This window comes from Leiobunum rupestre, chromosome 4, assembly GCF_980474605.1.
Source record: "Leiobunum rupestre chromosome 4, qqLeiRupe1.1.hap1, whole genome shotgun sequence".
Classification (NCBI taxonomy): domain Eukaryota; kingdom Metazoa; phylum Arthropoda; class Arachnida; order Opiliones; family Sclerosomatidae; genus Leiobunum; species Leiobunum rupestre.
This window is the reverse complement of record NC_143387.1, coordinates 70,999,005-71,143,183: the sequence shown is the minus strand read 5'-3', so window position 1 is coordinate 71,143,183 and position 144,179 is coordinate 70,999,005. Positions and strand designations below refer to the sequence as shown.

Here is a 144,179-nt window from a genome sequence, read left to right as displayed (position 1 = left end):
AAGCATTAAGCTCTCAAATAATTGAAATAATAATTTTTCTACCTTACATATTTATGGTTTGCCAACCAAACGTTGAAGCGAAAAGAAGCAGAGTTGGTTTTTAGTACCTCTCCGAGGGGACTTTGTCCTCTAGGAGGGGTTTTACAATCACCGTGTCTGTGTGTCTGTGTGTCTGTGTGCTGAGCACGCGTTACCGGGACAAAGTCAACAAAAACCGTGTTTGCAGTTTAAAGGGAGGCAAAACCACCGCGCGACGGTGAGCGTTAACGGTGCTGTTGTTTTTTTTCGTTAACGCTCACCGTCGCGACGGTTTCAACTCAGTTTTAATGGAAAGTTTGTTTTTTGTAATGTTTGTATGTAGTATGGGAATGTTAAGTTCGTGTTACGGCAGTTGTGGGTGATGAGTTTGTTGTGTATGCGTTTTGTATGTATGGGTGTTTTCTCTCCAACTTCTTCTTATTGACTTTTGGGACGGACCAAGTGCTGAGGGTTACGATAAACGTCTCAACATCCAAATGGCCGGATTTCCACCAATTGTTTACGGTGTTCGTCTTAGTACCAATTTGCGATCGCATCGGGCGGGATTCGAACCCGAGCCCTCCTGTATGACAGGCGAGTTTCCTACCACAGGACCACCGATACATGTTATGGTTCAAATAAAATTATAAGGTCAGCTTCAGCGGAAAAGTATATTAATAGTTTTTAAAGTCTAAATTTTCTACGTATGAAAATTTAAAGGTTAAATCTTGTTTTAGCTCAGTCAGCAGATAAGATGGTTAAAGGGTAGAACCCGTGGGTGGTTCACCTAGTTAGTTTTATATTTTTATCTGTTGTGTGTTTAGCGTATTTAGTTTTCAAGCGTAATCGTTCATTTATGAAGAAAATTTCGTTTTGTATACATCGTGCGCTTACACTTATGTTGGTCTGGTTTTTAACTGGGTCGTCATTACTTCGTAATTTATTTTAAACGTTTTCTCGACAGATTAAGATGTTTAATGCAGTTCATCAATTGGGTTTGTTTGTTTTTATTTATAAAGAGCCCTAACTATTCCGTCTACGGTCATTTATTGATATACGAGCTGTCGTTTCGTCAAGTGGCTTTTTGTGCTTTGTGAAAGGTAAGTTTTTCGCTTCTTGTTAATACATTTTTTATTGGTGTGGATATTTGGACATCTACGATTCCTAATGCAGTCATTGATTTCCTGGGTGTGCGAGATATTGGAAATTGGACGGTATTGGTCTTTTTCATGCGGTATGTGTCACAACGTCAAAAGGAAGTCTACGAGTCGTCCACTACCAGATGTCGAATATAGCTATTCTATGGTATTTTCATCAAGGGCGAGTGTTGAAATAAAATGAGCGTTAAAGATGCGGCAAGTATTTCGTAAGCGAGAAAAATACAAATACCCTCTGTAGATATTTCTTTCATTAAAATTGGCTTCGTATTATATGTAACTGATAAACTTGATCTGTAAATAGGGTTAAATTCAATTGTGCATTGTTTTAGTACGTCTAACTCACTGTTGTAACTATTAATTTATATTATTCTGAATAAATTAAACTCTGTGGTTTCGTCTCAATTATTTTAATTATAATTAAAATTTTATACCGGGCGGGATTGAATCGGGATTACGTTTTTAGTAAATAACTCTGAATTGCGGAGATATCTTTAAGGGTCGTATCGAGAAATTAATACCACTAGCGACAATTCTTCCGAGAAGAGGTAAATTTTAGCTTGCCAACTTGTTAATTTCTCGGATCTTTCAAAAAAAGAAAACCAAACCAACTAAACATTTTGTCAAGAACCAATTGACGCAAGGAAGAACTTAGAACCTGCGCAGTTTAATTTCCATGTAGTTCTACCAATTGGTATTTTTTATTTTTGTAAGAGTTAGATGGCGTCATCTAGTGAGTGGAATCGAAAGTATTAATAATGGCAACTTTCACAAATACAAAATTTTCGCAAATTATATTTATTATAAAATAAAATGAAATTACGTAATAAAAAGACTGGATACTTCAAGGCTAAAATTTATATATTTTTATTTACATGGGCGAGCTTTCGGACCGTGGTCCCTTTTCAAGCCGAGGATTACGAAAGCTCGCCCATGTAAATAAAAATATATAAATTTTAGCCATGAAGTATCCAGTCTTTTTATTACGTAATTTCATTTTATTTTAAATTCTAAAGCCATGGCTGGTAAAACCTTTCAAATTTTAAATTATATTTATTATAATTATTCTGTTGGGTGGCGGAGTGGTTAGTACTTTAGCCTCGCAGCAAGGAGACTCGGTTACGATTCCAGCTTGTGGCACTGGGTGAAAACTCGGAACCACTCCTTTTGCGTTGAGTTTACAAGTTCTCTCAGTAGCGTAGCTGAGACACCCTATATAACTATTTTCGGTGTTTTAGTCGGTATCTAGCATATAATTTGATAGGAATTTAGGGGCCCCCTGAAGCCATGTGGCCCTCCTGCATTGCGGGGTCTGCGGGAGCCTTATTTACGTCACTGACTGTTCTCTCCCCACTGGTTAAAGAGCTTTTCCCGGAGTTCTTCGGTTTCCCCTATCCATAAAAACTTGTAGAGGTTAACGGTAATAGTGAGTGTAGGGAGCTGTTGGCTCGTGTGGCATGAAGGGCTTGTCACCACCCTCATATATGCATTGTAACCCGGCCATCTGTTTAATGCATTAAAAGTCGCTAGATGATTTAGGCCTAAGGTGGTGCCTTGGGTATTGACCTAGCTGATTATTATTTTATTATAAAAAAAATGTGGTTACGATATTTTTTTATAAACTGAGTAATTTTTATAATATTAATTAATGATTACAATTACACTATAAATAAACAAGTTGGCAAGCCAAAATATACCTCTCCTCGGAAGAGTTTTTAATTTTCAGTGAAGCGTAACTGTATCCGTGGTTATGCGGTAGAACGCTCACCTGTCGTGCAAGAGATCTCGGGTTCGAATCCCGGCCGATTAAAAAATTATACAACAACCAATGACAAAAAGAGGGCGCTTTTGGAAAAACCTTTTCCCTGATTCTAAGAAACTGGGTACGCAGTGATTACACTTTGCCTCGAAAATGCGAACGCATTCGCAGGCCTGACAGACAGACAGACCCACCCACAGACAGACAGACACGGTGGTTGTATAACCCCTCCTAGGGTACAAAGTCCCCTCGGAGAGGTAAAAACTACGAAATAATTCGTAAATAATTATAAATTAAATTATTAAATTATAAAATTTATTCATACGTGATATGCTAATATTATAAAATTTAACGTATTTATAAAAATAATATAGTTATAATAATTAAAATAATAATACTTGTGTCGTGTTCCGTTCAAGAGATGGCGCTCTAGACCTAAAATCAAGATGGACACTGTAAATGGGTGGGGCGTCGGTATAACAGCATATCACCGCAGCTTTAAGCTACAGTTGAAAGACTAAACTAACATATAGTCTTTGCTACAGTCCCAGGTTCTTCCTTGCATAAGTCGGCTCTTGACTGCGTGAACGAAAGGCGACTGGTCTAGACTACGTCTGCCATCTAGTGGGGGAAATGTATACTAGACTATAGAATATCCACAATAACAACAATTCGTTGTAGAGTATAATAATTAGGCAGTTTATACTGTACGAACTTGTAAGTCGAATTTAACCTATATTATATTTCCCATATATTAATAGATTAAAGGTTAGTGGTAACATGACATCAGTTAAAGAGCAAGGGGTCAAGGGCAGCTGACTTTAGTAGTGATTTTAGGTACAAACTTTCAATGCCCGAGTTTGTAGGAACTACCTTTTTAATCTAAGTATTCGCTTCGAAGAAGGTGTGATTAGAAGTTTGGGCAGTGACGCTTCATCTACTTCGAAAACCTGCCGTAGATGGAGCCACAACAAAAATACTCAAGTTTACGAACACGTGAATATTTAAGACCATGGATTTCGCGAAATTTCATCATTAAAACGAAAACGCCTTTAAGAGTAATATTTTTTAATTATCAACTGCTATATTTTGTTATATTTTCAGGTTTCGTCTTTAAATTTAAAATAACTCTTTAAGGGGGGTTTTCGTTAAAATACCATAATTTTAATTTACAGTCGTATTTTAACTTCTTCTCATTTATAATTGTTATTATTTATTATTAGTTTCCTAGAGGTTAACAATAAATAAATATACTTATTTTTTAGTTTAATTTAACGATTTTAGAGTTTATGATGCTGTTATCATTCGAGGGGTCATAGTATTTGTTACGAGTCTGGGTTCTTTACAATTAATCAAATCCTTATTTTTTAAAGAGTTCTAAAGTTGTCCGCTTCCTCCTTTGACATTTCGGCGCTGCTTAGTGGTTTGTTGCGGAGGTTTCCCTCAAATTATTGGATTCATTCGTAAAGAAAGCGTTCGAGGTTATATTCCCTTTAAGGAAAATATGAAAATATGATCGACGGGATCACGAATATTTAGGCTGCAACAGGCGCGAGTCAGATTTCCCGCACGGTACTGATGAGTCCCAAATAGGACGAAACTGCATGGTCTACAGTTGGAATTATTTTATTTAATAATACATGCTCCGGCAAGTGAACTTGGTACTATTTTTGGTAAAAATAAATTTTACTTTGGCGAAATAATGACGAATTATAGAATGATAAAATAAAATTTACTATTATACACATTCGTTTCGTTTTTGAGGGTACTTGAAATTGAAAACCAAAATGCGTTTTCCTTAGCTGCTCGAAATTTGGGTCGGGGCTCACAAAATATATGTAAGAAAGAAATGAGTCCAAGTCCAGTAGGTCTCGAACTCATGACTTATTTACGCATATATTGTGAGCAAAGGGCTCAAATGTTGAGCAGCCAACATGTGACAAAACCCAGTAAACGCCATTTTTTAAATTCAGTATAATTTCGTTTTTTGATTTTGATTTGCATTACTTTTTATGGTAACGTAATACACGCTAGCATAAACTCTATTTATGTCTTATTCAACTTTTGGGGGGTTGAAATTTTCACAGCAGGTGTTAAATTCTCATTTAAAATTCTTCTAACCCAGATAGTTAAATTATTAGCTTGTCTTCCGTAATTAAAGTAGGTATATTTTAGTCCTACCTAGACGAAGATTGAAGCCACTTTAACGTAAATACATATTCGGTAAGGCAGCTAATTAAACAAACTAAGTCTAACATTCTATAAATAAATAACGAAAGGGGTAAAAAAGACGGTTCTTAATAATTAATAGAATTCTGTTAGTATGGAAAATGCCAGATGGAGGCGTGGCTTAAGAGTAATGGACTGGAAATAAATCTTCGTCATCGCGATAAGATGCGAAGGGTGAGGTAGTAGTGGAGGTGAGTGTACAGGATTGGTGGCTAGGTATTACTTGGGAGGGGGGGGGGCTCAACTAAGCCCTATTCGTACTGGCCAACATTTTTGGCCAGCTTTGTAGATTCAGTTTTCAAATGGAGTTTAGTCAAGCACGTAACAAAAGCTGTGTAAACCAAGTATAGATTTTTAGAAAGTGGTTAATCACTTCAGTTTTCGGTAATACGCTCCACGAAAGGTCGGTGAGGTTTGATGTGTTAACCCGAGAAGAAAATTACTCGTAATTGTTACAAAAATACCTCTACTAAAAGAAAATATGCGAATATAATTTTAATATTAATACATTCTTGGTTTTGCGTAATCAAAAGAATGTATACGAAAATAAGGTCGTGTTACTGACAGGGTAGCTTGATAATTTTCGATTACTATCCGATTGAAAAAATCATGATAATTATCGAATCGAAAACCGTGCGGATTTTTTTCCGATTTTACTATGCTCGATTATGGCTAAATGAAGTGAGCGACACACGTTGTGTTTGATTTGGTAGTTTATTCTATGCAATATTTTTGCAAATTTCTATTGAAATATTCCTATGTTATTACTCCTTGGCGTCGGCGAATCCTTGAACAGGTTTTATTGAAAGGTCTATTCTAGTTAAGAAAATATATGTAGGATAATTTCGTACATAAATGCACTCAACAGATACCGGTTTTGGAAAAATGGGATTTTTTGAATTTTTTTTTTAAATCTGGATTTTTTGCGTCCCTGATTACTGAGTATAGGTAATATTGGAAATTTCCTGGGTCCCGAATTCTACAAGTACGTTTCCTTACGAGCTAAGCCTTGGTCAGAAAAACCGACCGTTGTTCAAAAATTGCGCCAATGAAAGCGTTAGTGTGTTCAACAACTTTATTATCCATTCACACGGAGCAACTCGCGGCTTACGACTCCTGTTGACCAACAACTTTTGGGGAAATGTGGTGTCGTGCGAATAGACCTGTATACTTAGCGAAAGCACCTAAGCCTCGTTTTGAAAGTAGCGGATATATATAATAAGGAAGGCTGAGGGTCAGTGGACCAAAAAGAGCAGGTGTGAGTGATGGGAAAAGCCGGCCGGGTTTGCGGGTTAGGGCACGCCAGCGACGGAGCGAGATAGGCCTTTGATAGGGTTGTCTAACGACGCTTTTCTCTCACCGCGCGCGTTAAGGTCTAATACGTTACAGACGCCCTCTAGAACTTCTTAACCCTCTCAGTCTCACCTCGCGCCCCGTCAGAAGAAAATGTTCGGTGGAAGGCGGGAAAGTTCCGTTACTGTGTTCGTCTGGACGGCCCAACTTGATTGATGGAAGTAAGATAGAGGTAGAGACGACAAAGAAAGAAACCAAAAACGAATACAACTGTAAGTAGAGTTTATTTTTGCGTCTTCGTTATTTTCCGAGGTTTGTCCAAAGTTGGTTACGTTTGCATTCACACTACAGCAACAATGTTTTTATTTCCTCTTTGGGAGAATGACAATGTTGAGACGAATTTTGGTGTTGCTTCATGCTCGAAGAATAAGCTCCTTCCCCTCAAAAGAATCAGCCTCATATGGTTCCCCAAAACTGACGTCCGATGGCCGGGCAACTGAAACAGGCCCTCGTAAATATTAAAGGTTGTAGGTTCGATTCCTGCCCGAGGTGATATGATTTTTCACAGAAACTCTGCAGGCCCGTAACCAGCCGCCAAAACTCGGGGGCACTCAAATGTTTTTGTGGGGCGCCAATGCAATAATACTAAAAATCATCATTTTTAACTCCCACTCCGGAAATTAGTAAATATACCGAAATTGGCTTTATTTTGTTACTTTTTAAATTATGAATTTCGACTTCATTGAAAACAGAATATTTTATTAAAAATACAGGTAACCGATGCTATATGATATTAGTTGGTAGTTGAGCAATCGATATTTTTTGGGTCGGTCGGGTTTGGGATGCTCTTGTATTAATTTGGGGCCTTGAACATCTCTTGGTGCCCCCCCCCCCCCAATACGGGCCTGAAACTCTGGTATGGAAACGAAAAAAAAGCTATAAAATATGATTTCAATATCCTATCAATTAGGCTTAAAAAGCTTTTTGGTTTTGGTTTTTCTTCAATAATTCCGGAACCACTTGTCCGATTTGGAAACCGAAACCGGTTATGGAAAGGGAACAATTGCGCGCGTCGATTGGCATTTTAGTTTTTTAAGCCCTGGTCAAATATTTCTTCACATTTTAAAAATTGAAAATAGCCAAATTATTCTCCATTTTTTAACCTTTCCAAAAAGGTATCATTCGACTTTCTACTATAAGCAGTCTTAAAAATATTTGAAAAACAAAGTGTCCAGAAACTTTTGTCCGGGACTGTACACAATGAAATACCGATTTCTCAATGTTGTGTTAATATTCCAATTACAATATTACTATATTTTGGGAAAAATATACTCTATTCACGTAGCTATAAACAAATATATAAATATCGACCTTCTCTCTATTTATTTAGAAAACGCCTAATTAAATGGTACTTCTCTTGCTGTAATTAAAAGCATACAAAATATACGGCCTACCTATAACCTACCGTAATTGTCATGGCTTGTACAAAATGGCGTCGCCCACATTTTAAGCGTGAAATCAAGTCTGCATGCGTTACAGGTAATATTTAAAAAAAATCGTTAATGTTGGATCAACAAATTTCGCGTTTTCGTGATGGATTTTAGGCTGAAAATTCTGTAGGAACCTAAATCCTTATCACCATAAGTAATATAAAAACCATAAGTATGCCAATTTGGAAAAAAATTCGCGCAATCTTAGTTTAGTTCTCAGCACAGAGCCCTCTATTGTTCAAATATGCCTAAGACGAAATACAATAATCAACTCCTTATTCCCAGTCATCTACCGACTTTTAAAGCCATTAATTCAGGTGGCCGGGTTACAATGCGCAGGAGGGTGGTGGAAAGCCCTTCATGCCAAGCGAGCCAACAGCTCCCTACACTCACTAATACCGTTAACCTCGACAAGTTTTAATGGAAAGGGGAAACCCCTTTAACCAGTACCAAAGACGATAAAAGGCTACTCTGTTCGATGCAAGTCCGAGTCGGAACTGGGCGAGAATGTCAGCAAATTAGTAATAAAGCAATATACGAAGTGTCATACTTAATTTTGTTACGTTACTTACGCTACCACGAAATACCAATTTATCGGTGAGCACAGTACGTAAGCTTGGGGTGAAAACTTCTATCGTATAATACCAGAGCGCACATTTAGCTGAGTATAAAATGGTGATATGAAATTACATCACTGACCACGCGACACAGTTTAAAAAAAGTTAATATTTCTGGCGTCGACGCTTGCCATAGCGCCGTATTCCTGGCCCTAATGAAAACCAAGTCTTATATCTGGCAGCCCGAGCCAAATGCGTGGACGTGCTAAAGTTACTCCTTATATCACAAACATTATTTCGCACGTTTTAAAACTTTCTAGCGAATTTCCGAGCCGGTTTATTGAAGCACCTTTTAGCGTGTGGAAAGGCGGGAGGTGGGGTTCAGTTGAAATTTCTTATTTATCCTTCGCCCCCCCCCCTCCGCCAGAGAGGAGCGAAGAAAGATAAAAGCGGGCGAAGATCAAACCGCCATCTCCATGGCAACGACGATGGCCGAAAGAAAGCTCGCGCGTTACTAAGTGGAAGGGCTTTAGAGATAACGGCAGACCAACTACCGTGAAAGCGTCTTTCCCGAGAAGCTCTCACCGAAGACGCCAGTGTTCCGTATCAGCCAGAATGAATTCGGGTGAAGGGAGAATACGCGTGATACCCGGGAAGAAAACTCACGCCCCTTGGCCTTTCCTGGTGTGTGACCTTTGCCCCCTTGGTCCCGGTCTCTCTCTCTCTCTCTCTCTCTCTCTCTCTCTCTCTCTCTCTCTCCGGGTAGGTCGACAATATTTTCCGGGAATCACGCAAACAGAGGCTAAAGTTGAGGTTACATATCCTCCACTAACCGGAATGCATTCTTGATATCAGGTATAGCGCTAACCGACTGATGTAAGGCCAAGGTTAATTTGCAGGCCCAAGAAAGGTTTCCCCGGGGATTATCGTGGTCCGAAAGTGTCGCCAAGACGGGTAACTGGGGCGATAGAAAGCAAGGTTATCTTTGGAACGGCGGAACTAGATCAAAAGGAATGGAAAGACGGTGTCTCATTAATTTGGCCAATTAGGCGGAATGGGAGGCGCGGGTGTGAGGAGGCGACTAATGAGGCGGCGACTAATTCCGTTTCCGCTACAACGCGCCTCACCTGCTATTATTATTGGCAAAAGAGATAGACTAATCGAACGTTGTACAAATTTGATTTGCCTAATCGCGGGAGTTCTTTAAGACAGGAGTATTCAACTGCAGTGACGTCGTGTGAACTGTAGCGTTTACAGCGCCATCTGTCGCGATACACCGCTTCAGTCAAGAATGTATTCGGGTGAAAAGATAATACGCGGAAGCTAGCCAGTATTCTGGTGAACAGCACCCAATTCGCCTTGTTATTCCGGGATGTAAGATAACCTAGGAATATGGATGTCCTGGAATGGAAAACTGTATTGCCCCAATACAGGCTCCCCGTCACACCTACTGTAAATTAGCTCGAGCTAAACTTTAACCTTAGCCGGTAGCGCCATCTTACGTCTGACGGTGTTACTAGATTAACATATAATTTCGTCTTCTAGACGAACGGAATTAGAAGTAGCAGCGGCGTAGCAACCAGGGGGACCAGGGGACAATGTCTCCTCCTAAATTTTCTACGAGGAGACCACACCTGTGTCCCCCCCCCCTGAAATATTGTGAACTTGTGTTTACAACCATTATGAAAAAGATAAATTTGTCGTTTAAAACTTTTAACAACAAAGTATGAGCGAATTCAAATTCAACTTTCGATTTTTGGTCAAATTGAAGTAAAATTTCCAAATATTCGTCCACTTTTATAATATCATTTATTGTGGAGCAATGTACCCCCCAAACTCAAAAACGTTCCTACGCCCCTAAGAATTAGTAACGGGTTTTTCTTTGGTTTAGTAGTGGAATCTGATCATAGATTAACCCACTCGCATAAAGGCCCTATGGAAGCGCGTGAAACATTAAAAACAACGGGCCAGCTTGTTTTCTAGGCCTGAATAAATATAACCCGAAGAGAGAGTGTGGTTTTTACATTTTAAACTTACTTTTTTATCCAGATATTGTACATTACCTTTAGGCCAGCTTGTTTATTGCACGCCTCGAAAACAAGACGATACGTACGAAAAGTGTTAACATGTTTCGCTGATAGCCTACCACTCTATGTGATTGGTTTACTCTATGAAACAGATATTAATTACTGGAGGAAGCTCAAAGTGTGTCAGCTGTACCTTCGCGCTTATTAAAATTTCTAGTGAGACCTAGTCACACTATATATTACCTAACCTACTAGTTGCAATAGTACTAGCAACATTATATTCAGTCTATAGTCTGGCGCGATTATCTCTAAAACGCCTCACTCGGCGGCGCTGGAGTACCTCGATTTTGATGACGTATTTTCCGACCCCCCCCCCCCTATTCGTTTCCCTGTTTTACTTTGCGACAAACTCTCATTAACTACTATACCGTTCTGACACACTTTTGGGTATCATGCAAATTTTGCTAATACGGTAGAAGCAAATTCAGAGACTAACGCGCCATCTACTATAAAAAAAGGGAACTGCTTAGTAATTAATTTCCTTTGGTCCCATTTTTACAAAACCTAAACAGTATAGTCCTTTCGAAACCCGGCCGTAGTATGCGCCACATAAATACTTAAATACGATTCTTGTTAAGCTAAATTTAATTAATCGTATGGCAGCCTTATGATAGTTAGGACTATTACGCTCTAAACATTTAAATTCGATTCACAAACCGTCGAAACAAGGCGTAGCCTACCGTTCTACCGTTGAAAATTCGGGCTATTTCAATTACATTTTGTCTCGAAGATTTATTTGTTCCGAGATTCGCGTCTAAGTTTAATTCTCGAAGGCCTATTGGTACGAGTAATTTGTAAGTTTTGTAACTACTTTAAATGTGTTTGCATTACAGTGCATAGGAGGTTCTTATTAACTTTACCCTTTCGTCTATTTTATTATCCACCAATTTACTTATATTCGGCTTTACATTCCCTTATAATTCTCCGCTACGTTCTTTACAAATATTTTAAATTTTAATTTAGTAAAAACGCGAAGTTGAATACTCCCATCTATTATTCTTCTCCGTTGCAACCTATAGAAAGGGTAATATTCTAATCCAAAAATAGTTTTTAAATAATTATCAATTTATTTTATTTACACTTATAATCAGAAACTTCAACTCAGACAAGTGTAATAAATAGGTATTGGACTTTTTCCCTTTCTGAGGTGGCAACACAGTATATTATATCCACTATAACGATCCCAATTGGTTCTGAACCACGGTTTAATTAAATGAAAGAGATGAATATCTAACTAACGGTGTATCGCTTAAATTGCTAGCGAAATATGCAATAGTAAATATTTATAGCCTTCGCTCTGGTCGAAAGAGACAGTAGCTTCAGCTCCTATCAAACGGGCTTTCAACCGAACATTTTATCTTTCGAACATTTGGAATTTGTATAATAAAATTATTAAATAAAAGCACGAATTATTGCGTAAGTTAAGTAACTTACGCAATAATTCGTGCTTTTATTTAATAATTTTATTATAAAAGTAGCGTAAGGATAGAACGCATTTATAAAATTATGCTTAAAATTTGGAATTTGGTCACTCTTGGACCACCAACGTCATTCGATATGTTACTATTTCTCTCACTTAATTGAAATGAATGTGGTTTAACCTTCAGCAAATTGCTCGTGGAAAGTTGCGTCATTAAATTTGATCTTTGGTATCGCGTCATAAGTGGCGTTCCCTGCTGTACCAAAAACAAGTGGCCAAATGACCAAATATAGTCCGGCGAGAAAAACCCAGTAATAATATTATTCATTTTCATTAATTTTATGTTAATGTAAATTTTAAATTTATGTTAATTAATATTATGTTAAATTAAATATTAAATTTATGTTAATTAATATTATGTTAAATTAAATATTAAATTTATGTTAATTAATATTATGTTAATTTAAATTTAAAATTTATGCTACTTAATTATTAAATGTATGTTAAATTAATTATTAAATTTTGTGTTAATTAATATTATGTTAATTTAAATATTAAATGTATGCTACTTAATTATTAAATTTATGTTAAATTAATTAATAAATTTGTGTTAATTAATATTATGTTAATTTAAATATTAAATTTATGGTAATTAATTTTATATTAATTTAATTATTAAATTTAGGTTAATTAATTGATTAATTTATGTTAAATTAATTAATTAATTTATGTTAAATTAAATAATTAATTTATGTTAAATTAATTATTAAATTTATGTTAAATTAATTACATTTATGTTAAATAAATTATTAGATGTATGTTAATTTAAATATTAAATTTATGTTAATTAATTTTATATTAATTTAAATAAAAAAATTATGTTAATTAATTATTAAATTTAGGTTAATTAATTAATTAATTTATGTATGTTAAATAAATTATTAAATTTATGTTAAATTAATTATAAAATTTATGTTAAATTAATTATAAAATTTATGTTAAATTAATTATTAAATTTATGTTAAATTAATTATTAAATTTATGTTAAATTAATTATTAAATTTATGTTAAATTAATTATTAAATTTATGTTAAATTAATTATTAAATTTATGTTAAATTAATTATTAAATTTATGTTAAATTAATTATTAAATTTATGTTAAATTAATTATTAAATTTATGTTAAATTAATTATTAAATTTATGTTAAATTAATTATTAAATTTATGTTAAATTAATTATTAAATTTATGTTAAATTAATTATTAAATTTATGTTAAATTAATTATTAAATTTATGTTAAATTAATTATTAAATTTATGTTAAATTAATTATTAAATTTATGTTAAATTAATTATTAAATTTATGTTAAATTAATTATTAAATTTATGTTAAATTAATTATTAAATTTATGTTAAATTAATTATTAAATTTATGTTAAATTAATTATTAAATTTATGTTAAATTAATTATTAAATTTATGTTAAATTAATTATTAAATTTATGTTAAATTAATTATTAAATTTATGTTAAATTAATTATTAAATTTATGTTAAATTAATTATTAAATTTATGTTAAATTAATTATTAAATTTATGTTAAATTAATTATTAAATTTATGTTAAATTAATTATTAAATTTATGTTAAATTAATTATTAAATTTATGTTAAATTAATTATTAAATTTATGTTAAATTAATTAAATTTATGTTAAATTAATTATTAAATTTATGTTAAATTAATTAAATTTATGTTAAATGGATTATTATGTTATGTTAAATAAATTAGATTTATGTTAAATTAATTATTAGATTTATGTTAAATTAAATATTAGATTTATGTTAAATTAATTATTAGGTTTATGTTAAATTAATTATTAAATTTATGTTAAATTAGTTATTAGGTTTATGTTAAATTAATTAGATTTATGTTAAATTAATTAGATTTATGTTAAATTAATTATTAGGTTTATGTTAAATGAATTATTAGATTTATGTTAAATAGATTATTCGATTTATTTTAAATTAATTTTTAGATTTATGTTAAATAATTTTACGTTAATATAATTATATTTTATAATATATTTATATTAATTTAAATCTATTTTATAATTTAATTATGTATTTTTATAATATATTGATATTAATTTAATTATTTATTTTATAATATATTGATATTAATTTAATTATATATTTTATAATATATTGATATTAATTTAATTATATATTTTATAATAAATTGATAATAATTTAATTATATATTTTATAATATATTGATATTTATTTTATTTAATTTAATTATATATTTTATATATTGATATTTAATTAATTTAATTATATATTTTATATATTGATATTTAATTAATTTAATTATATATTTTATATATTGATATTTAATTAATTTAATTATATAATTTAATTATATATTTTTATAATATATTGATATTAATTTAATTATATATTTTATAATATATTGATATTAATTTAATTATATATTTTATAATATATTGATATTAATTTAATTATATATTTTATAATATATTGATATTTATTTTATTTAATTAAATTATATATTTTATATATTGATATTTAATTAATTTAATTATATATTTTATATATTGATATTTAATTAATTTAATTATATATTTTATATATTGATATTTAATTAATTTAATTATATAATTTAATTATATATTTTTATAATATATTGATATTAATTTAATTATATATTTTATAATATATTGATATTAATTTAATTATATATTTTATAATATATTGATATTAATTTAATTATATATTTTATAATATATTGATATTAATTTAATTATATATTTTATAATATATTGATATTTAATTTATTTATTTCTTCATTTTAACTTATATTAATTTATTTCTTCATTTTAACTAAAATTAATTTATTTCTTCATTTTAACGGATATGAATTTCTTTCTTCATTTTAATTAATATTCATTTAATTCTTCATTTTAATAAATTTTCACTTAATTCTTCATTATAATTAATATTCACTTAATTCTTCATTTTAATTAATATTCGTTTAATTCTTTATTTTATTTAATATTCACTTAATGCTTCATTTTAATTTAATATTAATTAATCCCCCTTCACGCTCTTACAGTAAACTCCTTGCCCCTATAAAAACAATCAGCTCAGATTCTCATTGGTTCCCTAAAACTGACATCTTCCAACGCGATCGAAGCACACTCCGGTGACGTTAATTCCTTTGGGCAAATTCGACAATGATGCCATATATATATATATATATATATATATATATATATATATATATATATATATATATATATTTATTCTTGATATTACGAATAATTATACTTAAAAGGTACCCTAAAATTTATCCACCAAAATATATCCACTGTCGTTACGAATTTTTTTAGTGTGTGAGTCCCGTGGGACATAAGTGGTCTGAGCTTTAAATCATTAAATGATGCCAGTGATATTCGGGTCGCTAGAGACAACCTAGTAATAACTAATTTTAAACGCAGTATTGGGACGATTTAAGCAGTTATTGTGACACAAATGCGCGAGCACTCGACATTTCTAGTCTATGAAGTAGTTCAGGTGAACATTTGGATAGACTGTCAAGAGCGGCAAAATAGGAGACAATATAAAAGCAACAATCAATGCGATGATGGTCGGATCGAGGGGAGATGGACCCGAGGCGAGGATCCGAAGCATCTGTCGGTGGGTAAAGAAACAACGCCGCTTGAGAGCGCCCTCTGGCTTCAAACTTTTTGATTATCGGTAACGATGGCAACAGATTGCGGGACAAGAAAGAAGACCATTTGTCTTCTCGGTCACCAGGGGGAGGTCGCCAGCGCCACCGAGCAGCGAAAAAAGGAAGAACTTATTATATAGAAGGCCATTATTTTTGGAGGCCTGAGCACCGTAACAAGGGATAAAACTCAATCACACGGCGGTTACATTCTAGTCAAACGTTACGGCTGAGTTTGAAAACGTCGTAACTTTAAATTTCGCGGAATTATGTTTCGAACATTTTTATTATTATTTTGTTAATAATTAAAAATCGGTTCAGAACTTTCCAATCAGAGCACATTTCCAATTTAGATCCTTGATTTTTCACAAAATTATTTTTATTTTAAATCACACTTTAGTCCTCGTTCACGATATTTATAGATTATTTTATGGTGATTATTACAGTTTCAACACGCAACAACTGTGTTTTTTAAATTTGCTTTTTTTGCGTCCGAGATATGTACGCGCATATCTGATTAGACACATTTACCAAAGCAACAAAACAGACATAAGTATGTCACTTAAGCTGGTTTCACACTCGACGGAAAATATGGCGGAAAGACGATAATAAACGCCGAGCTGAAAATTGGTTCCCATTCGAAATACCGCTAACGTTCAACTTTACGCTGCTAATTTTCCGTCGAGTGTGAAACCAGCTTTATTGTTTTTTTTTCGATATTGATACTCTCATACACCTCCGATTTGAACTCTCAAACGAACTGGTTACTATAATAACGTCCTTCTTAGAAGTTTATTTCGCATATTTTACACAATATGGAACTCGGTGCCGATCTAAACCTTAGTTGCGCAGAAATTCTGAAAATCAGCTCGGTGATGTGTTTGCTAATTTTCATATTCATGATTTCATGTTAATTGAAAGGAATTGCAATATAATATAGTGCTTTATAATTAACATAATTATATTAATATAATAATAATATAATATTATTATATGTAATATTATTATATATAATATTATTCATATAATATTCATATAATAATAATATAATGAAATGAAATGAAATGAAATAGTTTATTTAGAGTGTAAAGCAACAGTACAAAGGGTACTTACAAGGCGATACACTGAAATAGGGTTAACATAATAGTAACATCAATATACATCAATATACAATATTTACAAGATGAGGCTGTGACTATGGCAACGATTTTAGTTTCAATATGTCCGAGATTCTACAAGAGAATATATCGATTTGTTCGTTGTATTTATTACATGTATCTTGGAATCTAGACATTGGAGAATCTAAGTCGGATTTGGCGAAAGTTTGTTTTCGCCTGGTGTCAATTTTTGGGACGCGGAATTTATGTTAATTCATGAGATCAATTGTGTAGTGGTTGTTTAATGTATTTTTAAGAAAGATTAGTTCCCGTTTTTTGTTAAATGATTGTATCGTTTCCAGGCTTAAGTGGTTGTTTAAGTAGGTGAAGCTGTATAGCAGGCGTTTGAGAAAATTAGTGTGTGCTAACTCCAGGAATTTACGTTGCACATTTTCGATCTTGCATATCAAGTAACTTGCACAGCCTCCCCAGGCGAGCATATCGTATGTGAGCTTTGAGTTTTGAAACAGTAGACAGAATTAGTTCCTTTGCTAACCGTAGGATTCCGTAAAGCGTCCGTCTGGTGCGTCCGACGACGTTCGCTAATAATAATAATATAATATTATTAATATAATATTCATATATAATAATATAATAATAATAATATAATATTATTAATATAATTTTATTCATATAATAATAATATAATAATAATAATATAATATTATTAATATAATTTTATTCATATAATAATAATATTAAGTTTTTAAAATTATTTGAAATTGTATATTATCTCTTTTAAACACAGATATAAAAGGTTAATATTAGAAAATTGTGTGATATTCCTGATTTGAGAAAAACTTCAAAATTCCAAGCTTAGTTTTCTGAAAACTTGGTTTTTGAAGTTACGATGTTTTTAAACTCAGCAGGCAAACTATTCACCCCCCCCCCCTTCTTTTCCTACCTCATCTTCTCTCTTTTTAAAACAGTTTTTACAAAATAAAAGTATAATTTAACGTTGAACATCCTTGTTATAGCTGAGGCTTATCATACTGTCAAATTAGATGCTTCCAAAAAATTGATCCCCTTAGAAGAGCCCAGCTTCTTTTAATTCTTTTAAAATGTAAGTCGATGTAGTGGCAAATTTATTTAAAAAGACAACGAAACTTGAGTCAGTAAACTGGGCCGAAAGTAATATTACCTTCGCATCCAAATTAGAGACAAAGCCTTCTAAACGCCAAAACTAAAATTGCTTAGAATAGACAAAATGTGACGCTGGAAGGGAAAATCACCTCAAGTAACAAAATGTTCATTTCACTGCGGCTCGGCTCCGTCAGCTTAGATTTCCCGACAGATGGATCTACTGTTCAATTTGAAATACAATTTTCCGGTAGGGTGAGTTAGTGGCACTAACATAAATACGTTCTCGATAAAACCAAGTAAGTTGTGCCTCGTAAAGTTCCACCTTTGCACGGAATAATTGACGATGAGGCTTTAAGTCGATATTAGCAGGAAATTATATATGCATACACTTGGAATGTGTAAGGCTGCGAACGCAACCGGGCGTGGCTTAAGCTACGTAACACGCTCATTCGGAATTTAAATTTAAGTTTATCATGAAACTATAGCCTAATTCATAGAAATAGAAATGAGATTAGAGCCACGATCGGATTGGGAGGAAATGTACAGGCTAGAAGGCCGCCATTAGAGTGGAATCGTGCATATCCGCGCCATCTACTAAACAAAATTGAAACTAAATATGTTCACGTGGCATAACGTCGTATGCAACGTTGTCTGGTTTGTTAATGTTCTTCGATCGGTTTTCGACATTGTAGAGTTATAAAAAAGACAAATTTATTATTTCAACGACATTATATAATTTACTTAAACAACTATGAAAATCATTAGGTTCACAAGAATCTACATTACCGGTAACCCACTTTTATAAAAGTTTTAAATTTACTAGTCTTGAAATAAAATAAGCTTATGAAGCTAATGTCTAATTGCTTTCCCTTTCATTTCCAGGTCTTTGTATCTGGCAATTTTGCGCAGGCGAACTTTGGCATATATCATAATTAGTTTTCTAATTAAATTATCGCGATGATAGCCCATCCCCATCTCAAAGTCAAACATGTGGTCTTGAAGTTCGCTGAAAATTAAAAACACTTATATTCCGAGATTAGTATAAAATATTTCCTATAATATTACATATTTATGAAATTATCATTTTATTGTTTTCCAAAATCGGTTTTTACCGTGCCAAAAAAACGGAATTTTTAACCATTTTTAATTTTTCACGGTTATGCTTATTAACGCGAAAAACGCAAACAAAAAAGCACCGTCCATGCTCAGTGCTGCTCCACCTTCAAAATTACCGCCGTAACCAAGGCGACAATGTTACAATGTTTAAGGCGCTTGTCAGATGACGCGGATAACCCGATTCCACTCTAATTGCAGCCTTCTAGCTTGCCCGAACGTTTCCCTTAGGATTGGCGGAAAGCGCAGTGGTTCTAGTCTCATTTTTATATTTATGGTCTAATTACGCGTAAATTACGTATTTACATAACTAGAAAATTAAGTTATATTTGAGCCAAGGCTTCTCGTACTACGGCGGCAGTTAAAATTTCATCGGAATCCACGCCTTTTCTTGGACATTCCAAGTGTAAACATACATAATTTCCTGTTACGCTAAGCGTACTCAGAAATCACATGGGTCTCACCTAATATAGACCCCAATTAACTAATTGAAAGTATAAGTAACGCCATAAAATAAGCTAATTTTCGCCAATGACCATATAAATTATTACGTGGCTAGATCAGAACTCTCCGCGAACTGTTACGAGTCTATGGAAGTGTTAGCTAACGGTGACCGACAGTTGAAATAACGTTTAAAACGATAAATTATTGAATCGGAGCGCCATTTATTGAATATTATAAACATTCTCTGGGTTTTTGAAGGTAGCTATTTTTCACTTTGAGATTCAAAAGCGTTTTTACTTGTATTTATCGTCATCATACTAACCTGACAGGGTTTATCGAGTTTCCTCTTCCGAAAATTTCGATTACCCAATCACTATCATAAACATTAATCGTTCAGTGTCAAATTACTTATGGTAATTACTATAAATATTTTCCCATTGCATGCCAGCAATTTAAGCTATTCGTAAAATTAGTGCTTCCATACAATTGTATTGTAACTAGAATTCAGACCTTATTGTAATGTAACTAGAATTCAGACCTTATTGTAATGTAACTAGAATTCAGACCTTATTGTATTGTAACTAGAATTCAGACCTTATTGTATTGTAACTAGAATTCAGACCTTATTGTATTGTAACTAGAATTCATACCTTATTGTATTGTAACTAGAATTCAGACCTTATTGTATTGTAACTAGAATTCAGACCTTATTGTATTGTAACTAGAATTCAGACCTTATTGTATTGTAACTAGAATTCAGACCTTATTGTATTGTAACTAGAATTCAGACCTTATTGTATTGTAACTAGAATTCACACCTTATTGTATTGTAACTAGAATTCAGACCTTATTGTATTGTAACTAAAATTCAGACCTTATTGTTTTGTAACTAGAATTCAGGCCTGATGATGCCTGATGATGCATCTGTACAGAACGCGAAATTAATCGTAATTTTAATTTATTTTAATTTAAGTCATTTTTACCTCTCCGAGGGGACAAAGTCCCCTAGGAGGGGTTATACAACGACCGTGTCTGTCTGTGGGTCTGTGGGTGGGTCTGTGGGTGTGTCTGTCTGTCAGGACTGCGAACGCGTTCGCATTTTCGGTGCAAAGTGTAATCACTGCGTACGCAGTTTCTCAAAGGGTTGGCAAAACCACCGTGCGACGGTGAGCGTTAACGGATGCATTTGCGGTTTGGTTTGGATGGTGTTTTTTCGCTCATCGTCGTGACGGTTTGGTGTATTACGGTTTTTGTAATGTTTATGCGTAGGTTGTGAGTGTTGAATTTGTTGTGTTTGTGTTCTGATGGATGTGCATGTTGAGTCTGTTGTGTTTATATGGGCGTTTTCTCTCCAACTTCTTCTTAATGACTTTGGGACGGACCGAGTGCTGAGTGTAATGCTACCTCTCAACGTCCAATGGCAGGGTTTCCACCAGTTGTACACGGTATTCGTCTTAGTATCAATTTGCGATCGCATCGGGCGGGATTTGAACCCGAGACCTCCTGATTGACAGGCGGACGTTCTACCACAGAACCACCGACACTTGTTACGCCTTATTGAAAATTAGACCTTCAGCTTTATCGGAAGCGTATTTAATAGAGTACGAAATTTTGGTTTAATTGAAATAGAATTAAAATTGAAATTATTGCATCGAAGAAATTCTAATTTAGCGTTTCTCTATTGATTAAAAACAAATGCGCCACCCAGGTTTCGAACCCAGACCATTCGGCTTGGCAGTCGAGCGCTCTACCACAGAACCACCGATAGCTGCTTAGATTCACTGAAATTAAGACAGGCATCGTAAGCATAATAGGTAATAAAGTCTTTTTTTATTAATGAATTTATGAAGGCCTAATCTGGTATTTTTTAAAGGTTAAATCTTGTTTTAGCGCAGTCAGCCGAGATTAGAGGGTTAAAGGGTAGACCCTGTGGGTGGTCCACTTTCTTAACGACCTATATATAGTTCTGTTAATTCAAAGGAGATAATTTAACGTTAATTGCTTTAAAAGCTGGCGGTTAGTCAAGTGGCTCTCTGTGCTTTGTTGATGGTAAGGTTTTTGCTTCTTGTAAATACATTTGGTGTGGATATTTGGATATCTACGATTTCTAACGCAGTCAATGATTTCTTGGGTGTGCGAGTCATTATATGATATTGGAAATTGGACGGCATTGGTCTTTTTCATGTGGTATGCGTCACAACGTCAACAGGAAGTGAACGAGTCGTCCACTACCAGATATCTACGGTATCTTCATCAAGGGCGAGTGTTGAAATAAAATGAGCGTTAAAGATGCGGCAAGTATTTCGTAAGCGAGTAATTCCAAAAAGCCTCTGTAGATATTTCATTAAAATTTGCTTCGTATTATATTTAACTGATAAACTTGTTCTGTAAAAGGGTTTAATTCAATTGTGCATTGTTATAGTACGTCTAACTTACTGTTGTAACTACTTAACTTATGATATTCTGAATAAATTAAAATTGGTCGTTTTGTCTCAATTATTTTAATTATAATTAAAATTTTATACCGGGCGGGATAGAAATGGGTTAATATTTTTAACAAATAACTCTAAATTGCGGAGATATATCTTTAAGGGTTATCTCGAGAAATTAATACCACTAGGGTCAATTCTTCCGAGGAGAGGTATATTTTGGCTTGCCAACTTGTATTTAAGTGCTTTGTATTGTCCAAAATTAATAATCTACTCTAACAACAGCCAAAGTCAAGTAAGTCCAAAAAACATTTTAAGCTACAACCCTTTTTTTAAAACAATAATAACAATAATTATTAAAATTATGGAGATATCGTAAAAAGAACGTTAAAATACCGCTACCCGAGAGCAAAAGTCAAGTAAGTCTAAAAATAATTGAGCCAAAACCCTTTTTTTAAAACAATTATTATAAAATTATGTAAATATCGTAAAAAGAAGGTTAAAATAATATTAGCAAATAAAATAATTAAATTAGTCTAAAGTAAAAATATGGAGGGTTTTTATTTCAATATTTTTCAAAACTCTACACGCTTGACTTTTGCTCTCAGGGAGGTATTTATAAAATTAGCGAGGGGCGCAATTTCGGGTTCTTGGCTATGGCGCCAAATAGGCTATCTCTGGAAATTACATCCGATCAAACTCTGGCATTTGCTACCGGGGAAATTAAAGGGGTCAGTTTGGCTTTTCCGTAAAGCTTCGAGCTGAATGACGGAAACAAACATTCGGGCGCTCGGGAGAATTAAGTTTGCGTCCAAGCACGTATGTCGTTTTCGGATGACGCCAGCTCGGCTTTCCCCGTTCCTTGTTAGTGACCTTTCTCCTTAATTAGACAAATGTTTAGTATCAAGCCCCCCTGCTCCTCTCCCCCCCTCCCCGTTAATCTATAAATGGCTGACAAGCGCCTTTACACTAGTTTCAACTTGAACCGGACATTCGGTAAAATCACAACGGGGCGAAAACACCGAGTTAAGATCAAAGCGCTGTGGAAGGCTCAGATCGTTAACTGTTTAAGTGTCATTTAAGAGGCCTCCTTCGGCGACTGTAGCCGCGTGTAACCAGGGCAGAGAGACCGGTCTTTATAACTATATAAAAACAAAAGAAAAGCTCTTACACGGTCACGTATGGATTAAAACCGCGACAGTCAAATAAATATACTGTGCAGGACTTAGGCAGTGGTATCAGAAGTACATAATGTACGAGGGAAGTATTCATTGAGGCCATAGAAATATACAGGGTATTTCAAAAGGTTATGCAAAAATTTGAAGGAGTTGTAGGGGGTGAGTTGATAAGTATGCCGGTTTTTTTTCCATTTTACTACGATAAGTTAAAAGAGCGCCAAAGAGCTTCAAAGTATGGCCTACTAGCCCCTGGAAGTAGGCCGCAACAAGCGCAAAACCAAGCAGCAGGGAAACGCTAAGAATAAGGTTTGAGTTCGTGTGATAGGTAAAAAAGGACTTTCAAACAAATCGAGGTAACCAGCGTGCAAAAGTAAACTGAAACAGTATTGAAAGTCGTGATGGACCGCGATTTCTCATCACTATCAAACTGCAACAATGGAGTTCTCTTCGGAAGAACTGGCGGATATTCATTTCGTGGATGGACTATGGACTAGCGGATGGAAAGACTTTGGCTCAACGTCTCTACCAGGAAAGGTACCCGAACCGGCGCATCCCCGTCTCACGGACTTTTACCAATATCCATCGTCGATTACGTGAGACAGGCACATTCTGGGTACGTTACTTAATTTTTTACTTGAACTTCTCCGTGACTGGTTCGTTACAAACGTATTGTTGGTTTTACAGAACATGAACGAAGTAGGTCGACCACGGGCTGCCCGCAATGTTCAGTTGGTTTTGCGCTTATTGCAGCCTACTTGCAGGGGCTAGTAGGCCACACTTTGAATTCCAAGCTGTGTTACTATATAGATTATATTATAAATCGAATATTAGTGTAAGTTAACATATATTTCTAAGCTTTAAGAAATACCTTCCCACAATGGCTTCGCCAATCCGTGTTAAATGGTACTTCTTATAAGGAGTATAAAGGTCAATTTTAATGGTGGATGAATTTCTGAGACCAGGTTAAACAGAAGTGGTAGCGAACGATTTGTCAAATTAGTAAAATGTTTCCCGCTCGATTAAATTATATTATTTATGCCAGCTCGAAAATAAAGCGACCAAAACTACGACACAAAAAGCTTCGTTATGATCGAGTTATTCATTAATTATATTTTACCGTAATTATTCATGATATATTATTTTTTAATCATTAAGTATTGTTGCTTTATAAACTTTAATAAGTTTTATATTGAAATAATACTAAAAAATTAATTTTTCCATGACAAATCATAACTTACATTCACAGATTCAACTCTACAATTTCAAAAACCTTCTAAGCCTTAACAAGCAGGTGCGTCTCCAATAAACAAAGTATTTTAATTAGATGGCGCTTCGATCCTAGGCTTACGTAGACGCGAGCATCATGTGTAAAATACTCTGCCAATCGCAGTCCACTCTTCGAGAACCCCTTTACCTCCAGAATACAGCTTCTCTCCTCCAAGGTGAAGATACATGAGTGAATAATATTAGGAGCATAGGGAAATGGATACTTATCTCCTAAGATATAAGTTATATACTTTTGGTCGTACTTAATATGCCTCTATAAGCGTTGTGATTTACTAAGCAATGTTTTTTCTTTTGCATAATAAATTATGCAAGAATCGTGATTCATGCTTGAGAAAAAACACGCCACCATATCCGAATGCTATGTTTGTTTATTCGTTCTTGATTAAAACTTATGATAATTAGATAAATGAGTGATCTATTGCAAAGTTTTCAATTGTTTATGACAAAAAGTTTTGGTTCTTACTGCATACACCAATATACTAATTAGTTTGAAACTATTTACGCTTATGGATTAAAATATATCAACTATTGACACGACATTATTGCTTGAATAATACGTTTCTATTTTTTAAAAACAGATAGCTGTATGAGATCCAAGCGTCGATTGAAAAGCGCTATCTAGTTATCAATACTTGAACTAGTGGCTCTCAACGGTAGACTAATGAGGTTTCGATTTTCTATATTTTTCAGTCAACCATTTCAACAGTTCATTGGACGAGATAGCCAATCATACTGTCTCTACTTTCGGCAAGAATTATTCAAACTTCTGTTTGCACAGAGCCACGTAGCGGCCAACGCGAGAAGCTCATAAACTGGAGAATTTTCGACCCCCAAGCACCGCAGCTCATAAACTGCAGAACTTTCGACCCCCAAGCACCGAAGCTCATAAACTGCAAAATTTTCGACCCCCAAGCACCGAAGCTCATAAACTGCAGAATTTTCAACCCCTAAAGCACTGAAGCTCATGAACTGCAGAATTTTCGACCCAAAAGCACCGAAGATCATAAACTGCAGAATTTCGACCTCAAAGCACCGGCAATTGGCTTCGCAAGTCACTAGTTGACTTAAGCTTGTGTGGTTCTTTGGGTATAAGCTTAGCTGATTATTATTATTATTATTCATAATAATAAATCGTCCGACGAAAATCCAGCAGTTTATGAACTCCCGCGTGTACCGCGACGTGGCTACGGAATATAATCTTCAAAGCGTTATTTACGGAATACCCAAACAATTTTAGATATTACCTCTGAAACTAACAAGTAAACAGCGCCGTAAATATCAAAACACACTGGAGGTAGCGGTCAATATTGGAAACCTTTTGGGGTGGCAGAAATACTAGAGGTTATATTTCCTTTAAAGCCCCAATATTTCGCAAATCAAAAAAAAGCAATCCTACCTCTAAACGTCACTTTAACCAGCTTGTTGCTTTTCCTTCTGAAGTTTTCAATTTTGCATATTTTCACAGTCAATGCCATATTCCCAAGATAAGCGTTTTGTGTTGCACCGTATTAATCCAGGTCGTTCGTTTTATGATTTTAAAAGCTGAATGTTTCCTCTAAAACCTGTCATGTCCAATAATTGGAAGCTGCGAGTGGTGAATTCGCGCGGTACTACCAAGCTATTAAGATCAACCTGAAGCCGAGCACAGCAAACGCCGTCGCTGTATGGAAGTTTTGCAAGGAAGAGACATTGCAAAACCCGGAGAATGAGAGAGAACTATCTAGTTACCATGACAACCGCGAACAGTTTCTCATATCAACAATGCAGCTCCGGCATTCGCGTAAAGCACGCCAAAATTGACCAAAGTTACTTTTACACGCTATTCGCTTCTTTCATTATTGTCTCTAATCAGCTAGGCCAATACCCAATGCACCACCTTAGGCCTAAGTCTTTGACTTTCAATGCCTTTAATTCAGGTGGCCGGGTTACATTGCGTAGGAGGGTATAGTGGCAAGCCCTGAATGCCACAAGAGCCGAAGGTTCCCTACACTAACTATTAACGTTAACCTCACTGGTTTTTATGGTAAGGGAAAACCAAACAGCTCAGGGAAAAACCAGTGGGCAGAGAACATGTAAATTTTACGCAGACGGAGTGGTTCCGAGTTTTCACCCAGTGCCACAGTTTGGGATCGACCCCGGCTCCTCTTGCTGCGAGCCGAAAGTGCTAGCCACTTATTTATTTATAAACATACGGAAAAAAGGATTTTAAAGTATTTAAAATGAATATGTTAGGACGATTAAATATAAATACATTCTTGGAAGTAGATCTTATCTATGTCATTTCTTATCCGTCATAAACATCCGTACAGCTCAAACTAAAAAGTATGTATGTATGATAATTATACTTTTTATAAATTGACAATTTTGTACTAAAGTATTCTAATTAATATATTCCAAGCAATATATATATAGGGTAATAACACCGGAATATCGTAATTATCTTCAAAGATATATGGCAATTATCTTAAGGCAAATAGATTAATTCTCTTAAGGCAAATAGATTAATTCTCTTAAGGCAAATAGATTAATTCTCTTAAGGCAAATAGATTAATTCTCTTAAGGCAAATAGATTAATTCTCTTAAGGCAAATAGATTAATTCTCTTAAGGCAAATAGATTAATTCTCTTAAGGCAAATAGATTAATTCTCTTAAGGCAAATAGATTAATTCTCTTAAGGCAAATAGATTAATTCTCTTAAGGCAATTAGATAAATTCTCTTAAGGCAAATAGATTAATTCTCTTAAGGCAAATAGATTAATTCTCTTAAGGCAAATAGATTAATTCTCTTAAGGCAAATAGATTAATTCTCTTAAGGCAAATAGATTAATTCTCTTAAGGCAAATAGATTAATTCTCTTAAGGCAAATAGATTAATTCTCTTAAGGCAAATAGATTAATTCTCTTAAGGCAAATAGATTAATTCTCTTAAGGCAAATAGATTAATTCTCTTAAGGCAAATAGATTAATTCTCTTAAGGCAAATAGATTAATTCTCTTAAGGCAAATAGATTAATTCTCTTAAGGCAAATAGATTAATTCTCTTAAGGCAAATAGATTAATTCTCTTAAGGCAAATAGATTAATTCTCTTAAGGCAAATAGATTAATTCTCTTAAGGCAAATAGATTAATTCTCTTAAGGCAAATAGATTAATTCTCTTAAGGCAAATAGATTAATTCTCTTAAGGCAAATAGATTAATTCTCTTAAGGCAAATAAATTAATTCTCTTAAGGCAAATAAATTAATTCTCTTAAGGCAAATAGATTAATTCTCTTAAGGCAAATAGATTAATTCTCTTAAGGCAAATAGATTAATTCTCTTAAGGCAAATAGATTAATTCTCTTAAGGCAAATAGATTAATTCTCTTAGGGCAAATAGATTAATTCTCTTAAGGCAAATAGATTAATTCTCTTAAGGCAAATAGATTAATTCTCTTAAGGCAAATAGATTAATTCTCTTAAGGCAAATAGATTAATTCTCTTAAGGCAAATAGATTAATTCTCTTAAGGCAAATAGATTAATTCTCTTAAGGCAAATAGATTAATTCTCTTAAGGCAAATAGATTAATTCTCTTAAGGCAAATAGATTAATTCTCTTAAGGCAAATAGATTAATTCTCTTAAGGCAATTAGATAAATTCTCTTAAGGCAAATAGATTAATTCTCTTAAGGCAAATAGATTAATTCTCTTAAGGCAATTAGATAAATTCTCTTAAGGCAAATAGATTAATTCTCTTAAGGCAAATAGATTAATTCTCTTAAGGCAAATAGATTAATTCTCTTAAGGCAAATAGATTAATTCTCTTAAGGCAAATAGATTAATTCTCTTAAGGCAAATAGATTAATTCTCTTAAGGCAAATAGATTAATTCTCTTAAGGCAAATAGATTAATTCTCTTAAGGCAAATAGATTAATTCTCTTAAGGCAAATAGATTAATTCTCTTAAGGCAAATAGATTAATTCTCTTAAGGCAAATAGATTAATTCTCTTAAGGCAAATAGATTAATTCTCTTAAGGCAAATAGATTAATTCTCTTAAGGCAAATAGATTAATTCTCTTAAGGCAAATAGATTAATTCTCTTAAGGCAAATAGATTAATTCTCTTAAGGCAAATAGATTAATTCTCTTAAGGCAAATAGATTAATTCTCTTAAGGCAAATAGATTAATTCTCTTAAGGCAAATAGATTAATTCTCTTAAGGCAAATAGATTAATTCTCTTAAGGCAAATAGATTAATTCTCTTAAGGCAATTAGATAAATTCTCTTAAGGCAAATAGATTAATTCTCTTAAGGCAAATAGATTAATTCTCTTAAGGCAAATAGATTAATTCTCTTAAGGCAAATAGATTAATTCTCTTAAGGCAAATAGATTAATTCTCTTAAGGCAAATAGATTAATTCTCTTAAGGCAAATAGATTAATTCTCTTAAGGCAAATAGATTAATTCTCTTAAGGCAAATAAATTAATTCTCTTAAGGCAAATAAATTAATTCTCTTAAGGCAAATAGATTAATTCTCTTAAGGCAAATAGATTAATTCTCTTAAGGCAAATAGATTAATTCTCTTAAGGCAAATAGATTAATTCTCTTAAGGCAAATAGATTAATTCTCTTAAGGCAAATAGATTAATTCTCTTAAGGCAAATAGATTAATTCTCTTAAGGCAAATAGATTAATTCTCTTAAGGCAAATAGATTAATTCTCTTAAGGCAAATAGATTAATTCTCTTAAGGCAAATAGATTAATTCTCTTAAGGCAAATAGATTAATTCTCTTAAGGCAAATAGATTAATTCTCTTAAGGCAAATAAATTAATTCTCTTAAGGCAAATAAATTAATTCTCTTAAGGCAAATAGATTAATTCTCTTAAGGCAAATAGATTAATTCTCTTAAGGCAAATAGATTAATTCTCTTAAGGCAAATAGATTAATTATCTTAAGGCAAATAGATTAATTCTCTTAAGGCAAATAGATTAATTCTCTTAAGGCAAATAGATTAATTCTCTTAAGGCAAATAGATTAATTCTCTTAAGGCAAATAGATTAATTCTCTTAAGGCAAATAGATTAATTCTCTTAAGGCAAATAGATTAATTCTATTAAGGCCAATAAAGAAATATATAATATATATATATTTATTTATATGTATATAATTATCTTGAGATAAATTTATAATTATCTTGAGATAAATTTATAATGATCTTGAGATAAATTTATAATGATCTTGAGATAAATTTATAATTATCTTGAGATAAATTTATAATTATCTTGAGATAAATTTATAATTATCTTGAGATAAATTTATAATTATCTTGAGATAAATTTATAATTATCTTGAGATAAATTTATAATTATCTTGAGATAAATTTATAATTATCTTGAGATAAATTTATAATTATCTTGAGATAAATTTATAATTATCTTGAGATAAATTTATAATTATCTTGAGATAAATTTATAATTATCTTGAGATAAATTTATAATTATCTTGAGATAAATTTATAATTATCTTGAGATAAATTTATACGTTGAACCTCCGTCGAGGTAAGACGTGTGTTTTTTTGCTCCGTATAAGGCTTAGTAGAGTTGCCTTTTCGCTATTTCCTCAGCGACTATGTCGTTGAGGCCAAATGATCCCTCGAAGGTTTTCCCTTCAAGTAATGACCCCCCGGACAATTCTCTTAATCTTAAGTTTATAATTCTCTTAATCTTAAGTTTATAATTCTCTTAATCTTAAGTTTATAATTCTCTTAATCTTAAGTTTATAATTATCTTAATTTTAAGTTTATAATTATCTTAATTTTAAGTTTATAATTATCTTAATCTTAAGTTTATAATTCTCTTAATCTTAAGTTTATAATTCTCTTAATCTTAAGTTTATAATTCTATTAATCTTAAGTTTATAATTCTCTTAATCTTAAGTTTATAATTATCTTAATCTTAAGTTTATAATTATCTTAATCTTAAGTTTATAATTCTCTTAATTTTAAGTTTATAATTCTCTTAATCTTAAGTTTATAATTCTCTTAATCTTAAGTTTATAATTCTCTTAATCTTAAGTTTATAATTCTATTAATCTTAAGTTTATAATTCTCTTAATCTTAAGTTTATAATTCTCTTAATCTTAAGTTTATAATTCTCTTAATCTTAAGTTTATAATTCTCTTAATCTTAAGTTTATAATTCTCTTAATCTTAAGTTTATAATTCTCTTAATCTTAAGTTTATAATTCTCTTAATCTTAAGTTTATAATTCTCTTAATCTTAAGTTTATAATTCTCTTAATCTTAAGTTTATAATTCTCTTAATCTTAAGTTTATAATTCTCTTAATCTTAAGTTTATAATTCTCTTAATCTTAAGTTTATAATTCTCTTAATCTTAAGTTTATAATTCTCTTAATCTTAAGTTTATAATTCTCTTAATCTTAAGTTTATAATTCTCTTAATCTTAAGTTTATAATTCTCTTAATCTTAAGATAAATTTATAATTCTCTTAATCTTAAGATAAATTTATAATTCTCTTAATCTTAAGATAAATTTATAATTCTCTTAATCTTAAGATAAATTTATAATTATCTTAATCTTAAGATAAATTTATAATTATCTTAATCTTAAGTTTATAATTCTCTTAATCTTAAGTTTATAATTCTCTTAATCTTAAGTTTATAATTCTCTTAATCTTAAGTTTATAATTCTCTTAATCTTAAGTTTATAATTCTCTTAATCTTAAGTTTATAATTCTCTTAATCTTAAGTTTATAATTCTCTTAATCTTAAGTTTATAATTCTCTTAATCTTAAGTTTATAATTCTCTTAATCTTAAGTTTATAATTCTCTTAATCTTAAGTTTATAATTCTCTTAATCTTAAGTTTATAATTCTCTTAATCTTAAGATTAATTTATAATTCTCTTAATCTTAAGATAAATTTATAATTATCTTAATCTTAAGATAAATTTATAATTATCTTAATCTTAAGTTTATAATTATCTTAATCTTAAGATAAATTTATAATTATCTTAATCTTAAGTTTATAATTATCTTAATCTTAAGATAAATTTAAAATTATCTTAATCTTAAGATAAATTTATAATTATCTTAATCTTAAGTTTATAATTATCTTAATCTTAAGTTTATAATTATCTTAATCTTAAGATAAATTTATAATTATCTTAATCTTAAGATAAATTTATAATTATCTTAATCTTAAGATAAATTTATAATTATCTTAATCTTAAGATAAATTTATAATTATCTTAATCTTAAGATAAATTTATAATTCTCTTAATCTTAAGTTTATAATTCTCTTAATCTTAAGTTTATAATTCTCTTAATCTTAAGTTTATAATTCTCTTAATCTTAAGTTTATAATTCTCTTAATCTTAAGTTTAGAATTATCTTAATCTTAAGTTTATAATTCTCTTAATCTTAAGATAAATTTATAATTATCTTAATCTTAAGATAAATTTATAATTATCTTAATCTTAAGATAAATTTATAATTATCTTAATCTTAAGATAAATTTATAATTATCTTAATCTTAAGATAAATTTATAATTATCTTAATCTTAAGATAAATTTATAATTATCTTAATCTTAAGATAAATTTATAATTATCTTAATCTTAAGATAAATTTATAATTATCTTAATCTTAAGATAAATTTATAATTATCTTAATCTTAAGTTTATAATTATCTTAATCTTAAGATAAATTTAAAATTATCTTAATCTTAAGATAAATTTATAATTATCTTAATCTTAAGATAAATTTATAATTATCTTAATCTTAAGTTTATAATTATCTTAATCTTAAGATAAATTTATAATTATCTTAATCTTAAGATAAATTTATAATTATCTTAATCTTAAGTATATAATTCTCTTAATCTTAAGTTTATAATTCTCTTAATCTTAAGTTTATAATTCTCTTAATCTTAAGTTTATAATTCTCTTAATCTTAAGTTTATAATTCTCTTAATCTTAAGTTTATAATTCTCTTAATCTTAAGTTTATAATTCTCTTAATCTTAAGTTTATAATTCTCTTAATCTTAAGTTTATAATTCTCTTAAGATTAAGAGCCTTATAAACTTAAGATTAAGATAAATTTATAATTATCTTAATCTTAAGATAAATTTATAATTATCTTAATCTTAAGATAAATTTATAATTATCTTAATCTTAAGATAAATTTATAATTATCTTAATCTTTAGATAAATTTATAATTATCTTAATCTTAAGTTTATAATTCTCTTAATCTTAAGATAAATTTATAATTATCTTAATCTTACGTTTATAATTATCTTAATCTTAAGATAAATTTATAATTATCTTAATCTTAAGATAAATTTATAAGTATCTTAATCTTAAGTTTATAATTTTCTTAATCTTATGTTTATAATTTTCTTGAGATAAATTTATAATTATCTGGAGATAAATTTATAATTCCCTTAAGATGAATTTATAATTATCTTAATCTTAAGATAGATTTATAATTATCTTAATCTTAAGATAGATTTATAATTATCTTAATCTTAAGATAGGTTTATAATTATCTTAATCTTAAGATAGGTTTATAATTATCTTAATCTTAAGATCGATTTATAATTATCTTAATCTTAAGATCGATTTATAATTATCTTAATCTTAAGATAGATTTATAATTATCTTAATCTCGAGATAGATTTATAATTTCTATAATTCGTTTCTAGAAATAAAAATCCACAAAACAACAGTTAAATTTTTTATGAGCAGTTCGTTTTAGCTCTTTCTATTCAATTTCGGTCAAAAAATGTTTTGCGAGTAGCTGTGTTCTGTTAGAAACAAACAATTTGTAAATGAAATTGAAATATAAAATTGACTATAGTGAATACTTGGTCCGTTTTTGAAGGTAAATTTATTTTGAAATTTCATATACAAAACTCGTTTATCGGCCTCAGATCCAAACAAATATTTGGCATCGCATCACATCATATGTATCTCTTCGTTGGCGAAATTACTGCCAGCTACGAGCAACAAACACAGCACCCTACACAAGGAGAACGCAACCCGTCAAAAGTCGTGCATTTTCTTGCGTACATTTTTCATTGGTTAGACGCTTTAGCACCTGCTGCCGTCGGAAGGGGAAAATTCGGAAATTGTCTTCCCCCTTTCCCTAAAACGTTCAGCATAAAGGCTCGTCTAATAAAATTTGTAAACAACACTGCAGTCGGCTTGACAAGTTTTACAGGTGGTAAATATCTTTCACGACAAAATAAAATTATTTATATTTTACTTTTCCTAACTGTACCTTTTGCCATATCCATCGCCATGCCTTTGCCATTGCTGTTATTTCGTTCTTATTTTTGTGTAACTTTCATGGTATTTTATATTATCTCCATTCCCTACTAAAGCAGGGCGCAATTAGTGTAAACTTTATTTTCCTGTTTAATAGACTTTAATGTTCTGCCTTAGCGTGTTTAAAGGCTAGCTGCGTTCTCCTTGTGTTCGTTGCTCCTAGCTGGTAGATTTTTATTGTAACGTTTCAGTTTACAAAAAGCCTTGGGATGATCCTAGCTGAGTTCTCCTAGCTGGTAGATTTTTATTGTAACGTTTCAGTTTTCAAATAGCCTTGGATGATCCTAGGGGAAATTTCTCGGGAACTGTCACCTGACACTTCCATAGTCTAAACTAGAGGTCGGCGTTTGAATAAGAAATTATACGATTGTTTATATTTATCCATAACCGAGAATTATTCAGAAATATTCGAAAAATATGATTAATTTTGCATGTTAAATCGTTGTTTAATCGTATAATTTATTCGTATAAATCAAATAATACTAATTTTAATGATTAATTGAAATTTTTGCGGTTAATTTATTTGCTCCACCGACCTCTAGTCTAAACTCCAAAGACAGGTCGCGGAGCCGAGTTGTTCATCTTTAGCACGTAATTATTTATTTGGTAGTTGGCGAAACAGACTATCGTTAAAATAAATAATCATTCGTTGTTCCTTTGAAAAGGTAACCCAAAGAATATAAATCCCCAGGAATGGAAGGATTTATATTTTTGGCCGCGTGTTTTGGCTGCGCTAGAAACTTCTGGCTAAGCAAATCAGAGTAACCGGAAACGGTTAACGCAACCCGGTCTCTCTTTAAAAACGATAGGCGCAAAAGTTCCACTAGACGGAGCTACACCTTCCATTCCTGGGGCTTATATTCTTTGGGTAACCACTTTTTTTTTAAAGTGTTTCAATTTTCAATAAGTAAACGTGGTTCTTACTATGTAGGTAGAAACAAATATGTCCACAAATCTGCGTACCATTTATTGTTTTATAGTAGTTTTACACAGAAGGTCAACATAATTTCTGAACATGGCCTGACATGACGTAGAGGAGACACTTCGAATTTGTTACCAATCTGTACATTTGCGGTGAAGTTTTGGTGTTTTATTATTTACTAATCTAAATTCTGTAACGGATAGCTGTTTGATTAATTGGTTTTTTTACACGCAATCCCTAGGGGATTTGTGTGTGCTATAGTCTTAGTCGATAATTCAAAATAACGGTTAAAAACGCCGCCGATCAGTTTAGTAAAATATTTTCGGCGGTGTAATCGTCGGCCATTTTCGGTATGGAGATACATTAGTCAATGTATTTGTACCCCGCTGCTCCGCCTTAAGCACTACAGCGGCCTACGAGACTAATCAGGCCGGGACAAAAGTGCGCTTTGCGAAACAACGTTCGGCCAGTGAGACAGCCATCATGACTGCCTCACTTATAGCAAACAAACGCCCTCATCATGGCCCAAAAAAAGGCGACACCATGCGCTGCCCGAAACCCACTCTCGCACAACTGAGGACTTAACAGGACTAGAGTGACTTATTCTTCCACCGCCAACTACCCTCCCCAGTTGGGTATAGAATACCGCGTATGGAACGCCCCTGAGGTTCCAGTGACCCAGCGCTCCAAGCCCAACGACCCAGAATGCCGTGTATGGAGCCCCTCAAAGGCTCCAGTGACCTCATCAACCCACTAGATAGGGACAGTGGGAGATACAGGATGGAAGGCAGGCGAGGCTGCCAGATTCAGCCATAACTCTCGACAGGTTTGTAGTAAAACGGTAGATGATACATCAAGCGACAGCCAGTATCAAACCCTCGGTAGCCCTATTGATTTTGTTTTCAATCGGTGTCCAAGAAGTTGGTCATTTTCATATTTCAGTGCTTTTGGTCCATTTTCGTTCTGAAATTTGAATTTCGTATCAATTCAAGATTCAGAGTACAAGCTCCATCTGTCTCCAAATATTTGATCTTCGACCTTGGAAACCTCTACGAAATGTGTCCACATCCTTCGTCGTGCTTTTTAGGGCACCGCACGTTTGTTATGGATAAAATTGATTTTTCACTGGATGAATGACAAGGTGATTAAGATCATTGTTAATGCACTAGTTTTTTGAGAAAGCGCTGCTTTTGGTTAAAAAAAAACATTTTAAGCTATTGTAGTTCGCGTATCAAGTTAATGTACAGGGTGATTTTAAATATTGTTGCTAATGAACAGGGTGATTGGTATATGCATTTTTTGCGGTAAAGTAACTCTTTGGTTGTTAAGAATTAGTACCCTCATTACGATAAAGGACAGGGTGATTGAGTTATTGTACAGGGTGGTTAATATTTTGGTGAAATTTATTATACATGTAGTGCTCTTATCAAGTTAATGCACAGGATGATATAAATATTGTTTATAATTAGTGGACATGTTTTTTTATAAAGAGTGGCCATAGGTCTGCCTTTCAGTTAAAATTACTAATGTGTTAGTTATGTTGGGTGATTGAGATAATGTTTTTAACATAAAGGATGGTTTACAAACACTAGATTGATTGATATTTGAGCATGCCATGCTCATTGCCTGTGGCCGTAAATCAAATATCTATGGTGGACCAAAAATAATATAAAACTCCGTACCATATATTCGATTTCATAAAGCTTTCCGATTGTCGATTTTGGAACGAGGCACGTAACCACCGTGCTGTAGGGTTCTATTTATAGCTAGTTACCATTGTAACTATGGAGCTTAATTTTCTAATTTCTGGCAGGAAGTACCGTAGTGACCACGCGTGAATTTGATTCTAGGGTATGATGTTTATATTATCTTTGGGTAGATCCGTCGTGGAGCACGTGGCGCCATCTAAGCTCAATTACCAAATGTTCGTTCCAAGGTTCCTAAAAAAAAGCTACGCTTACTGTTCATTCAACTAGAAATTTAGCTCTAGCTTGGAACTCATTAAATTGAAACTCAAATCATTAATTGAATGAATCATCATAAACGTGAAAAATGTTAGAAATGACTCCAGTAAATATTGAAGTCAAAATACCTTCCGCGGCGGCCCATGTTAGAATCTATCGGATTAAACCATGGGCATTCTATTACCGGGACGGGAAAACGAATTGAGTCTCCCATTATTTGTCCAAAAATCTGGCAACGCTGTAAATGTTTCTCTTGCTTAAAAGGGGAGTCGACGTAAACACAGTAAAACACTCAAAATAGCGGAACCGAGAGTTTTGATAGGAGCACTAGCAGTCTTTGTCACGGTAATACATTTAAAGTCTAAATCAACTAAGCTTTCGTTTGATTTTCTCTAAGTAGAGAAAAGTTAACACGCAGTTACGATGGTAAAGCTTACTAATTTCTAAACAAGCTTTCGAAAACGTGACTCCCTTTGGTTCTGAATGCGCGAAAAATGATATGTAGAAAACAAAGACTAGAAAGTCTAAATGCAAGGGGGAGTCAGCAGTAAACAAAAATAATGGTGGCACTGTTCCCTCGTAATTTTTTCGCTCTTTGCCAAGGCTTAGTGTTTTGAAAACTAATGGTTATTGTTACATTTATTTGGTAGTTTAATTTTAAATTTAGATTCAAAATGGTAAAAACTAAAGGGTGTGCTTACGGAAGTTGCAAAAGTTATTCGCATTCCTTAAGTGATAGCAGCATATTTTTTATACCATTTCCAAAACCCAAGAGCAATTTATTGAAATGCCAAGATTGGTTAGCCAAATGTGGGAGACTAGATGATTTTAGCGTAAAAAACGTAAACAGGGGAACTTTTGTTTGCTCCCTGCATTTTGTAGGAAACAAAGGACCAACTAAAGAACATCCTGATATAATTGATTATAGAGAAACTGAAGAATACAAGGTGAAAAGCTTCATCTTACGTAAACAACAAATATGGTATAGTAACTAATGTGATAAAAATCTTTACTTCAGATTTATAAACGACAACATGATTTCTGCTCAAATGTAGAAAAACATTGGCAAGAAACGGTAAATCGAAACAACCTAATTGAAAAAGGAACGCAGCCAGTAGATCTGGAAAATGATAGTTCCGTAGTTCAAAATGAACCAAACTCCAGTATTTTAATTAAGGGTGAAATTTTTGAACCCCCGAATGAAGAATACTTAGATCTCCTATCAACCACATCTAAAGTCAATGGCTATACAGTTAATGAAGAAACTTTAGTTAGCCTATACGTATATAAGTCTGAGGATGGTGGTAATGCTGTTTCGAATGAAGAAAACAAAGACATACTATGCACAACTAGGTTTGAAGATCATGATGCTAAAGTATATTTTTCTAATGATGGAAACTTAGATCGACCAAATACCTCGAAACACAATGACGTTTTAGGTGTCAGTTTGGCGACCTTTCTAGCAGATTTTGATAAATTAATACCAAATGAGTGGGCATTCTCCTATAATTCTACAAGTAAACGACTTACTTTTTTGAAGTATTCTGAACTGTATCAAAGCATCACTATTTCAATATCACTGGTCCAGTCTTTAAATTCCAATTTACCCACCATTGCAATAAAAGTGCTAAATCGAAGTCTTCCTGGTAATCATCCCGCTGTTTTGGCTTTTCTAAATACATTTACAGACACAAATAACATCAACCTGAGTGACATCACGCGTAGCCTTGGATGTTTCGATAAATTTGTAATTTGTAAAGGTTTGGATTCCACAAAGTTCCAAGATGAGATAGAGTTTAGTTTGAAGAAAGAAGGTTATTTGTCATGGTATGATAATACTTTACATTCAAGTTCATGTGCCTTTTTATCTGATAACAACATCTGCAAAAGTTGCAAATCTTTAAAAGCCACACTTACCCGAAGAATCAATCGTAACAAAGTTTCTGGTGCTATTTCCAAACTAAGTAACAAAGAAATTAAACAAAGTCGAAAGTCTTTCCGAAGAATGTCCAGAGTTCAACTACTCAAGCATGTTCAAAAATTAAACAAAAAACAGCGATATATTAAAACCCAAATGCTCAAATTAAAACAAATACATCGTAAATTTAAAGAACAAGGACATGTTCTTGATAAAGCAGAAAAAGCCTAAAAAGTTAAAATTAATTTTGTCTAGCTAGGTATACCATTTTAATAAAAAATACACACTTTTAACTTGCTATAGGGATGTTTTGGCTAGGGTTCTCCTAAAAGTGGAACCTAATACCCTGCTAATACAATTAAGCCTTTCTATAGCAATTTTTTGGTTTACCATTTCATGGCATTCTATTATTGCTGAATTATTTTCGATAATTATTATTCATCGAGGACAAAAAATTATTTTCAGCCTATAAAAATAAATATTGTAACAATGGTCGCGGATTGTTTACATCTGACTCCGGGTGCGTGACGTAGATGCTCAGAATATCAAAATACTTTAGGACGAAAAAAATTCCCTGAATTGTCGTCCATGCAAAGATCCTTGGTTCATGTTCTCACCCAGAAAGACTCCGTGTTTACCCACTTCATTGTCAGCCTCAATTCCCTGGGACCCTGGCTGACGTGTTTAAAGTTGTTCCTGATATTTTCACTATAGTTTATTTATCTTAAGAATTTTTCTTTGTCGTGGCATGAGCATATCATAAGTAACTTACAAAGAAAGAGTATGACACGACTGTAGTATTATATTTCTCCTCGACCATATTTAGAAAGTAGGGCGCTCTGCACAGTGTTAAGCCATGTTTGCGCAATAATTATGGAATTTTGATTATTGTTAATACGTTACTTATGATGGTATGTAGTTAAATTACGCTTTTCTAAACATTCCAGAATTTGTAAAAGTTTGGTATTAAATGACAGATAGGGAACTTCACTGGCAATACATTATAAAAACTTTTTAATTTAAAAAAGACAGAAGGTATAATGTATAAAAAGGGTAGCTTCTATAATAAATATCTAGTTGAGTTTTTTAAGAATAAAGAAGAGTACTCTCATCCGAATTGGCTTGAATTCATAGTCATGCTCGCGTCTTAGCGCATCAACTATTCCGGGAAAATTTACCCGTCGCTGAACCGGGAGCCCTGTAAGGATTTTGCAAAATTCGCGGCTGCGTCTCCATGACTCGAACTAATAAATTGTCGATATACAGCTCCAAATCTCTAATTTTATTCTCGTGCATTTGAAGTAATTGTTGCTGTTTGATAACAATAGTTAGAAGCTCCTGCAACAGAAAAACATTCCTGGTAAATATTTATATTATATCAAGAATGAATATAGGTAGGCCTCATTATCCCATACTTTGTAGCAAAAATTCATGATTTCTATTTTTCGTGGCACTATTTTACCCGTAGCCTATCGCCACCTATGTTTACATCTTGTAATTAAAAAGTGGACGAACTTGAAACTTCCGCTACAAAGTGTGCGAGTTTAGTAACAGGCTAGTGCTACCATACCAAACTCTTAAACATAAAATAAAAAAATTCATTTAAATATGCGTATTTATACTTCGGGAGAGGATGAATACGTTGTGATCATTTTAAACGTCGCTCCCAATCGCCCTCATCCTCAAACAGTAAGCCTGAAATGCTTGTTTTGCCAGATAGAGGGATATAAATAACGGTTTCTGGGCGCTTACTAGATAAATTAATTCTTACCAAACCATCCCTGTATTAAAGGATCACAGAAAAGTTGAAACATTTCGGCTGCATTTTAGTTCGCTTCTCCCCTTTTATCACGTGACTCAGTCACTGAGGCATTCTTTCCCTCTTACAAAAAAAAAACTAATTCTGTAGCCCCGCCCTCGAAATTCAAACAATTCAGTGACCCTTTAATTAGTCGTAATCAGGCCGCTTTTGGCCTCCGCAAATTAATTTTTATTCCTAATGGACGTGAGCGCAATCTAAGTAAATATCTTTAAAAAAATAAAGTAATAATTCAATTTTTTTTTCATTCATTTCATTATTAATTACCAACTGAAGTCAGAATATAGGGTGGGTGGTGCAGGCGGCTGTTTGCAATAGAGCGGTTGTGAGCAGAAGTAAATGAACCGAAGTTATCGAAATAGCACTCATAATCGGAGGGCTTTTCCTTGTAAAAATTATGAGAAAATAGAGTCAAATAAAAGCTAATTTCCCTCCCCGTCTTTTGACGCGATAAATTTCACTTGGGAATTGTGGGTATAGCTATTTCTATGAATAAAAAATGGTTTCATAAAAACAAAAACGTTTTTTTTTTCGGCCTAGGAGGGCGCCAAATTTCAAATTCGAGGTCGAAAGTAAAATACCTCTGATCATACAAAGGATGAGTTTGCTATCCTATCTTTCCATATTTGTATTTACATTTGACAATTAACTGATCAATATGACCAGTGGAACCATCTGATTTCTGGCTAGGGTCCTAAATAAACTAGTCAATATTAAAAAGACTGGAAAACACTATAAAGTTCTTCTTCTTCCCCAGAGTCCGTTTTCTACAAACTTCTACTATCAGTTACCAATTTCGTGATTTTTGCTTCTAAATTACTATTTGTTAAATATTAATCAAAAGAATCTATCAATACTAATTTTAACTTATCATTGTGTAAAATGGTTTTTCTCAAATAGGGTGAGAGACAAATGGTACTTTTGTGATAATATACAACCTTGAACCACTGCTATGGAGGAAGTTAGAAGTATTGATTTATATTACCGTAATGGTTAAATTTAAAAATTAATATCGGTATCAGAATAACAATATTACTCAACTCAAAAATTTACCATTTTAATCAAAATAGAACATTCTAACTCCTTTATCCCAAAAAAAATTTTCGTCAAGAAAATATCCCATCAAAACTATACCCTATAATCCAAAGTTTACAATTACTTTCACATAAGTGTGCCAGTTAACTATCTTCCAAGTGCTAAATACATTTTTTATGAAGAGCGATTTCTGAAATAACCACACACTTTCAATAGACTTCAGAATAAATAATTGGGTCTAAAACGTGCTCTTTTCTTCATATTCATAGACAGCACAAAGCCTAGCCGAGAAGTAGGGCTAGCAAGTGATAACTGGTTTTTTAAGTTCTGTATTTTTCTCACTAGAGGCATTACGCAAATGATACATCATTCTATACATAGCAATTAATAATTATTATGACCTAGGAGCAACAAACACAGCACACCACATAAGGAGAATGCAACCCGTCAAAAGTCGTGCATTTGCTTGTGGACATTTTTCATTGGTTAGACGCTTGAGCACCTGCTGCCGTCGGAAGAGATAAATTCAGAAATTGTCTCCCCCCCACCCCCACCCGTAACACGTAACACGTTCAGTGTAAAGGTTCATCCAATGAAATTTGTACACAACTCTGCGTTTAGCGTGTTTAAAGGCTAGCTGTTTTCTCCTTTTGTTTGTTGCTCCTAGTTATGAATAACTGACACACTTATAAAAAATAATTATAGACATGTTATAACTTGGATTGAAAATAATATTTCGGTTATTTTCTTACCTTCATCTTTTCTAAATTTTTGAATTTTATTATCTTATGAGAACAATCTTAAATATAACAGTTAAACATACCCGATGATTCATGGCGTCATAATGTTCCACTAGCTTAAGCGGAATTTTCTCAATGATATTAGACGTTCTGTTGTTTAAATTTTCATCATCAACCATCGTTTGATGCGTACCCATACAGCTTTCTTCCAGAAGACTGTCTGGAAGATCCACTTCTTGAATTGTGTGTCTACGACCACCTATGAAATTTTAAACTTATCATTACATTCAAGTGTAGATAAAACAACCAAAAATTAGTAAAAAAAAATGCTTACTATTTCTTAATCTCGCTAATCTCAATTTCCGCGATATATGCGTTTCATTGGAAGGCTGGAATTGTTCGTCTATTGGTAAATAAATGCAAATTAAAATTGTGTTTTACATTTTTTTAACCTTGACCAAAATAAAAACAAAGTTAACTTACTCGAGGGTTTATTTCGCAACTCATTCCAGTTATCATAGGAAACGGAATGAGGCATACTATTTACGTTGGAAAGGGACATTTCATTGGAGCCTGGCACGCTGACTGTGCGTTTCATGGAACTTTCAACCTATTAATTTAAAAATGACGCGGAATTTTTAAATCATGAAAACAATAAAATGTTTTCAATCTGGAAATGTTATTTACCAAGTTTGATAATTTAGAAAAGGAAGAAGAATTGGACCTCTGACGTTTACTCTTTGGAAAAATGTCATTAAGGTTTTTGCGCGGAGATTCTGTAATAGCTGGAAGGTCCTATAGAGTATAAGTAAAACTAAAGTTAAGTTTCATCATTAATTCATGGTTATGTTTATAAACAACATGATAACTATAAATTTTCAATTACAAAAAATTATGAAATGGCACCGTTGGTAGCGACTTAAGTGTATAATATTTTCACATAAGTGTGACACTTCCTATTCTTCACATGCAAGTTTTACTGAGAGCTATTCACAAGACAGACTGCATTACGGGCTTTGTCGCCGTTTTGGGTCCGCTTGCTAATGCGTCACATGTAGCATTTGACAGTGACTTGCTAGGGATTTTCTTCTTGTGATGACGTCACTCCTTTACTAGCTCTCAGTAAAATATTCCCCAAAGTTACAAACATTATTATAGACTTATGCCTCCACTCAATGATTTATATTTGAGGCCAAAGCTTAGCTTAATTTACAGGGTTGCCACAAAATTTTCAGATTCAAATTCCCTGACCATTTTAAGAGATTTTCCTTGACTTTTTAAGGCCAAAAAGGGTCAGGAGAAAATAGAATTCCCAGATTTTTCCCTGACGTTTTACAAATTCTTAAAATTCCAAGTCCATTTTTAAATTCCCTGACATTTCCCAGATGAGTTTTATTTATAGGCATTTTGTAGAGTAAAATATCGAACTACAGAGTTTTATCACACATCAAAAGTTATTCATATTTAACAGTGTCAATTTTTGCTAAATGTACGATAAAAATGGAATTATAGGATTTTATAGAATTAAGGAAAATCTACGATTGTGATTTGTGTCATCATCAAGAAACATTTTCCAAATTAAAAAAATGTGTCGACAAGGCTACAAGTGTCGTACCATAAGTCTATAATATTGTTCCATAAGTTTGTCACGTTGGGGAATATTTAACCGAGAACTAGTAACGGAGTGACGTCATCACAAGAACAAAATCTCCCCCTAGCGAGGCGTTGTCAAAGAATCATGAGACGCATTACTATTACTTTTAAACATGAAGAAAGAATAGAAAGTGTCACACTTATGTACGAATATTATACACTTAAGGTCATACTCATAGTTCTTATGTTACTAATGATAACATAAACAAGGTGATATTTTCTAAATATTCTTACGTCATCAACAAAAGAAGAGTCATTATCTTTGATTCCATTCCAATTCTGACGTGAATCTGACAATCCTGTTAATGACATGCTTCTCTGTCGCAATGATTTAGGAGTACCATCGTTGCTATTTTGCTGATCACTACTTCCAGTTGAGCCGAAACTGATAGCGCTGGCATTATCTTCCGTAGCTGGGCTAGCGCGTCTGGATCTAAAACGATTGAGCCTAGAGTCTAAATGGTCTAGCTTTAACGAGAGGCTCCTGGTTGGCAGTTTTTGTATTTTGTGACCTTCGACAATAACAAGAGTATTTAGTTTTACCATTCAAAATTTGGACTTTAATTACGTAAACATGACGCACCTACAGCCGATGCTACATCTAGAAGAGATCCACTGAGAGATTTTTTAGACTCTTGATGATCTTTATGAATGGACGAGGAGTCCCTGACCATGAAGGATATTTTCAGCTCCAACTCTCCACGCTTTCGATCATCTTTCTTACCAGGTTTATTTTTAAGAGCAAACCAACTATGTAATGAAAACATCCATGGAGCAATTGTGTTAAATGTCAATCATTTACCAGAAACCTTAAGAAAAATTAAATTAAATTACTTTGTTTTTGGGCTGTCATAAATTCCATATTCGGAGAGTGTAATAATAACTTGTCCAAGGAACTCATCGAGCCCAAAGAAATTCTGATGAAACACATTTAAAATTATGCTGCTTTTACGGTCTTTAAATGATCTAAAAAAATGAATTTGTTTGAAATTTAAGAATCACTATTGAAAAATTTACGCAAAATACGTACAAATCACATTCTTCTTCCCATATTGGATCCGTAGAATTTTCCAAAACTGATGTTTGAAACTTCTCTTTATCTAGCTGAATGGTAACGAAAACATTGTTTGTCCCTCCTTTTCCTTTGGAAATTAAATTTCTGGCACGTAATACTATAATAAATATAACATATTAATTGCTAACCAGCCAAGGACATTTATTAGAGCCTACTAAATACTCTAAATTTAACGAATACGATAAAATTTGAGAATTCGAACGCCAAACTAAAATACGGAACAATTCATCGTTCTTTTTCAGAATAAAAAATAGGAGTCATGTTGTAAAAGAATTTTAAAGTTACACCGGGATGCAAGAAGAATTGGGGGGGGGGCTGACAAAAAAGGGGTACGTTTAGATTAAAACTTCAAAAATATTGACTTTGACGTCAACATACGCAGTGTCGAACGCCGTTAGGAGCACTTTTAATATATCAGCCTCTATAATCCTGCTGGCAATCGGTTTCTATCAATATGTTTTAGAGCACGACTCCTTACCTTTACTCCTTGGTTAAAGGGAGTATAAAGTTCCATATTTATGGTAGATCAACTAACATTTCTACAATCAGTTAGGGTAAAAACATGTCGTACCGCATGTTAGCAGACGATTTTTTATGCATAATACATTAAAGCTTTTTAGAGAAAATGTACTATAGGAATATACAACAAGGGGAAAGGAAGAATTTAGTTTACATAGAGCCACGTAGCAGCCAACGTCAGAAGTACAACTGTGGCGACTTCTATTTACTAAATTTTTTAAAATTCCTCTGCAATATTCGCTATTAGAGGCGTCCGCATTTTCAATGCACGAAAATGCCGTGGGTGTCAGCACAGAAATACAGATCTCGTACGAGGACTGTATTATCTTTGATGTCAGGAAACGATCATCAAGCACCTATGACATTTTATATTTTTAGTTAAGACTTTCGCAACAGATGGCGATAGTGCATCGTGAAATGGCGCAAAAAGTTAATACTGAAAACTAAAAAAAATTACTTTATTGGCCTCGGATCCCCGAAATAGATATTTACCGCTGCCTACGTTAATTAACGTCCGAAATAGATATTTACCGCTGCCTACGTTAATTAACGTAGGCAGCGTATTTACAATTAAAATTTCATAAATTCAAGATGTACTAATGCAATTTCCAAATCGTTTGAATAAACTAATTAAATAAATGAATAAAAAAATACATTTGATTTCATGTTATTTCGGCGACTTTAATTAAAAGGTAGGTTATATATTTTAATACCACATCGCGGGATATTAAAAAAAACTGGGGGTTAGTTCCTAGTGCTAAATTTAGAATAAAGTATAGGTATTCATCATTATTTTGGTCTTATACCTTTTTAAGATAACCCCGTAGGACGCGTCTCACCCACCCTTCACAATTTGAACCCACCCTTCATGCTGGGAATATTTAAAAAAAAAATTGTTCTTCGCCTTTCGTTTTGAGACATTTGCTTTATATTGTAAAGTCTTCTTTAATTAATTTTATGGAAACCACATGCAAATAAGTTACGCAACTAATGCGAAAAGCTAACAAACCCGAGTTTAAAAATTCAAATTACCTGTTAATTGAACATGAGTTGGGCTCCACATTCTGACAAATTTCCATTTAGATAGTAGGCAATTTGACCCAGGCCTATTACACTAAGCCTTAGTTAATCACAAAGGAAAATCCGGGAAAAGGTTTAACCGTTTAAATTGAAACTAAACCAAGATAATCATTTCAACCGTCATCGGACAATTATTTGTCAAGTCTCTTACAGATACACTAGCACAGTATAAATTATCATAATTTGAGACGAGACTAGGACAGAGTTCTCTCTCGGAAGCCGCTTCGACTTTGGTGTGTGCCAAATCGTAAATTACCGAGAACGCGTGTTTCAATCGGGGCTTAATGAAATGGTTCGCTAATTTCTACGCAAAAACTTATTAATTATGCATGGATGCCATAAAATCTGCACAACACTTGCGCGATACCCGAAAAAAGGCCTTGGCTATCGATTTTGATGGGAAGATTATTTGACAGGGTCCTATCCTAATGGGGCTTTGTCCCCGTGGTACAAAGAACCGAAAGATGTCTGGCCATCGCCCGTTATAAACCAGCGAAATTTACGCGTAAAAGTAAAAATGGTAGACTATCTTCCACGATTTTGGACTGCGATGTAGTATAGATGCAGTTCTCATACAGTAAACACGCAGCTGCGGGCCTTCAGAACGGGGAAAAACGCGCTTACTCAATGATACACGGAATAGATAGAGCCGTGGCTCCTGATCCATGAAGCGGAAAGGAGAAAAAAACAGACTTATTCAGAATCATAAAGCACTTTTTATGAACCCGGGGATTCGATCTGCTTGCGGCTAAACGCCTACCGCCATCTCTGAAGACCGAACGATTTAATTATTGAACGCTTCAGAGGATCGATAAATCTCGCTTTAATCAAGAACCATGTATGTAAGAAGGATGAGAAGTGAGGTAGAAAAAGTGACACCGATAAAAATAGTCCCACTCAGATCTGTTCCCAATAATCAAATAATTTCTTATTTTATTTCAGCTTCTTTGGCCAGTCAAGGGTCTCCTCCCAAAATAAGACCTTCAGTCAGAGGCAGTTCCAAGATGATTTTCATTGTAAAACAGACATTAAAACATTTTCTATCTTTTATCGCTATAGAATCTTGGACGCTCAGCTTCAAGTCCGTCACTAGAGCCCAGCTCAAAGGTTACTTAAGTAATTTCTTATTTAGATAATGCCCTAGCTCTACAATAACCCGGAATTTGACCTTGCGAGAATCAAAACCAGACGCTCTGCCTTAAAGGGAGTATGAAAGACTTTCTTAAAAACCAGAGATTGAATTTTGCTGGTTTATCTCGCGAGCACCGGAAGTAGGGTTGGGAAAATGCCAGAATATTATTGGAAGGTTTTACTATCACGAAGTAAGGAAGAGTAGTGGCTACTCGATTTTCTTGAAAACAAGGTTTTACGCCCCTCTTCAAATCCTTTGGAATACCAAATCCTTGTTGTGATGAAGTATTTTGCAAGGAAGATAAACTTAGAAAAAGGACCAAGAATTAAGAACCAATCTTTATTGTAGGCTGATGTGATATTATTTTCAATAAATTTTATTTCGGTAATACTATTTTATTTAAATTATAAGATGCTACAATAATTAATTCAAGTTAACGATGGGTAAAAATGAAAGATAAAAATAAATACGTAAAAAAACCACGGTAGTTGGTAGTATTATACACCCATGATACCGTTCGTGTAAAATACAGTATTTGGTCAGTGCCAAAAATAGAGTGAACGCAAAAAGTTTAAAAATGATAATAAATATTTTACACTGTGAGTATATGGACTTTTTTTTCATAAACAAGAGCCTAATCATTCAAAAACGTTCCTTTAGGGTACTAAAACGCTTCAGTGGAACTCGTGTTTCAAGTTATTCATAGCTTTAGCTTGGTTGGCGGCCGCCGCCAAGGCTTGCATGCTCTTACTGCGTTCAAACAGCGAAGGGTCCGTGTAGATGGGTTCGCTGGGATCGTCAAATCTGGACGGAGCCTGGAACTGGGACACATATAGGTTGGCCGTGCTCGGTGAGGTACTTGAAGCGTCCGATTCCTTCAGCTGAAATTTATTTGTACGTTAATGGACTACGCTAATTTTTATTTCAATTAACTTATACTTAGATGCAATCTTAAAAATGGTAATAAGTCTAGTACAATTTCGACGAAGATATCAATACTCATTTTAGGAATTTGACTGGTTGAAGTGTTACCCCAATTCGGGTAAATTAAGAAAATGGTGTACTCTCAGAAGTTTATAAGATGTCTTTTACGAGAGAAGTATCCATTTCGGCCATCAAAATTAAACATGCCTTTTTGTTGGAAGTTTTCAATGGACGTAAGTGTACACAGCATGCAAAAATTTAATTAGTTAGAGGTATTTTCACGATAAGGAAATGAATACTTATCTCGTAATATATACCTTGGTATAATTTTAAACCTACTTCCATATCAGAATTTTCCGTTTCTAAGTATAGTGTAGATTTAAGTAAATGAAACAAATTGAATTTACCCTTCGTTTTGTTTTCCTAACGTATAAGAAACCGGCAGCTCCGAGGCCAAGTAACAGACAGATCAAAATGGCCACGACTGTAACCAAGGCGTAATAACCGGCTTGGGCGACGCAAACCGTCGGAGGTGTGAACACTAATCAACAAAAATAACCAGTATATGACATAAATGTACTTGACGCGAAAACAATAGCGTTAAAACATTATTCACCCTTGGTTGGACCTTCTTCGGGGATATCGGACCTGGACAAGTACACCTGGAGTAATTCGTGGACCTCTTCCTCCTCGTCGTCCGTTCCATTGGTACCAGGATTCTTCTTGGTCCCGTTGCGCGTTTTGGGCGGTTTACCACCCGTGGTCACTGTCTGGGTGGCCGATTGGGAGCTGATGGTCAAAGCGGCTTGGGATGGTTGCGCGATGGCGGCTGGGGCTCTGGCTGGATGTCCGTTGATCGTGGGTAACACCCGTTGACCAAGGTCGGCGACTATGCCACCGCTGGAGGTGACTGTATGTGACGTTGGGTCGTGGTTTGGAGGAAGTTTTCTGGGCATCTGGCTGAGAGTTCGGGTTGGGCCTACCACGGAATTAGTCGCGTTCACCGATCGTCTACGTCGTCCCCAGGATGGGAAAGTTCCTGGGCGACCTCTGTCGTTGCAAATCACCTGCAAATCCAGGGGTTCTTAAGGTCAGTTAAGGGTCTATCATATAAAACCTTTGAGTCTTTAATAATAAGTATGTCTCTTTGGGCAATATTTCACAGACAGCTATCCACGGAGTGAGGAAGCCTCTTGTAAACTGTGTAGGCCAAATCTATGGTCATTTAGAGCGAACCTGGCCCGGGCCTCAGTAAAACCATAGCTCTGTGCCACAAGAGAGCCGTTATTACTACAAACATGGGTCCCAAAGGTGCAGGGGCCCCGGGAATTTATACTGTGAAGTGCTATAAATATGGAACAATATTGTAGACTCACAGGTTCGCATGGGCCTCGGCAAGAACGGACGGTTGCTTGGAAAACCAATAAGTTGGAATCGGGGATTTTAAAGGCGTAAAATTCAGCCTCTAACGCGCCGTCCGGCGTTCGATGCAGTTCCGGGAAGACGTAAAGGTCGACCGGGCAACTAAAAATTAATTAAAATCGTTAGCTTAAATCAGTCAAAACATTATTTATATTTGGTCTCACCCTCGGGAATCTATCAAGTGCACTTGTCTTCCAGAGTAGGGGTCTTTGGCGATGACGTTGGTCGCGAATATGTCGCTGAAAAACTCGAAACGATCTGCGGGGAATTTTTAATTTTTAATTTTGAGGCAAAAGCATAAGCCTAATTTAAAGGGGAAGCGCCAAGATTTTCCAAATATCTGCTAATGAAAAACACTGACCACCAAAATAGATCTTCCTTCGTTTCGGCGTCAATCTGAATAGCTACGAAATGAGCTCCATTTTATTTTAATACGAATACCCTACCCGCCGAGCCACTCGGCGGAAGACGCAAAAACAAATGTACGTAGTTTAATGCTGACGCGTGCTACTGGCACGAGCTTGGCGCTTTCTCTTTTAACAACTCAAAATACTAACATTGTCCTCTGGCTTCTAATCGGAAGGTAAGTAAGTCGCCAACGGCGATGGTATTAGTAGGCGTTCCGCGGTATAGAACTCTCAGGACGACGTTGGACGTCAAGATGTTTTGGGCGGGAAGATGCTCAATTTGGGTCGGGTAACGACTTAAAAAAACAACCGATAAAATGAATAAGTAAAGACTCTGCAAGCTGCGATGGAATGACCTACCCGTCAGTTCGCGTGTCTAGGTAACTGGAAGTGACGACGGCTTCTCCGGGTCCCGAGAAGTAGCAAGTCAAGTTGTACTTTTTATCGCGGCTGGTTTGCACGAAGTCGTTGAATTGAACGACCACGATATTGGTCATGGCGTCTCCGTACTGTTGGGTTCCGCAACGCGGGAATCCGTTGGCTCGACTAATTCGAAGTACGTTCACTTTCCCTCCGTTGCCGTCGAAGAAACAAGAGTCGTAGAACCCGTACGTGTAGATCCTTCCGAAGAAACCTTCCGGCGTCTTCAAAGTGAATTCCATTCCATCCGGGGAGCACGTTTGACCAACTTTTTTGGGAAAATTTTAATCAGTAAAGATCACATAATCGGAGGACTTCAACAACTCACCGTCCAAACAATCCCCTCCAACCCGACCGGTAACTCCGGGGTCTCTTTCGTAGAAATCGAATTGGGTGTTTTGCTCGAAATGGGAGGGATTTCCCATTTGAAGTTGACGCGTATCTTGGTCGCTGAGTTCGCAGTTATCCGGAAAGAAGGCCCTATAATTTAGAAGAATTATATGCTTTTGATAAACTAGTCTTTCTTAAAGGGAATTGAACCTGCAGCCAATGTGGCCCTTTAAAATCGACGCTCGAACCTACCTAAAGTTGAACGACCGACAAGTCAGTTGTCGATTTTCGAGGCAGGCCCTTTCGCATTCTTCGAGTCTCTCGGCTCTGACGACCATCCTGACGTAGAAAGGACGCAGACGAGTTCCGAAACCGACTTTCCTGAATGCCGCTCCTGGCGGAATACCTCCGAAACCAGGTTTGCATCTGTCCAAGGGTCCTCCGATCGGTGGTGGGAAAGGAGGTCCGTGGTCTTTGATCGGAGGATAGGGTGGCAAATGGCCGGGCCCGCCGCCGGTGTAACCGCCTCCATAAGCTCCGCCGTAACCGCTTCCGTAGTTGGATCCTCCCCAGGGACCAGGCGCCAATGGACCGTATCCTCCACCAGGAGTATATCTGAGACGGAAATTAAAACAATTAGGCTACCACGGAATATATCATTTTAATTTTTGATGTAAAAACTCACCCTCCTCCCCCTCCGGCAGAATGTCCTCCGATATGACTGCCGTAACCACCCGAATAACCACCTCCGTATCCGGAAGAACCCCAAGAACCACCGTATCCGCCTGGAGCACCGGAAACGCCGTATCCCGAAGAGCCGTATCCGCTTCCGAAACCTCCACCACCACCACCACCACCTCCTCCTCCTCCTCCTCCGGAACTACCCCATCCCGTCGGTCGGTAAGGATTGGATCCATGTTGGGCTCCGCTCCAAGTGTATCCTCCGACGTAGCTTCCACCGCCGCGATCTGGAACCACGGGTGCTTTAATTTACATGTAAAATCAACTTTACTACAATTTGCAATTGGCGCGTTCAAAGGAAACAACAAACAAAGCCTCGGTTAGAGAAACACACTGCGCAAATACTTTAGCATTCAATTCCATTTTTTTGGGACTTATAATTTTCACGTACGTTGCTACAACAGTGCCTGAAGTACATCATATATCTGTTACTAGAGACGTATCCGACATATCCTTGCTAATCTAATTTGCTTGAAACATGTACCTTCGTAGGTTGGCGCTGATTTTTCAAAATATAGAAAAACATTGCCCTGGATATTCGCGGAGCATCCTAAAGTGAACTGAAGGTAAACGTTTCATTTCAATGCAATAATAGACACTTCTCTCGTAAGACATATATCATACACTTCTGACGATGCCCAAACCGAAACATTTTCTCGTTAAAACCAAAAAAAAAACCAACTGGAGTATTTTTTCCAAAACTTCGTTAACCGGTGAAGCGCTAACCAAAAGCTGCGGCTCTGACAACAGAAAAGCGCAAAAAGAAGCTGCATGCGGTGGGGTTCGAAGGAATGGGAACGCGTGGACCCCATTGTGTGTCAAAGCGTCCAACCAAGCCTGAGCTCTACTTACACCATTTAAACTCGTAGTAATCGTAGGAATCGTCGTCAATTAAATTGGGTCTCGCTTTACCATACCCTTCGGAGCTGCTAAACCGACACAGTTGGAGTCGTGAACTGTACTCGACCGAGCGACAATCGCGGCCGTAGCGGCGGGCGCATTCGTCCAAACACTCCTGGAACGAATTGGATTTGACCTCCACTTGATGTGACCAGTCGAGGCGCTTGCGGCGGTAGCATTCGAAGGTGGCGTTATTCAGCACGGCGGCTGGAAGAAGTTCAAGAACGAGGGCCTTCGAGTTAGAGAGCTGCGTGAAACGGGTTTTTACCATTTACCACGGTAACCGTGGAAATACCGCGGGACCGAACGGAAATCAGATTTATATCCTTATTTTCGGTTAGGAAAGGGAATTATGATTTCGGTAATAATCGGGAATGGAATCTCAATCTGGCTAGCAATATCTCGAATCGGGAATGGAAATTGCGGGAATGAGAAAAATGTGTCAAATTTCATGGGAATGGTTGGAAAACAAATATTTGATCGGTGATGGGAATGAGCGGGAATGGTAACGTTTCTGCTTCAAATGCGGCTCTCTACTTCGAGTCAACACATTCTCAGTTTTTGCGATATGTCACAATGGTAACCCGTCTCAAGAAGGAAAGTAATTAAAAGGAAGATGACGCGTTTTGGAAGAGAAGAATCAAGTGCCCTTTACTATCGGTTAACGCTCACCGTCTCGCAAACATTCAATTCGATTAAAAAAAAATTACGTCAGTATTTGCTAGGTGTATTCTAACACGGTTACGAAATGAGGACAAATTTTGACACGTACCTTTGCCTCTATCAGTGGTTCCGCAGATGACTCTGTAGAGATCACCGCTGCTGGGTTTCAATGGCCGCTGAGTTTCGGGTCCTTCGGTAAATCCTAACGGGTCTTCGTCGTACAGGACGCAAGTCCTGGACTTATCGTCGAAGAGAAAGGATCTGCACAGGAATCCTTTTTCGTCCAGGCTTTTGGTACAAGTACCGGAGCATTCTTGGAAGTCCCTGACCGTCAGGACTTCCCTTTCGTAAGCGCCGTCCAATTCCTTCCCGGATTCCAGAATGAAAGCGGTCGTCGTGCACATTTGAGAACCTAATCACGTTTCAAAGTTACCAATTACAAGTTTGGTGTTGTTTGGAATAGGTTTAAAATTATGTGCCATAAGCGTGTCCGTTCCCTATCTTCCGCGTTTTAAATTTTTTACTAAGGGCATCTCTAGAAAAACCACACCGTTCTGACGGACTTCAGGTCTAATTCGTACTCTTTGGTGCGTGCAGTAGGACTGGCGCTTGATAATTTGCTTTTAAGTCATGTGACAAAACGTAGTAACGGTTTACAATATTCATTCCTCAATCAAAATTTAGCAACAACAAACAACATAATATAGTAGCTTAATTTAACTTAACCTTAATCTAACCTTATCCTAATCTTAAATTAACTAAAATATGGCGAGAAACTACGTCATATGCTTGGTTTCCACTAGCGCTCGTCATAATACATTTTTCTTTAAACGTTTGTACGTCCCAAAGTTGAGTGACGCGTCGTTACGCACGCTAGTGGAAAACAAGCTTAACAACTGATTTGTTAATTTCAAAAGCCACGGAAAAGAATCCTTAGCCAATGAAATTGGGACTATTTCTCGTAATTTTCTCTCAGGTATGACGTAAATTCTACGCCACTCCACGTAGCAATGATTTCTACTAGGTGCCATACTTAAGTAAACTAATTATAATCATATGGTAGGTGGTAATTCTCCAAAGAAGGATACGTACTTGGCATACACATATTCTCCATGTAATCGCAGTTGGGATCGGAACGGAGTCCTTCCGGTTTCATGGATTTGGTGGAACGACTCAGGCGGCATCTTTGGGCGGCCCGGTCGAAAGTGGCTGACCGACAAGTGAACTCGTACTCGTTCAGACATTTGTCCTCGCACTCGGTTCTGTTGGAGGCGAAGACTTCCTTGTCACCTTCCGAATCGAACTTGTAACCGGGTGTCCGCTCAAACACGTACAAACGGGCCGGACAATCGGCGCTGATTTTGGGGGCTGTTGGAGGACGCAAACATTTCATCAAAACAACGTCAAATACACGAGCAATTCCAGGAATAGCGCGAGTAAATGTAGTATATCTTTTACGATATTAATTTCCCTATACCGGTAATGCCATTATTAGCTTGAAACAAGTACATCCACAGGCTCCCGACGGTTCAACCCCGCCTCGAAATGATTATAGTGGTGCAAAACGTAACATTGCTATCAAGTAGGGATCGATTCTACTCTAGTAAAGAGATAACGCTTCTGCTGAAGATAGTACTTACAGGTAAGACAGATTTCATTATAATGCCAAGCGTTGCTCTGTCTCACAAGAGTGTCGCTTCCGTCCGGGGACGCTTTGTCGAAGTAAAAGTAGCAAGAAGACTCGTCGTATTGACTCCCGGGTCCCCCTCCTCCTCCGACGTTACCGGAACTTCCGGAAAGTCCGTTAGGACTTCCGTTTCCAGAGCGTCGTCTGCCCGGAACGAAATCGAAGCTAAGGCACTGTTGAATGGCGGTGGTTCGGTCCTCGGCGCACCGACGGACGCATTCTTCCAACACTTTCACCGGAAGATCGACTCTGGTCACCTGCGACGAAAATTATCAACAAGGATTAGTAGGGCTCATGGATAGAAGCGAAAATTAATTCAGGTACCTAAGAATTTTCGGAAACGCCATTCTCACATACTTTGGAACGAAAGTTTGTCTGTTTTCGATTTTTTTGTGACACACGATCGCCATCTATCTTTATCTGGTGTAATTAAAAGCAGACGAACTTACGGTACGAAGTATCGTGGGGGTTCTTAAAGCAGTACATGGACATCATTATCGCCACCTGTGCTATTCTGCGACGTGTGGTACATTGACATTCTGATCGGTTTATCTATTTGGTTTTCCTTTGTTTTTGGTGTAATTCTACCATATGTACAGTATTCTTCGGGCTTTTATTGTTTTGATTTTTTTTGTTTTCAAATTGCGCGCCTGGTGTGAAGGCCCCGCTATATACACCAAAAACTTGCAAATCTTTATTTCGACCCCCCCCCCCCCCCGCTACGAAGTACGCGAGTATGGTCTTGGTGGCTACGCTATACTCCCTTGGGTATCTGAATACAATATCGATATTAGCTGTGCATAGCGATATTACTTGGCATCTTGTTTCGTCATAGATATAAAGTAATTGATGCCACAGAATCCTCACACTAGAGGGCGGTAGTATATCGGATGATTTATAAAACCATCAAGAACAAGTAAGGAGTACTGTTGTTAGACAATGACAGAGATAGAATAGGGCTGACCAAAAGGGGTCGATACTGGAAGCGGCATAATTACGTCAAAGAATGAGCACGTGTAGCTTTGACGTCATCACGCCGCTTCACTTACCGTAAGGAGTCGACACTCGCTACCATCACGTTCACCTGTGAAAATTGTCTAACAACTGTATTTCTTATTTTTGCTCCGTGACTTTATAACTCATCCGATATACTACCGCCATCTAGTGTGAGCGTGCTATACTAGGGATCTGAGTTACAGCCAATTAAATGTTAAATCATTCTTCATAACCGTTGTTATCCTTTATAATTAGTAAATAAATCGTAACCTACATCGTAACAGTAGCCAAATCTTAAGAACTTCTATCAAAAGTAAATAAGTTCCACATGGCCCATATTGAAAGAATGACTACATGCAGGAATCCATACCTCTATTTGGAATGTTTATCCTGGCGTATCGCGTATGGTAAGATCACTCTACGCCTACGAGAGAAAAAATCCCATCTGCGCGCGCTCCCCTCTCACATAGTTGTTTGTTAAGTTAACATAGTCAAAACATCCGTCAGCCACATCGAGACGAAAATCTGCCGCGATAAACATTCCAAGTAGAGGTAGGGATTCCTGCTACATGCTATTCTCAGTCGAAGAAAAACACTGTATTTTAGCGGTAAAGGATAGTTTTCATTAGGACCAAAACGTCTAAACGAAGGCGTTTTCACCTTAGTGAAAAGCAGCCTTGAGGCCTAACGGTAAACAACCGTTTTTGAATTAACCTTTTCAGATTACATAGAGCCACGTAGCGGCCAACGCAATAAGCTCATGAACTGCTGGATTTACGTCTGGTAAGCAGAAGCTTCGCGTTTTATAAATACAAATCGTCCGCTTAGCAGACGAAAATCCAGCAATTTATGAACTTCTCGTTTAGGCCTCTACGTGGCTTATAAAGGCTGATTAGTTTTAGAACCAAGTTCAATAACTCCCGTTCATTTATTTCCGCTTTTAGTCAATGAAGTCACCCGTCCATCAACCATTCCTATTAAGCAAGGAGTCCAATCGGCTTACCACTTCGTTGCGGGGTCTTCCTGATCCGAAACTTCCGCTTCCGCCCAGTTTGTAGTCCGCTATCTTTTCATAGACCAGCTTTCCAGCGCCATTGTTACAGCTTTGAGCTACACGAAATGCGCGTTAAAAAAGGGGGTTTAGTACAAAATAGGAGTTAGTAAAATGGAAAGCGCCACAAACGGAGCCCAACAATCCCAACATGCTATTCAAACGCTTCCTTCTCCCAATGCCCAGCGGTGACCACCAGCGATCGGCCCTTTAGTGGACAAAGCCGCCTTAACCCGTTGTGATATCTCTCAAATAGACCAAACCAGGAAACTCGACAGTTACGTAGGAAATAGCCTATTTACAATAGACCAGCATTTGCTAGTACCATAAATCTATAAAATAAAAAATTTCTTTGGGGAAATATTTTATTGAGAGTTCTTTACAAAGTGAAGTAATCATGGGGGAAAATCGCTGAAGCGCAATATAGAGTCTAGCTCTTATAGCTCTCAGATGCGGAATAGGAAGTGGCATACTTATTTAAAATATTATAGTCTTATGCTCGAGTTTAGTTGGTTTAGAAACGTAATTTCAATAAAACAATAGCTTATAATAAAACCCACGGATAATGTACCATCTCCATTGAAATCTAGTAAATTTTTTTTTCTATTTATCAAAATAAAATCTATTCGAAAGCCTTCACAAATTTAAATTAAACTGATCTTTAACTTTCTCAATTATTACAAAATAACCAATTTCATTTATTTTTAATTGATTGGTTTATTTAATTGATATTTAATTTATCAAAAACAAAACTATTGAATTAAACATTAAACTATACTAAAAAATTCCTATTTCAAAGTTACTTAGTTCTTCTTTTTAATTATTATAAAATGTAAAAAACCGTATCAAATTAAAAATTATTTCGATTAAATAATCCATTTTGAATTACTCAAAATAATTTTAATTAATATTTTAAACCATCGAAATGCATTCCAAATATTTTTAAATACTGTCATTAATTTAGTTAATTGATAAATAAACTAAACTGTAATTAAAACCTTGTAATTTAGATTACAAGTTATCTCCCAAAATATCTGGAAAAATCGTAGATGGTCGCTAATACCCTCTTCAGACGATGCATTTAAAAATCGGGTTTAATGAAATAAAGCTTTTTGACATACATAGTTTAGTATAAAAAGTTAACTTTGGTTTATTAAGTGGAATCTAAAAACCTCTATCAGACGAGGCTCACAAAACCCCAATAAAACTAGGTTTAATTAACCAAAACATTTGAAACCGGGTTTACTACTTGTAATACTATTCAAACGACAGTAAAATAAACCAAGTTATAACCTTGTTATAAAATTAAAATATGGTTTTATAAAATTCGTCACCACTATATCCTTCCCGACTGATAAATAAATTCAAGATATTTTCGGAAATATTTCTTATTTAGAAATATTAAATTTTAAGATCCGAAAAGGGTACAAGTTGGTCATCAACTTACCTTCGGTGAGGATACGGAGAGCTGCCAAGAAGGACACGAGTGGCACCATGTTCCTCCTCCAGGATGATAACATCTTCGGCACGACGCGAAACTAGAAATCCAGAAGAGAGAAAAACAAGAAGAGGTCATGAGGCGCCGCTCGAGCATCGACGACGGATGGCACCCGTCCCCAACGAATGGCGTCATTGTCGTGACGGGATCCGGCCCTCCGAAACGCCACAGCTACGAGCCTCTCAACCCAGTTGGCCCGTCTCTACCGAAACCATTCAACAACGACACAATTAAAAGCAATTGTGGGCGGTCATCGGTCGCATCCGAGACCCGCCCATAATGTCCGCGACTCGATGCTAATTCAAACCCGCCCATGGTTGGTCTCTCATACGCGCTTTGTAAGAATGGCAAAAATGCCACTGACTTGTGGACGGGGTCACATCTATTTGTAGCTATTATATTTCGCGTTTTTAATCGGTATTGTCCGAGTATTATAATAAAAAATGGGGCTAGAAATATTTCTAAAAAAAAGGTTTCCGGAGACGGTGTCTGTGTTGTCCAACGCCGCGTTTCCCGGATAAGGTGAATGACATATCGACAGAAACCCGACTGAATCGCTAAATGCGCCCATTCAAAATATAGTTAAAGGGAGTTAAAAGGGGAGGGATAATCGGTGTACATTTTTTTCTGTATTTGATTTTTAATTTCCAAAGAAAAAAAAGAGGTCATTTTTTGAGTCAACGGACTCGTCGTAGCTGACGTATTGGACTATCTCGTCCACAAGGACATTGTGGCCCGTGAACTACTTGTCTACGAACCCATTACGGACTTGTGAGAATGGACAATCGGGAGGATGAGGAGCAGGTTTAAGGACCGGCTTGTTCACTTCGACGCGGGGTCGAACAGGAGCGTTCACATTTCATTATACTATCTATTTTATAGTTATTTTATTTTAAGTGTGTCGGTTAATAATCATGTGTGGAGTGACGTAGATGTGCCGTCATACTCGCAAGGTTCAGCGCCTCTATAGTGACAAAAATACGTAACTTAGAAATAAATTATCGCGCGCTGGTAAAGGGAATATATTAATTTGGTATTAACTAATTTAAGATTAATAATCAGCTAGGCAACACTTTAGGCCCGAGTTAGCTAGCTGCTTTTAATGCCATTAATTCAGGATTGCAGGCGGCCACGTTACAACGCGTAAGAGGGTGGTGGCAAGCCCTTCGTGCCACGCAACCAACAGCTCCCTACACTAGGGGTGATGGGCGCTAGTTACGTTTTTTCGATGTAGTTTCTAATCCCTTTAAAAACAAATTATCACGCACTCATATATATTAGACCTAATGACTTAGAACTTCAACAAAAATGTGTGGTAATGGCTCAAAATACGCTGAAGATACGGAACTGATACACTTCTGGTGAAACCTAAATATAAATTTATGGTTATAGCTAATAACAGAATAATGTAATATATCTGTTACTTGAAAAATATTCTTTAAAAATGAAACATGTACCTTCTCAGTCAGTTGGAAATTGGAAATATTTCCTAAAGTTCCACCCCCTTCTCGACCCCCCTCTTACCATTCACATACAAAGACCCCCCCTTAAGAATTTCTGGCTACGCCACTGGTAATGCAATATACCAAAGCATCCTGCCCAAAGTGATAGTTACAAATATGCATGTTGAATGATCGTGAAAATAAAATAGTTTAAGAGGGAAATAATTCAAAGAAATCATGGGTCAACATCGCCAAGTGACTAGTAATATAGTGATAAGTGATAAATACAAATGTGTATGAGATAATCTATTCCTTATTGAAATGTTCTTATAAAGAGCTTCAAAGTTTAGAATAATTATTGAGCGAAATGATATCTTGGGGCAAAGAATTCCAGTCATTTATAACGTTGTGAGCAAATGAGTTAAGCTGAATGGTAGTATGAGCTCGGGGCTTATTCAATATTAAGGAATGAACTCTTGTAAGTGATCCAACAGTTACCGAGAAAAATTCGTTGAAATCCAGAAACAGGTAGCAAAGGCTGCAGGAAGGTTTTCAAATTTGGAGGCTAATTTTAAAACACGGTTCTGGGCCTTTTGAAGTTGCTAAGTGGGGGGTCCAGATAGGGGAACAATAATCGAAAATTGCGAGAACAAAAGTTCTTAATTATAAATCATATTTAAGCTAAAGTTTTAGAAACTCACTATAACAATGTTTCAAGCGAAAAATATTAGAAGTATTAGGTGATGGATACTTCTCCTTAAGAGATATTATATACTTATGATAATTGGCCGAGCGAAGGAAACTTTGCTAAAAGACTCAAAATTCATTTTGATTGAGTGCATGTGCTCGTACATAATAATTTTTTAAGACTAGCTTAGGAATGTTTAACATAGATTATTTGATATGGGGTGTTTTTTCGGAATATGATTTTTATATGGTTTTTAAACTTAAGGAAACTGGGATAATTTTGGGATTTCGAGGAAAAGCAACTTACAGGTATTGTAACTTTAATATAATAACTATTAACCTAAAACAGTTATTTTTTGAAGAATAGTCAGAGCAATGTGTGTTTTTAGTTTTACTAGTGCATTTAAACTCTAAACTAATATACCGATACAAATATGAAGATCATTTTAAATATTCAAATTGTTAATAGATGGCGCTAACAGTCTGAAACCTAATATTTTTAAATTAGATAGAATCAGTGATACTTATTATATTTAGTTACGCGTTTGTAAGCGGTATTTTTGTAATTAATTTTTAAAGTTTGAGTTTCTTCGCCTCAGAGCGACGTCAGCGCCATCTTCTGAAACAAGCTTCCTTTGAATCCCATCTGTAACCATGGCAATTCAGTCACCACTTGAAGTAGTTTGTTCCAGCAGCGCGCGTGCTAGTATTAGTTTTTGCGTCTTCCACCGAGTGGCTCTGCTGGTAGGGTATTCATATTAATAAAATGGCGCCTGTTTTAAAGCGATTTAGATTTATACCGAAACTTAAATAACTATTTTGCAGCATTTAAACGTTTTGGTGGATGTTTTTTATATTAACTATGGTCTTGGTCAAATTTTAAATCGCAATTTATACGTTAGAAACCAAATAATAATCAGCTAGGCACCACCTTTGGTCCAAGTCATTTAGGGACTTTTAATGCCATTAATTCAGGTGTCCGGTGTATACTGCGTAAGAGGGTGGTTGCAAGCTCTTAATGCCACGCGAACCAACAGCTCCCTACACCTTCAATTACCGTTAACCTCAACAGCTTTTTATGGATATTGGGTAAAGATTGGCGTTTCCCCTTTAAGAATTAGGAGTTTAATTTGAGGGTATCTGAAGGTATGAAAATATTTTTCAAGTATTGAGACTCTCGGGTCGTTCGGGCGCGAAGGTTTGTCCTAGGTCCATGCCATAGGCCGAAGGATTCGGGAAGTAACGTCGGGAGAAACGCGTTCGCCAGAATATCTGCTGCAACGCATTCCTTAGAGGAATGCCTATTCTTCTTATAAATAGTTGTAAATATTTGTTCATAGTTGTATATTCTTTTTGTAAATAAATCATATAGTCTTTAGTAAAAACATTCATGGGGATAATTACAGAGAATATACCTATTCCAAAAAAGAAAGAAGACTCAAACAAAAAATCGAATTTGGTCGCACCCAAGGTAAACTTTAATATCAATCGTAGTCCAATGCCAGTGGTCAATTTGTAAAGCGAGGAAACCATTGAAACGAAGCGCGAATGATAGCCCAGTTAATGGCATAGAGTGGACATCCTCTCATTTTCCAGCAAAAATGAGACACACTAATTCACACTAAAAACGCCATAGTTTCGACCAGTTGGAGCGTAGAGAGTTTGACCTATAAATGACAACTTTTTGAAAAACCCGACCAGCGGTTTTGTTCGTGGCGCCAAACCACCATATTTCCGTCGTCGATCCCATTTCATTCAAAATATTTCAAACCCCTGAAAAAAGGAGGCGTGTAGAATAGGGGAGAAAACACGGGTAAAACAAATACTCGGGTGTCTGTCGTGGAAACGAAAATTAAAAGTCCATTTAATTTAGGTCAGAGACTTTTCTATCTCACCATTGATTTCGGTATTATCTTTTATAGACTTTCGGTTTAGTCGTCCCACGGTCATTCCGTCCGTCCGTGCTATAATTGGCCTTTTTCAACGCGAGACCAGAAGGATGTCAGCGGCGTTATTTGTTTGATTGAAGACAATGCGATTCAATGTACGCGTTTTCACTTTCCAAACGTCTAGCGCCTTAATTGGCCGCCAACCTAAACACTAGCCTATTGGCCTATCGCGGTGAAATTTATGTACTAGGTACACGAACAATTCCCACCAGTACCTCTAAACTAGTTTGTAAACAGATTAAATACTACTTGAGCGCCAGTTAAAAGATTAGTAGGGTGACCGTTCAAAGACTAATGTTGTCACTGTTCAAAGACTAATTTTGTCACAGTTTAAAGACCAAGGTTGTCACCGTTCAAAGACTAATGTTGTCACTGTTCAAAGACTAATTTTGTCACAGTTTAAAGACCAAGGTTGTCACAGTTCGAAGACTAAGGTTGTCACAGTATAAAGACTAAGGTTGTCACAGTATAAAGACTAAGGTTGTATCAGTATAAAAACTGATGTTGTCACAGTTTAAAGACTAACGTCGTCACAATTTAGAGACTAGTGTCGTGACAGTTTAGAGACTAGTGTCGTGACAGTTTAGAGACTAGTGTCGTGACAGTTTAGAGACTAGTGTCGTGACAGTTTAGAGACTAGTGTCGTGACAGTTTAGAGACTAGTGTCGTGACAGTTTAGAGACTAGTGTCATGACAGAACTAGTCGAACACTCAGTTTAAAGAGTTATGTTGTCACACCACAGTTTAAAAACTAGTGTTAGAGAAGTCACAGCACTAATCAGACTAGTCGGGTGCCAGTTTAACAACCGTTTGAACCGCTTTGCAGACAATAAGCTAAATAAAGCACTTCAGCATTTAAGCATTTTTTTCCAGCGTTATCTTAAGAACAGCGCAAGCCCTCGACATGTGGTTTAGTGGGGCGTGGGGCATTATCTAACTCCTGCCCATACGTAAAAGCCGCTCTGAATCCGACTGCACCCAACTCTTTCATTTCCATATTTATTTTCCACAAGTAGTTTTGTTTTCAATCTCAACCCTCACCTCCCTTTCAGCTGTCACAGACTTCTTACTCGTCGAAGTGTCGTTCACATTGCAAATATCCAAGTTTCGATATGAAGTGGGACACCTACATTTTGACCCGCATATTAGACCAACAAGAGCAAACACTCCTGACCCATATCTAATTATCAATTTACTTCCGCCAAGTTTAGGTTATCTTTTGCTACTTTTCTATTCTGTCTTCCCAGGGCGAAAAACCATAGCATAAACTAATGGATTTCGGAATATTTCAATCCTTTGGAATTCAATGTTATTAAGCGTGTAGTAATAACATTTAGTAATGTTTAGTACTGTTTTCTACCAACAGATGACTTAAGTAATTATAAACATTATCTTCAACTTGACGAACCAACTCAAAACCATAACTTTCGACAATTTTAAAACCATTTTTTATGAGGATAGTGTACGATAAATTGTTGGAATTTATTTTATATTTTCAATGCAGGGGCGTATTAACCATTAGGCCTAGTAGGCACGTGCCTAGAGCGCCATTTTTCTAGGGGCGCCAAAACTGTGATAAAGCCCCACGGTCGAAATACGTGGGTTGTCCCTACTTAGCTAACCAACCCGTTAGACAATGCAAAGGGGCGGAAAATTATTCTGTGCCTAAAGGCGCCGAAAGGGTTAATCCGCCCCTGTTTCAATGGTTAATAATTTAAAATCTGTTCAAAATTATATTTCCAATTTAGAGCCTTAATTATTTTATAAAAAATGTTTTTATATTATTTAGTAAACTTTACTTAATTCACATGGTTCCTCTTAAAAGTCTAAATTGGATTGAAAAATGGTAAAAATATATGGTTTTGAGTTAGTTCGTCAAGTTTAAGATTTATGAAGAAATTAAAGAATACATTTCATAGTTTTATCTAAAAAAAGAATTACTCTACCATATCTGATTTATCGTAATATTAATTCAGTTCAGATAACGCAACTGCTATCTGAGAATCGGTTGGAAGGACCTTAAGGAATTGGGTCATAAATTCCCATTCCCATGATTTTCTATAACACGTTTCTTAAAATAATTTAAATAAAATTTGACAAATTGGAAAGCATTGTTTCACCTGTAAACCAATGTGAATCAAAATTCTACATTTATGGTACATACATTTTCCCAAAAACCGACCCAAGCGCTAGCCCTAAGCAGGCCTGACAAGTGAGGGGGGAGCCGGTACAAATTACCGGGGCCCGTACAAGCTTTGGGGCCCGCGTTTGAGCCCTTCTACTATACTTCTCCCGCGAAACATTGTTAATAAGAAAAATAAGGTAGCTCTTGGGGCCCGCTCTCGGCGGCCCTGGCCCTAAGCGTTTCTATAGAGTTTCTAAGCCATCTTAGCGAAGTCTTATCGAAAGTCGAAGGTTTTTTATATCCCATAGAACGCTCTATAAATATGTATATGGAAAATCGTTGGATTTTTCGAGGTTTTTTACAATGGCTAAAGAAAAATTATCCATTTTAATAGATGCTTTACATATTTTTGTCATTTTCTGTACCATTCTGCAGCGAAATGTTTCGTGAGGGAAGTTAAAACCATCGATAAGCTCCAGCTTATTAAGTAATAGTTTAAGCCGATTGTGCTTATCCGCAGCTTTAGTAACAATAGGGTACTTTAGGGACCTCGAAAACAAATAGATACTTCATGTTATTCTTTTATCAACTTTTATTTATTTTACCTAATATTTTAGGCTTAAAGTTTAGTTAATATTTAAAATTATTTCAAAACTTTTACGGTCGTTTTTAAATTTCATAGACCAAGGAAAATAACTTATGGAATTTTCTATATTTTTTACATTTATTTTTAAATTATAATAATCAGCTAGGCTAATACCTTAGGCCCAAGTCATCAAGCGACTTTTAATGCCATTTATTCAGGTGGCTGGGTTACAATGCGTAGGAGGGTGGTGGCAAGCCCTTCATGCCACGCGAGCCAACAGCTCCCCACAATAACTATTACCATTAAACTCAACAAGTTTTTATAAAAGGGGAAACTGACGAGCTCGGGGGAAAACCCAATGGGGAGATAACTTGCAAACTCAACGCAAAAGGCTGAAGGAGTGGTTCCGAGTTTTCCACCCAGTGCCACAAGCTGGGATCGAACCGGCCTCCTCTTACTGCGAGGCGAAAGGACTAACCACTCCGCTACCCCCACAGCAGACAAGCTTTCCACCAAGTTAAATTCGATGACGTTTTACAAAATCCTAAAATTCCTTGACTTTTTAGGTCTATTTTCATCTTCCCTGACTTTCCCATACAATTTTTAAGATAAATTCCGTCAGCCTTTTTACAGATTCTGAACAATAACTAACAGGTGGCAACCCCGTCTAACCACGACTTTTTAAAAAAATTACAAAAACACATAAAGCAGTAATTATTGAAAAAGGTGAACTCACCACGAAATAGACACGCCAAGTACTTGGAATTCAATCTATTTGGCCGAGTGGAATATACTTTGGTAAGGAGCGCGAAATACCCGCCTATGATATAATTTATGAATTCACCGAGTTAAAAAATATAGAACAACGGATACTTCCGACTAAAAGAGACTTAACTAGGCTAAAGACTGATTTCGGCGGGTACCAGCATTACTGGCCAACTAAAAGTTGAATAAACGTTGCCACTCGTAAAAAATTAACCCTACAAACGCGACAGCTATCTCGCAGAACCCGCTGCTCGGACCTCCGAATGAATTCTGAACCTCGGGGCACTCTTCGGCCGAGTATTAAACAGATTCGCGGTTGCACTTACACCTTTATCCGGATTACAATTACCGTACGACACGGGGGTAATAATAAAGTTAATCAACTATCATTGGAACGACTGAGTTGGGGGGCAGGAGGTAATGGGAGTCGGGTCCTTCGGGACATCCGTCTTCTTGTCGGTCAGTCGTCGTACGTCGTTGTGTATTTAATGACGGGGACTCCGCCTTATCGCCGCCCCGATTCGCAATATTCTCGACTCCGTTCAACAATAAAGGTTTTTCAGTCGACGGATATTTGGTGACTAATTTGCTTACTATGAAAAAGATTCGAATGCCAACCGGCGATGCGAATTCCGCCAAAGTGACAATTTTGCGGAGATCTGTTCGCTTCTGATTCTTCACTTCAGAAATAACCCTTTTTTCGCGATTTTATTGAAAAGGGGTTTTTTTGAATGGTTTGGGCTATTGGATTGAAATGTTATTGTGTTATTTGACCTATGTCGGTCATATTTCTCGAATGAGCTAAATGGAACTCGAATAGTAGGGGTTTTGTTGAGAATGGGATGAATAAAACTAGCAGGCCTTCAACCCAAAAATTAAAATACTATTAACGCGAGTGTCAACTCTATCAAAAACTTTAAAAAAACTCGGTGTTTCTTCCAACAATTCTAAGCCATAGATCTATTTAAAAAATAATAAACAATTAAGACTACCAAACGCGCAAATATAAATATTTGCTCGGGGTAATATGGCGGTGCCTAATATTTGGTTACACCAAAGAATTCGATCGAATACCAAACGAATCGAATAGACCTTGAAAATATTCGCGCGTATTCATTTTTTCCTGAACAAATAGTCGAATATTCGAAAAGGGTGCTAGAAACTATTTGGTATTTCAAAGAGTATGCAACACTGGTCGAAAAACTGCGAGGTATAGGCAAAATGATTGTTGACATCAAATAATTCGACCAAATATCAAATCAAATATTCAGTTCGGTCGAATCGAATACAAGTTAAAAAAAAATCGGTTTTCGATCAAATAATCAGTGTAGAATGTTTTTGACAATTTGCCTAATATATAGAATAGTTTGGCCAAATATCCACGAGGCGTTTTTCTAGAATCGTCGTTTTCCCGCCTAAATAAGAAAAATGGATCGCGTTATCTTTTAAGGTTCGATTCCAGCTTGTGGCACTGGGTGAAAACTAGGAGCCACTTCTTCTGTGTAGAGTTTGCAAGTTCTCTCCTGACTAGTTAAAGGAGTTTCCCCTTTCCATAAAACGCCAGGAGAATGCACCCCTCAGAAGTCGTGCATTTTCTTGCGTACATTTTTCATTGGTTAGACGCTTTAGCGCCTGCTGCCGTCGGAAGGGTAAAATTCTGAAATTTTCTTTCCCCCCTTTCCGTAAAACGTTCAGCGAAAAGGCTCGTCCAATGAAATTTGTACACATCACTGCGTTAGCGTGTTTAAAGGCTAGCTGCGTTCTCTTTGTGTTTGTTGCTTTTAGGGGTAGGGAGCTGTTGGCCTCCTACGCATTGTAACCCGGCCACCTGTTTAAGGCATTAAAAGTCGCTAGATGACTTGGGCCTAAGGTGGTGCCTTGAGTATTAGCCTAGCGATTATTTGATTATTAACTTAACCAACAAGAACCGTTTGTATGGCCAACACGCCCTATAAATATTTTCTCCATTCACACGGAGCAACTTGGTTTGTGGCCAACTTTGTTGATTGGTGTGAATAGGCGTTAAGAGGCAAAACATTTTCTAGTCTAGCAGTAGCCTCGACTAAATTAATTTTGAAAAGAACCCAGATTTGGTACCTATTTTGGAAATCAACGAGCTCATCGCTGATTCGTTCGATATCAATGTCCTCCCAGACGATGTCGTAGTACTTATTGACTCGATCAATTACTTCGTTGTAAAGACGATACAGCTTCTGGAGCAAATGAAGCTCTTTTTTCAGCTGGTGAAGGCGCGGGAAATCAGGAGCCACTCGACCGAACAGAGCCGCTCCTTCGCGATAGTTCAGATATTTCAACCATAACGCGTCGAAATTGTGCTAGATTGTTACGAGTTAAAAGCAAATATACTTCTGGATAATAGACCTTTCAATAAATTCCTCTTTGATTATGAAAGGACGAAGGTTTGTCAATTTGGTTTTTGAACTAGGGAGACTCGAAAAGACTTATCGGACAAACTCGCAAATCTAATTACCTTTAATAAATAAATAATTACCATTCGGGAACTGCCTACACCGAAACAAACATTTTGAGCGAAGCCATTAAAGGTTGGATATTAATGCTTTTACTTATACTAGCTGATTATTATTAAATAAGTGACGTCACAGTGTTTAAAAGCCTGACTGTGACATCTCCTATTGGCTATATTACGGAAATGATCGTTCAGAATTTAGAGAAAATAGAAAATTGTCGTTGACCTTGGAGGAAGCCTAGAAAAGTTGATACTAGACTAGTTGAAGGAATTAGAAGCTGATGTTAGAGATAACTTAACATTTTTATGTACAGAACTCAATAGTTTGATTGTTGTTATTTAGGCATTTCTCTTTAAGATAATAGCTATTAAATATAGTTATAAACACTAATATTAAATTATAATAATTACAGCGTGGTTAGGGGCTGTTCACAAATTACGTAACGCAGAAAAACCACTTTTTAGACTCCCCCCTCCCCCTCGTAACAAAAAGTAACAAATGGAAAGACCCCTCTTCTCAAATTACTTAACAAATATCGACCCCCCCCCTTATATTATTATAGTACGTAACAACTAATATGCTCGTAATAAAGTACAATAAGATCAGGTACTAAGTTTTATTGTTTGTAATTTAAACTTGAAATGACAACTGTATTTTTATGCAACACTTTATACCCACCCATGGGTTTTATTGTGGTGTCTTATCGGGGAACGCTTTTCCGTAAGCAGATATGAGGGACGTAAATAGAGCGCTTTTGTCCATTTTTAACAATGAAAAATCAATCTAAACTGAGGAAAAAATTTAAAACTTTAAAATTCACGTGGTAGATCCAGACTAATCGTTCTCGCACTTTTGTCCATCCCGAGCGGGGGAAAATAGGCGAAACTGTAGATCAAGGTCATATGAAATTCTTTTAAACGTGAGTAAACCAATGAAAATGCTTATGTTTTTAATATTTGATAATTACGAATGTTTCTGAAAGTTTTGAAAATTTTATTCTGCTTCTTTAGGACTGTTTTTCACCTTTCAAGCTAACCATTTCTTAAAATAATGGTAAGTAGTGTACTAAAACTATCTAAGAGCTTAAAAAGTCTAACTAAATAAATTGGTTAATAAGTGTTTAGTGGCGCATTTTTAAACATATCAGGTAGTAGATTTGAAAACCAAATAATTTGAAAGTTTGATATTTGGAAAAACTATTCTTTATTTGATCAAATAACCGGTACAGAATTTAACACTCCAAAGAATTGATCAAATTATTCGATATTTGAGATATTCGATGAGCTTACTAAGATATATTTGATATTCGATTCGGTACCCAAAAAAATGGTATTAGCACATATTATGTTTTCGTATTTTCTAAAACAGTAAAGTAAAACTAAAACTGTAAGACCAAGACAAAAACAAATAGGTTAAATTATTTGATATTCGAAATAGTATTTGGTATTTGATCAGTTAACTGATACTATCCAACCTATTCGACCAAAGTATTCGAAGTTTCAAATATTCGATTTTATATTTAACGTAACCAGAAAACTAATATTCAATATTAGATCCCCGAAAAACAATGCTATTTTCACACCTCTATGCGGTAATGATTGTCCCATGGGTGTCCTTTACACAAATATTTTAAAATACCCCAATCCCTATTGATGTATATAAAGTCTGTTAAGACTTGTTCTAAATATATTTGGCCACAGTTCGAATTTGATAATTCGAGATTCGTCAATAGCTAGAGCCGGTTCTGTTCTTGATATGCTCAATATTTTACTAAAATCTGAAATTTAATACGATTTATGGGAACACAATTTTTGAGAAACATTGTGTGATAAAACGATCGCCAACCGAGTTGCTCCTTGCAAGTGGAGAAAACATTTCTACAACTTATTGCCTACTGAAACGCTTTTTTTGCCCAAGTTTTAAAGAATGGCCAGTTTTTGTGTTCCAAATATTTTGGTTAAATTTCTTTCGATTGAGCAAAATTTAATGAATATAAAATAACTTTATTAATGTAAATTGAAGTATTTTGGTAGTAGTAGCATTTTTTTAAAGAATGACTGGTAATTTCTTTCCTCGGTTAACGCGCGAAATCTCAACAACTTTTCGTTGAGCTTCAGTTAATTTTAATAAAACTGCTGTTACCGAAAAGCAGGGTTGTTCAAAATGCATTTTAAAAATGCAAAATACCATTTCTCATTTTTAGTTAGAAAAAGTATTTTGCATTTCACATTTAAGTTATGGAGAAAGAATTTTCCATTTTGAGTTAGAAAAAGTATTTTGCATTTCACATTTAAGTTATGGAGAAAGAATTTTCCATTTTGAGTTAGAAAAAGTATTTTGCATTTCACATTTAAGTTATGGAGAAAGAATTTTCCATTTTGAGTTAGAAAAAGTATTTTGCATTTCACATTTAAGTTATGGAGAAAGAATTTTCCATTTTGAGTTAGAAAAAGTATTTTGCATTTCACATTTAAGTTATGGAGAAAGAATTTTCCATTTTGAGTTAGAAAAAGTATTTTGCATTTCACATTTAAGTTATGGAGAAAGAATTTTCCATTTTGAGTTAGAAAAAGTATTTTGCATTTCACATTTAAGTTATGGAGAAAGAATTTTCCATTTTGAGTTAGAAAAAGTATTTTGCATTTCACATTTAAGTTATGGAGAAAGAATTTTCCATTTTGAGTTAGAAAAAGTATTTTGCATTTCACATTTAAGTTATGGAGAAAGAATTTTCCATTTTGAGTTAGAAAAAGTATTTTGCATTTCACATTTAAGTTATGGAGAAAGAATTTTCCATTTTGAGTTAGAAAAAGTATTTTGCATTTCACATTTAAGTTATGGAGAAAGAATTTTCCATTTTGAGTTAGAAAAAGTATTTTGCATTTCACATTTAAGTTATGGAGAAAGAATTTTCCATTTTGAGTTAGAAAAAGTATTTTGCATTTCACATTTAAGTTATGGAGAAAGAATTTTCCATTTTGAGTTAGAAAAAGTATTTTGCATTTCACATTTAAGTTATGGAGAAAGAATTTTCCATTTTGAGTTAGAAAAAGTATTTTGCATTTCACATTTAAGTTATGGAGAAAGAATTTTCCATTTTGAGTTAGAAAAAGTATTTTGCATTTCACATTTAAGTTATGGAGAAAGAATTTTCCATTTTGAGTTAGAAAAAGTATTTTGCATTTCACATTTAAGTTATGGAGAAAGAATTTTCCATTTTGAGTTAGAAAAAGTATTTTGCATTTCACATTTAAGTTATGGAGAAAGAATTTTCCATTTTGAGTTAGAAAAAGTATTTTGCATTTCACATTTAAGTTATGGAGAAAGAATTTTCCATTTTGAGTTAGAAAAAGTATTTTGCATTTCACATTTAAGTTATGGAGAAAGAATTTTCCATTTTGAGTTAGAAAAAGTATTTTGCATTTCACATTTAAGTTATGGAGAAAGAATTTTCCATTTTGAGTTAGAAAAAGTATTTTGCATTTCACATTTTGCATTTGAGTTATGGAGAAAGAATTTTGCATTTGAGTTATGGATAAAGAATTTTGCATTTGAGTTATGGATAAAGAATTTTGCATTTTGAGCTATGGAGAAAGTATTTTGCATTTTACATTTTTCATTTGAGTTATGGAGAAAGAATTTTGCATTTTGCATTTTGGCTATGGAGAAAGTATTTTGCATTTGAGTTATGGAGAAAGTATTTTGCATTTTACATTTTGCATTTGAGTTATGGAGAAAGAATTTTGCATTTTGCATTTTGGCTATGGAGAAAGTATTTTGCATTTTACATTTTGCATTTGAGTTATGGAGAAAGTATTTTGCATTTTGCATTTGAGTTATGGAGAAAGTATTTTGCATTTTACATTTTGCATTTGAGTTATGGAGAAAGAATTTTGCATTTTGCATTTTGGCTATGGAGAAAGTATTTTGCATTTTACATTTTGCATTTGAGTTATGGAGAAAGTATTTTGCATTTTGCATTTGAGTTATGGAGAAAGTATTTTGCATTTTACATTTTGCATTTGAGTTATGGAGAAAGAATTTTGCATTTTGCATTTTGGCTATGGAGAAAGTATTTTGCATTTTACATTTTGCATTTGAGTTATGGAGAAAGTATTTTGCATTTTGCATTTGAGTTATGGAGAAAGTATTTTGCATTTTACATTTTGCATTTGAGTTATGGAGAAAGAATTTTGCATTTTGCATTTTGGCTATGGAGAAAGTATTTTGCATTTTACATTTTGCATTTGAGTTATGGAGAAAGTATTTTGCATTTTGCATTTGAGTTATGGAGAAAGTATTTTGCATTTTACATTTTGCATTTGAGTTATGGAGAAAGAATTTTGCATTTTGCATTTTGGCTATGGAGAAAGTATTTTGCATTTTACATTTTGCATTTGAGTTATGGAGAAAGTATTTTGCATTTTGCATTTGAGTTATGGAGAAAGTATTTTGCATTTTACATTTTGCATTTGAGTTATGGAGAAAGAATTTTGCATTTTGCATTTTGGCTATGGAGAAAGTATTTTGCATTTTACATTTTGCATTTGAGTTATGGAGAAAGTATTTTGCATTTTGCATTTGAGTTATGGAGAAAGTATTTTGCATTTTACATTTTGCATTTGAGTTATGGAGAAAGAATTTTGCATTTTGCATTTTGGCTATGGAGAAAGTATTTTGCATTTTACATTTTGCATTTGAGTTATGGAGAAAGTATTTTGCATTTTGCATTTGAGTTATGGAGAAAGTATTTTGCATTTTACATTTTGCATTTGAGTTATGGAGAAAGAATTTTGCATTTTGCATTTTGGCTATGGAGAAAGTATTTTGCATTTTACATTTTGCATTTGAGTTATGGAGAAAGTATTTTGCATTTTGCATTTGAGTTATGGAGAAAGTATTTTGCATTTTACATTTTGCATTTGAGTTATGGAGAAAGAATTTTGCATTTTGCATTTTGGCTATGGAGAAAGTATTTTGCATTTTACATTTTGCATTTGAGTTATGGAGAAAGTATTTTGCATTTTGCATTTGAGTTATGGAGAAAGTATTTTGCATTTTACATTTTGCATTTGAGTTATGGAGAAAGAATTTTGCATTTTGCATTTTGGCTATGGAGAAAGTATTTTGCATTTTACATTTTGCATTTGAGTTATGGAGAAAGTATTTTGCATTTTGCATTTGAGTTATGGAGAAAGTATTTTGCATTTTACATTTTGCATTTGAGTTATGGAGAAAGAATTTTGCATTTTGCATTTTGGCTATGGAGAAAGTATTTTGCATTTTACATTTTGCATTTGAGTTATGGAGAAAGTATTTTGCATTTTGCATTTGAGTTATGGAGAAAGTATTTTGCATTTTACATTTTGCATTTGAGTTATGGAGAAAGAATTTTGCATTTTGCATTTTGGCTATGGAGAAAGTATTTTGCATTTTACATTTTGCATTTGAGTTATGGAGAAAGTATTTTGCATTTTGCATTTGAGTTATGGAGAAAGTATTTTGCATTTTACATTTTGCATTTGAGTTATGGAGAAAGAATTTTGCATTTTGCATTTGAGTTATGGAGAAAGTATTTTGCATTTTACATTTTGCATTTGAGTTATGGAGAAAGAATTTTGCATTTTGCATTTTGGCTATGGAGAAAGTATTTTGCATTTTACATTTTGCATTTGAGTTATGGAGAAAGTATTTTGCATTTTGCATTTGAGTTATGGAGAAAGTATTTTGCATTTTACATTTTGCATTTGAGTTATGGAGAAAGAATTTTGCATTTTGCATTTTGGCTATGGAGAAAGTATTTTGCATTTTACATTTTGCATTTGAGTTATGGAGAAAGTATTTTGCATTTTGCATTTGAGTTATGGAGAAAGTATTTTGCATTTTACATTTTGCATTTGAGTTATGGAGAAAGTATTTTGCATTTTGCATTTGAGTTATGGAGAAAGTATTTTGCATTTTACATTTTGCATTTGAGTTATGGAGAAAGAATTTTGCATTTTGCATTTTGGCTATGGAGAAAGTATTTTGCATTTTACATTTTGCATTTGAGTTATGGAGAAAGTATTTTGCATTTTACATTTTGCATTTGAGTTATGGAGAAAGTATTTTGCATTTTACATTTTGCATTTGAGTTATGGAGAAAGTATTTTGCATTTTGCATTTGAGTTATGGAGAAAGTATTTTGCATTTTACATTTTGCATTTGAGTTATGGAGAAAGAATTTTGCATTTTGCATTTGAGTTATGGAGAAAGTATTTTGCATTTTACATTTTGCATTTGAGTTATGGAGAAAGAATTTTGCATTTTGCATTTTGGCTATGGAGAAAGTATTTTGCATTTTACATTTTGCATTTGAGTTATGGAGAAAGTATTTTGCATTTTGCATTTGAGTTATGGAGAAAGTATTTTGCATTTTACATTTTGCATTTGAGTTATGGAGAAAGAATTTTGCATTTTGCATTTTGGCTATGGAGAAAGTATTTTGCATTTTACATTTTGCATTTGAGTTATGGAGAAAGTATTTTGCATTTTGCATTTGAGTTATGGAGAAAGTATTTTGCATTTTACATTTTGCATTTGAGTTATGGAGAAAGAATTTTGCATTTTGCATTTTGGCTATGGAGAAAGTATTTTGCATTTTACATTTTGCATTTGAGTTATGGAGAAAGTATTTTGCATTTTGCATTTGAGTTATGGAGAAAGTATTTTGCATTTTACATTTTGCATTTGAGTTATGGAGAAAGAATTTTGCATTTTGCATTTTGGCTATGGAGAAAGTATTTTGCATTTTACATTTTGCATTTGAGTTATGGAGAAAGTATTTTGCATTTTGCATTTGAGTTATGGAGAAAGTATTTTGCATTTTACATTTTGCATTTGAGTTATGGAGAAAGAATTTTGCATTTTGCATTTTGGCTATGGAGAAAGTATTTTGCATTTTACATTTTGCATTTGAGTTATGGAGAAAGTATTTTGCATTTTGCATTTGAGTTATGGAGAAAGTATTTTGCATTTTACATTTTGCATTTGAGTTATGGAGAAAGAATTTTGCATTTTGCATTTTGGCTATGGAGAAAGTATTTTGCATTTTACATTTTGCATTTGAGTTATGGAGAAAGTATTTTGCATTTTGCATTTGAGTTATGGAGAAAGTATTTTGCATTTTACATTTTGCATTTGAGTTATGGAGAAAGAATTTTGCATTTTGCATTTTGGCTATGGAGAAAGTATTTTGCATTTTACATTTTGCATTTGAGTTATGGAGAAAGTATTTTGCATTTTGCATTTGAGTTATGGAGAAAGTATTTTGCATTTTACATTTTGCATTTGAGTTATGGAGAAAGAATTTTGCATTTTGCATTTTGGCTATGGAGAAAGTATTTTGCATTTTACATTTTGCATTTGAGTTATGGAGAAAGTATTTTGCATTTTGCATTTGAGTTATGGAGAAAGTATTTTGCATTTTACATTTTGCATTTGAGTTATGGAGAAAGAATTTTGCATTTTGCATTTTGGCTATGGAGAAAGTATTTTGCATTTTACATTTTGCATTTGAGTTATGGAGAAAGTATTTTGCATTTTGCATTTGAGTTATGGAGAAAGTATTTTGCATTTTACATTTTGCATTTGAGTTATGGAGAAAGAATTTTGCATTTTGCATTTTGGCTATGGAGAAAGTATTTTGCATTTTACATTTTGCATTTGAGTTATGGAGAAAGTATTTTGCATTTTACATTTTGCATTTGAGTTATGGAGAAAGTATTTTGCATTTTGCATTTGAGTTATGGAGAAAGTATTTTGCATTTTACATTTTGCATTTGAGTTATGGAGAAAGAATTTTGCATTTTGCATTTTGGCTATGGAGAAAGTATTTTGCATTTTACATTTTGCATTTGAGTTATGGAGAAAGTATTTTGCATTTTGCATTTGAGTTATGGAGAAAGTATTTTGCATTTTACATTTTGCATTTGAGTTATGGAGAAAGAATTTTGCATTTTGCATTTTGGCTATGGAGAAAGTATTTTGCATTTTACATTTTGCATTTGAGTTATGGAGAAAGTATTTTGCATTTTGCATTTGAGTTATGGAGAAAGTATTTTGCATTTTACATTTTGCATTTGAGTTATGGAGAAAGAATTTTGCATTTTGCATTTTGGCTATGGAGAAAGTATTTTGCATTTTACATTTTGCATTTGAGTTATGGAGAAAGTATTTTGCATTTTGCATTTGAGTTATGGAGAAAGTATTTTGCATTTTACATTTTGCATTTGAGTTATGGAGAAAGAATTTTGCATTTTGCATTTTGGCTATGGAGAAAGTATTTTGCATTTTACATTTTGCATTTGAGTTATGGAGAAAGTATTTTGCATTTTGCATTTGAGTTATGGAGAAAGTATTTTGCATTTTACATTTTGCATTTGAGTTATGGAGAAAGAATTTTGCATTTTGCATTTTGGCTATGGAGAAAGTATTTTGCATTTTACATTTTGCATTTGAGTTATGGAGAAAGTATTTTGCATTTTGCATTTGAGTTATGGAGAAAGTATTTTGCATTTTACATTTTGCATTTGAGTTATGGAGAAAGAATTTTGCATTTTGCATTTTGGCTATGGAGAAAGTATTTTGCATTTTACATTTTGCATTTGAGTTATGGAGAAAGTATTTTGCATTTTGCATTTGAGTTATGGAGAAAGTATTTTGCATTTTACATTTTGCATTTGAGTTATGGAGAAAGAATTTTGCATTTTGCATTTTGGCTATGGAGAAAGTATTTTGCATTTTACATTTTGCATTTGAGTTATGGAGAAAGTATTTTGCATTTTGCATTTGAGTTATGGAGAAAGTATTTTGCATTTTACATTTTGCATTTGAGTTATGGAGAAAGAATTTTGCATTTTGCATTTGAGTTATGGAGAAAGTATTTTGCATTTTACATTTTGCATTTGAGTTATGGAGAAAGAATTTTGCATTTTGCATTTTGGCTATGGAGAAAGTATTTTGCATTTTACATTTTGCATTTGAGTTATGGAGAAAGTATTTTGCATTTTGCATTTGAGTTATGGAGAAAGTATTTTGCATTTTACATTTTGCATTTGAGTTATGGAGAAAGAATTTTGCATTTTGCATTTTGGCTATGGAGAAAGTATTTTGCATTTTACATTTTGCATTTGAGTTATGGAGAAAGTATTTTGCATTTTGCATTTGAGTTATGGAGAAAGTATTTTGCATTTTACATTTTGCATTTGAGTTATGGAGAAAGAATTTTGCATTTTGCATTTTGGCTATGGAGAAAGTATTTTGCATTTTACATTTTGCATTTGAGTTATGGAGAAAGTATTTTGCATTTTGCATTTGAGTTATGGAGAAAGTATTTTGCATTTTACATTTTGCATTTGAGTTATGGAGAAAGAATTTTGCATTTTGCATTTTGGCTATGGAGAAAGTATTTTGCATTTTACATTTTGCATTTGAGTTATGGAGAAAGTATTTTGCATTTTGCATTTGAGTTATGGAGAAAGTATTTTGCATTTTACATTTTGCATTTGAGTTATGGAGAAAGAATTTTGCATTTTGCATTTGAGTTATGGAGAAAGTATTTTGCATTTTACATTTTGCATTTGAGTTATGGAGAAAGAATTTTGCATTTTGCATTTTGGCTATGGAGAAAGTATTTTGCATTTTACATTTTGCATTTGAGTTATGGAAAAAGTATTTTGCATTTTGCATTTGAGTTATGGAGAAAGTATTTTGCATTTTACATTTTGCATTTGAGTTATGGAGAAAGAATTTTGCATTTTGCATTTTGGCTATGGAGAAAGTATTTTGCATTTTACATTTTGCATTTGAGTTATGGAGAAAGTATTTTGCATTTTGCATTTGAGTTATGGAGAAAGTATTTTGCATTTTACATTTTGCATTTGAGTTATGGAGAAAGAATTTTGCATTTTGCATTTTGGCTATGGAGAAAGTATTTTGCATTTTACATTTTGCATTTGAGTTATGGAGAAAGTATTTTGCATTTTGCATTTGAGTTATGGAGAAAGTATTTTGCATTTTACATTTTGCATTTGAGTTATGGAGAAAGAATTTTGCATTTTGCATTTTGGCTATGGAGAAAGTATTTTGCATTTTACATTTTGCATTTGAGTTATGGAGAAAGTATTTTGCATTTTGCATTTGAGTTATGGAGAAAGTATTTTGCATTTTACATTTTGCATTTGAGTTATGGAGAAAGAATTTTGCATTTTGCATTTTGGCTATGGAGAAAGTATTTTGCATTTTACATTTTGCATTTGAGTTATGGAGAAAGTATTTTGCATTTTGCATTTGAGTTATGGAGAAAGTATTTTGCATTTTACATTTTGCATTTGAGTTATGGAGAAAGAATTTTGCATTTTGCATTTTGGCTATGGAGAAAGTATTTTGCATTTTACATTTTGCATTTGAGTTATGGAGAAAGTATTTTGCATTTTGCATTTGAGTTATGGAGAAAGTATTTTGCATTTTACATTTTGCATTTGAGTTATGGAGAAAGAATTTTGCATTTTGCATTTTGGCTATGGAGAAAGTATTTTGCATTTTACATTTTGCATTTGAGTTATGGAGAAAGTATTTTGCATTTTGCATTTGAGTTATGGAGAAAGTATTTTGCATTTTACATTTTGCATTTGAGTTATGGAGAAAGAATTTTGCATTTTGCATTTTGGCTATGGAGAAAGTATTTTGCATTTTACATTTTGCATTTGAGTTATGGAGAAAGTATTTTGCATTTTGCATTTGAGTTATGGAGAAAGTATTTTGCATTTTACATTTTGCATTTGAGTTATGGAGAAAGAATTTTGCATTTTGCATTTTGGCTATGGAGAAAGTATTTTGCATTTTACATTTTGCATTTGAGTTATGGAGAAAGAATTTTGCATTTTGCATTTTGGCTATGGAGAAAGTATTTTGCATTTTACATTTTGCATTTGAGTTATGGAGAAAGTATTTTGCATTTTGCATTTGAGTTATGGAGAAAGTATTTTGCATTTTACATTTTGCATTTGAGTTATGGAGAAAGAATTTTGCATTTTGCATTTTGGCTATGGAGAAAGTATTTTGCATTTTACATTTTGCATTTGAGTTATGGAGAAAGAATTTTGCATTTTGCATTTTGGCTATGGAGAAAGTATTTTGCATTTTACATTTTGCATTTGAGTTATGGAGAAAGTATTTTGCATTTTGCATTTGAGTTATGGAGAAAGTATTTTGCATTTTACATTTTGCATTTGAGTTATGGAGAAAGAATTTTGCATTTTGCATTTTGGCTATGGAGAAAGTATTTTGCATTTTACATTTTGCATTTGAGTTATGGAGAAAGAATTTTGCATTTTGCATTTTGGCTATGGAGAAAGTATTTTGCATTTTACATTTTGCATTTGAGTTATGGAGAAAGTATTTTGCATTTTGCATTTGAGTTATGGAGAAAGTATTTTGCATTTTGCATTTGAGTTATGGAGAAAGTATTTTGCATTTTACATTTTGCATTTGAGTTATGGAGAAAGAATTTTGCATTTTGCATTTTGGCTATGGAGAAAGTATTTTGCATTTTACATTTTGCATTTGAGTTATGGAGAAAGTATTTTGCATTTTGCATTTGAGTTATGGAGAAAGTATTTTGCATTTTACATTTTGCATTTGAGTTATGGAGAAAGAATTTTGCATTTTGCATTTTGGCTATGGAGAAAGTATTTTGCATTTTACATTTTGCATTTGAGTTATGGAGAAAGAATTTTGCATTTTGCATTTTGGCTATGGAGAAAGTATTTTGCATTTTACATTTTGCATTTGAGTTATGGAGAAAGTATTTTGCATTTTGCATTTGAGTTATGGAGAAAGTATTTTGCATTTTACATTTTGCATTTGAGTTATGGAGAAAGAATTTTGCATTTTGCATTTTGGCTATGGAGAAAGTATTTTGCATTTTACATTTTGCATTTGAGTTATGGAGAAAGTATTTTGCATTTTGCATTTGAGTTATGGAGAAAGTATTTTGCATTTTACATTTTGCATTTGAGTTATGGAGAAAGAATTTTGCATTTTGCATTTTGGCTATGGAGAAAGTATTTTGCATTTTACATTTTGCATTTGAGTTATGGAGAAAGTATTTTGCATTTTGCATTTGAGTTATGGAGAAAGTATTTTGCATTTTACATTTTGCATTTGAGTTATGGAGAAAGAATTTTGCATTTTGCATTTTGGCTATGGAGAAAGTATTTTGCATTTTACATTTTGCATTTGAGTTATGGAGAAAGTATTTTGCATTTTGCATTTGAGTTATGGAGAAAGTATTTTGCATTTTACATTTTGCATTTGAGTTATGGAGAAAGAATTTTGCATTTTGCATTTTGGCTATGGAGAAAGTATTTTGCATTTTACATTTTGCATTTGAGTTATGGAGAAAGTATTTTGCATTTTGCATTTGAGTTATGGAGAAAGTATTTTGCATTTTACATTTTGCATTTGAGTTATGGAGAAAGAATTTTGCATTTTGCATTTTGGCTATGGAGAAAGTATTTTGCATTTTACATTTTGCATTTGAGTTATGGAGAAAGAATTTTGCATTTTGCATTTTGGCTATGGAGAAAGTATTTTGCATTTTACATTTTGCATTTGAGTTATGGAGAAAGTATTTTGCATTTTGCATTTGAGTTATGGAGAAAGTATTTTGCATTTTACATTTTGCATTTGAGTTATGGAGAAAGAATTTTGCATTTTGCATTTTGGCTATGGAGAAAGTATTTTGCATTTTACATTTTGCATTTGAGTTATGGAGAAAATATTTTGCATTTTGCATTTGAGTTATGGAGAAAGTATTTTGCATTTTACATTTTGCATTTGAGTTATGGAGAAAGAATTTTGCATTTTGCATTTTGGCTATGGAGAAAGTATTTTGCATTTTACATTTTGCATTTGAGTTATGGAGAAAGTATTTTGCATTTTGCATTTGAGTTATGGAGAAAGTATTTTGCATTTTACATTTTGCATTTGAGTTATGGAGAAAGAATTTTGCATTTTGCATTTTGGCTATGGAGAAAGTATTTTGCATTTTACATTTTGCATTTGAGTTATGGAGAAAGAATTTTGCATTTTGCATTTTGGCTATGGAGAAAGTATTTTGCATTTTACATTTTGCATTTGAGTTATGGAGAAAGTATTTTGCATTTTGCATTTGAGTTATGGAGAAAGTATTTTGCATTTTACATTTTGCATTTGAGTTATGGAGAAAGAATTTTGCATTTTGCATTTTGGCTATGGAGAAAGTATTTTGCATTTTACATTTTGCATTTGAGTTATGGAGAAAGTATTTTGCATTTTGCATTTGAGTTATGGAGAAAGTATTTTGCATTTTACATTTTGCATTTGAGTTATGGAGAAAGAATTTTGCATTTTGCATTTTGGCTATGGAGAAAGTATTTTGCATTTTACATTTTGCATTTGAGTTATGGAGAAAGTATTTTGCATTTTGCATTTGAGTTATGGAGAAAGTATTTTGCATTTTACATTTTGCATTTGAGTTATGGAGAAAGAATTTTGCATTTTGCATTTTGGCTATGGAGAAAGTATTTTGCATTTTACATTTTGCATTTGAGTTATGGAGAAAGAATTTTGCATTTTGCATTTTGGCTATGGAGAAAGTATTTTGCATTTTACATTTTGCATTTGAGTTATGGAGAAAGTATTTTGCATTTTGCATTTGAGTTATGGAGAAAGTATTTTGCATTTTACATTTTGCATTTGAGTTATGGAGAAAGAATTTTGCATTTTGCATTTTGGCTATGGAGAAAGTATTTTGCATTTTACATTTTGCATTTGAGTTATGGAGAAAGAATTTTGCATTTTGCATTTTGGCTATGGAGAAAGTATTTTGCATTTTACATTTTGCATTTGAGTTATGGAGAAAGTATTTTGCATTTTGCATTTGAGTTATGGAGAAAGTATTTTGCATTTTACATTTTGCATTTGAGTTATGGAGAAAGAATTTTGCATTTTGCATTTTGGCTATGGAGAAAGTATTTTGCATTTTACATTTTGCATTTGAGTTATGGAGAAAGAATTTTGCATTTTGCATTTTGGCTATGGAGAAAGTATTTTGCATTTTACATTTTGCATTTGAGTTATGGAGAAAGTATTTTGCATTTTGCATTTGAGTTATGGAGAAAGTATTTTGCATTTTACATTTTGCATTTGAGTTATGGAGAAAGAATTTTGCATTTTGCATTTTGGCTATGGAGAAAGTATTTTGCATTTTACATTTTGCATTTGAGTTATGGAGAAAGTATTTTGCATTTTGCATTTGAGTTATGGAGAAAGTATTTTGCATTTTACATTTTGCATTTGAGTTATGGAGAAAGAATTTTGCATTTTGCATTTTGGCTATGGAGAAAGTATTTTGCATTTTACATTTTGCATTTGAGTTATGGAGAAAGTATTTTGCATTTTGCATTTGAGTTATGGAGAAAGTATTTTGCATTTTACATTTTGCATTTGAGTTATGGAGAAAGAATTTTGCATTTTGCATTTTGGCTATGGAGAAAGTATTTTGCATTTTACATTTTGCATTTGAGTTATGGAGAAAGTATTTTGCATTTTGCATTTGAGTTATGGAGAAAGTATTTTGCATTTTACATTTTGCATTTGAGTTATGGAGAAAGAATTTTGCATTTTGCATTTTGGCTATGGAGAAAGTATTTTGCATTTTACATTTTGCATTTGAGTTATGGAGAAAGTATTTTGCATTTTGCATTTGAGTTATGGAGAAAGTATTTTGCATTTTACATTTTGCATTTGAGTTATGGAGAAAGAATTTTGCATTTTGCATTTTGGCTATGGAGAAAGTATTTTGCATTTTACATTTTGCATTTGAGTTATGGAGAAAGAATTTTGCATTTTGCATTTTGGCTATGGAGAAAGTATTTTGCATTTTACATTTTGCATTTGAGTTATGGAGAAAGTATTTTGCATTTTGCATTTGAGTTATGGAGAAAGTATTTTGCATTTTACATTTTGCATTTGAGTTATGGAGAAAGAATTTTGCATTTTGCATTTTGGCTATGGAGAAAGTATTTTGCATTTTACATTTTGCATTTGAGTTATGGAGAAAGAATTTTGCATTTTGCATTTTGGCTATGGAGAAAGTATTTTGCATTTTACATTTTGCATTTGAGTTATGGAGAAAGTATTTTGCATTTTGCATTTGAGTTATGGAGAAAGTATTTTGCATTTTACATTTTGCATTTGAGTTATGGAGAAAGAATTTTGCATTTTGCATTTTGGCTATGGAGAAAGTATTTTGCATTTTACATTTTGCATTTGAGTTATGGAGAAAGAATTTTGCATTTTGCATTTTGGCTATGGAGAAAGTATTTTGCATTTTACATTTTGCATTTGAGTTATGGAGAAAGTATTTTGCATTTTGCATTTGAGTTATGGAGAAAGTATTTTGCATTTTACATTTTGCATTTGAGTTATGGAGAAAGAATTTTGCATTTTGCATTTTGGCTATGGAGAAAGTATTTTGCATTTTACATTTTGCATTTGAGTTATGGAGAAAGTATTTTGCATTTTGCATTTGAGTTATGGAGAAAGTATTTTGCATTTTACATTTTGCATTTGAGTTATGGAGAAAGAATTTTGCATTTTGCATTTGAGTTATGGAGAAAGTATTTTGCATTTTACATTTTGCATTTGAGTTATGGAGAAAGAATTTTGCATTTTGCATTTTGGCTATGGAGAAAGTATTTTGCATTTTACATTTTGCATTTGAGTTATGGAGAAAGTATTTTGCATTTTGCATTTGAGTTATGGAGAAAGTATTTTGCATTTTACATTTTGCATTTGAGTTATGGAGAAAGAATTTTGCATTTTGCATTTTGGCTATGGAGAAAGTATTTTGCATTTTACATTTTGCATTTGAGTTATGGAGAAAGTATTTTGCATTTTGCATTTGAGTTATGGAGAAAGTATTTTGCATTTTACATTTTGCATTTGAGTTATGGAGAAAGAATTTTGCATTTTGCATTTTGGCTATGGAGAAAGTATTTTGCATTTTACATTTTGCATTTGAGTTATGGAGAAAGTATTTTGCATTTTGCATTTGAGTTATGGAGAAAGTATTTTGCATTTTACATTTTGCATTTGAGTTATGGAGAAAGAATTTTGCATTTTGCATTTTGGCTATGGAGAAAGTATTTTGCATTTTACATTTTGCATTTGAGTTATGGAGAAAGTATTTTGCATTTTGCATTTGAGTTATGGAGAAAGTATTTTGCATTTTACATTTTGCATTTGAGTTATGGAGAAAGAATTTTGCATTTTGCATTTTGGCTATGGAGAAAGTATTTTGCATTTTACATTTTGCATTTGAGTTATGGAGAAAGTATTTTGCATTTTGCATTTGAGTTATGGAGAAAGTATTTTGCATTTTACATTTTGCATTTGAGTTATGGAGAAAGAATTTTGCATTTTGCATTTTGGCTATGGAGAAAGTATTTTGCATTTTACATTTTGCATTTGAGTTATGGAGAAAGTATTTTGCATTTTGCATTTGAGTTATGGAGAAAGTATTTTGCATTTTACATTTTGCATTTGAGTTATGGAGAAAGAATTTTGCATTTTGCATTTTGGCTATGGAGAAAGTATTTTGCATTTTACATTTTGCATTTGAGTTATGGAGAAAGAATTTTGCATTTTGCATTTTGGCTATGGAGAAAGTATTTTGCATTTTACATTTTGCATTTGAGTTATGGAGAAAGTATTTTGCATTTTGCATTTGAGTTATGGAGAAAGTATTTTGCATTTTACATTTTGCATTTGAGTTATGGAGAAAGAATTTTGCATTTTGCATTTTGGCTATGGAGAAAGTATTTTGCATTTTACATTTTGCATTTGAGTTATGGAGAAAGAATTTTGCATTTTGCATTTTGGCTATGGAGAAAGTATTTTGCATTTTACATTTTGCATTTGAGTTATGGAGAAAGTATTTTGCATTTTGCATTTGAGTTATGGAGAAAGTATTTTGCATTTTACATTTTGCATTTGAGTTATGGAGAAAGAATTTTGCATTTTGCATTTTGGCTATGGAGAAAGTATTTTGCATTTTACATTTTGCATTTGAGTTATGGAGAAAGTATTTTGCATTTTGCATTTGAGTTATGGAGAAAGTATTTTGCATTTTACATTTTGCATTTGAGTTATGGAGAAAGAATTTTGCATTTTGCATTTTGGCTATGGAGAAAGTATTTTGCATTTTACATTTTGCATTTGAGTTATGGAGAAAGAATTTTGCATTTTGCATTTTGGCTATGGAGAAAGTATTTTGCATTTTACATTTTGCATTTGAGTTATGGAGAAAGTATTTTGCATTTTGCATTTGAGTTATGGAGAAAGTATTTTGCATTTTACATTTTGCATTTGAGTTATGGAGAAAGAATTTTGCATTTTGCATTTTGGCTATGGAGAAAGTATTTTGCATTTTACATTTTGCATTTGAGTTATGGAGAAAGAATTTTGCATTTTGCATTTTGGCTATGGAGAAAGTATTTTGCATTTTACATTTTGCATTTGAGTTATGGAGAAAGTATTTTGCATTTTGCATTTGAGTTATGGAGAAAGTATTTTGCATTTTACATTTTGCATTTGAGTTATGGAGAAAGAATTTTGCATTTTGCATTTTGGCTATGGAGAAAGTATTTTGCATTTTACATTTTGCATTTGAGTTATGGAGAAAGAATTTTGCATTTTGCATTTTGGCTATGGAGAAAGTATTTTGCATTTTACATTTTGCATTTGAGTTATGGAGAAAGTATTTTGCATTTTGCATTTGAGTTATGGAGAAAGTATTTTGCATTTTGCATTTGAGTTATGGAGAAAGTATTTTGCATTTTACATTTTGCATTTGAGTTATGGAGAAAGAATTTTGCATTTTGCATTTTGGCTATGGAGAAAGTATTTTGCATTTTACATTTTGCATTTGAGTTATGGAGAAAGTATTTTGCATTTTGCATTTGAGTTATGGAGAAAGTATTTTGCATTTTACATTTTGCATTTGAGTTATGGAGAAAGAATTTTGCATTTTGCATTTTGGCTATGGAGAAAGTATTTTGCATTTTACATTTTGCATTTGAGTTATGGAGAAAGAATTTTGCATTTTGCATTTTGGCTATGGAGAAAGTATTTTGCATTTTACATTTTGCATTTGAGTTATGGAGAAAGTATTTTGCATTTTGCATTTGAGTTATGGAGAAAGTATTTTGCATTTTACATTTTGCATTTGAGTTATGGAGAAAGAATTTTGCATTTTGCATTTTGGCTATGGAGAAAGTATTTTGCATTTTACATTTTGCATTTGAGTTATGGAGAAAGAATTTTGCATTTTGCATTTTGGCTATGGAGAAAGTATTTTGCATTTTACATTTTGCATTTGAGTTATGGAGAAAGAATTTTGCATTTTGCATTTGAGTTATGGAGAAAGTATTTTGCATTTTACATTTTGCATTTGAGTTATGGAGAAAGAATTTTGCATTTTGCATTTTGGCTATGGAGAAAGTATTTTGCATTTTACATTTTGCATTTGAGTTATGGAGAAAGTATTTTGCATTTTGCATTTGAGTTATGGAGAAAGTATTTTGCATTTTACATTTTGCATTTGAGTTATGGAGAAAGAATTTTGCATTTTGCATTTTGGCTATGGAGAAAGTATTTTGCATTTTACATTTTGCATTTGAGTTATGGAGAAAGAATTTTGCATTTTGCATTTTGGCTATGGAGAAAGTATTTTGCATTTTACATTTTGCATTTGAGTTATGGAGAAAGTATTTTACATTTTGCATTTGAGTTATGGAGAAAGAATTTTGCATTTTGCATTTTGGCTATGGAGAAAGTATTTTGCATTTTACATTTTGCATTTGAGTTATGGAGAAAGTATTTTGCATTTTACATTTTGCATTTGAGTTATGGAGAAAGTATTTTGCATTTTACATTTTGCATTTGAGTTATGGAGAAAGTATTTTGCATTTTACATTTTGCATTTGAGTTATGGAGAAAGTATTTTGCATTTTACATTTTGCATTTGAGTTATGGAGAAAGAATTTTGCATTTTACATTTTGATTTTTGAGTTATGGAAAGTATTTGGCATTTCGAACAACCTTGCTAACAAGTTAATTTGGACGATGGTTATATAAACAACCCTTAATTTTAATTAATTTTCAAAGAACCAATTGAAAAAATATAATTTATCACCTTCTAGAAAAAAAACATTTTCATTTACGAACCACAAATACACAAAGAGAGGGTAGCCGAGCAGACCATTTTTCATTGGCTAGAGCATTTGGTGCCTGTAACCCGACTTTGATGTTCCATTCGAAAAATAGCACAATGATAAAACAGTCACAATATAGTCAAAAGTATATAATATATCTGTTATGAGAGAAGTATTAATCATCTTATTCTGTTAATACTATTCGCTTGAAACGTGTACCTTCACGGGTTCTTGCTAATTTGTCAAAGTGTTTTAATAGTGATTTTCTCAAACTATTACATCTGGAAAATATAATATTCATATATAATAATAAGTAAATATCCCTACGTAGAATAATTTTTATAATCTGCCTAGCAGGGTACTTCTCTCGCGAGTTAAATATTATATACTTCCGATACAATTTAAATATCGAAGGAATAAGAAAAGCACGTTCAATCAGAAATAGAAACATTTCGGGTTTAACTGTGCAGACGCAAAATGGGGCCCTACCCGCTCTGTAAATAAAATAATAACATTCCCGATGTACAAAAGGTATCAATCGGGGTACTCGATATCACGAAATCCTGCCACACCGCCAAAAAGGGGAGATGTTTTGTGTGGAACGCTTCGAAGGAATGCGGCAGTGGAACCCAGATATTGATAGGAAATGGCACGCGGGACAGATATAAAGAAGTGTGTTTTGGGACGAGACTAGGAAGTTCGTACACAAAAGTAAACACAAGTATAGGAGTCACGAAAAATATACCAATTACTTATTGTTACATATTATACCAATTTTAACAGGGTGGCCTTATTTAAATCAAACGATATTTTAAAATTAATAAATGAAATCAAACGATATTTTAAAATTAATAAATGAAATCAAACGATATTTTAAAATTAATAAATGAAATCAAACGATATTTTTAAATTAATAAATGAAATCAAACGATATTTTAAAATTAATAAATGAAATCAAACGATATTTCAAAATTAATAAATGAAATCAAACGATATTTTAAAATTAATAAATGAAATCAAACGATATTTGAAAATTAATAAATGAAATCAAACGATATTTGAAATTAATAAATGAAATCAAACGATATTTGAAAATTAATAAATGAAATCAAACGATATTTGAAAATTAATAAATGAAATCAAACGATATTTGAAAATTAATAAATGAAATCAAACGATATTTGAAAATTAATAAATGAAATCAATCGATATTTGAAAATTAATAAATGAAATAAAACGATATTTGAAATTAATAAATGAAATCAAACCATTTTTTTTATTATTGGTTTATACAGGGTGGCTTAGCTATTTGAAACCAATAGCTTGGGATAGTAATATTATACTAAAATGTAGTACTTTTTCTTTTATTTGATACTGATGGAATGATGAAGAGAAAACTAAGGTTTGGATTTAATCAATCATTTATAATTTCTGGTTTTTTTCGGATTACATAAACATATTAGATAAATGGAAAATGTTCATAATGAAACTCGTCGACGTGAAGACACATTTCAAGTCTGTAAATGAGGTTTTCGCTTAAGTTTCAACAGTGATTTCGGCAAATCTCATCGAATTCTGTTTTTTTAAGTCGTTTAAAATACTCTCTTAGTCTCGTACACCTTACTTTTCACGTATCCCCATAAGAAATAGTCCAGCGGAGTTAAATCTGGTGACCTAGGACGCAAACGTTTAGGAAGTTGGTCATCTAACCACTGACGAACTATAACAATGCGGTTGTGCACCGTCGTGCTGGAAAATCATATTTCGACTGGTTTGCCAGGGAAGTAGAACGCGTCAACATTAGTTTTCCATTGCGCCTGATGACTATTTTCACGAAGATAGTAGGGATTTTCAACTGACAAATAATGCAAATTATGTCGCGGTGAAATGCAGCTTCGTCAAAAAACATGACCCTGAACAAATATTTGGGATCGTCTTGTAGACGTTCTCTAAAGCCCAGTTCACACTATACAATTAATTGGGCCACTTAAATGTATCCAACTAATTGTAATCAAGAAAATTGCATAGTGTGAACAGAAATAGTTGGAACCATTGTTACAATATTTCTGTTCACACTATACAATTTTCTTGCTTACAATTAATTGGATACAATTAAGTGGCCCAATTAATTGTATAGTGTGAACTGAGCTTAAGAAACACGCAAAAGTTTATTCGTTGTACATTGCCATCGACATACGATCCTTGGTGCAGATGAAGTTTGAATGGATGATAGTTATAGTTATGCCATATTTTTTATACCTTATGATTACTACAGTAGAATATCCGTTGCAACAGCTCTACTACTAGTATGAGGAATTTGATTTTGATCAACACGTGGTTGGCGAGACGTTTTCCCGAACGATACACCTGACAAAAGATTTCGCAGCAGCTTTTGAATAAAAGATCTGCTTGGTTGCAGCCTATCAGGGTACTTGCGCGTGTACAGGAGTTTAGCTTCGCACCTTTTTCCTAAGCGTAGAATCATTTGAGTTTTCTCAGCGTTCGTGTACTGCGGCATGTTTAATAATTAAATGAACATTGTACGAATTCGTCGCTTCGTTTTAACACGTTTTTAATAATAGACCTCGTAGACGAATTACATTTCACGAGAGCTTTTAGACGTAAATCGTTTTTTCTCGTTTTTGAACGTCATCTTAATTTTCTTCAGATTGACCTTGAAGACACATTCCTTTTTTACAAATAACACAAAATAAGGTTTCCCAGCACGGCGGTGCACCACAGTATGTGTAGTTGTCTGGCAATTAAATTGGAAGAAAGGAACCAATTTTAACTGAACCAACATTTTTAGAAGTTTGAAAAAAAAAACATGGAGTCGCTATTGAAACTAATTCCGGTGTTTGAGAAAAGCTCATTTACAGACTTGAATGAAAAGTGTAGGTAATACCATAAGTGTATAATATTGTTGCATACGTATGACACTTCCTATTCTTCACATGCAAATGTTTTACTGAGAGGTATTCACAAGACAGACTGCATTACGGACTTCGTCGCCGTTTGGCGTCCGCTTACTAACTCAATAAAAACTATCAACTGATTGGTATATCATATTTAATCTATAAAAACGTGAAAAAATACCTTTTGGCCTAAAAATGTACTTCGTGTTTATATTCTTTCTTTTTTCGAACAGTATCGTCCACTCTTAGCGATACTTGTTTTTTTTTTCAAATAACCTTGGTCGACTCCTTTCGTGTGATTGGTTTACGGGGGCTAAAAACCAGGCTTTTTACCGATCCTCTAAAATCTACTATCCATGTTTCAATGAACATAAAACTGAAATACGCATAACTTGCTCGTGGGTGTGAGCTGTTTCCGTTGCCAAGGTAGCGAGTTAAAATTCATAGGCCCACGGTGGGCAAGCGATTATATCGCAGGATCGTGTTAAGTTCTGCCTCATGATCTGTGACGTTAAATAATGTCATGGCGGATGTTCCAAGGCCGGTCATGGCTACGTCATAGTATGTCTATGACGCTACGAGCAAGCACCAAATATGAATCACGGCAAATATGCAAATAATTTGATACCACTTTATAAATTAAAGGTCATTTTAATCAAAGATAATATACATGGTTGCCACCAAATTTTGAGATTCAAATTCCCTGACTTTTTAAGGTCATAATTTTTATTTTATATTTTACTTTTATAAGAAGTTAATAAATTTAAAAGGACTTATGTTTCAGTAAAAAGGTTATTGCAATGTTGAAAATATTTGTCAAACTTTCAAGGAAATGAATGATAATCATAGAATTTGACATGTAGATCTTGAGTAAAATTATCTTCAAAAAGTGTAAAGATGAAATTGAAATCCCCGACTTTTGCCTGATTTCCCTGACGTGTGACAACCATGATATAGAACTCCGTACCCTTCCGGCACGTGACCTCCGAAAAATCAGCCTCCAACGGTCATTGTATTGTCTTATCACGGCCAACTTTGATCTATATCTATAGTTGGTTACCCTGGCAACCGTGAGGCTTATTTTGTTCGGAGCTCCAGCAGGAAGTGGGTAAACGCTATTGACTACGCGCGAGCAGTGATTTCGAATCTAGGGTACGAGGTTTATATTATCTTTGCTTTAATGAGAATAAAACGAACTATTGAATCCCAGAAAATATAAAAATTATACCTTTCTTTATAAAATAAAAATTTGGTATAAACAATTTATTTATTCGAGGCCAAATTTGTATGTAAACCATAATTTTATTGAAAATAAACACAGAATCACGGGAAAATATACAAATAATTTATTATTACAAATTATACCAATTTTATAAAAAATAAAAACTTGGTATAAACAATTTATCATTTTTTGGTGGAAAATATGAATAACACACGCAAAAGTAACCGTTAGAATTGATGAATAAAATAGACAATTTAATATTTTTAAGTTATTTCGGCGGACACTCGAAAAGTGTTTATTTCCACGAAACTGGAGGGTTGGTAAAAATTGTCCATTTCTTCGTTGAGGACGTTCGCCCAGATTCCGCGCGCGAAAGTTCGACAGGTGAGGCGGATGTGTTAATTGGGAATGTGGCAACTGAAAAAGGCCCTTAAGCTGCGGAAACTTCCGCCGGCGGCTTTGAAAGCCAAGACGGCGCTGATGAAAAGGAACACGTACAACGGGGTTATGCTGGCCCAGTACAACTGGCTCTTGTTAAACAGAGTCTAAACGAAGGATGAAAAATGTTATTGAGATCTCGCGTTTCAAATAAAGATGGCGTATTCAACTTTCAAACGCCTTCTATTAGGTACACCAAAAGTGAAATAATTACCAAAAGAGTGTCAATGACTCAATGTAATCGGTTACACGCGAAGTAAAAGTTGGGAGGGTATTACTTAGGGAGGGAATGAAGTTCAAAAGTAGAAACAGTGTCGCCTCCAGGTGAGAGTTTCGAGTGCTAAGAAAACACGGGAGAAGGCTAGCAGGCTTTTGATTTTTTAACATTATCAACGATTTAATACAAAACACGAAAGAATAAACCAGAAAGCTGGTGCATCGTCAATCCTAGTCTAGCCTTTTATGATCTCTATCGAGATAGCAGCATTCAGTAAATTTTAGCGTGGGAAAGTATAGGAACTGGCACATTTCTAGTAATTATATCACTTTTGGATACACGAAGTCAGTTTCTAAAGAACCATTCGTAGCTTGCTCGTGGGTGTGGCTTGTGTTCGTTGCCATGGTAACGCGTATAGGCCGGCCATGGTAACGCGTATAGGCCGGCCATGGTAACGCTTATAGGCCGGCCATGGTAACGCTTATAGGCCGGCCATGACAATAAGATGCCCATGGTGGTCACGTGATTATTTCGCAGAATCGTGCGCCGTTTTGCTCGTGATCTGTGACGTTAAATAATGTCATGGCGGATGTTTCAAGGCGGGTCTTAGATATGACGTATGCTTACGACGCTACGAGCAAGCACACAATTGAGATAACGGTCTGATTTTATTTTGGTACACGTAAGGAGCTTACGTCGGGCGCAACAAGACCATGGCGCCCGTTTCAGCCATTGAATTGGGAATAGTACCGCTAGAATTACATAGGCGCGTTCGGGAGTCGAGTTTTCGCGAAACAAATTGTGAAAATACGAGTCGGCGCACTCAGCCGTCAACTCTATCAATATACGGTGGCGCCATCTATCACTTTCAAAGTGGAATATTGGGAAAAGTTGTTTTCATAGGATGTAGTTCCCGCCGCTAACAGCGGATGGCCCCACCATATAATGATACAGTTCTCAATTTAAAAAAAATTTGTTTCGCGGAAGGCAGATTGAAACTAATTCTAGCGGTACTATTCCTAATTCAATGGTTTCAACACAGTCATTCGTGTATAAATAAATACAATCTTGCTGTGGCCAGAGTAAAGGGAGTTTTTTAATTAAATTCCAGTTTAACCGCATCTGCAACAGATGACGCTACAATTAGCATGTCTTAATTGGTCTGCGTGGGTTTGTCCAAGTTGAATACTCCTATCTGGATGAGCTCCGGGGAAGATACGTACCAAACAGGACACGAACAGATGAGAGATGACGACGTAGGCGACCTGCGCGTAGCCACGGTTGTCCCAAGCGTGGAAGAAAATCACTCCCCAAAATGTGTGCAGTAAAATGAACGCCAATGTAGTAAAGGCTAAAATGAATAATATCTTAGCCATTCTGGGCGTTAATCGGTTGGGTAATGAAATAAAACTGGGAGATTCATAACCGACCAACCGGTACGGAGATTGTTACCGATAACCGACCAACCGGTACGGAGCTTGTTACCGATAACCGACCAACCGGTACGGAGCTTGTTACCGATAACCGACCAACCGGTTACGGAGATGGTTACCGATAACCGACCAACCGGTACGGAGCTTGTTACCGATAACCGACCAACCGGTACGGAGCTTGTTACCGATAACCGACCAACCGGTACGGAGCTTGTTACCGATAACCGACCAACCGGTACGGAGCTTGTTACCGATAACCGACCAACCGGTACGGAGCTTGTTACCGATAACCGACCAACCGGTACGGAGCTTGTTACCGATAACCGACCAACCGGTTACGGAGATGGTTACCGATAACCGACCAACCGGTACGGAGCTTGTTACCGATAACCGACCAACCGGTACGGAGCTTGTTACCGATAACCGACCAACCGGTACGGAGCTTGTTACCGATAACCGACCAACCGGTACGGAGCTTGTTACCGATAACCGACCAACCGGTTACGGAGCTTGTTACCGATAACCGACCAACCGGTACGGAGCTTGTTACCGATAACCGACCAACCGGTACGGAGCTTGTTACCGATAACCGACCAACCGGTACGGAGCTTGTTACCGATAACCGACCAACCGGTACGGAGCTTGTTACCGATAACCGACCAACCGGTACGGAGCTTGTTACCGATAACCGACCAACCGGTTACGGAGATGGTTACCGATAACCGACCAACCGGTACGGAGCTTGTTACCGATAACCGACCAACCGGTACGGAGCTTGTTACCGATAACCGACCAACCGGTACGGAGCTTGTTACCGATAACCGACCAACCGGTACGGAGCTTGTTACCGATAACCGACCAACCGGTTACGGAGCTTGTTACCGATAACCGACCAACCGGTACGGAGCTTGTTACCGATAACCGACCAACCGGTACGGAGCTTGTTACCGATAACCGACCAACCGGTACGGAGCTTGTTACCGATAACCGACCAACCGGTACGGAGCTTGTTACCGATAACCGACCAACCGGTACGGAGCTTGTTACCGATAACCGACCAACCGGTACGGAGATTGTTACCGATAACCGACCAACCGGTACGGAGATTGTTACCGATAACCGACCAACCGGTACGGAGCTTGTTACCGATAACCGACCAACCGGTACGGAGCTTGTTACCGATAACCGACCAACCGGTACGGAGCTTGTTACCGATAACCGACCAACCGGTTACGGAGATGGTTACCGATAACCGACCAACCGGTACGGAGCTTGTTACCGATAACCGACCAACCGGTACGGAGCTTGTTACCGATAACCGACCAACCGGTACGGAGCTTGTTACCGATAACCGACCAACCGGTACGGAGCTTGTTACCGATAACCGACCAACCGGTACGGAGATTGTTACCGATAACCGACCAACCGGTACGGAGCTTGTTACCGATAACCGACCAACCGGTACGGAGCTTGTTACCGATAACCGACCAACCGGTACGGAGCTTGTTACTGATAACCGACCAACCGGTACGGAGCTTGTTACCGATAACCGACCAACCGGTACGGAGCTTGTTACCGATAACCGACCAACCGGTACGGAGATGGTTACCGATAACCGACCAACCGGTACGGAGCTTGTTACCGATAACCGACCAACCGGTACGGAGCTTGTTACCGATAACCGACCAACCGGTACGGAGCTTGTTACCGATAACCGACCAACCGGTACGGAGATGGTTACCGATAACCGACCAACCGGTACGGAGATTGTTACCGATAACCGACCAACCGGTACGGAGCTTGTTACCGATAACCGACCAACCGGTACGGAGATTGTTACCGATAACCGACCAACCGGTACGGAGCTTGTTACCGATAACCGACCAACCGGTACGGAGATTGTTACCGATAACCGACCAACCGGTACGGAGCTTGTTACCGATAACCGACCAACCGGTACGGAGCTTGTTACCGATAACCGACCAACCGGTTACGGAGATGGTTACCGATAACCGACCAACCGGTACGGAGATTGTTACCGATAACCGACCAACCGGTTACGGAGATTGTTACCGATAACCGACAAACCGGTTACGGAGATTGTTACCGATAACCGACAAACCGGTTACGGAGATTGTTACCGATAACCGACAAACCGGTTACGGAGATTGTTACCAATAACCGACATCAATTCGCGAAATATCAAATACCATGTTATTCTAATCTTATTGCACCGATAATTAAAATTATATCGGTTACCGCCAGGTTAAGTATATAACGTGGCTAAGAGCATAAGCAAATGAAATATCATAAAGAAAGGCATGTACCTGAAATGATGAAGAAGTAAGGAGAGTCTCCGTGAAGGCCAACTGATCCTGGACCAACTGAATCCGCTATTTTTTACAATAATTCATATTTAACATGTGAAGTCTTAGACCATATGTGAAAATATATTACCTAAGACATTGACTAGGGAGAATGCGCCACTCATTACACCAAACCCGAGACCAGCCACTAGAACGAACCAAATACAACTAATCTTCATAATGCACGAGTAGCGAATACTTGAAATAATTTGAAGCTAATGTCGCGTCATGTTAAGAGTACGTCGCATAATTTGAAGAATACTTTAATCAATAACACAATCACGGCTTGTGTGAACCACATCACATTCCTCTTAGTGGATTCGAACTTTATGTGTCAACCAGTAGACCATCGTTCCTCATTCATATTTTGTGTTATACTTCTTCGTGGTTTCTCTAAACTCAGAGAGTAGTATCTTATGGAACGTTAAAGGTCAGTGGTTTCAAGCGACTTTTTAAGGCATGTAATTATCTATAAAACGTTCATAAAGGCTAAAATTGCTATTACTAGATTTTTTACACTGTTTTATCATAATTTCTTTGTTTCTACTGTGTGCCTGTTAAATTTACTCTTCACCAAATACTAAGCCCATTTGGACTCTCGGAAATATGATGTAGATCAACCAAGAACGTATTTAGGTTACTAAGGACGTAAGAGTCGACCTCTTTACAGGAACAAAATACTATCTAGGCCACAATTTGAATTGAAACAACAGTGACTACGCTTTGCAACAAGCCCCGAAAAAGTAGCCCAAAGACCTCATCCCTCATCAATGAAATTGATTTGTTTTTCGGCTCCTTATTGGTCAATATAATTTGGTTGAAAGCCGTGACAAAAATTCTTCTAATTGAAATGGAGTTTCTAAATCTAATGGTTCCAAGTGGGAATTGGATTTTTCTTTATAGAAGTACACTGGCAAAATTGCACTACAGCGGCCTCATGTAATTTCGTTTTTTTTTTTTGGTGGAGAATGTAGTACTTGCCGCGTAGATTACTAAACTATTTTTTTTGGGCCGCAAATGATAATTAAATTAATTAACTTAATTTTAAAAATTTAGTAATTTTAGGGAATTACCGTGTTTTTGTATTTTTTTTTGTGGCGGAGAATGTAGCACTTGACGCGTAGATTACGAAACTTTTTTTTTTGGGCCGCAAATGATCATTAAATTAATTAACTTAATTTTAAAAATTTAGTAATTTTAGGGAATTACCGTGTTTTTGTATTTATTTGTGGCGGAGAATTTAGCACTTGACGCGTAGATTACTAAACCAATTTTTTTGCGGCCGCAAATGATAATTTTTTAATCAACTTAACTTTTAAAAAGGCGTCATTTTAGGAGTTTAGTAACGTTTTTCTAATACTAAACTCCCCTGACGGCACCGCGCACTCACTTCGCTCAAGCGCTGGGGGCTCGCAGCGCCTCCCCAACCCCATACTAAAAAAAGCGATGGGCCATCTATAACGCGACCTAGAGGACAGTACCAAGCCTTACGCATCAAGTATATACTTTTAATCTCAACCAGAAAAAAAGTGGCCCAAAAATAGAAAACACCTAGAAAATGAACAAAAACTGTAATAGATTTGATAAAGTACGGGAATATCACTTTGTGGCCCAAAAATACAAAACACCGAGAAAAGGAACAAAAACTGTAATTGATTTTATAAAAAAAAGGGAATATCACGTGGAATTCATTAGGACACCGAAACTGTGGTGTCGGCGAACACACGACGGAAATAAGTACAACGAAACACGTGAAAATGCCCAAAAATTAGAAATTTAAAATTACATTAAAAAAATAAATAATCATTTGCTTTTGCGGCCAAAATAAAAATAACCCTCGGCATCAACGTGACAAGGTCTATCCGGCGCGACCAAAATTAATATAAAATTCAATGAAAATGAGAAATTTTTAAAATTAAAAAAATTAAATTAAACAATTAAATAATCATTTGCGGCCAAAATAAAAAATACCCTCGACATCTACGTGACAAGGTTTATCAGGCGCAACCAAAATTAATATAAAATTCAATGAAAATGAGAAATTTTTAAAATTAAAAAAATTAAGTTAAACAATTAAATAATCATTTGCGGCCAAAATAAAAAATACCCTCGTCATCTACGTGACAAGGTCTATCAGGCGCAACCAAAATTAATATAAAATTCGATGAGGCCGCTGTAGTGCACTTCACCCGATTAAATTTAAAATTCTAAAAAATTTAGAATTTATGATGTCTATTTGGTCTGCATATTAGTTTTAGAAAGTATTTTTTTTCCTTCGGAAATATCTTTTGGTAAAATCAGCGAAGTTACACGTTTCAACCAAATAACATTAGCAGTGTAAAGATGAACACTTCTCTCATAAAAGAAATATCATTCTTTTGCTTTAATTAAATTAGAAATCTAATAATTTTTCTGAAATGCAACAGATTTTGTAGTTGAAGTCTTTAATAAAATTGGAGGAATTAATGGAGTATGTGCTTATAATAACCTTTTTAACAACTACGAAAAGTGTGCTAATAGCCTCTAACAAAGCGCTAACCACGGTCAGATAGACTGTACCCTGATTATGTGAGTGACTAGCCCCTCGGCCTCTAATTATACAATGGAAAGTGTTCATCATACCATTAGTAAAATATTGCGATAAGTATAATACTAACTGTCATATTTTTAACTGCAACTTTTCTTAACAGTCACAACAAAAACAAAATGAAATATTATACAACGACTTCGTTACGCATACTCCGTGCAATAAAAATTCGGATAATTTCATACCAAAAATTAGTAAGATTTATAGCGCTTTAAAATAATAACTTATGTTTACTTCAAGAAAATAATTAATTTTTGAATTGCAACCAGTGGCGTAGCCAGAAATCCTTGAAGGGATGGGTTCAAACTATGTAAAATACCTGAGAGGGGTCGAGAAGGGGATGAAATTTTAGTAAAGACAAAGTTATACCCAAGGGGTAGGGGGAGTTGGCCATGGAAACAAACCCCTTGTCTACACTGATTGCAACTTACGATTGATTATTAAAAGCACTCATTTCGTGTTTAAAGGTAATAGCATTAAATTTTGAGATCTCTAACAGTTTTTGCGTTGCGTTTATAAGCATCAACCAAGTATTATCGGAATAAGAGAATTAGAATGCAGGGCTTTTGATAAATATTTTTTAAAACAAACCAAAATGGTCATTAGTTCATAAGCTTCTTTATAAAAGAAAATTTAATTGGTTAGTTGCTGGACCTTAGTAAAAAAAATTAAATGTTCAGTTGGTATTAAATTGAAAGTGGTGATCAAGAGTGGTAATAAGAAAGAAAGATATCTATGGAAAAAGCTACAAGCGTCATACTTACAGTTATTAATTACTTATGAAACTACCATGTATTCTAGCTAAATAATATAAACTAGGTATTTACCATAAGCCAATGTTAACCGGTTGCTCGAAACAGCAGTTCCATCCATACCCACTTCCTCAACCTTTTTCAATCCAACTTCAGCTTTCCTATACATTATAAAACAATCATAAATTCAAAGTGCTAACACCATATTTGGACAAAAGTTAAATATCATACTAGAATAATGTAAATTATATTAAGGCTTAGCTTCATTTCACTATTTGGCATAATGCTTGACTATAAAACTAGCTAGGTACGGAAACATAACTGATTCACTTACTATGGACAAAAAAGTGTTTAAGTCCATGAAAATAAAAGTGTACAAAGAAGTTATGCGTGCATTTGTTTGTATAGTCAATTGTAGGGGATACTGTGCATACTTAACCACTCTAATAAAAACAAAACCATTGTACATTTAGATACTCTGATTTCCTTTCACTGAGCACATTTAACTTAAAATTTAACAGGTTAATGAAACGAGATAATTAAAACCTATAATGACCTGCATAGCCAAGGTTTGGAGAGTGTATACAAAAATATGGTGATTAGCTTTTTTTCCACAATGTGGAAAGTTTGGGTGCTCTAACATTCAAACTCAGACCCCAAAAATTAAGCCTGAATACAATTATGAAAAGCTTTAAGATAGGACTTCATGAGTAACGCATGATAAATATTAAATTAATAATATTATACATCAACTTACCGCAAAATTTTGTAAAAGACATATCTAAATCCTTCTTGGAATAAAACCGAGAAGACAACACCAAAAGCTAACTGTTTCTGCAGTGGAACGACAGCGAACCAAAGAATCGAAGACAGCAACAATGATAGTAGCCAAAAAAATGCTCTGTAAAATAATTTCAATTTATTATAATTGTGAATGTCATCGACTTCAATTTATGTCTTCCTTAATCATTATCTAATATTTCCATAGGAGTTAATAAACAAAGGCTTAAATTATTTAAAAATAGGGTATAGGAAATTCAAAACAAACTTACGCTGATATCAATATAATAATTCTGATTGGATCTTTGGCAACAGTTATGGAAAATAAGGCAGCAGGAGGTCCAAAAGCAATTAAAGAACAACCGAAAAATTCCATAAGAGTCATTTTCACTTCTTAAAACATTAAGCCTACACGTCAAAATACATCAGGATGGGGCGAATGGCGAAAACTACGGCGTGACTCACAACGTACAATAGTAGTATAGTACCAAGTTGGCCGTGATAATCACTTTCGCTGGAATGATGGCGCCATCATGTGGTCCGATGGTGAAAGAGTTTTGAATATTTCCCCGCTTATTTTTCTCATTTCCTGTATAATATCTTATAGCAAGTTCCGCCGGAGCTTTGTTTTATCATTCAAAAATATTATCAGTCGTTATCTAAATGAATAAAAAGTATTCCTAAGAGGTTAGAGGCCCTATCAATAAGCCTCATATCTAATGTTTATCTAAAACTGTTACCAGAAGTAAATGATAATTTTAACATAGAAGGTAAGTTTCAGACAGATTATTTTTATCTGGGTACATCTAATAAAATATAGAACAGAACTTTTTCTAGAATATATAAAATAGAATTATACAAAAATTTATTTCAGTCTCAATAAAGATAATTTACAAAACGCATTTTCTAAAATTTTCATGAATATATACATACAAAAATACTCAAACAATAAAACAAATAAATGTAAAATTTAGAGGTCATATGACGTAATATTTAATCGGCGCAGCAGAAACAACATAGTGCCATGCACAAGGCGCACAAGCAACAGTCTTTCGCCATGTCATTGTTGTTCCTTCTATGTTCTTCTTGAACAACGCTGTTAAAAAATTGGGGTAACCCACACAGTTTAAAAATAGAAACTCTTAAATGGCACAAAAATAAACTGGGAGAAAAACCTTACACCGTAGTGTGTTGAGGATAGGCTCCAGGTTGAGTTCCGATGGGCTGTTGTGGGTAGTAACTAAAAAACAAAATTATATTTATTAATATCTTACTTTAATTCACATTTTTTTAACAACTGTACCCTGCTTGCTGCTGGGGATAATATTGCTGTTGTTGCGGAGGTGGGTAATATCCTTGAGGTGGTTGCTGCTTTAAATTTCATGATAAAAATAATATATGGTTATTTCATTTATTCACACATTTCATAGACATACCTGATGTTGGTAAGGGTCCCCTTGACCAGGAAAGTAGGGTGGTGGTGGAGCTGAGCTCTGATAAGGCCCTTGGGGTGGGTATGCACTCATTATCTGTGAAATAATAGGAAAGATCATTGCAAAGGTAGCTGTTAAGAACTGAAACCATAACGGGATTAATTAATTAAATTAATGACCTCTCATTATCATTACCAATAGAACACCCTTTTCTATATTCAATTGTATACCGTAGTATAAATTATTTTTAAGGGTTCAGACATAAGTGTATAATTATTTCACATAAGTGTGACAGCTATGCTCTATTTTCTATTAGGTAAAGTCGTAAGGCCTAACACAGTTTTCAAACCGGGTTTCGACTTAGTTTAGTAAACCAGTGAACTTTTTACCCTGAAATATGTATGAAAAATAAACCAGTCTAAAAGGATATAAGACTCTTTGCCTGGCCTTCATAGTGCAGACAGGGAGCTGCGTTGAGGCCTAGGACCGGCACGCGGTAACTCATTTTTAGTTGCGTACTTGTCTCGCTAGAGGCGCTTATCGTTTAGTTTATGTCATAAATTTAGCGTCACTGCACATATAGCAGTCGGTAATTATTTCAACTAATTGACACACTTATGAAACGTTATTATATACTTATGGTACTAATCAGAACTGAAACCCTAATGGCATGAATTAATTAATGACCCCTCGTTATCGTTAACAGACTAAAACAACTTTTTTATATTATTTTGATACCGAATTACAAAAAGGGTTTACGGATATAGATCGTTTAATTTATGTATTAGTACTTAGTAGGTTAGTTTTAGAAACCCCCTCATCTAAAAAATTAAAACTTCCTCTACGATAGTTTAATTTTGATAAACGCTTACCGGTAGGCGGTAGTTGGGGACGATGGACGAAAACGACTTCTTCAAACTTCTCAAATCGAAAGTAAACCCAGCTGCTCTAAACGCAAATATCGAAAATATATTAAAATTCCGATTGCAGTTTAAATTGTAAACTTATAAAAACCAATTAAATGACTTTTGCGATACTGACCTTATACTAAACGCTTACGAACAAAGGACAATACTTTTATAGCCGCTAATTAAATGCATATGAAACCTTCGCGCTTCGACTATTCGGCTGCGATTATCAACTATAAAAGTTCTTCGGCGATAACGAGCGACTACGCACGTGACTCGGCAGCTTAGCGAGGAAATCTAAAGCTACATGTACATGGGGAAAATAAGGTACAGAGGTTAGGCGTATAGTAGCGCAAATGCCTGTTGCCTCTAATACGTACAATTTTAATCGCGCCCTTTAAATTATTGCACTGTGACGTACGATCTCCTTGATAAGCGATTGGACCGAAGGTGTATTTGACGGTGTGGGGGGAATGATGTTTTACGATAAATTTATTTATTGCGAAATTTTTCCCGCGTCGAGGAAATTTTTAACTTTCGAAGCTAGAGCCACGTCATATAGGTCGCTTCCCCAACGCAATACGCGTTAAGATGACGACGATTGCTCGAAGGAAATAAGGGAAAAAGGATTTTTTTATTAGTCATAATAACGGAGATTTATTTTTGAAATCGGAAACCGCTATAATTGGAAACGGCTCTAATAAGAAACGGGACGGAAAACAATTTTGCCCGTTTAAATATCGCGCACTTTTTGTCGCATGCGCTGTAGGTTTGGCAGTCTATCGCTGTAACTGTGACACGTAATTTCTTATTTTATCGAAAGGGTCAGGCCCCTGTTTATTTTATGTAAGTAATTTGCGTACAATTTAGCCACTGATTATTAGATAAATCAAGGAGGATACTTTTCGTTTGATCTGGAACAAAAGTTGTACACCTTATACGTTAAATTAAACTATTCGCTTGTTCTGGTGGAGTTAATTACCCTACACCGTGAAGAGAGCAAACTGAGAAAATCGTCTGTTTATCCAGAATTTATCTATCAAAATGGCCAAAGGCAAGCATTTTGGGAAAATATTTTAAGTGCGACGCAAAACTAATCGCCACCACAGAATCATAGTAAAATGACGTTATAGGGTTACTCTTTTTAGCCTACTGGGGCTTGGATATCTTATAATTCTTACGAAAATATCTAATAATTCTTAGGAAAATATCTAATAATTCTTACGCATATATCTTATAATTCTTACGAAAATATCTACAAAATCAGTTGTTCGGAACAACTGATTTTGTAGATATTAAACTGCCGCCATGACTTTAATTTCACGTCACAGATCACGATCCTGTGAAATAACCACGTGACCCCCCTGGGCGTCTTAATGTCATGGCCAGCTGATACGAGTTACCATGGAAACGAACAAAAGCCCCACCTACCGGGAGCAAGCTTCGGATTTTCGTTCAAACGGAAACTATAGAGTACGAGCGATTGACGCGCCGCGCCTCTAGGGGCGAGCTCACGCGTAACTTGGTTAAAAGTTTTTACCCGCCCCCATTGTAATTAATGTAAAGTTGGCGATAATTAAACGTTAATTAACCTACCAAATGGTATAAGAAATATTCCACTGACAATTTTCCCGTTTATATGTAATATACAATCGTCTTGATAAATCGTTTATCGCTTTATAACATTCAAAATTAATATTTTTCCCGCGTCATGTAGATTATTACAACATGGGATTAAAATTAAAAAAAAATTCGTCCTAGGCCTTGGCACTGAAACTAGACAAGTTTCAAAACGTTCAACGTTGCCCATCTAAACAATTTTTGAGCGGCGACGCGTGAGCCTCCCATCCTAGAGTCTGAGGGCCGACTACCTAATGCACCCAGAAATTAATTAGATGGAGTTCGATATTCATGATTGAAAATTTGAAATGAATATGCTCCCTATTTTCTGGTGATGCCACCTTGGATTAATAATAATATTATTTCCTTAGTCTATTGGTTGTACTAATGTGTATAAAATCTAGAATATTATGTCTATTTCTTGTGAGGGTCGCCAAAGATAATTTAAACTCGTACCCTAGATTCGAAACCACTCTCTCGCGCGTTGCCGATAGCGTTTACCCACTTCCCGCTGGAACTCAGAAAAAATTCGCTCCATGGTTTGCGCCTTACCGCAACCGATGGAGCCCGATTTTTCTGAGGTCACGTGCCGGAAAAGGGTAAACGCTTCGTAACAAAACCGTCAATGGGAAAGCTGCCAGTATTCAAATCTAGGGTACGACTTTAAATTATCTTTGGGGTCGCTGACACGTGGGAGGGGATGAAAATTAAGAAATTTTAAAAGGAACGGAATTGAAAATATTTTATATAACATCTTAATTTGTTAATCTAAAAAATTATCAAAAGGCTATTTGCTTTTAAAGACCATATAAAAAATTCTAACTACTACCAAATTTTGGAAAAAAATTGAACTACAGCGGCCTCATGTAATTTTGCTTTTTTTTTGGTGGAGAATGTAGCACTTGACGCGTAGATTGGGCCGCAAATGATAATTTTTTTAATTAACTTAATTTTAAAAAAGTAGTAATTTTAGGGAATTACCGTTTTGTTGGAATTTTTTGGTGGAGAATGTAGCACTTGACGCGTAGATTACGAAACTATTTTTCTTTGGGCCGCAAATGATTATTTTTTTAATTAACTTAATTTTAAAAAAGTAGTAATTTTAGGGGATTATCGTTTTTTGTTTTTTTTTGGCGGAGAATGTCGCGCTTGACGCGTAGATTACGAAGTTATTTTTTTGGGCCGCAAATGATAATTTCTTTAATTAACTTAATTTTAAAAAAGTAGTCATTTTAGGGGATTAGTAACGTTTTTCTAAACAATAGTTCCGTCGTGTATCCGTCGACACCCCTTTTTTACACGCCCCAGCCCTATTCCGAGCATTGACGGTGGGAATTCTGTAGTCGTACCTAGTGGCATCGTTGCCATCGTAATTAGTGAAATCGTATCAACTTAAATAGTAACGAAAATGAGAACAGGTTTGTTTCCAAAAACGTAAAAGACGTTACTAAATTCCCCGTATTGGCGCCTGACGCACTTTGAGATTCCCCGTATTGGCGCCTGACGGCGCCGCGCACTCACTTCGCTCAAGCGTTGGGGGTGCGCGGCGCCTCCCCAACCCCATACTAAAAAAAGCGATGGGCCATCTATAACGCGACCTAGAGGACAGTACCAAGTATATACTTTTAATATCAACCAGAAAAAAGCGTTTGTGGGTTGTGGCCCAAAAACACCTAGAAAATGAACAAAAACTGTAATTGATTTTTAAAGTACGGGAATATCACGTGGAAATTATTAGGACACCGAAACTGTGGTGTCGGCGAACACACGACGGAAATAAGTACAACGAAACACGTGAAAATGCCCAAAAATGAGAAATTTAAAAAAATAAATAATTATTTGCGGCCAAAATAAAAAATACCCTCGGCATCTACGTGACAAGGTCTATCAGGCGCAACCAAAATTAATATAAAATTCAATGAAAATGAGAAATTTAAAAAATTAAATAATCATTTGCGGCCAAAATAAAAAAATACCCTCGGCATCTACGTGACAAGGTCTATCAGGCGCAACCAAAATTAATATAAAATTCAATGAGGCCGCTGTAGTTCACTTCACCCCAAATGGTATATTTCTATTCGGAAATCTTCTAATTCTATAAACGTTTCTCATTTAAATCGGGGCCTAATGACCCCTATGAATGATTTAATTTGTATTGGGAGTCAATGACCCAAGGACTGCCCCTATTTTCAAGTCTGAATTTAATTAACCAGTGGGGCACCCAGAAAATAAGGGGGGGGGCATAGGTTGCTTCTGGAGGGCTTAGATGTATGTTAATTAGTCCATGGTATAATTATGTAAATCCGTTTGTTCTAGAGGTTACCTGATGCCCCCCCCCCCCGCCTTGGTGCGCCATTGAAATAAACAAACAAAAGTTATGTAATATAAGGTTGGAAAAGAAATTCAAAACGAAAATATATTGGGGATAGAGATCATCCTTTATTAGTTAAAAACAAACACATATTAGGCACACTTTCTCCGCACTATGGCAGATCCTGTAGAAAAAAATTAACATCAACAAATTATACTAAGAGGAGGTTGTGTACATCCTTGTTTAAACCCTTCTTGTCAAAAAAAACACAGTAATATTTAATTATCGAAACTTACACTAAATAACACTTTTACGAAAAGAATGACATTTTCCATTCTAATTCCTAACCATATCAACAAGCGCAACAACTTGAGCCAAAAATATAACAATATATCTTGAGAAACTGATTACTGAATACAGTATAGAATATATGTTAAAAAATGGTTCTAATTCTTACGTTTTCCAGATGAAATATTAACTTCTTGGGGTTTTCTAAATTTATAATCTAAAGACACGGAAAGAGGCCAAATGATGCGAACAAACTCAGCGTGAAAGCTAGTTACGCTTGTTTCATTTTTACATTATACCTAACTGATAAAATAAAAACGGGGGAATAAATACGAAGTATCGTTTTTAACACTATATGAAAAAAGATACAACTAAAAAATAAAACATAAATACATATTTACAGTTATTACCATGAAAGATACTCTTAAGAGTCGAGTATCCCCGAATGCAAAAAACGTTTACAAAAAGATTTACCTAGCCTAATTTGCATGCAAAGTTTAAATAGCGCAACCGTTTACGTTTTGAAACATTAAATCACGATTAGAAAAAATCATCTATGCCAATTATTGGAACAACTTGCATGATTAGATTTCAGTGAGCTTGTTACGAAAATACTGTATCATTTTAAAACTCACACACTCATTATTTTTTTTTAAGTTTTCAGTAAATTCATTATATATATTTTTATCAAAATAAACACGAACTGTATACAGTGTATACTGAAAATTCTTAGCGTAAATAATTAAAGACACTTGTTAAAGACAAAAACATTTAGGCCTACCAATTTTTTTTTACTAGAGCAAATCACACCATACCCAAAATAGTGTGTTTTAAAATTTTTTAAAACGAATCCCAAATGGGATGGGGAGTATTAAAAAAATCCCTTCAGTTTATCGAAGAAACGACGCAATGGTAGACGAAACTACAGACAGGACCGGTTTTTATTTTTTCACTCTTTTTAAATTAATCTGTGCATATGAAAATGGGGGAATTATATAGTCACCAGTAGCCTTTTTAAATGATCCGATGAACACGAAATTTCTGTACAATGAATGTTTGAGCACAAAGTTTAATGTAGTTTTAAGTGAATGGTTTTTCTCTTTTCTTTTGCGCGGTGGTTCTAAATCTTCTTCCGCTACTTTACAGTATTTATTTCAATTAGTTCCATTTATTTGTTGTGTCTCTCTCCTAATCTCTTTTTTTCTCTTTTTTAAGTGTCTTAAAAAAAAACCAAAAAATGTCAAGATTGATATTGTAAACCTGAGCTTATATGCCACGATGAATTTTTTTTAATATCTGTACAAGATGGGTGGATTTTCATTTAATGTACGTTAAAAAAAATGAATCTTAAGAATACTTAAACGGGTTGTTCTCTTGTTTTTAAAACCTTATTTGCATAATTAGGTATAATTTATATTCGCTTTGCATGTGATTTATACAGTTGATAATTGAAAAAATTATGAGGGAAATGAGCAGTCTTTTGATCTCGTTAATTAAAAACAAAAATCAAGGACAAAAATAATAATAATAATAAAAAATTACTTAAAAAAAGCGAAGGAAGTTAAGAGTCAAGTCCTAAAGCAAATCCTTCATCAAACTGACGCTGCTAGGGATGTAGCAATTCTTGTCCACAAATCTTTCTTACAAGATTTGGATCGACGCAAACTTTGTAGAAGTTCGTTAAATTGAACCATTCCTCCTGGTGTCATTTGGAATGCGGAGCGTGCGCTTCGGATTATGCTCACAAAATCTTCATACTCAGCTGGGGTTATATGGTACATTTTAAAATGAGTGCATGCAATGAACCTGTAAAAGATACATAAATTATTGAATGTACTACATTTAAAAAAAAATCTTGAGTCAAAAGACACTTGCATTTGCTGGCATTTCTGTATAAGGGGTGTCAACAGATGCGACCTCAGTGGCTGGTTTAATGTGGCTGTTCCTGAACGAGCTAGATAATGAGCAGCTTCAATGACTATGTCATGCAGAATAAATGGACTGGCCACACTGTTGACTGTGCATATACAGAATTCTTGAAGATATGAAGTTCCTGAAAAAAAAAGATTGTAATAAACCAAATTTCTTTATCAGAAATTTTACAAGAATCTCCAAACAACATATGATCGTATTTTTTCATATGTTTTAAAAGTAGAGAAGTATTTCAGTTATGAATTAATCTGCCTTATTTTGTTGCTGATCTCTACATGAATATTGCTTACTACCGTTCAAGATAAACCATCGTTAACCAAAAATAAATATTAACTTTAGATGAATTAACCAATTTCAGGGTTGGCACAGTTTATTTTAAAATTCCCTAATTTTTAACTTATAAACACCACAAAACTGAAATCCTAAGAAAAATGCCCATATTTCCCCCTATTTTTGCAAATTCCCAGTTACAAGTCAGTAAGTTTAATTTCTTCAACTTGTTAGCTTTTTTCTCCCTCTTACACCGTTTCCAGTGGTTAATTAATCCAAGAATTTAAATTATCGATACTAACCTAATTTCTTGCCAACTTCTAGGAGCCACTTGACATCCTCTCCATATGGCGGATTCCTAGCATATTTAGCTTGTGGACGATCGTCATGAACTCTTCGGGCTAAAGTTTCCATAGCTAACATGCCAACTCGATACGCCGACAAGAGATAGCCAAGTTGACGTTGATTTAGCTGGGGAATAGACCCATTAACCTTTTAAACCACTAGTGTTAGCAGTAAGTTTTGAAGAAACATCCGAATTAAGAGTTAGTACGGCGTAAGCGATAGACTCACCTGCGGTTGAGGAGGCTGTGTTAAATTAGGGGCAGTAGGTGGCGGAGTGTTGAGAGTCAGCACTGAGCGTTGTTGAATTGAGCTTTGATTCATGGGAACTCCCATCATTGGCGAATGAGTATATATCGAGGTATTTTGAGGGGGTCTCAAATGAGCCGTTGTCACTGGTGCTGGTGGGTAATAGGAGTGACCTATGGGTGCGTATGTGTAGTTTCCTGGGTGAAATGGTAGAGGCGGATGAAGAAATGGTGGTAAACCCGGTAAATAACTGTAAGGATGACTGTATGGCAATGCGTAGGAGACAGGAGCGCAAGCTAGTTGAGGCAAAACTTGAATGGTAGGTGGAGGCTGTTGAAGCACTTGAGGTTGAGGCATGGGCATATTGACTCCTTCTCCCATGTGGTTTATGTTTACAGAGTTACGGTTATCCATATTGGGCGGCTGAGACTGTGGTGGACAGACATCGGAGGCCGCCAACAAAGGTTGATTACCGCCTGAGAATGACATTACATTTTCACCAGCGTGATTAGCCGCATTGGCAGACCTTTGGTTAGATATTCTAGAACTAGGATGTTGTAAACTTTCCTCGTACAGTTCATGCCTACAAAACATTTTGTAAAAATAAACAATTTTTAAAAAGATAGCCAATTGTTATGATTTTTACCATCTTTTGGCCACATCAAATAGAACTTCAGGGTACACCCCACCTCCTTTGGCTGCCGATTCCACAGCCAAACAAGCTCTTTCTAGCATTTCGCTACTCTGTTCTTTACACTGGATTAAAGCTCTTTGTATCTCATTGGGGTTGAGAGCGTGTGCATGAGGCAAACAAGAAAGAGCCAATTCTGCAGCTGCTCTGACCATGGATGGATCACGACCTCGAGAAGCCCTATCTGCCAAAGAAGCTACTTCGGGTGGAGTTAAATGACCTTCCCAGGTATCAATTAAGAAATTGATAGCAGCACTTCCAATTTCCACCGCTTGACCTATAGTTTTCCAGCATTAAAAAATTGAAAAATATTAAAAGTCTTGTAAAAACTAACCTGTGATCCAAGATACATGGGATGAGTATGTTCTGGACAGCCAGTTAGGTGAGACGGCATTGTGAAGGCCTAAAGCGTAGAGACCAATCTGAAATGCACACATGTGCAGTCCTCTATGAGGTCCACGATGGTTTTGACTGGAGGATGGCTGGGTAAACAAGACCGCATTTGAGCTATTGCCACCAGCTTTAACCAGAACAGTTTTGGCCAATTCAAACATAAAATGTGCTGATGCTTCGCTGGGTTGATTAGGAACACTTGGATAAATTCTTTTGCCCTTATTAAATCTGAGCAATATAGTAAAAAAATAAAATACTTTCTATACTCTTATATACCCTAACTACAAAGTAAAATGAAACTTACACAGATCTGGTTAGCTTGGAACCTGGAATGATGGTACGAGATATGCCTTCTCCAGGATTAAAAGGAGTTGTGAACCTTATTGGAATGCCTTGCGGAGGACTTTCAGCATCCCTAATTTTGGGTCTGGAGAATTTATCTCCCGACGAACTTGAAGCGAACGAATCACTGCTTTCTCCGCTGCTTCCGCTGTCACTTCCAGGACCAGTTGTCCTAATCCAAGTGCTTCTTCTCACTACAGTTGGGGAATTATCGCTGGAAGTAGTCTCAGGAGCACTGCTATCTATGCTAGCCATTCCAGCAGAGTGCTTTTTAGTGGTACGGAAATTGGTACATCTAAATTTAGCCTCCCAGGCTTTGTAATCTTCCTCCCACCCAGGGCTAGATCCTCCGTCACTCCTCTCATTTCTCAGACGATAGTTATGTCTATGTCCTTCCTTTAAGTGAGCAGCGTGGGAAACGCTGTCTTGCTGATTATTTCCAATTCTTAGCGATTGGGTTTGTTGTTCCAAATCGCACATTCCCACATGGCCATAGTCAATTTCATATCGCTTAGTCATTTGTTCCATTTCATCCAAGGGTGTTGAGCATCCATCTTGATTAGGGGAGTAATCTTCATTTCCAGTACCAGCATTATTTGTGTTATCCATGTTTGTAGTTGTACTCGATGAATAAAGATAAGGATTTAATACTGGGGCTTTATACATCTGATGCATTTCCTTATCAAGAAGCTTGTCCATAATCTAAAGAAATACAATGTTAAAAGTGTTTTATTCAGAGAAGACGATACAAAGTAAGGAAATATACCTTGACAAGTTTTTCTTGATCATCTTTGTAATGCACCAATAGGTTAATCACAAGATCACCTCGTTGACGCCTTGTACCTTCGCAAAGTAAAGGATGCTCAGCCTCAGAAACATTGGCCTTTAAACCAAGAGCTGCCACAGCAGCCTCAAAGCCTAATATTTCATCTGCAGTCTGTTTGCTATTTGAAGGTTGAGCCATTTTTACTCCATTTCCTGTAAAAAAATCCAAGGAAATTTTAGGACAATTGACAATAAGAGGCATAAATACTGACAAAAACCTACCTTGAAGAACCAACGCATCAAAAATGAAACTGGCTAGCATCAACGGCAGAAGGGCTTCTCCTCTCGACCTCAACTGACCGCTTCTTAGCTGTTCAGCTCTCTCTCGTACAACCTTCAACTCTCTATCAGTTAAGGGTATTTTTTTCAACAGCACAACCACATCTTGCTCCTGGTTGGCTAGTTTGACCTCTAGAGCTTTTGTAGAAGCTGGAGGTCGAGCTAATTCTAGGCCAAATAACGCTACACAAAAAGCTAAATGATGATGCTCTACATTTTCGGCTAAAACGGTGCTTAAGAAAGCAGCTTTGGCAAGAGTTGCCGATGCTAAAAGACTGATTTGGTGAGAGGCTGGATTGAAACGCCGTCCTTTCTTTCCCCTGGCAGTAGGTGGAGGTAATTCCACCATTAAATTGGGAGGGTTGACCAGCAACTGTTCGGCTAGCTTGACGGCCAGCGTACAAGCTTCTAAAGTATATCCATGAGCATGTAGGGCTTCTGCCCTCGCAAATAGAACCTGAAATTGCAAGATTACCACCATTAGTCAACCAATTTAAAAAAGTAATAAATTGACGGACATGACAAAAGGTCATTAGAATTTTTTTTTAAATATCCTTTCCCAAGTCAATGATTAATGTACCTATGGGTTCTTGATATTAATTAGATTAGTCTATAATAAACTTACCTCAAGAGGATCCTCAGTTTTCTTAACAGAAACCACAAACTTTTCTTCTTCTTTCTTCTCTTTATTATCTGGTATTTTAGCTTGGGGATCGTAATAATACATTTGGTATTCATCACTAGATTGCTGAGACTCACTCGCTTCACCTTTACCATCCCCAGCATGTCTGGATAGAAACAATTCCTCAGATATCTAGAAAGATCATGAAGTACTGAGCTTATTATAAACTTACCTGTTAGCATTCGAGCCATCAGAATCATTTTCACAATCTGAAGGTTTCGAATCACTTTGTGGACAAGCACCAACTTTGTCTGCAGAGGCGGCACCACCACTAGTCGAACCCGGTTGAGCAGCATTCTCAACATTGTGACTGGTACTCGGTTGGGCCAAATTGCTAATATTTATCGTTTTCTCTGGTTTAGAAACGGATAATGAATAGTTCCCATTAGTAACCAGTCTTTCCAAATCAGATCCGTCAGCATTATCATTTTCGCAAAAGCCTTCGCTACTAAGCGAACTGCGATTGCTTTCAGGCTGCCTTCCAGGAGCAACCGTAGTGTTGTTTTGGGTGTTGTGAACTGCATGTATTAGAATAGTTCTTCTTTCATGCAGGTTTCCCCAATGTCCGATGCCCTGACTTAAATCCATAGCTCGTCCAATTCTGCGACAGTGATTATGGCCTTGGTTACAATCTTCTCCACCCAAAATCAATGGATGGTTTCCTTCGCTCAATCCACTAAGCGGTTTCGCTTGGAAAAAGGGAGAGTACCACCTTCTGGCACCTCCCTCGGGGAATGTGATGCCATTAATGGGATAATCACTCCAATCTAAAAGACAAGCTTCCATGGCTGGTTTAAAGCCAGTGAAAATATCGATATCGCTGCGACGAATTCCGCTGGCTCCGACTGAACTGCTATTTCTTAGTTTCCAAACTTTATCCAAAACTTTCAAATGCCATTCGTGCAATTGAATAAAGAAAGCATTTCTGTCTTGAGGAGACAGGGCAGGATTTAAGGAAGCCAGTCTCCACAATACCACTATTTCATCACAAAGACTGCTGCAAGCATGTTGGGATGCGTGAGTATTGCTGTGAACTGAACGACCACAGTGATTTCCAGAGCCAGTATGAAGAGATACTTTGGTATTGAACCACCAAACGAGAATCTGGAACCCCCACCCAAAAGTGCTTTAACTCCAAAGTATAAAAATGTTCCGTTAACAAAATGAAAGACAAAAAAACCTGATCACAAGAAAGAACTTCTTCCGTTAGAATTGCTAGCAAGGGTATGGCATTTCTGTCATTTCTTCTGAACATCTCTCTAACAATGGACAACAAATTCCACATTCCCTCTGGCTCTCTACCACGAAGGGGACGTAAGAGACTAGACCATTCAGAGGCTGCTGGTGGTGCCGTAGAAGAGAGATAATTCACATCACTGAACACAATCGGAGATGGAACGCACAATTTGATCAGAATCTTGCGAATATTCTCATGTAAAGTTGATTCATCCAAACACCAGGAGGTCTGGGAGTCAGCCGATGCTCCTGCAGTTGGATCTGAGACGAAGAATTGAAAAATTATAGCAGTCACTATATACTTTTGTAAAATATAAGTTTATAGTACCTGGTGCACCAGGTAACGAGTTAATCGTGTGCTGATTTGACAATAACTCATCTAGCAACCTTTGCGCTGTGGGCAATATTTGCTAAAACACCAATTTGTTATAATTTTACATTTTAGATGTATGGTTTGACTGGAGGAGTAGACTTACTTGTTGAGGTAGCTCACTGATGAGATATTGCGCAAATTTTTGCAACTGATCTCGGTGTAATCTAGATAACGACTCTGATACAGGGGCTCTTAAACGAACTTGAGTTGGCTGAATATAAGAAATAAAATTTTTAATACATCCTAAAAATTTTTAAATATTTATTCATGTGATAGGAAAAACTCACTTGATGAATTCTGTGCAAGCATACTGCAACTACATGAGAGCACCAAGAGGCAGTGCTATTGCAGGTGCAATTGCAAGACGTAATGCGACATCGATCAAAGGTGACTGCTACATTGTAAGCAGTCTTTGAGACCGAAATAGACTGAGGTGGAATAACAGTTGCGCTTAGATGAAAGCCAATTTGCAGTAAGTCCTTAACTGCTCTGGCTCTAAATAGATGCTCTCCACGTTGAAATTCATCGGCACTGCCATTAGCCAAGCAAGAATAAAGCCTAATGTCTTCTTCATTTTCTGGGAAACTCCAAAATGCAATGCGCAATTGCAGCTGCTCTGGAACTGGAGGGCAAACATGTTCCACTATCTCAAATGGAATGTGGCAAGCAACCACTCGGGCTGAAGCTTCAACTAGCGACAGAACTTGTCCCTCTGGAAAATTAATCCAAATTAATATTAAAATTTTAATTTCTTAACTATATTCTGATCTTTGGAAAGGATAAACGTTGTTATAGATATATATAAATTACTATTTGGTTTTGCTAATCCACACAAAGATTTTTAAGTTAGAACCATAAGAAAACTATTTCGGAATTTTCTATCCATTAAATATTAAAATAATAATTTCCAAAATGATGTAAAATCAGGGGTTAAGTGAGTAAGAATACTTTATAATCCAGAAGCCTAACAATTTCACAGCTAAGAAATTTGTACTTACAACAAAAATTCTTTGATCTGTAGTCCTAGACTAATGGTTAAGGCCCAATTTATATATTTATAACACAGTAATTTATGTATTCAAACCAACTGGAGTCACAAATTATTTTAACAACGGTTAAATGTTATCACAACATTCCTAGCATTGTTTTTTATCTCATGGCTAAAATACGTTAGAACAAGTGATCGCTACCTGAGAGGACAAGCGAAGCATGTTGAGGTAAATGACTTTGGAAAGTAGTGTTTTTACATAGTTTGTAAAATAATTTTTACTTCTTATAATACTAGATTATTATAAAGAAAATAGATGATAATAGCTGGAATTTTACTTTTAGGTAGCAGATTTTAAAAAAGAAAAGAACACTAAACCTTTATATGTAAGATTTGAATCATAGTTTTAATTAATTTATCAATTTCTGATCAATAGAAGTGAAGTTAACCCATAGTATTACATAAAAGGCCCTTAAAAAGGCAGCCAGGGCTATTTTTAAATAAAAATCAAGAATTTCCTTGATTTAGTCAATTACTCAACAGTCTTCATTGTTAAAATTAAAATCAAATCATTTTAGTTTTAGGCTTACTTTATGAAAATGCCAAAAATCTAACCTTTAGGCTTCCCATAGGTGTAATAATGATGTCCACTATTATTGCTCCCATTTTGCTTTTTCCATCCTCTCCAGTTGTTACATAGGCTCTCAGGTTCACTGATCCAAGAGCAAAGAGAATCTTCTTCAAATCTGTCGCTGTCCTCGAACGAGAATCTATCTCCTTCGTCCCAATCAAACATTCCAAATAATTGAAGTTGAGCTCCCAAAAATGTCAGTCGTCTTGTTCTCGCGATTTAATCCAAATTCTCAAATTATCATCTTTACCCCTAGGTCACCAAAGAAAAGTATTATAAAACTCCACACTAAAGAAACATGTAATAAAAATACACCCATAAGAAATTTAATAACAAATCTATTCCAAACACAACAAAGCTGGCATCATGGAGAAAGGCATTATGATATAGAACATAAATGGAATTTACTTAAAAATAAAAACTTTAAATGACAGAAAAACAACTTATTTGATAGATCTAATATTTGTTTATTTACAATGTCGTTATCTTACTTGGCAACTGAACATACTAGAATTTTTTTAATTTGAAATTAACGAAGGTCTATCAAAAGTTTAAAAAAATGTAGCCTAGGCCTAACAAAAACAAAAAAAACTAAAGCAAATTAAACAATAGGGGCATAGGCCTAAAATTGTAGCCCTTGGCAAGTAATGTCAATTATCTTTTTCGAAGTTACATACTTCTTTTAGTAAGTGCAGCTTATCTGAGAACGAAAGCCTTGGGACTTAAGTTAGCCAATAATTACTTTGAAAACTAACAAAATAAAAGTTGAACTTGAAGCCTTCGCCGTTTCATTCCGATAAATCAAAAATTAAAATTTTATTAATCTCACAACATCACAAACACTGAATGAATAATAATGATTTAAGCCTAAATAATGGCAGTGTCGCCATCTGTTATAAATCGAAAATATTGGAGATAAAAGCTATAGGTGGCGGTAGCACAGCACGGCGGAAATTTCAAAGTGCTTAATAAGAACATGGACCAAGAATCTAAAGGGATTCACTGTTTAGTCTTTAAAAAGCACGCGTTAATACTGGGAATAGGAAAATCACGGGTAATTTTAGTTCAATGTGAACAAACTTGGCGTCGCTGAAGTCGATTTCCATCGTAGTTTCGCAGAGAAGCTGGAGCGTTCACGTTCAATTTTGACAAAATGGTGCCGTTATTGTCGGTTAAATGATTAGGCTTAGTAAGTTTTTGACCATTTATTTTTTTAAATTGGGCCTTTAAAAGTTTAAGTAATGGTAATTAACCATTGTGTGAAGTAAAAATAACCAGTAAGCCGAATATGGCTGAGGTTTTTTAATCAAATTCATTGGAATTCATTTAATTTCTAAACTGAAAACATTTTATGAACTAAGCCTAACCTAACTTTCTCGAACGTACTGTCTCCTCAATTGCCTCGATCCAAAGAAGATAATTTAAACTCGTACCCTAGATTCGAAATACTCTCTCGCGCGTTGCCGCGTTTACCCACTTCCCCCCGGAACTCAGAAAAAATTCGTTCCATGGTTTGCGCCTTACCGCAACCATAGAAATCTTATAACATACAGCATACAGCAAAGGTGTCTCTAATATTCAAAGGGAAAGGAAAGGATCCTACGGAAATGGACTCCTATAGGCCGATTGCAGTCACTTCGGTGTTGTACAAACTTTTTGCCTTGATTTTAAAGGACCGTTTGAGTGAGACCTTGGAAGACAATGACTTACTCAGTGAGGGCCAAGGTGGTTTTAGAAGGGATCGGCGTCTTGGGGATCATCTGTTTGTTATCTGCCACCTGCTTGAAATTTCAAGATCTAGATCAATTCCTCTTAAGGTGGCTTTCCTGGACCTTCAGAAGGCGTATGACAGTGTATCGAGAGACTTTTTATGGAAAAGACTAGATGAAATGGGCATACCTCGGCCGCTGTCAATGGCAATAAAGAGTTTGTACGAACATTTCGATTACTCCTATAGCCTGGATGGAGTATCGACTCCAGCGGTTAAAAGCTTAGTGGGCCTTCGTCAAGGCTGTCCTCTGTCTCCCATCCTTTTCATTGCGTTTTTGGACCCGCTGGCCAGGAAGTTAGATGCCTCTGGTATACGAGCGGTGCTTCCTCCGATGACCTCAGAAAATTACGGCTTCAGCCTGGCCTACCTCTTCTTCGCTGACGATATAGTTTTATTCGCGAACAACCCCAACGACATGCAGGGATTACTTGATATAGCAAGCTCATTTGCAAAGGATGTGAAATCAAAATTTATGTCCTTCAACGGTCCACCAGGCCAGATCCTTCTGCTCCAGGGTCACGAAATGGAGGAGGTCACAGAATACACGTACTTGGGCGTTAAAATTGAAAACACGGATCTCAAACAGCAAACAAGAGAGAGAGAGCACTCATTACGAAGGCGCAAAGGTTTCGTTGGGGTGTGTGCACATCAGCAAGGGAGTCCTATAACCCATATGCAATAGGTCGTATCATTTGGAAAACTGTGGCTGTCCCTGCCTTGACTTTTGCGAACGAGGTAATCTGTTATTCACCCAAAACTCTAGAGGTATTGGATAGAGCTCAGCGGGATGTTGGTAAAACACTCCTAAATGTGGGTCCAATGGCAGCAGATGCTGCGATCCAAGGCGAAATGGGGTGGAGCCTGTTTCGTGATAGGGAAGCTAAGAGTAAATTGAAGTATTTGGGAAGACTTAAATTTCTCCCTGAGAGAAGGCTAGTAAAGAAAATGTTCCTCTATATACGAAAAAACGGGATTCGCACGGAGTGGACAAAAGCTGTGGAGCGTCTGGATCGTTCGCATGGGGCTGGTACAAACAGAGGAACGGCTGAAACGTATATACAGTGGATCAACATAGTGGAGAACGAGGTAAAAAAGGCGTCTGAATGTGCTTGGAAGGCTAGAGTACTGAGCAAAGACAGCCTACGACAATACTCGGCTAAGGAAAAACCAGCTCCGGAGATGTTTTATGACGGAACAAAGAGCCGCAGTTTGCTGTTCCAGGCCCGATCTGGGTCACTGTTGACAGCGGGGCGTCAGAGTCAGCTGACAGACTGCTCACCTGAATGTCCTTTGTGCGGGAGGTATTATGAAGATATTGAACATGTTTTGGCGGAGTGTCCTGCTGTGGGTACGAGTACCACGAGTAATGACTGGAGGGCTGAATGGTTTGGCTCGTCTCTCAAAGATATGGTTGGCTTTGGGCGCTCTGATTGGAACCCTGTAGGAGTTAAATGTATCTTGTTGGAATGGCACAATGCCAGGGAGCAATGGCGCCGCGATAAGTTGCACTGACCCTTTTTACGTTTCTTGTTTTTGTCAGAGGATGCTAGGGATGATAGGAATTAAGTTATAAAAGACATTGGTCAACTTGAAGTAAGGGTGGCTGAGATGTGTAAAGGAAAAGAAGTTGAGCCGCCTAATAAGGCTAATAAGACAAATAAGACTAATAAGACTAATAAGACTTTTAATACGACTTATATTTGTATTTTATTTTTTATTGTTTTGCGTTTGTAGAGTGTTTATTGTATGAGGACGTTATAGTTTTAAATGTTGTTATAATTTTCGTAACTTTAAAACGCTAAAATTGTAGGCAGTGCTCCGGCCCTGTGTCGGAGCCGCCCTGTTATAAAAGGGTGTATAACTACGGCTACCAATAAACCTGTAAACCTGTAAACATAGAATGATTCCGTATAAATACAAAATGGGCCAATTACATTTTCGGAGGTTTCGTCATTATCAGCCAATCACGATTCAAAGAGTGATTACGGCAACGACTCGTTGCCATCTAGTTTGAGTTATTGAAAATAATAATTCGATTTTAGATTACGTCAACTTAAGAACCAGCATTTGATTGGCCCACGTCAATCGAGTTTAATGTAGTTTTTAAACATGGTAGACTGTTTCTTTACTCGTAAAGATTTTTCTCTTATATGCAAACGTTTTTTATAACTATTGCGTTGTTTGTTGTTATGGTTCCTCGATGCTTCATTTCCACATGTAGAAAACGATTTGCGGTGGACGGTAATGTGTCGTTGTACAGGTAAAAGTTTGGGTTTGCTTAAGCAATTTGAAATGTTAACAAACGGCTGGCTTTCAAATTGATGATTTGGTAAAAATTACTGCAGGAAATTCAGTGAGCCTAGTGGAACAACAACTCAGGACTATAATTACTGCAATATCCGTTTTTTGAAAAACACTTTATTTAACATTGTAAATATCGGTCTTCGTTGAGTACTATCTCTTATGTTGTTAAACAGTGGAATGTTGAATTTAAGCAAAGTGCGAGATATTTATCTTGGCTATAAGCTTCTAAGACAAAAAGCATATTATTAAATAGAAGGTAAAGTTTGGAAAAATAAGACAATTATCAGTATGATTGTTGCTGTTTAATTCAATGACTGTCGTCAATTCGTCATAATTGTCATTCGTTAGTGTAATGTATTTTTTCTGGGATATAATTACTCTTTCATAAGGTTTTTGTTTATCTAAGTTTCTACAAACATAATAATAAATATAATATTAATTACTTTAAATGTGAAATAACCTTTAAATACAAAGGTTAATACTAAGGACCTTCAGTCACTGCTTCTCCCAAAACTGCCATTGACATTGCCTGCTATCAGAATTCTCTCTGCTGCTATTTTAAAAGTTAGGCCTATGTCAGGCCTAGGCTTAAATATTTTCAAAGTGAACCAAAACGAAATCTTATTTATCTTCCTCACAATGGCATTTAAATATTCCTTATAATAAGTAAATATGACAACAAAACTAAAAGTTCAAAAAATCTTAACACTTTCATTAAATAAAAATCCAAAAACGTTGAAGTGGTTCATGTGAAAAACTCCAGCAAAAACCTATGAGAATTCTGCGAGCTTGGATCGGATGGATCCTGTAAAAATCCTCTGAGCTTCTACTATTTTTAACCGCCATGCTATGGCGCTAGCGGCTTGCCGTAGTCAATTAATGGCCGCTGATTGGCTGAAGCTTAAGCAAAGACTATATAATCATTAGTCGTTGCTACAAAATGACTTGGCGTCAGGTTCTCCCGTAGACGGGAGCATTCTAGGTAGGAGTATAAGATTTCTATGACCGCAACCGATGGAGCCTGATTTTTCTGAAGTCACGTGCCGGAAATGGGTAAACGCTTCGTAACAAAACCGTCAATGGGAAAGCTCTCAGTATTCGAATCTAGGGTACGAGTTTAAATTATCTTTGCTCGATCGCGTGGTTTTTTTATCAAAATATTACGGCTTTTGCGTTGCTAGGTAAATTCGTGACGTCAGCCAGATGAGATGGTATTGAAAATCAACGGAGGCTCATCTGGGTGACGTCATCAATTTTAACTCGTACATAATTTTTTAAAACATCTTCTTGATCGAGACCCCCTTGCTGTCTCCTAAGCCCCAACTCGCAGTGATGGTTGAACAGAATTCTTGAAGCGCTTCAAAGCGGCTGATGTACCTCAGTAAGCCTTCCGATTTAGGCCACGCCTACCGTGTCAAAATATCGGGAAAAGTGAGTCCCCGTAAATTCTTGGTCTATGATAAGAAACGCATGGCGTAACACTCACTATTAAGAAAAATAAGGGGGGAATCAATTTTTTTCTAGCCATATGTGTATTTCTAGTTTATACAATAAATTATTAAAAACACTTTTTATAATTTTCAACTTATTTATCTAGAAGTATATTGATAAATAATTTATCAGAAAATTTTTAAGACTAATAACCATCTTCAGCCCTCTATTTAAGCTATGAAAAATCGACTATAAACAAATACATAACCGTTGTAAAAGCAGTGCCTTTCTTTCTGCGCGATGTTAACATCTACCGTTGTGCAATCTTGTACGAATAATTACTGGAATCGAAACCTAAGCAAAATCCACGGTTCCACAATTTGCATCGCCCGTCAGCGCTCCTACCGAGAGAATCGCGAAATATTTTATCCAAATACAAAACACGTGCGTAAAAATGTCAGATAATCGGCACTCCGTCGTCTGCTCTGCGGTTTTTAAAACAAGTGAGGCTTTTGGAATTTTAATAGGCTTTAGATTATTCAGTAATAATTGTATTGGAATAATAATGAAAGGGTAATGATTTAATTTATTTAAATTAGAAGTTCGCTTCAATTTTTTGTATATATAGTTTGTGTGAAGGTTTAAATAGATTATAAATTTTAAAATTCCTAGTCAAAATGTAAATAAATGTGTAAGCTTTGACACAGTGACGAGCTAAGAACGCTAGGCCTAACGTCGTCCGCTAATATGGGGCACGTGTTTATTATTTGGATAGAAATCTTTCCAATACTTGACACAATGGCGCTACAAGCGGTGCTGCCGTAAAAGCAGCAAGCGCGCCATTTGGTTTCGGGTCCAGTAATTATTCGTAGAAGGTGCAATGTATTCCTGGCGTATTTTTTCTAACGGCATTTTCGTTTCGTGTGATAAAATATATAGTGAGAAAAATCTGTATTATTATATGGTTCGTAATAAGCGTCGAATGCAACGTTGGCACTAGACACTTGCTTACCATGGACTAATTAATTACTCAGCTATCATAAATCTTCCGACCAAAGTGACCAGGGCCGGCTCAAGAAATTTTATACACCCGGGCAAGGGGGATTTTTGGCGCCCCTTTTATTTTGAGACTAAATTAAACTACCCCCCTCCCCGGTAAAAAACATAACCATGTCCATGTTATAAATTTACCGTTTTCATAACAATAAATAATCCCTTTAATCACTTTCTCAATACTTTGTGTAAATAAGCAAAATACTAGTCTCAAATCCATGGGTTTAAAAAGAAACTTAGATCATGAAAATATTCTTAACCCCAAACGTACTTCAATACCTAGGGTCCCTCCTACAGGCTACCACTCCTAAAAGCATATGTAACATAATTACTCATAAGTATGCCACTAGCATTATTTCTTCACTAACGGTTTGTTTCACAGATATTGCGTCATACATACCCTTCGTAATATTTGATATCATATTTTATGTCATATTTGACGTCATCGAATCTCAAATGCCGATAATACCGTCGCCCAAATAGCTTGGGTGGGGTGCATTTGGCCGACTCCTCATTTGACCGACTTTTCATTTGGCCGACTGCTCATATGTCCGAATGCCCATTTGGCCGACAGCTCATTTGGTCGACTACTCTTTTAGCTGAAATTCTGGTCGGCCAAATGAGCAGCCCGTTTGACCGACTGCTCATTTGTCCGACTACTCATTTGACCGACTGCTCGTTTGGCCGACTGCTCGTTTGACCGACTGCTCGTTTGACCGACTGCTCGTTTGACCGACTGCTCGTTTGGCCGACTGCTCGTTTGGCCGACTGCTCGTTTGACCGACTGCTCATTTGGCCGACTGCTCATTTAGCCGACTGCTCATTTGGCCGACTGCTCATTTGGCCGACTGCTCATTTGGCCGACTGCTCATTTGGCCGACTGCTGATTTGGCCGACTGCTCATTTGGCCGACTGCTCATTTGGCCGACTGCTCATTTGGCCGACTGCTCATTTGAACGACTGCTCATTTGAACGACTGCTCATTTGAACGACTGCTCATTTGAACGACTGCTCATTTGAACGACTGCTCATTTGAACGACTGCTCATTTGAACGACTGCTCATTTGAACGACTACTCATTTGAACGACTGCTCATTTGGACGACTGCTCATTTCACTGACTCTTATACTATAGCCTGTCCTTATCTATGTCTTTAGTGTTAGGTTGACTTATAGAACGGGCAATGTATTCTAAGTATTGGCGCCCCCCCAGCCCCGTTCTTTATAACCAAGCTGGGCCTTCTAAAGCGCGACCTAGAGGACAGTACCTAGCCAAACGCACCTAGTATCGTCTAAATGACATATGAGCAGTCGGCGAAATGAGCAGTCGGCGAAATGAGTAGTCGGCCAAATGAGTAGTCGGCCAAATGAGTAGTCGGCCAAACGAGTAGTCGGCCAAACGAGTAGTCGGCCAAACGAGTAGTCGGCCAAACGAGTAGTCGGCCAAACGAGTAGTCGGTCAAACGAGCAGTCGGACAAACGAGCAGTCGGCTAAATGAGTAGTCGGAAAAATGAGCAGTCGGTCTAATGCACTGTCCATTTGGCCGACTGCCCATTTGGCCGAATTCTCAGTCGGACAAATGTTCAGTCGGTCAAATGAGCAGTCCATTTGGCCGACTGTCCATATGACCGACTTCTCAGTCGGACAAATGTGCAGTCGGCCAAATGGACAGTCGGCGTAACGTGTATTTTGTGGTCGGCCAAATGAGAAGTCGGCCAAACGAAACTCTCCCAATAGCTTTACGTCTGATAAACCGACGGCCATTATTTTAGTAAACAAACCGGTTTGAACAACCAAGGCTTGGGAGCTAAAATATAGTGTCAAGTTCTGCTAATGTAATTATTTGCCAATTAATTAAGTTCTCGGAGACTCACGTTCTAAAATAAATTTGCATTGTCAAATAAAAGAAGCAGGTTTATTGGAAAAAATAGTTGAAATTCAGGTTGATCTTTTCTGGCGCATCTATAAGGTTGGAGTCTTTGCAGATTCTTTTGAGCCTAGGCCTAACTCTTCTAGGCTTGGTATGGGATTTAATAACGCTGGTGGAATATCCCACTTCGACTACTTATTTCATTTTCGGAAAGTGATCTCTGAACCGAACCGTATTGGTCATTTTCCTTTTATTTTTCTAAACTACTCAGTATTTAACTTCATCCGCACAAACCGAGCGAGTTTATAAATTTCAATAAAGCTACATTGGGCTGACTAAAATTCCGACGCAAAAAATTCCTTCTCAATTTAGAGGTTTTCCATTGGCTTAAATAAATATGTTAGTAGCCAATAGTGTGATTCCCAAAATTACTAGGATGAATAAAAAGGTTAAAATCTAACGTAGTCCACCTTTTTACTGGTTCGTGGTGAAACAAACCGTTAGTGAAGATTTTTGAATGGAATAAAGGTACAGTGGCATACTACTGAGCAATTATGTTACATATGCTTAAAGGTACGTCTCTAAATTATTCATATAAAGACAGGATATAAGCCAAATTCTCTTAAACCAAAGAATAACAAACTTTGTTAGTCCTGATGAACTAGCTCTATAGTCTGTATGAAACGTTTGGCCGGTTTTAGGCCTATTTGATAGAACGCTTTATTGCTTTAACAACTTAATTAAAACAGTATTTGGCGGGATTTTTTAAGGCCTACACTTAAGAACTTTTTTAAGCTGTCGCTTTCTTTTCTGCTTCAACGGCTTCTCTTAATTTCCTTTTTTTATAATCTTAATTCAATTCAACGTGTCTCTAATTAATATCTATCTAACTAAAACTATTTAACTGAAACTAATAAATGGCTTTCTGCGCGTGCGCTTAAAATAGAAGTGACTAACGCTAACCACGGACACACGACAGATTAAGGGGGAAGAATACAGTAAAAGCCTCTTTTTCGTTCAACGTTTAACAATTACATAATTGAATTATATTTTTATTATTAGGCTGAACCTTCCTCTAGTGCTTAAAATAATTTTGATAATTCTGTTCCTGTTTCTCGGCCTTTTGGAGTCGCACCGGGATCTCCGGTGCCAGCTGCGCCCGTTTTATGTGGACCGCTGTGTTCCCGTCGTTCCCCTTTAGGAGCTCTCTCCAAAGGGTATGACTCTTTACCTACGTAGGTAGGGTGTCGGCTGGAGTTGCTATAGCATCCACTCTTAATCCCACGGCTGTGTGCGAAGTGAGGATTGGTCCACCCATTGCTGCACCTTCTGCTGGGTTGAGTGGTTTGCGTCAAAGGTGCAACCATCAGTAGTAGGGTACTACTACCCGAGGGGCTAACCACTTCCCGTAATCGGTGTTCACCCTAACTGTAATCTTCGGTAATCTTTTGAACTCATTTGTAATCCCGTAATCATTTGTAATTTTCGTACTCATCTGTAATCACGCGTATTCATTGGAATTACCCCGTACTTAATTACTCATCTGTAACAATTTTAAAGATTTGGGTTGCCTGTTTACTCATCGTAATCATTATGTTCTCATCCTAATCATTCTGTACTCATCGTAATCGGTCTGTACTCATCGTAATCATGTGTACTCATCTGTACTCATTATTGATTACGTAATTGGTGTACAGGCAAATTCTTACTGGCTAGCCCCTCGCTGGATTTGTCACCTGTCCGGGCTTGGGGACACTGGCGTAGGGCACTATGATGATAGGCTTCCGGTGGTATGGCCCCTGTTGCTAGGTACACCGGGCTAAAAATTCTGACACCCTTCTATTCTTGTACTATCGCCCAACCATTTTTTCTTCTTCATATTATATACCCTGGTTTATAATGAAAATACCAGGAAAATGCTTTATCCGTCAAAACTATGCACCGTAATTTTATGGTTTATTTACTTTTTAAAAAAATAGTCGCAAAAAACGTTCATCGACGATGTTGGACATTTTGGTTGGTAAAACAGTTTGTATTTCCAATTAGCTAAAGATTTTTCAAATTATGTTATGCTTTCATTAAAATTTTTATAAACAAATCCGATTCTTGGTAAACCAAAAAGGCTCACAACTCAATTTCGGCGCCCCTCTCAAACCGGCGCCCCGGGCAGTTGCCCGGGTTGCCCGGCCCTTGAGCTGCCCCTGAAAGTGACTACTTGCGTATTTCGAGTTTCAACGTTGAGCCAGTTTAGAAGCGGTATTCGGCCCACGATACAGCGGGGTTAGCTATGCCTGGGTCAAAATATTATGGCCCACGAAAAGTGGAAATTAAGGCAGAGATGAGGCTGATGAATCCACAAGAACTAAAAGCAGCGTAGCAAAGAGAGCGACAGAGAAACATGTTGTAAATATTTCAAAAGGCGCAAAGGGACGACTGACACACTTTTGGGACTTATGTCGCTTTTGGTAAAAGTAAGCCCAAAAAATGAAATCAGTCCGGTTTCTCATTGTTTCCCTACAGCCACTTTTTGCGGTTCGTAGCGTTTGGAAAACTGTTGTTCACACGTTCGATTTCCAATTAGTTTTGAAGAAAATTGGTCATACAATTAGGAGATCGTCTGCTCACGCATTTGACATTCTAAAATGCAAGTACCCAGAAAAAATTTGTTGCAATTTTTAAAGCAAGTGTCGGCTAGACGTGTACTAGCTCGTTTTTCAACAGATGTCACTAGCGTCGACATAAAAACAAGATTCTTAAGCTACATTTTGACCCAAAAGGCGGGACATAAAAGTACCCATGACGTTGATTGGCTCGTTTGTAAATTTGACAATAACTGAAATTATAGTAATTTTTAACAATATTTTGTATGGGATATATAATTTACGTTAAAGTCCACTAACGAGTAAGTAGAGTATAAGTTGTCTAATTATAATACTCTACAATCAGAAATACATGAACCGAAATTATCAGCCAACAAATTTTTCTCGGGCGGCAATTTCCCCGTGCGACAGGGGAGGGTTAAATAGGGAGGCCTTGTTAATTTTCCGCCTCCCGCGACTACAGGGCAAATTTCGAATGCACCACGGGTAACTAGACCGCCATCTAGTGAGGCTAAGAGAAATTATTTCATCGAAGAAAATCTTGAGAAACGTGGTCTGCAGACCTAGGCTTAGCCGTGTTTTGTTTTTGATAGAGGTCAGTGGAACTGTTGAACGCGGTAGCTGCAGCTAAAAGTAGATAAATTAAAACCTTTTTAACTATTCTTACCAGACCATTTGCTATTCAGTTTTATATTTCAAATAAAACAAGTACAATTATTTTAACAAATTAATACAAATATTTATTGTTTATAATTCTTAACGTAGTCAAGTAAGTCTACTTTTTATTAGTCGTTAACTGGGCTTTATTAATTAATAACAACTGATTACGATGATATTTGTTTGAGCGATTCTTGCCTTGGACGTTTCTTCTAACAGTGACAGCCTTTCTTCCACTGACACATGATGCACTTGTAATTTTTCCCCAGCAACATATTTTATTTATTTGTTTTTCGATAAAGTTTCGCTCGGCCGTCGCCAGGTAGCGTATTCAAACCTTCGCCGCGGAGGTGGGTAGGTTCTCTTATCGAGGAGGGGAAGGTGGCACGCGGCCACTAAGGTGGGGGAAAACGGGGAACTTGCCTCCCGTGTTAGAGGAATAGGACGCTGATAATTTCGGTTCATGTATTTCTGCTACAATGTTTCTCTGACGACGTCATCGTTTCGTTATTTCGAAGAATCGTCTATATTCATTGTCATCTTTAATAACAATGGCCTTATCATAATAAAGGTGGTAATGATAGAGCCGACAGTTGCTTTAAACTAATAGACAAAAAGTTTGAAGACTAATACAATCCACGATTGTCGATTTTATTAACAAAGCTCTTGGTTCACAAAAACCGACTCGATGACGTCATGAATAGCTGCCAAACTGGTTGACGAAGCCGTTCAGCCTATAGTAACCCATTTGAAGTCTTTAAAAGACTCCGTAAAACCAGAATTCTATACAATGCGAGTGTGGGACAAACGAAACGAAGTTTAAAAATAAGAAGCAAGCTAGGAGCAACAAACACAGCACCCCACACAAGGAGGACGCAGCTAGGTTTAAACACGCTAACCCAGTGTAGTGTACAATTTTCATTGGACGAACCTTTATGCTGAACGTTTTACGGAAAGGGGGGGGGGAGACAATTTCCGAATTTTCCTCTTCCGACGGGGCAGCAGGCGCTAAAGCGTCTAACCAATGAAAAATTTACGACTTTTGACGAGTTGCGTTCTCCTGGTGTGCTATGTTTGTTGCTCCTAGATGCAAGGGAAATTCTGCTGACGTCAGACTTAAGAGGTTGGAGAAATCGACATTGGCCATGCACAGTTTCCATGCATGTATCACAATTAAATCATAAAATAAATTTGGATTCCTGAAAACTTAAAAAACACGCTAAAAATCCAATAGAACTAAATATAAATGAAGCATATTTCATTAAAAAATCAATGGACACTAATATTTGTTTAAATAACTGGAACAAATTACTTCGTTTAAAAAACTGTTAATAACATTAATCTAAAAAAACGTAGATTATACAGGGTGTTTCAAAAGGTTATGCAAAAATGTTAAGGAGTTGTAGGGGGCGGGTTGAGAAGTATGCCTGTTTTTCCACATTTTCCTACGATGAGTTAAAAGAGCGCCAAAGAGCATCAAAGTCTGGCCTACTAGTCCTTGGAAGTAGGATGCAACAAGCTCCTAACCAAGCAGCAGGGAAATACGAACATTAAGGTTTGGGTTCGTGTTTTAGGTAAAAAAGGACTTTTTTAAATAAAATCTTTTGTGCACTTTTAACTCTCGTTGTATTCTCTTTTTTATTTTAAGTAATTTTGTGCAAGTAACTAGCTATCTAACTTTATTATTAAATTAACATTAAAATATTATTACTGTAAATTTGTCGTCAAAGTTCGGTTTCACCAATGTAGATGGAGACCTAAGCACCGGACTATATTTTGCTTTAGCTATCAGTGATTATTTCGACTAAATGACCCACTTATGAAATTTAACTATAGACTTATGGTATACGCGCGACTGCTTTTAAATTGCTTTGATTTTAAAAGTGAAACTCAGTTTTAGGACGACGAGAGAGCGTCGCGCATTCATATTACGTCTATGCTGATTTTAGTACCTTCCCCGATTGCTCCTTCATAGCGCTTCGTGATAAATAACGGAGGGCGAAAGCGTAAGAAGCTTTCTCTCGTGTGCCACGCTTAATTTTGGCTCAGGAGCCGTTGCCATGGTAACGTTTCAGCTCGCTAGATTGTTGTCAGTGAACCCGTCGCGCCAAGTACGTGTATTTCTAGGTAAATCTGATAATTTCGCCACTTTTCAAAGACGCTTATCGGCTTAACTCCACTTTTAAATAACCGTCATAAGAATAATATCGTTCCCACTTTGAGTTGTCACGTGCTGTTGACGTAATAGTAAACATGATTTTAAAATTTGTCGAGAGTTAGTGAATTTACTTGAAAATTTATCTTAATAGAACCAGAGCAAATTGTTTATTTTATAGAAATCTCTATAATTTGAACCAAGCATGTATCATCGTAATATTGTGTATGTTCACAAAATCTCAGGGGTTAAGCTATTTTAAGAATGTTTTATAATAATAAATGTTTTCTCCTTTTAGACAAACGAAGAACGAACTGGAGCAATACTGGCAAAAAATAAACCGTGAAAATCAAATGAGAAACCAAAGAAATCAAATGATCCTCGGTAAACTCGAAAACTTGGAAGAACACGTGCAATCTTTGTCTTCGAAATCGAATATTTTACGAAAACTCAGAGTAAGTAAATAATCTTTTACTTTTTCTGACGAGTTTAGTTCACCATTTAACATTGAAATAAATCACAGGAGCAATACTCAGAGGCGCTCGAAACACTCAACACTGTGAGCAGAACAAGCAACTCGCATTTAGTGTTAAAAGTACGTAAAGTCAAATATACCATTCCATAAATTCCTCGGCAGGTGCTTGACTCTTTGAGCGTGAAGAGACGAATGAGGGCTTTGACAGATTTTTAATTGAACCAGGGAGGCTCGTAAAGAGTTACCTCACTTATCTGGCAACCATACAAACAGTAGCCCCGCCAGTGATTTTATGCACGTAGGCCCAGCCTGAATTAGAGGCCCCATCTATAATGTTTATTTAAAAAATTCCCGAGTTTCAAGGATTTTTTTTATTTAAATGTTTTAAATTTTGACATGATTTCTATTTTCCCATTGAATTTTTTAAAGGCATTTTAATCAAGGAATGACACTCTTCGATTAGTTTTTTTTTCAAATTCGTCTACTACTAACTTTGGGTTTTCTTTTAAACAATTCGACAAATCACGATTTATCGACAGTGTAGCCAGATTTGAAAGCCTAAATTCTCCCATAGTTGTCCGTAGACGTGTTTCAATTCTTTTGAGTGAACTGAAACTTCTTTCTGAGATATTTGCCACAGGAATGCAAGAAACAATTTTGTAGTATTTCACTAGGTCGGGGAACCCATCTGCCATTTTAATTAAATAGTGGAAGCAGTCGATTACGCTGGTAAATTTCTTGGGGATAATTAAATTTCTGGCTATTTTCATTTGGCTTTTTAACGAATTCAGGTCGAATTGAAACCGATTATAAGTGTTACAATGGGTTACGATATCGTTTTCGTTAAGAAAGTTTTCCGAGTTAGGGTCAGACGAAATTATACCTTTGAATAAGCCAGAGTTTTCCAATAGTCGAATTTTCATTTCTGAAATAAATTTATCAACTAATTCGAAATAGGTGGACCTCAACTGGTCAATCAGGGTTTTTGCTTCCGTTTCCCTGCTACCCGTTGTACTCGTTACCACACTATGTTTTAATCTCTTGTTAGGGATTATTTTACGTTTCCGTAAAGCTATCGGTTCGCTGTTACGATCAGGTATTGCAATAAAAGCAGATTCTGCGATTTTAGTAGCTTCTACCCAAATTAAATCAAAACGTTCCGAGTTCCTACATTCTTCTAAGGTCTTAACGGTGGCTTGGCAAATGGCAACGGCTTCCGTTAAAATAACTTTCGAACTTTGCAAGTATTCCGACAGGGAATTCGTTACGCCTAATACTTCGTCTAGTGCGACAATTAATATTAAGTTGTTAAAGTTATGTAATTGGGATATATACCCACGACACTCAGCAGCTTCCTCTGGTTTTCCGTTTTCAATTAGATTCTCTAACGTTAAAACTACGGAATCGAGTCTATTTCTAAAATAACTATCACCTTTTTTTTTACTCCACCACCGAGTGTCGCAGCTTTGTGGCATTTTAAGTATCTCATAGCCCAGATCTTTTTGGGAGTTTTCAAAATATTCGCTTCTAATAACCGAATTGCTTTGAAAATTGTATATGGCCTGAACCAAACCAAGTAGTTCCCTAACTGCCAATATTTTGGAGCAACAGTCAACTAAAACTAAATTTAAGCGGTGTGCGTAGCAATGCACGTACGGACAATGTCCGCCTACTGCCTCTTCTACTTTCACCCTCACTCCTTTTACGTGTCCGCTCATTACACTTGCGCCGTCATATGTCTGTCCAACGCAATTCTCCAGTTTTAAACCACCCTCTGTCAAAAGATTTATAATTGCCAAGCTGATATTCTCAGAATCGAACTTATGTAAATCAGTGAAACCTAGAAATCTTTATACGACACCTATGTCAATTATTTCATTTTGTACAGTGCTGTGAATATATTTTGCATTATTGGGCATACTCTCGCATTTGGCTTTCAAATCAGGACATTTTCTTTTCAGAAGTTCTAAAATTTCAATAAAATTTCCTCTGTTTCCAATTTTATCGGCAGATGTATTCCCCTGAAGTGCTAAATCTTGTTGAGAACATAAAATTATGACTTCCACGTGTGCAGATAATACCTCTCTATTTCTAATTACGTCAAGTCTATGGTGGCCATTAACCTGACACGCTATTGATCCACGAGATTTTAATTCAGTGTAGTCTAAATACATTCTATAGGCTAGTTGGTGGGAAGATTTATTCGAAGTGAAATGTTCTTCGAATTCTTTCGCCATATTTTTCCAATCCGAAAATCCGTTCACAAATCCAGTATTTCTACTGCCTAGAAAATGACGGCAACAAAAGCGGTAAACTGCATTTTTTGCAACTGAATACTCAAGCATTCGATATTTGTCGTACCAAGAAGAAATGAAACCACGATTTTTACCACCCATTAAAGTTTTAGGAAAAGGATTGAGTTTAGGCTGAACTGGAAGGCAATCTTTATCTAAACTAATATCCAATTCGTGTAAGCGCACTTCTGTTAAATTAGTTAAATCTTGCACATCGGCAGATATAGTAGGGTTTCTAATAATTTCGGCTTCATTACTTAGTGCAATGTCTAAAGCAGAACTGACGTTTGGAAGAACCACAGAAATATTACCACCTTCGAATTCTAAACCCTCTTTATTTCCCAAGCTTTCCCCGGTACTATCATTATGACTCTTACCTGACGATTTCAAAAAACGTTCCATTGCGCCTTTCTGACTACTAACAACACCATCTTCTCTCTTGCGCTTCTGGGCCCCAGATAAAAACTTTCGGGTGCTCATATTTTAAAACTTAATTTAAACCCTATTCTAATCGAAGCTTGTAATAGCTTAGTAGTCTCGAAAAGACTGTTTGGATAAAGCCGAGCTATAGTATATGTAAATATAATAGCTAATTAGGTTTCAAAAAGGCAGTGGGAAAATCAGCTATAAATAGCAAATTAGCCTTGAAAAAGGCTGTTTGGAAAATTAAGCTACAAATAGCTTATTAGCCTTGAAAAAGGCTGTTGAAAAATCAACTATTAAATCTAGTTAAATTCTGGCCAAAAGAGACTCGAAATTGAGAACTATCTTGCTCAGGAGACGAAAACGAAATGACGATTGACGAAACGCGAGGCCCTAATCACTGACGGACCCCGTTCGATGGTCACTGAAATCACGTGACTTCGCAAAAGAGGGAAAAAGAGGAAACCCAAATTCCTCAATATTTGAAAGAATTACCCCTTCCTATCAAAGCAATAGGCTTGGGCTTTACTTCTGCTGGGACGAGAAAGAGAGAAATCCAGTTTTGGCAATCCCCCCCTCCGGTCCTCTTCACTGACGTCGTCAAATTCCAAGAAACTAAATGTCTTTGTGTGTATTGTAGCTTCTCACTGACACCGAGGCAAAAAGACAGGTGTCCCTGCACTTTGCGGCCTAGCATGACGTATTTCCCCCTCCCGGCGTCACCATCTCTTATCAGTCAATTCAAAAGAAAAAGTTTTTTCAAGGGGAAAATCTATAATCACGGACAGCGTTGCCAACCTTACTCTAATTATTGTACATTTCGATAAAATTAACTTTCGATTTTCTTCGTTTCCAATCTGTTATATTACTCTCAGTAGGCTAAAAATGGAAATATCAAATCTTATTTTACAAACTAGTAACTAAAAATATTGAGGGTTATAATAGGCACCGTTTCAAAAATTTAGAGGCCCCCAAAGTAGGCCTACACTTTTCAACGTAGGCACGTGCCTACTTGTGCCTATTGCTGGCGGGGAGCCTGCATACAAATCCAGTTGCTTGGTTTAATATGTTGATATTAGTTGCAAGCCTTTCTCATTTATCAAATCTATAAACAAATTATTGGATACAGTGAACTAACGATATCTCATTGGTTGTGTTAATATTCGTTTCGCAATAATTATATTATTTTAAAATATACTCTCTTCGTCTAAATTAATGTAGCTACGTGCAAAAATTTGACCCTCTGTCTGGCGTTATAGAGAAAATACTAATCGAACGGGATTAAACTGAAGTAGTTCTATAAACGAAAAATGATAAATAACTGAAAAACATTTTTTTTTAAATTTAAAATTTCTATAGAACATTCCTCGTGCAGGGGGACATTTACAAGTGTAAAATTGAATGACCTTGAACTATGACTTCAAGGTCATTCCAAACTATCTCGAGAACCTTTGGGTTTACGGATTTGGTTCCAATTATGAAGTTGTTGTTCGTCATGTCTTGGACTAATAATAGTAGTTCCTACCTGGATATATCACTCTAGCGTTCCGCGTGCATTTCCTAAGTGTTTGTTACGCGGGTTCTGCCTTGTAGAAGGCTACGTGTTACGGCAGTTTCGGAAATTCTCCGTTAACTTCAAATCATTTGCTTGTCATGTTTTTTTCAAGTGATATATCCAGGTAGGAACTACTATTATTAATCCAAGGTCATATTATTAGTTTTGTTTTAAGCAAATTTGACCAATCAGAAGGCGATAAATAATAATAATTAATGCACGAGGAATGTTCCATAGAAATTTTAGATTAAAAAAACGTGTTTCAGTTATTTATCACTTTTCGTTTTTAGTGGACACCCTGTATAGTCTTTTTAAAGGGTTTGACTGACTTAGTCTAATAATTTATAGAATAGTCTCCTGAAGACTTATTTAAAATCTTTCGGGTATATTATTAGGAACAGCAAAATCTGGCGAATAATGGTGGATATCAATCGTTTAAGAGCTCCAATATGCCAAACAGGCTTTTCGATGAAAGTCCAGGCGCTAGGGACTCGAAGGCCAAGTCAAAATCTGTTTCGCTGCAAACCGATTCGGAAATAAATCTTTGCGCGAATTGCAAAAAAGCCATAGACAACGTGTCGTCTATTAACTTGGATTCGATGACGACAGTGTTTGGAAATCGCGATGCGGTTAAGCAGAGTCTCTTTTTCGCTTTGGACGACATTAAATTAGATTCGAGGGGGGTACATTACCACGAAACTTCGCCAAAGAATAAACCAAACATGAAACAATTCGAGACTATTGCTGATGATACGACAAATAGAAACAGTCCCGTTTCTCCAGAATCTCAACGACCCCCTAAAATTAAGCAAAATCTATTCTTTGAAGATAATTCGTGCAAAGAAGGCACCAGTCTCGATGAACCACTCGTATACACAGAGTTACTAATATCAAATACAGCAACATCCGTGATGGAACCGTTTTTCGAACGATCCACTACAACAAGTCCAACAAAAACCATAGATCAATCTAATATCAGCCTACTGAATGCAATCACGGACCACGAAGTCCCTTCTACAGTTGCCCAATCTACAAATCAAACCGAGGCTATTGCGGAATATTTCAACCCATCTTCAAAATTAAAGAAAGAACCTGAAAATGTTTTGGGAATAGTTGAAAATCAGTCTCCAAAACCAGCTGAATTTCATTATCCCAAACCTACCGTAACCAATCCAGTCAAACCGCCAGAGACACTCAAAGTCAAACCGCAAGAGACACTCCCAGTCAAACCGCAAGAGACCCATCCAGTCAAACCGCAAGAGACCCATCCAGTCCAAACGCAAGAGACCCATCCAGTCAAACCGCAAGAGACCCATCCAGTCCAAACGCAAGAGACCCATCAAGTCAAACCACAAGAAACCCATACAGTCAAACCGCAAGAAACCCATCCAGTAAAACCGCAAGAAACCCAACCACTCAAACCGCAAGAAGCCCATTCAAATCATGGAGAAACTGTAAAGAATCTTGTTATAAGACCTTTTTAACTAGTCACCTTGCTGTTGTGGGATAATTTGGGTTGACAAAAAAGGGATGTAATGATGTCAAAGCCACAGATTATCCTGCTGGCGATCTCTCTTTGGCGTCATAAAAGTGCTTCACGCGCTACATATTTCGTAGTGTATCCCTTTTTTGACAGCTTCCATTCTCCCTCTGTCATCACATAAAATTTATTATACATCTATCATTTTCTATATATTCAAATGAACAGACCATCTCTTCTGATTCCGAGAGTGACGACAGTGTTCAAGAGGACATAATGGGCCATGATATTCCGCATTACCGTGATAAGGATGAGAGCGCCAAAAACAGTCCCATTCCAAATAAAGGTGTCTCAAAATCAGCACTTAGAAGATACACTTTATTAATATTGGCTGTTGTCTCCGCTTTCAGGGGTCAACGCTTATCAGGCGTTATTGTTAGGATTGCAGCCTTCGAATGTTGGAAACGACAAGGATGATTCTAGCAGCGAAGAAGATTTTGAAGCGCATTTCGCGTCTTCCGTGCTGAAAAAGAGGTACGCATTAACGCTAATAGCATTAAGCTTGGTTTCCACTAGTGCGCGTAACGACGCGTCACTCAACTTTCGACGTGCTTTAAAATTTTAACATTATGAAGTGCGCTAGTGGAAACTCAAGGCGGCAAGCGATGCGATGCGAAATTAGAAAAATTCCTAATCTCGCACACGCTTCGCTTGCTCGTGCACGCTCAAAATTCGCTTGCGAGCTTTATGTGCATCCACCTTAAGAATATAATTATTTTTCCGTAAGAAAATGGTGTCAGTCAGTCGGAATAATAACTGATAGCTACGAGAGAAGTGACCTAGAAATATAAAGCCCCTCTAGTGGCCAAACTAAAGGCATGAGATAACTATGACAACGAAGCAAAGATCACGCATTAGGACTAAGGACTTACATTGTTAGTATGAAGTTCACGAATAATTAATGGACATTCTTGTAATGGCTCTAAGATAAATTTTACATGTGGAAGATTGATAACTGTCTTACTTACGTAAAGTTTAATTATAAACTTAGTCGTAATTTTACTTTATGGTAATGGATAATATGTACCTTATCCTAACGCAACCCAACCTAACCTAACCTAACGCAACCTAAACTAACCTAACCCAACCCAATCTAACCTTGAAATAGGCCAACTTTGGCGTTCGTCGCGTGTTCCACTACACTCATTCCCATAATGTAAAATTTTGCCTAAACGTATGCTAACAGCCAGTGCATTTGAATATTTCTATAGCGAGCCTAAATTAGAATCTCAAGAAAAGCCAACAACGGCGATTGAAAGCTCCAAAAGGTAAACACAGAAGAGTTCTTGTATTTGTTCACGAATTAAAATGTGTTGCAAATTTATGAAGGGAGGAAATAAAGAAACCCTTAACGGCTGATGAAAGGAGAAGAATTCAAAAGAAAAGTATGCCTCTAATTAAATTATATAAGCATCCCTTTAGAAATCCAAATACACAACTTCAGTAGTACAAGCACAGTGACTGACTATAAAAATTTTAAAATTTAAATTATATTCTTTAGTGCTAAACTTGGGCCAAGATTCTGATTCTGATGATGAAGCGTTCGATTTAACTAAGAAAACTAAACCCTCCCAACAAGAGGACGACGACGATTTTGCCTTCTATGCTTAAGACCATAAAGGCTGCTCTTCATTAAAGCAACGACGCAAAAATTGTATTGACCCTCGCCATCGCAGAGTGTTTGCCCTCAAAATAAGCAACAGTTTGACTCGGTACATAAACCGCGGTTGTTAGGTTTCGAAACCCCCCTTGTGTTCTGAGCTATTATTTTGAGGGCGCTTACTGAGATATTGCCCCTGGGCGAAACTTTGCTAAATACGGCCCTGGCCCTACTGAAAACCAGACTTCAGTCTTCTCGCATTCAAACAGTACTTGTACATTTTGTTGAATAAAAAATACTTTAGTCTATTATTAGGTTATGAGTTTTGTAAAGCCCTCTTTTCGAAACCGCTAGTTGACTAGATTGTGGTTAGATTCCCACAAATGCGACCCTATACCGGTTCTATCGCAGTGTGACGGACGCTTTCACTCGCTGCGGTGATATCAACGATGCGTACCACGTCTTAATCATCGGCCAATATCACACTGGCCGTCGACCAGCGCTGGTCTCACGGCTTTCGTGAGATGAACACGTATCGAAATTTTATTTTTAGGTTGTTTTTAAATAATATAGGAATGTCAAGTGTATCTAAAGGTCGTTGACGATTAGATCACACGTATGCTGTAATTTTTAAGGAACCTTGCGGGAGTAATAAGAGTATGTATTATAAAATGTTATTTAAAATCCCTTGTTCATAGGCTTAACTGTTTTGTTTCTTTTTAAGCCAGTAATTCTACTAATTCTCCGCGCATATGTTCTTTATCTAAATACCGAGAATCACTTTTGCATTTTTTAAACACGCAAATTTTAGTTCTCATTTTATAGTTTTTAATCTACAACCAGGTAATTCGATCAATAAATAAAACTTATCATAATTTCACTTACTTTACTCAATTATATTTAAGGCTCAGTGGTTCTCTAACCCTCTAAACAACAAAAAATTTCAAATCCGCCCCTAAAAACGGTCAAAACTATTTTTCGGTAGATGGCGACATTCTAGTATTCGGTTTCCTGTTGATGACGTTTGAATCGGTAGCAAAAAACGTATTTGCCTGGAAAACCTGAAAAAAGCGTTGCCTCTTTTTTAAGAACCGATTCAAGGGAAATGAGATAGACCATGCAGGGCGTACCTGTAGTTGATTCGTCCATGGTGACAGCTAGCAGAAAACGCTATCCTTATAAGGCGCTATCTATCGGTAAGAAAGCTCGAGCTATCGTCGCGAGAGCCATTGTCTCCTGCTTAAAAATTATACTAAAAGTCACCAACAGATGGTGGCTAAAGACTACGGCCTGCGGAAAGGTCAAGCGCTTAGTACTAAAATGCTAAGAGAGCTCGCGCTCTTGGTCACGTGCCTTCCTCGGTGTCTGCTAGGTGTCAATTCCGTATTTTATGTTAGGCTTAGACGCCCCGAAATTTATCTAGACCTTTATATACATTTCTTATTCTATGGTCGAAGCATTGAGTCTTTGCTATTAAGGATCGGAATCTCCTCTTAATTTTTATCAGGTTATATATGTTATGGCTGTATACTATATACTTGGAAATTTTCATAAGGAAATGAAAAGGAATTCCGCTCCCTATAAATACAAGATCTTCAAGCTCACGAAAGAGAATCCCCGTATGTTGTTTGGTTGGGACACTGTCGCAGTCTGTAGGCTAGGAGTCGGGATTAAGATCGGCACAACTTAATCATCAAGCCGCTTTTAAAGCCATTAATTCAGGTGGCCGGATTACAATGCATAGGAGGGTATAAATTAAAAGAAACTATATGTGGGTATATATATATATATTTAGATAGATATATATTTATATTCATAATAATAATTACCACGTTTCTTTAGTGGTTTCTTTTGAATTAATAGACTTTTTTCTCTCTTATAATTTCAAGTAACGTTTTAATATAATATAATCTTGGGCCTTCCGTCAAGCCGACCTTAAAGAGTCACATAACAGTTTTCATAATTTTTTTTTATCTCCAACAGATGTCGTGGTGTGATATTCCCTAGTCAATAGCGGTTGTCTGCTAGCTGTCGCTATCGTGCCATCCCCAGGTTTAATTATAGATCTATTTTATTACATATATCTATGATCCAACCATAGAAATCGGATAAATAAGTAAATCGATTTTTATAATATTTCGGTGCGGGCCGATTAGAAGCGTAGCTTTAGCCTGACGACTAACCACGGCCAACTTTGATCTCGCGCTATAGCGGCCAACTAATTCATTGAAGTTTCTATGTTAACCTACGAGTTGAGCTCCCCTAGCGGAATATTATTTTAAAAATAGTTTTTTGAAAGCGGAAAAATTGGCATAATGTGTCTACAAAATTTTTCGATGGGCCTAAAAATAACTTTCCTTATTAGAGGTTTTCTAAAATACGTTCGGAGTTGCCGTATCCCACCCTGGCTAGTTTACTACAACTTTCAACTAATTTGATGCATTCTACATTTGTTTGACTTCAAGAATGCATTTAGACAAACTTTTTTTGTGGTATCGCTAATGCAATTATCCCAAACGCCTCGCTCTTGTTGACTCACGAATACTGCTCAAAAAGTAACCAACCAAGCGATTAACAGGGAATATATTCATAGTGCTACAACTACAATTTGGCCTTTATATTATATTCGAGAGTTTGAAGGAAACTTGCTTTAGGTTGTGATTTTCCATTTATTTCCTAGTCCAACGACGCGAAACCTTTCCCGCGCGAGTTCAAAAATAATTATATGTCAAAAGCACCCCAGACGTTTCGAATAATTGACATAGATGGCGCCATTAAAATTTATCCGCTATAGGGACTTGGCAATGCTACGTCACAGTTTTTTTTTTCCAATAGTTTTTATCGTGGCCCTCGTGGGGAGAAAAATATGACCACAATGGCGGCCATGGCCAAAGCTATGGAGTCTCTATTGTAAGGTAGCGAAAGATTAAAGCACGGCATTACCAGTCCCTCTGGGATTTATTGGTCTAAGCTTCAATATTGTAGCTCGATATTGTCAAACGGGAGTAGTGGCTAACTCCTGTAATCCCAGGCGTCCGGGAGGCAGAGATTGTGGATGGCCGTGTGAGGACGACCACCAATCCCCCAACGGGTGGTTTTCTCCATATTTTGGTTTTGTTCGTTAATGCTTTGTGCTTTGCACGGCATTATTTCAGCCCTTCTTTGAATAAAAAAAAATTGGCCAGTGAGCACCATAGATATAAGAAATGTATTAAAGGTCTAGATAAATTTCGGGGCGTTTAAGCCTAACCACGGCCAACTTCGATCGCACGTACCGCGCTTTAGCGGCCCCGTCAATCGCCTGAATTGACTGATTTTGAAATGACGTTTTAGCGCGCGACACTACAGGTACATGTCTTGGGCACACAGCCTTCTTTGCGTGCTTTTTTGACCATAACATGTAGAGGTATTTTCACGCGCAAAATGAATTTTAAAAGCCGTCAATTTACCGTGTATATATTTTCCCACCAGGCTTTCGCTATCACCAAAATTTAACGTTAGTCAAATAGGAAAAAACCACAAAAACAATTATTTTAAAATAAATTTAAAAAAACATTGAATTAAACCGAATGTAGGTTAATATTTAACTAATAATATAATATGTTTTTCATGATTCTAATTTTTTAACGGTGTTTATAAATTATAAAAGAGTTAAACCGAAACCAAGAACATCCTCTAGAATCTAGATGCTGCTGCCAGCTAGGAGCAACAAATACAAGGAGAACGCAGCTAACCTTTAAACACCCTAACGAAGGGTTGTGTACGAATTTCATTGGACGAGCGTCACGAGCCTTTACGATGAACGTTTTACGGGCGGGGGAAGACAATTTCCGAATTTTCCCCTTCCGACGGCAGCAGGTACTAAAGCGTCTAGCCAATGAAAAACGTACACAAGAAGATCCACGACTTTTGACGGGTTGCGTTCTCCTTGTGTGGGGTGTTGTGTTTGTTGCTCCTAGCTGCCAGCAACATAGTATTATTGTTTAATACTTGAAACATATGTAAATAAATAAATAAAACAAAAAGTGAAAAGAAGATTCACTGTAACTTCAGGGTAAATATATTATTTTACATTTTTTTATTAATTAATATTAACAAGAATGTATTTATTTATACTCGGGGAGAATGAATATCTCGAGACTATCGACGGACACGTTGAGCCCCTAACCCCGCCACGCTAAGGGTGGGGGGGAGAAAAAGGAGGCGGTCTTATTTTTTGCGTCCTCGCTGCAGCGTTAATCGCGTCGAAAAACGTAATTTTTAAGAACCAAGGAGATTGCAGTATTATTTGATTTTATTAAAGCGGAGGAGCATACCGGGGGGCCCAACGGGTGGAATTGGAGAAACGCTGAAAATAATCTCGACATATTCATTCTCCCTGAGTATAAATAAATACATTCTTGATATTAAGTATAAATATATTATAAGCGCAATAAATTATAATTTTAGGTTTCAACAAGTTTTAAGCTTCCATCTTTTTAAACCTAGAATAATATTGTATATTTAGTAAGGGCCGGTTTGTCATTTTTTTCCATAATAAAGGTACAAACCTGAACAGAAATCATCCTCCTTGAAATGCAGGCTGAAGACCATCTATCTTTTACCTATTTAGTTCCAAAGATGTATCTAAGCATCTAAAAGTAATAAAATTTTCACGACGACGGATACTTCATGGTACAATTAAAGAGAATAGAACCACCAACGCGTTCTTTATGGAAGACCCCATCAATTTCCTTTATTCTCTTCACAATCAGCGATTATCAGCGCCGCAGGTGTGAAAAGCCATGGGAGGCAGCGGCCAATATTGGAACCCTCGGAGGGCGACAGAAATAACAGAGGTTATATTAATAATAATAATAATAATCAGCTAGGCTAATACCCAAGGCAAAACCTTAGGCCTAAGTCATCAAGCGACTTTTGAAGCCTTTAATTCAGGTGGCCGGGTTACAATGCGTAGGAGGGTGGTGACAAGCCCTACATGCCACGCGTTCGAGCCAACAGCTCCCTACACTAACTATTACCGTTAACCTCAACAAGTTTTTATGGAAGGGGAAACCGAAGATCTCGGGGGAAAACCCCTTAACCCAGTGGGGAGAGAACTTGCAAACTTTACGCAGAAGGAGTTGTTCCGAGTTTTCACCCAGTGCCACAAGCTGGGATCGAACCCGGCTCCTCTTGCTGCGAGGCGAAAGTGCTAACCACTCCGCCACCCCACATCTAAGTTTCGACAAGACGCTTGAAAAGGTGCTACGGCCCGAAAGCTTGCGTAGTTTTTAAATATATTACATAAAAATAGTACCATGAAGTACCCGTCGTCGTGAAAAATTATTACTTTTAAATTATATTAACCATGGTAAAAAATTTCAACCTTTATGATTACCTAAGCATCTTACTCTTAAAACTAATTAGATTTACAGAAAATACTACCTATAAACTCGTGAATTTGCTATATATATATATATATATATATATATATATATATATATATATATATATATATATATATATATATATATATATATATATATATATATATATACTATGAATAAAGATTTGTTATTATTAAAGATTTATAAATTTTAAGAGAGACATTTACGCGTCAAAACGCTCTAAACGCCTCTACAGCCTTCAAAGCTAAAGGTTTAAAGGTTTTTATTGGAGCTGACACCCTTTTGAAACAGGGCTATGTATTCTAATATGGCGCCTTCGCGTAAAAAACGCGTCTCTTTTTCTTCATTTAATATTTATAAGGTAATATTTTTTTTAAATTATGAATTATACATAAATATATTGCGAAAAGATAGTGGAAAACCGAAGAAAAAAACATTTTTCCGCGATTTCGCTTGTATAGAGTAATGGCACTGTGACGTTCTAGTACGTCACCCATGCTCTTTCCTATAGATAAAAAAATTGCGACCAAAATAGCGGCCATGGCCAAAGC

General features: G+C 35.4%; 7 protein-coding genes across 13 annotated transcripts; 2 read left to right on the top strand and 5 right to left on the bottom strand.

The window, feature by feature from the left end:
• Positions 1 to 36,980: 36,980 nt before the first annotated feature.
• Positions 36,981 to 39,782, top strand: LOC149948935 (uncharacterized). 3 transcript variants are annotated; one of them, XM_090174130.1, is made up of 3 exons: positions 36,981 to 37,600; positions 37,672 to 38,480; positions 38,544 to 39,782. In XM_090174130.1, exons 1-3 carry the CDS (start codon positions 37,328 to 37,330, stop codon positions 38,800 to 38,802), a joined length of 1,341 nt encoding a protein of 446 aa, XP_090030256.1. In that variant the 5' UTR covers positions 36,981 to 37,327; the 3' UTR covers positions 38,803 to 39,782. The 3 variants fall into 3 exon arrangements, with proteins under 3 accessions (XP_090030256.1, XP_090030257.1, XP_090030255.1); XM_090174131.1 differs by having other exon boundaries at positions 38,561 to 38,622; XM_090174129.1 differs by having other exon boundaries at positions 37,672 to 39,782.
• Rip11 (Rab11 interacting protein) lies at positions 39,578 to 47,355 on the bottom strand. Its single transcript, XM_090174128.1, has 11 exons — positions 47,218 to 47,355; positions 46,445 to 46,518; positions 44,849 to 44,990; positions 44,653 to 44,784; positions 44,402 to 44,568; positions 44,053 to 44,330; positions 42,853 to 42,960; positions 42,649 to 42,775; positions 42,500 to 42,568; positions 42,249 to 42,424; positions 39,578 to 39,909 (listed from the first exon to the last, which is right to left on the bottom strand). The coding sequence occupies exons 2-11, from the start codon at positions 46,473 to 46,475 to the stop codon at positions 39,727 to 39,729; spliced, it is 1,413 nt and encodes a 470-aa protein (XP_090030254.1). The 5' UTR covers positions 46,476 to 46,518; positions 47,218 to 47,355; the 3' UTR covers positions 39,578 to 39,726.
• A 662-nt stretch (positions 47,356 to 48,017) lies between these two features.
• On the bottom strand, positions 48,018 to 58,968 carry nompA (no mechanoreceptor potential A). Its single transcript, XM_090171191.1, has 15 exons — positions 58,613 to 58,968; positions 57,118 to 57,224; positions 55,072 to 55,375; positions 54,524 to 54,799; positions 53,541 to 53,843; positions 51,813 to 52,110; positions 51,380 to 51,742; positions 51,126 to 51,277; positions 50,738 to 51,065; positions 50,528 to 50,673; positions 50,135 to 50,228; positions 49,925 to 50,072; positions 49,165 to 49,615; positions 48,956 to 49,089; positions 48,018 to 48,505 (listed from the first exon to the last, which is right to left on the bottom strand). The coding sequence occupies exons 1-15, from the start codon at positions 58,683 to 58,685 to the stop codon at positions 48,299 to 48,301; spliced, it is 3,384 nt and encodes a 1,127-aa protein (XP_090027317.1). The 5' UTR covers positions 58,686 to 58,968; the 3' UTR covers positions 48,018 to 48,298.
• Positions 58,969 to 92,245: 33,277 nt separating this feature from the next.
• aph-1 (gamma-secretase subunit Aph-1) lies at positions 92,246 to 101,173 on the bottom strand. The gene is made up of 7 exons (XM_090172817.1): positions 100,990 to 101,173; positions 100,695 to 100,838; positions 100,013 to 100,098; positions 96,690 to 96,746; positions 96,560 to 96,625; positions 94,023 to 94,150; positions 92,246 to 92,689 (listed from the first exon to the last, which is right to left on the bottom strand). Exons 1-7 carry the CDS (start codon positions 101,100 to 101,102, stop codon positions 92,543 to 92,545), a joined length of 741 nt encoding a protein of 246 aa, XP_090028943.1. The 5' UTR covers positions 101,103 to 101,173; the 3' UTR covers positions 92,246 to 92,542.
• A 387-nt stretch (positions 101,174 to 101,560) lies between these two features.
• LOC149948931 (uncharacterized) lies at positions 101,561 to 103,613 on the bottom strand. 3 transcript variants are annotated; one of them, XM_090172816.1, is made up of 7 exons: positions 103,439 to 103,613; positions 103,192 to 103,361; positions 103,023 to 103,098; positions 102,154 to 102,246; positions 102,021 to 102,085; positions 101,898 to 101,957; positions 101,561 to 101,813 (listed from the first exon to the last, which is right to left on the bottom strand). In XM_090172816.1, exons 4-7 carry the CDS (start codon positions 102,241 to 102,243, stop codon positions 101,711 to 101,713), a joined length of 318 nt encoding a protein of 105 aa, XP_090028942.1. In that variant the 5' UTR covers positions 102,244 to 102,246; positions 103,023 to 103,098; positions 103,192 to 103,361; positions 103,439 to 103,613; the 3' UTR covers positions 101,561 to 101,710. The 3 variants fall into 3 exon arrangements, with proteins under 3 accessions (XP_090028942.1, XP_090028941.1, XP_090028940.1); XM_090172815.1 differs by having other exon boundaries at positions 102,021 to 102,088; positions 103,023 to 103,093; positions 103,439 to 103,608; XM_090172814.1 differs by having other exon boundaries at positions 102,021 to 102,088; positions 103,439 to 103,607.
• Positions 103,614 to 107,097: 3,484 nt separating this feature from the next.
• On the bottom strand, positions 107,098 to 117,349 carry Dora (zinc finger SWIM domain-containing dorado). 3 transcript variants are annotated; one of them, XR_016480716.1, is made up of 18 exons: positions 117,188 to 117,349; positions 116,495 to 116,762; positions 115,179 to 115,603; positions 114,995 to 115,102; positions 114,847 to 114,928; positions 114,463 to 114,779; positions 113,455 to 114,386; positions 113,226 to 113,388; positions 112,544 to 113,057; positions 112,263 to 112,474; positions 111,459 to 112,198; positions 111,096 to 111,382; positions 110,717 to 111,038; positions 110,053 to 110,653; positions 109,782 to 109,971; positions 109,153 to 109,330; positions 108,820 to 109,083; positions 107,098 to 108,495 (listed from the first exon to the last, which is right to left on the bottom strand). XR_016480716.1 is itself a non-coding variant. In XM_090174126.1 (17 exons), exons 2-17 carry the CDS (start codon positions 116,673 to 116,675, stop codon positions 108,870 to 108,872), a joined length of 5,466 nt encoding a protein of 1,821 aa, XP_090030252.1. In that variant the 5' UTR covers positions 116,676 to 116,762; positions 117,188 to 117,349; the 3' UTR covers positions 107,098 to 108,869. The 3 variants fall into 3 exon arrangements, 2 of the variants coding, with proteins under 2 accessions (XP_090030252.1, XP_090030253.1); XM_090174126.1 differs by having other exon boundaries at positions 107,098 to 109,083; XM_090174127.1 differs by having other exon boundaries at positions 107,098 to 109,083; positions 109,782 to 109,950; positions 117,188 to 117,348.
• Positions 117,350 to 130,556: 13,207 nt separating this feature from the next.
• On the top strand, positions 130,557 to 138,493 carry LOC149948929 (uncharacterized). The gene is made up of 9 exons (XM_090171190.1): positions 130,557 to 130,576; positions 130,650 to 130,806; positions 130,875 to 130,946; positions 135,494 to 136,552; positions 136,807 to 136,924; positions 136,989 to 137,112; positions 137,850 to 137,906; positions 137,968 to 138,023; positions 138,140 to 138,493. The coding sequence occupies exons 1-9, from the start codon at positions 130,557 to 130,559 to the stop codon at positions 138,247 to 138,249; spliced, it is 1,773 nt and encodes a 590-aa protein (XP_090027316.1). The 3' UTR covers positions 138,250 to 138,493.
• The last annotated feature ends 5,686 nt before the right edge of the window (positions 138,494 to 144,179 follow it).

Coding starts and splice junctions, on each gene's coding strand:
- aph-1 (XM_090172817.1), bottom strand. CDS start 101,102: ATGACTCTTATGGAATTTTTCGGTTGTTCTTTAATTGCTTTTGGACCT. Junction 96,626..96,689: donor CTCCCTAGTCAATGTCTTAG/GTAATATATTTT, acceptor TGTAAAAAATAG/CGGATTCAGTTGGTCCAGGA. Junction 94,151..96,559: donor TTACTTCTTCATCATTTCAG/GTACATGCCTTT, acceptor TATTCATTTTAG/CCTTTACTACATTGGCGTTC.
- nompA (XM_090171191.1), bottom strand. CDS start 58,685: ATGTTATCATCCTGGAGGAGGAACATGGTGCCACTCGTGTCCTTCTTG. Junction 53,844..54,523: donor GGAGAATATGTGTATGCCAA/GTACGTATCCTT, acceptor AAACGTGATTAG/GTTCTCAAATGTGCACGACG. Junction 51,743..51,812: donor TCTGCCGGAGGGGGAGGAGG/GTGAGTTTTTAC, acceptor TTTCCGTCTCAG/ATATACTCCTGGTGGAGGAT.
- LOC149948931 (XM_090172815.1), bottom strand. CDS start 102,243: ATGAGTGCATACCCACCCCAAGGGCCTTATCAGAGCTCAGCTCCACCA. Junction 102,089..102,153: donor GGGACCCTTACCAACATCAG/GTATGTCTATGA, acceptor TGAAATTTAAAG/CAGCAACCACCTCAAGGATA. Junction 101,958..102,020: donor TATCCCCAGCAGCAAGCAGG/GTACAGTTGTTA, acceptor TTTGTTTTTTAG/TTACTACCCACAACAGCCCA.
- LOC149948935 (XM_090174129.1), top strand. CDS start 37,328: ATGGTAAAAACTAAAGGGTGTGCTTACGGAAGTTGCAAAAGTTATTCG. Junction 37,601..37,671: donor GAGAAACTGAAGAATACAAG/GTGAAAAGCTTC, acceptor TCTTTACTTCAG/ATTTATAAACGACAACATGA.
- Dora (XM_090174126.1), bottom strand. CDS start 116,675: ATGTTTGATTGGGACGAAGGAGATAGATTCTCGTTCGAGGACAGCGAC. Junction 114,387..114,462: donor AAGTTCTTTCTTGTGATCAG/GTTTTTTTGTCT, acceptor TGGGGGTTCCAG/ATTCTCGTTTGGTGGTTCAA. Junction 109,972..110,052: donor CACAGCCTCCTCAACCGCAG/GTGAGTCTATCG, acceptor GTGGTTTAAAAG/GTTAATGGGTCTATTCCCCA.
- LOC149948929 (XM_090171190.1), top strand. CDS start 130,557: ATGTATCATCGTAATATTGT. Junction 136,925..136,988: donor CAGTCCCATTCCAAATAAAG/GTGTCTCAAAAT, acceptor CTCCGCTTTCAG/GGGTCAACGCTTATCAGGCG. Junction 137,907..137,967: donor GCGATTGAAAGCTCCAAAAG/GTAAACACAGAA, acceptor AAATTTATGAAG/GGAGGAAATAAAGAAACCCT.
- Rip11 (XM_090174128.1), bottom strand. CDS start 46,475: ATGTGGAGCCCAACTCATGTTCAATTAACAG. Junction 42,961..44,052: donor ACTCTTCTTTTGTTGATGAC/GTAAGAATATTT, acceptor TATACTCTATAG/GACCTTCCAGCTATTACAGA. Junction 39,910..42,248: donor ATGACGCCATGAATCATCGG/GTATGTTTAACT, acceptor TTTCTGTTGCAG/GAGCTTCTAACTATTGTTAT.